Source organism: Musca autumnalis, unplaced genomic scaffold (assembly GCF_047663935.1).
Source record: "Musca autumnalis isolate F117 unplaced genomic scaffold, ASM4766393v1 scaffold_1, whole genome shotgun sequence".
Taxonomy (NCBI): domain Eukaryota; kingdom Metazoa; phylum Arthropoda; class Insecta; order Diptera; family Muscidae; genus Musca; species Musca autumnalis.
The window spans coordinates 213,875,670-214,005,188 of NW_027411644.1; the positions used below are offsets into that span (position 1 = coordinate 213,875,670).

The 129,519-nt window shown below is 36.0% G+C and overlaps 6 protein-coding genes and 1 long non-coding RNA gene across 11 annotated transcripts; 4 read left to right on the forward strand and 3 right to left on the reverse strand.

The window, feature by feature from the left end:
• Positions 1 to 34,468: 34,468 nt before the first annotated feature.
• LOC141389041 (sialin) lies at positions 34,469 to 56,875 on the forward strand. The gene is made up of 5 exons (XM_073960044.1): positions 34,469 to 35,190; positions 51,078 to 51,311; positions 51,374 to 51,950; positions 56,160 to 56,404; positions 56,470 to 56,875. Exons 1-5 carry the CDS (start codon positions 34,861 to 34,863, stop codon positions 56,647 to 56,649), a joined length of 1,566 nt encoding a protein of 521 aa, XP_073816145.1. The 5' UTR covers positions 34,469 to 34,860; the 3' UTR covers positions 56,650 to 56,875.
• A 3,483-nt stretch (positions 56,876 to 60,358) lies between these two features.
• Positions 60,359 to 78,666, forward strand: Paip2 (polyA-binding protein interacting protein 2). 3 transcript variants are annotated; one of them, XM_073960071.1, is made up of 3 exons: positions 60,359 to 60,623; positions 70,696 to 70,858; positions 76,991 to 78,666. In XM_073960071.1, exons 2-3 carry the CDS (start codon positions 70,712 to 70,714, stop codon positions 77,222 to 77,224), a joined length of 381 nt encoding a protein of 126 aa, XP_073816172.1. In that variant the 5' UTR covers positions 60,359 to 60,623; positions 70,696 to 70,711; the 3' UTR covers positions 77,225 to 78,666. The 3 variants fall into 3 exon arrangements, with proteins under 3 accessions (XP_073816172.1, XP_073816175.1, XP_073816174.1); XM_073960074.1 differs by lacking the exon at positions 60,359 to 60,623 and adding an exon at positions 60,643 to 60,849; XM_073960073.1 differs by lacking the exon at positions 60,359 to 60,623 and adding an exon at positions 70,439 to 70,606.
• Positions 70,049 to 70,611, reverse strand: LOC141389053 (uncharacterized). Its single transcript, XR_012408977.1, has 2 exons — positions 70,490 to 70,611; positions 70,049 to 70,308 (listed from the first exon to the last, which is right to left on the reverse strand). It is a non-coding gene; the product is annotated as an uncharacterized lncRNA (long non-coding RNA).
• A 5,331-nt stretch (positions 78,667 to 83,997) lies between the features above and the next one.
• Dlc90F (dynein light chain 90F) lies at positions 83,998 to 85,632 on the forward strand. The gene has a single exon (XM_073960075.1). The coding sequence runs from the start codon at positions 84,280 to 84,282 to the stop codon at positions 84,613 to 84,615; it is 336 nt and encodes a 111-aa protein (XP_073816176.1). The 5' UTR covers positions 83,998 to 84,279; the 3' UTR covers positions 84,616 to 85,632.
• Positions 85,633 to 90,383: 4,751 nt separating this feature from the next.
• Polr1E (RNA polymerase I subunit E) lies at positions 90,384 to 93,203 on the reverse strand. The gene is made up of 5 exons (XM_073963996.1): positions 93,009 to 93,203; positions 92,750 to 92,949; positions 91,074 to 91,480; positions 90,791 to 91,012; positions 90,384 to 90,722 (listed from the first exon to the last, which is right to left on the reverse strand). Exons 1-5 carry the CDS (start codon positions 93,073 to 93,075, stop codon positions 90,470 to 90,472), a joined length of 1,149 nt encoding a protein of 382 aa, XP_073820097.1. The 5' UTR covers positions 93,076 to 93,203; the 3' UTR covers positions 90,384 to 90,469.
• Positions 93,204 to 99,773: 6,570 nt separating this feature from the next.
• Hrd3 (HMG-coA reductase degradation 3) lies at positions 99,774 to 105,797 on the reverse strand. 2 transcript variants are annotated; one of them, XM_073960076.1, is made up of 8 exons: positions 105,554 to 105,797; positions 104,886 to 105,377; positions 104,602 to 104,825; positions 102,793 to 103,314; positions 102,557 to 102,731; positions 102,343 to 102,491; positions 101,678 to 102,217; positions 99,774 to 101,147 (listed from the first exon to the last, which is right to left on the reverse strand). In XM_073960076.1, exons 2-8 carry the CDS (start codon positions 105,349 to 105,351, stop codon positions 100,689 to 100,691), a joined length of 2,535 nt encoding a protein of 844 aa, XP_073816177.1. In that variant the 5' UTR covers positions 105,352 to 105,377; positions 105,554 to 105,797; the 3' UTR covers positions 99,774 to 100,688. The 2 variants fall into 2 exon arrangements, with proteins under 2 accessions (XP_073816177.1, XP_073816178.1); XM_073960077.1 differs by having other exon boundaries at positions 105,458 to 105,740.
• A 4,883-nt stretch (positions 105,798 to 110,680) lies between these two features.
• RanBP3 (ran-binding protein 3) lies at positions 110,681 to 119,222 on the forward strand. 2 transcript variants are annotated; one of them, XR_012408978.1, is made up of 6 exons: positions 110,710 to 110,879; positions 111,085 to 111,599; positions 111,667 to 111,924; positions 111,990 to 112,139; positions 118,268 to 118,993; positions 119,071 to 119,222. XR_012408978.1 is itself a non-coding variant. In XM_073960078.1 (5 exons), exons 1-5 carry the CDS (start codon positions 110,864 to 110,866, stop codon positions 118,628 to 118,630), a joined length of 1,302 nt encoding a protein of 433 aa, XP_073816179.1. In that variant the 5' UTR covers positions 110,681 to 110,863; the 3' UTR covers positions 118,631 to 119,222. The 2 variants fall into 2 exon arrangements, 1 of the variants encoding a protein (XP_073816179.1); XM_073960078.1 differs by having other exon boundaries at positions 110,681 to 110,879; positions 118,268 to 119,222.
• Positions 119,223 to 129,519: the final 10,297 nt, after the last annotated feature.

Here is a 129,519-nt window from a genome sequence, read left to right on the forward strand (position 1 = left end):
TTTAGAAGCTCTTATCTAACTATGAAATGTGAATTTTTAAGGATATTGTTTTTTGAAATTTTAATTTTATGTGTCACCAAAATGTAGATTATTCGAAAAATCTTTAGAATAGCTTTTTGAAAGCAAAACGTGTTTTTTTAAGGAATCATTGAGAGTCATTATAAGCCAACAAAAAGTGGATTATCCAAAGAATTTTTACGACCACTTGGATTATTCAAGGAATCTTTAGGCACCGAAACATAAATTATTTAAGGAATCATTAGGACCAATTATGAACCACCAAAACGTGGATTAATCTTGGAATCTTTAGGACCACTTATGAGCCATAGAAACGTTGATTATTCAGAGAATCTTTGCGACCACTTATGAGGCACCAACACGTGAATTATTCAGGAATCTTTAGAACCACTTATGAGCCACCAAAACGTGGATTATTCAAGGAAACTTTAGGATCACTTATGGGTCACCAAAACGTGGATTATTCAAGGAATCTCAGGACAACTTATGAGTAACCAAAACCTAACTTATTAAAGGAATTTTTTGGGCTACTTTTGAGCAACCAAAATGTGGATCATCCTAGGAATATTTAGGACCATTTATGAGCCAGCATCACGTAGATTATTCAAGATATCTCAGGACCACTTATGAGCCACCAAATCGTGGATTATTCACGCAATCTTTGGGACCACTAATGAGCCACCAAAACGTGGATTATTCAAGGAATCTTTGGGACAACTTATAAGCCACCCAAACGTGGATTATTCAAGGAATCTCAGGACAACATATGAGTCACCAAAACATGGATTATTCAAGAAAACATTAGAATCACTTATGGGTCACCAAAACGTGGATTATTCAAGGAATCTCAGGACAACTTATGAATCACCAAATCCTAAAATATTAAAGGAATCTTTAGGACCACTTATGAGCCACCAAAACGTTTGTTTGTTCGAAGAATCTTAAGGATCACTTATGACCCACCAACACGGGAATTACACGAGGAACATGTTAAATCTATTATGAAAAGCCAAAGAATGGATTTTTATTAAGATAGTATAACTTAATAGTTTTCTATCAAGAGAAACCTTTTAAGGCTCTTTTATCGATAGAGGAGCTTATCTTTATTGAAGTTCTAATAAGTAGAATCCCGTGCAGGGAAGCTAGGATCTCCATCGGGACCCTCCCGTTGGCGAATTGGGGACGTTCACCATATATTTCTATGACGGACATCGGGGAAATAAAATACCCGAGGGTGACCAAATTCTAGCATAAGGGACGGCAGCTGGTCAATTAGGACAATCGGCAAGCAGAGGCTGAGATAGCTGGTATGTATGGTTGTCTTTGAATGACAGAAGGTGCTGTGGGATTCTCATGTACGACTTCTGTACAGCGAAAAAAAGGTTTGTTCGGATGCCCTTGTTATAACTAAATATTAACGTCCAAGGTAGCAGACCTACCACCGAAATTGGAAGGTATGTATAATCTGGGTGCGCCTTAACTAATTTTAAATGAAAGGTGCTTACACCTAGGGAGTTTTTGCGGATTCTGAAACTGCAATGTTCATAGATGAGAAAAATCAAAAAACAAAAAAAAACGCCGGAGGGATTTTCAAATAAATCGCAAGTACTATTGAAATGGGATTAGAGAATTGTTGTAGCAGTGAAAATTCTCTACAAGATTGACCTTAATGTTTTTTTCGTAGGTTTTACCATTTTTGAGATATAGAAGTTCAAATTGGGACAATGCACTGACTGTGTCATCTCCTTATAAAACAATGTCATGAATGGTGCATCTTAACTAACTTTAAATGAAAACCGCTTACACCTTGGAAGTTTTAACGGCTTCTGAAACGGCAATGTTCATAGATGAGAAAAATCCAATCAAGAAACAATCGCTGGGCGGATTTTTAAATAAATTGCGGTCAAAGGTCATATTTTGAGGGGACGTTACACGTTATTCATGGGCAAGATCATCCTAACGACGGAGACGTATTAGAAGGTGAATTTACAGACTCCAACATTGACGTAAACCCACCTACTGAAACAGAAATATTGGAAGCAATTTTAAATCAGAAATCAGATAAAGCTGCTGGTTGTGATGGTATCTCTGCGGAGTGCTTTAAAGCTGATTCCGAAACCTTTAGCAACCTTTTGGAGCCAATATTCAGACGAGTATGGATAGAAGAAACTATACCTACGGAGTGGAAAGAATCAGTTATCAGTCATGAAAATATTCAACAGCATAGTTCTCAGCAGGATATCTTGTCATCTAGAAAAGCAACTCAGCACCTCACAGGTTTGTTTTAGGCCAAACAAATCATGCATAGACCATGTCAACTCCATAGACCATGTCAGTCAGCACACCTATTTACGAGTATATAAACAATGAGCCCATAGAGGACGTCTACAAATGTGAATACTTAGGCAGTATGTTTACGAAGGATGGAGGTACAAGAGTTGATGGGAAAACAGAATACGAAAGGCACGTATATCTTTCGCTAACCTGAATCACATATTGAGATTCAGAAGCCTAACCCCACATACCAAGATAAATATATTTAATTCATGCGTTAAGCCAGTATTGTTATATTGTATGCTACGAACATACAAACCTTCATAAATAGATGTTTGCGACGCATACTTGGTATATGTTGGCCCCGCACAATATCAAATAATAACTTACTCACCAAAAACCTATTGATAAGGACATACTCCAACGAAAATGCGGCTATATAAGACATACGCTGAGGAAACCAAGAACTGAGATAAGTCATGCAGCGCTGGAATGGAATCCCCAAGAATCTCGCAAGAGGGACCGGCCTAAAAGGACGTGGAGACGTTAAGTCCAGATTGAGACGACCAAATCGTTTAGCGAACTACAATCGATGGCGAGAAGCAGAGTGACGTGGAAAACTTTTTTTAAATCTATTTGTGAATAGACTAAGTTCCTAAATATAAATTTATGAAAATGTCAATAAATAAATAAAATATATATATTGATATATAGAGTCGAGGGTCTTCTGTTTACAGAAAACCCCTCGAAAGTCTTCTTTATAAAGAAGACCTATAGAAGACCTTAAGCGCAGTTTGTTCTGGTTATACAAAACCCCTTGAGGGTTTATTTTTTAAAGAAGATGTCAAGACATCTTTTTTAAAGAAGACCACTTGACTGCATTTTTTTCTATAGAAGACCTCATGTAAGTCTTCTTTTTATAGAAGAACCTTTGGGGTCTTCTTATCAAAGAAAGCCTATTGAGAGAATATATTATGCGGAGCTTCTTCTTTTTACAGAAAATCTCTTGAGCGTCTTTTTAATGAATATATCCTTTGGTATTCTTTTTATAAAATATGCCTTGCGATTTTTTACAGAAGACACCTTGGGAACTTTTTTTAGGTAGCCTAGTTTTTATGGAAGACCCTTGGGGTCGGCGGTTTCGGGGTCATCTTTTTATAAAATATCCCTTGTGATTTTTTATAAGAACTTCTGTGGTCTTCTTATCATAGAAGACCTACTGAGAGTCTTCTTTTTATAGGAGACCTTATACGGATTTTCTTCTCTTTATAGAAAACCCTTTTTATTTATGTCTTCTTTTTATAAAATATCCCCTCTGATTTTGTATTAAAAAAGAAGTTTTGGGATCTTCTTTTCAAGGATGAACTTTTGGCGTCTTATTTTTCTAGAACTTCTGAGGTGGTAACTTGTATTCACTGCCCCCCATACGACGCTATAATTTTCATCAAGTGCAAGTCCATACTTTCTGAGAAAATAGCCTGAAAGGTACAAAAACCCCTATGACACTGTGTGTAGTGGTTGGAGCGCAAGATAACTCTGGAATGGATCTGCCGATTCGGTCCAAAATGTGGCCTTCGTAATATTTTGTGCAAACTTAGTTTTAATTCAAAGATGAGCCATATCGGTACCCTCCTTAAGGTACCACCCCCACAAATGCTCAAAAATGTTCGGACAATTTGGGCGCACGCAAGGGTTATCCTTGATAGAAGTGACCGATTTGGTCCATACTTTACACATCATAAAATATCTACCAGATATATATCAGGTTCGAATATGGACTATATTTGTCCACTCCTTTGGGTACCTCCCACACCAAATTTTGGATAAATTCACTTTAAGACCTGCTCTCTAATCACTTTGATTTTTGTTGGAGCAACTTGCATTCGCTGCCTCAATTAAAATAGTAAAAGTTTTTCAGAAGCAAGTCCATACTTCTTGAAAAAACAGCCCGAAAGTTGTAAAAAACCCTATGGCACCATATGTAGTGGCTGAAGAGCTCGAACCGAATACTGCGTTCGTCCACACTTTGGGTATTAAAATATTTCTTCGAATATAATATGAAATTCGAAGGTGGTGGTTGTAGGTCCACTCCTTCTGGTACCTCCCCCACAAAAGTTCGAAAATATTCGCTAAAATTGTACGCCCGATTTCTCATAGACGTAGCAACCGATTTGGTCCAAACTTTGGATCTCTAAATATTGTCGAAACTTAGTCGAGGATCCTTTGGACATTTTTACCGAAGGTTTTTCAAGTGGTCCTGTTTACAGCGATATTATGTTTTTCGTAGGCTAGATAAAAAAGCTCTATCTATCGATATCTCTGCAAATTTTTGAGCTTTAATCCTACCATACTTTTGTCGGTTCATACGCCCAAAATTTTGAAAACCCTCCAAAATACAGTTTTTTTCTGGGAAAAAAGTGTTTCCATCTACACAGGCTGAGGCTACATCTCTGTCGGCAAAGCCGACTGATACTTTTTTATTTGTTATAGAAGACCACGCGAGGTCTTTTCTTTATGGTAGACCTATTCAGGTCTTCTTCTCTTCTTGACTGTCCTCGTCTTTTTTATAAAATATTCATCGTGATTTTTTATATACGAGGGCAGTTCGGAAACTTCTTAGCCTAGCACAAAAAGCGCGGTATAAACAGAAAAAAGTTAAGTGTTTTGGAAACTTCCATCTCTGTTATGAACACATGTTAAATTTTGTTTCGATCTGGCAACTCCTTCATATAGAAACATGTGTTCAAAAATGACGGATCCGCAATTTTTTTACAATGGAAAAATTATAAATGCGTGCTGTCATTAAATATTTACATAAAAAAGGTTTATCGGGACAAGAAATTCATAATGATATGGTGAATGTGTTAGATGAAAGTGCTCCTTCATATGCAACAGTAAAAATTGGGTTGCTGAATTGAAACGTGGTCGTACAAGCATTGAAGATGAACCACGTAGTGGACGTCCAAAAACAGCAGCAACAACAGAAATTGTAGCCAAAGTGCATGATATGGTATTAAATGATCGACGAATAAAAGTGCGTGGAATTGCTAATATCATGGGCATCTCAAATGATCGAGTCCATTTAATTTTGCATGAAGAACTACAGATGAAAAAGCTTTCTGCAAAATGGGTGCCGCATTTGTTAACAGTCGATCAAAAACGCATAAAAATGAACATTTCTCAAGCTTGTTTGGATAGTTTTAAGCGAAATAAAATGGATTTTAAGCGTCGTTTCATAACTGTTGATGAGACATGGATCCACCACTATACTCCAGAGACAAAAGAACAATCCAAACAATGGACTGAAGCTGGAGGAAGTGCCCCAAAGAAGGCAAAAACAATTCAATCGGCTGGTAAGGTTATGGCAACGGTTTTTTGGGACTTTAAAGGTATTTTATTGATTGACTATCTGCAAAAGGGTAAAACAATAAATTCAGAGTACTATTGTAACCTTTTGGATCAATTAAATGTACAAATTCGAGAAAAACGTCCTGGCTTACAACAAAAAAAAAATAATGTTTCATCAAGACAACGCACCAGCGCACAAGAGTGTTTTAACAATGGCTAAAATCAACGAATTAAAGTACGAGTTGCTTGACCACCCACCTTATTCTCCTGATTTAGCTCCCAGTGACTTTTACTTGTTCCCAAATCTAAAAAATTCCTTGCTGGCAAGCGTTTTACCTCAAATGAAGATGCAATTACAGTTGTAAACCACTATTTTGAAGACCTTGAGGAAAACTATTTTAATCAAGGGATAGATTTGCTAGAAAAGCGTTGGACTAAGTGTATTGAAGTTTCAGGAGATTATATTGAAAAATAAAAATTTTTTTGAAAAACTAACTATTCTCTTTCATTGATAGGCTAAGAAGTTTCCGAACCGCCCTCGTATATAACTTGTGGATCGTCTTCTTTTTATAGAAAACTTTATGAGAAGACCACTTTAAGTTCATCTTCTATAGAATACCTCTTAGAGGATCTTCTTTTATTCTTATAGAGTTCTTGAGGGTCTTCCTTTTATAAAAGTCCTTAAGGGGTTTCCTTTGAGAGTCTTCCCAGTATATAAGCATCTTTTGAGAGGCTTCTTTTTAAATATCGCGCCTTGGGGATATTTTTTTAAGTAAAAAACTTCTAGAACCATTAGGCCTATTTCTTTTATAGTTCAGGGTCTTCTTTCTGTAGAAGACCTTTTGAGCGGTTTCTTTTTATAGAAGACCCCTTGAGGGTCGGTCATCTCACCTTTTGGGGGTTTTCCTTTTATAGTATATAACTCTTTGTGATTATCTCTTGAGATCTTCCTTTTGTTAAAGACCTGATGAGGATCATATTTTTGTAGAAGACCTCTTGACAGTTATCTTTTTATAAAAGTCCCCTTGAGGGTTTTCTTTTTATAGCAGAACCCTTGTATTTTATCTCTTCAGATCCTCTTCTAATAGGAGAGTCCTGAGGTTCTTTGGAAACGATGTTATATACACTTTGTCACGACCAAAATTGTGCCTTATCGACATAACGGTTTAAGACCCCAAATATGTTTGGACAAAATCCGTTGCAGACAATTAGGAGTAGATTTAACAATGTCCGTCCGTATACCTGACTGGCTGTTGCGCACGATAACTCTCGAACGGATCAACCGATTTGGTTCAAATTTTAAGTATCCTAATATTTTGTCGAAGATAGTCCATATCGGTCAACTCATTCCGACACCTCCCCTGCAAAATTTCAAACATTTTCACTAAATGGTGCTCACAATAACTCTCGAAGGGAGTAACCCAATTGGTCAAAACTTTGGATATGATAATATTACTTCCAGGCATAAATCAGGTATGAATCGGTATACTGTTTTGCGTACCTCCTACACAAAAATTTGGAAAAGTACAGCCTGTCTCGGATCATTTTGAACAAGTTCTTCTTTCTGGTAACTCTCTCATAAAAGTTCTACATTTCCGCTAAGGTGCTGTTTAAGGGTTGCTCGAGGATCCTTTGGGAATTTTTACCTTGTGGTTATGTATACAGCGATATAAGTTGTTCGTATGCAAGTCCATGCTTCCTGGCATAGTAGTCCAAAAACTATAAATCCAATGATGACCAACTAACTGGTTAGCTCGATAACTATCGAAAGGAATGACTCCCAAAATAAGATCAACTTCCAAAATGGATTTTCTCGGTCCACCTACTATATACTCTACAAAAGGAAAACTTCCTCATTTTTTCGAAACAGGGACGTACGTAGGGTGTATTTTTTTTTTTTTTTTGTATTTGTATTTTTGTATTTTCAAAAATTCATATTTCGTCTAGTGACCTCCGAAATGAATTTTTGCGCACGTGATTCCGAACATCCACATACCTTAAAATAAATACCCCAAAAGTTTCTACATTTTTGTCGATAAGTTTATACTTCTAAAAAAGGCCACAATATGCTGAAACCCCCTAGTTGTGTAGCCGGTATTCGATCTGTGAGGCTTTTTTCTAAAGTACAACTCTTGACGATCTTCTATCTGAGGCCAACTTTCTATAGAAAATCTCTTGGTCCTCTTCTAACAAGAGGTGAGGTTTACATAAAGACGGTAGAAGGAAGACACTGGAAGTTTATGACCCACCAACAAGATCATTTCATTTCTACATAAAGACGGTAGAAATCCACTCATATCTGTTTAGAAAAAATTTTTGTGATTCCAATTCCCCATCAATTGCAACATTCCATACAATGTCTGGTAGCTTTGAGTGCAAAGACGTCTTGGACTGCTCCCTCCTTTTTATTGTTAATTCTTGTTGTTGTTTGTTTGTTTTCTTGGCCAAGTTGAGTTTCTTTTCGTTCGAATGGATGTTGATTTCAATTCATTTCGTTTTGAAACAAAAAAAAAACGAAGACAAACAACAGAACGTGATGTGGCATTTCTTCTATTTGGATTTGTAGTTCTGTTTAGTTTCTGTTTCCACCAGTCAGTCAGATTTGTCTACGATACATTTGTTATTGTTGTTGTTTCTGGTTTTTGTATTGTGTGTACTTTTTTGGTGTTTTATAGTGTCAGACACTTCTCCACAAATATTTCCGTGCAGTGGTGCATGTGGTGTGGGTGGATGTGTGTAGAAAGAGCAAGCATACAAATAAAAATAGCATCCATTCCAACCTGGTCAGGATTAAAGTGGGATTAATATTAAGAAACCATATTTGTTGCTCTTACATTAAACATAAACAGTGGAATATGATTTTGAGTGTGTGCAGGCAGAGAGGGAGGGAGAGGGATTGGGTGTCCAATGACTGCAACATTCACAACTAGGAACACGATTCCAAGTGTTCTCTTTCTTTGCTGTTTTATGTCATTGTCATCATCTTCTTTGGCTTTAGTTTAAAATGAAATGATTTATAAATCATTTGACATTAATGTCACGTTCCAATGTCCAATTTCAATTGGCATTTCCTATATCTAAGTACAAATATGCATATCTATAGGATGCAGATAGCACTGAGGGGAACTTGGAGGATTAGTATGTCAACTTAGGGTAATCTGGTTCTAATCCGCTTAGATACTAAGAAATAGATCATATGTTGTGAACAAATTGTGTGTAAATGGAATGAATGTATTGAGAATGACAGATATATGTATGTATTGAGAATGACATTGCAGCTGCAGTTGAATTGGCTGCACAAATCAGCACTATTTGATGTCTCTACTAAATTATATTTAAAATCAAATATTTTCGAACCTAGGGCATTGGACGACCAAAATGGATTTATAAGGACTATTGCAACCCACGTTGAAAAACATTGGCATAGAGATTAGTCGGACCAATATATTAATTTATTTACCTGTGCTACTTTCTACCAGGGCGCCATCTTCTGTTCAATAGTTCAAACAATCTGTTATATGGTTATGTTGAAATCTCGGCTACAATAGCCAAGACACTTCATTATAACAGTTTCGATGACTGTTCATAGTAACAATATGTTGCACTAGATGGGGCTGCAAAGGTTGTTGAAGTCAAATGCCACGTTTTTACCTTGGATTTTTAAGATGTTTTAAAGCAACCTAAGACCCATCAAGGAGTGGATTTTTTTACGATTTTTAAAAACAACAAAAGACCCAACAGGGCGTAGATTTTTTAATAAATTTTATCAGCAACCAAAGGCCCAAAAAGGCGTGGATTTTTAAAAGCAACCAAAGACCCAACAGGGCGCTTTTTTTAAGATTTTTAAAGGCAACCAGAGACCCAAAAGAGCATTTTTAAAGATTTTTAAAGGCAACCAAAGACCACAATAAGCGTGGATTTTTTAAAGATTTTTAAAGGCAACCAAAGACCACAATAAGCGTGGATTTTTTAAAGATTTTTAAAGGCAACCAAAGACCACAATAAGCGTGGATTTTTTAAAGATTTTTAAAGGCAACCAAAGACCACAGTAATCGTGGATTTTTTAAAGATTTTTAAAGGCAACCCAAGACCACAATAAGCGTGGATTTTTAAAGGCAACCAAAGACCACAATAAGCGTGGATTTTTTAAAGATTTTTAAAGGCAACCAAATACCACAATAAGCGTGGATTTTTTAAAGATTTTTAAAGGCAACCAAAGACCACAATAAGCGTGGATTTTTTAAAGATTTTTAAAGGCAACCAAAGACCACAATAAGCGTGGATTTTTTAAAGATTTTTAAAGGTAACCAAAGACCACAATAAGCGTGGATTTTTTAAAGATTTTTTAAGGCAACCAAAGACCACAATAAGCCTGGATTTTTTAAAGATTTTTAAAGGCAACCAAAGACCACAATAAGCCTGGATTTTTTAAAGATTTTTAAAGGCAACCAAAGACCACAATGAGCGTGTATTTTTTAAAGATTTTTAAAGGCAACCAAAGACCACAATAAGCCTGGATTTTTTAAAGATTTTTTAAGGCAACCAAAGACCACAATAAGCCTGGATTTTTTAAAGATTTTTAAAGGCAACCAAAGACCACAATGAGCGTGTATTTTTTAAAGATTTTTAAAGGCAACCAAAGACCACAATAAGCGTGGATTTTTTAAACATTTTTAAAGGCAACCCAAGACCACAATAAGCGAGGATTTTTTTAAAGATTTTTAAAGGCAACCAAAGACTACAATAAGCGTGGATTTTTTTAAAAAATTTTAAAGGCAACCAAAGACCACAATAAGCCTCGATTTTTTTAAAGATTTTTAAAGGCAACCAAAGACCACAATAAGCGTGGACTTTTTAATGATTTTTAAAGGCAACCGAAGACCACAATAGGCGAGGATTTTTTAAAGATTTTTAAAGGCAACCAAAGACCACAATAAGCATGGACTTTTTAAAGATTTTTAAAGGCAACCGAAGACCACAATAAGCGAGGATTTTTTAAAGATTTTTAAAGGCAACCCAACACGACAATAGACGTGGATTTTTTAAGGCAACCAAAGACCACAATAAGCGTGGATTTTTTAAAGATTTTTAAAGGCAACCCAACACCACAATAAACGTGGATTTTTTTTTAAGATTTTTAAAGGCAACCAAAGACCACAATAAGCGTGGATTTTTTAAAGATTTTTAAAGGCAACCCAAGACCACAATAAGCGTGGCTTTTTTTTAAAAATTTTTAAAGGCAACCAAAGACCACAATAAGCGAGGATTTTTTAAAGATTTTTAAAGGCAACCAAAGACTACAATAGGCGTGGATTTTTTAAAGATTTTTAAAGGCAACCCAAGACCACAATAAGCGTGGATTTTTTAAAGATTTTTAAAGGCAACCCAAGACCACAATAAGCGTGGATTTTTTAAAGATTTTTAAAGGCAACCCAAGACCACAATAAGCGTAGATTTTTTAAAGATTTTTAAAGGCAACCCAAGACCACAATAAGCGTGGGTTTTTTAAAGATTTTTAAAGGCAACCCAAGACCACAATAAGCGTGGATTTTTTAAAGATTTTTAAAGGCAACCCAAGACCACAATAAGCGTGGATTTTTTAAAGATTTTTAAAGGCAACCCAAGACCACAATAAGCGTGGATTTTTTAAAGATTTTTAAAGGCAACCCAAGACCACAATAAGCGTGGATTTTTTAAAGATTTTTAAAGGCAACCCAAGACCACAATAAGCGTGGATTTTTTAAAGATTTTTAAAGGCAACCCCAGACCACAATAAGCGTGGATTTTTTAAAGATTTTTAAAGGCAACCCAATACCACAATAAGCGTGGATTTTTTAAAGATTTTTAAAGGCAACCCAATACCACAATAAGCGTGGATTTTTTAAAGATTTTTAAAGGCAACCCAATACCACAATAAGCGTGGATTTTTTAAAGATTTTTAAAGGCAACCCAATACCACAATAAGCGTGGATTTTTTAAAGATTTTTAAAGGCAACCAAAGACCACAATAAGCGTGGATTTTTTAAAGATTTTTAAAGGCAACCAAAGACCACAATAAGCGTGGATTTTTTAAAGATTTTAAAAAGGCAACCAAAGACCACAATAAGCGTGGATTTTTTAAAGATTTTTAAAGGCAACCAAAGACCACAATAAGCGTGGATTTTTTAAAGATTTTTAAAGGCAACCAAAGACCACAATAAGCGTGGATTTTTTAAAGATTTTTAAAGGCAACCAAAGACCACAATAAGCGTGGATTTTTTAAAGATTTTTAAAGGCAACCAAAGACCACAATAAGCTTGGATTTTTTAAAGATTTTTAAAGGCAACCAAAGACCACAATAAGCGTGGATTTTTTAAAGATTTTTAAAGGCAACCAAAGACCACAATAAGCGTGGATTTTTTAAAGATTTTTAAAGGCAACCAAAGACCACAATAAGCGTGGATTTTTTAAAGATTTTTAAAGGCAACCAAAGACCACAATAAGCGTGGATTTTTTAAAGATTTTTAAAGGCAACCCAAGACCACAATAAGCGTGGATTTTTTAAAGATTTTTAAAGGCAACCCAAGACCACAATAAGCGTGGATTTTTTAAAGATTTTTAAAGGCAACCCAAGACCACAATAAGCTTGGATTTTTTAAAGATTTTAAAGGCAACCCAAGACCACAATAAGCGTGGATTTTTTAAAGATTTTTAAAGGCAACCCAAGACCACAATAAGCTTGGATTTTTTAAAGATTTTAAAGGCAACCCAAGACCACAATAAGCGTGGATTTTTTAAAGATTTTTAAGGCAACCCAAGACCACAATAAGCGTGGTTTTTTTTTAAAGATTTTTAAAGGCAACCAAAGACCACAATAAGCGTGGATTTTTTAAAGATTTTTAAAGGCAACCAAAGACCACAATATGCGTGGATTTTTTAAAGATTTTTAAAGGCAACCCAAGACCACAATAAGCGTGGATTTTTTAAAGATTTTTAAAGGCAACCCAAGACCACAATAAGCGTGGATTTTTTAAAGATTTTTAAAGGCAACCCAAGACCACAATAAGCGTGGATTTTTTAAAGATTTTTAAAGGCAACCCAAGACCACAATAAGCGTGGATTTTTTAAAGATTTTTAAAGGCAACCCAAGACCACATTAAGCGTGGATTTTTTAAAGATTTTTAAAGGCAACCAAAGACCACAATAAGCGTGGATTTTTTAAAGATTTTTAAAGGCAACCAAAGACCACAATAAGCGTGGATTTTTTAAAGATTTTTAAAGGCAACCAAAGACCACAATAAGCGTGGATTTTTTAAAGATTTTTAAAGGCAACCAAAGACCACAATAAGCGTGGATTTTTTAAAGATTTTTAAAGGCAACCAAAGACCACAATAAGCGTGGATTTTTTAAAGATTTTTAAAGGCAACCAAAGACCACAATAAGCGTGGATTTTTTAAAGATTTTTAAAGGCAACCCAAGACCACAATAAGCGTGGATTTTTTAAAGATTTTTAAAGGCAACCCAAGACCACAATAAGCGTGGATTTTTTAAAGATTTTTAAAGGCAACCCAAGACCACAATAAGCTTGGATTTTTTAAAGATTTTAAAGGCAACCCAAGACCACAATAAGCGTGGATTTTTTAAAGATTTTTAAAGGCAACCCAAGACCACAATAAGCTTGGATTTTTTAAAGATTTTAAAGGCAACCCAAGACCACAATAAGCGTGGATTTTTTAAAGATTTTTAAGGCAACCCAAGACCACAATAAGCGTGGTTTTTTTTTAAGATTTTTAAAGGCAACCAAAGACCACAATAAGCGTGGATTTTTTAACGATTTTGAATTGCAACAAAAGATCACAATAAACGTGGATTTTTTAAAGATTTTTTAAAGGCAACCCAAGACCATAATAAGCGTGGATTTTTTAACGATTTTGAATTGCAACAAAAGATCACAATAAACGTGGATTTTTTAAAGATTTTTTAAAGGCAACCCAAGACCATAATAAGCGTGGATTTTTTAAAGATTTTTTAAAGGCAACCCAAGACCACAATAAGAGTGGATTTTTTAAAGGCAACCCAAGAGCATAATAAGCGTGGATTTTTTAAAGATTTTTTTAAAGGCAACCCAAGACCATAATAAGCGTGGATTTTTTAAAGATTTTTTAAAGGCAACCCAAGACCACAATAAGAGTGGATTTTTTAAAGATTTTGAATGCAACAAAAGATCACAATAAGCGTGGATTTTTTAAAGATTTTGAATGCAACAAAAGATCACAATAAACGTGGACTTTTTAAAGGCAACCCAAGGGCACAATAAGTGTGGCTTTTTTAAGATTTTTAAGGGCAAACCAAGACCACAATAGGAGTAGGTTTTTTTAAAGATTTTTAAAAGCAACCCAAGACCACAATTAGTCCGTGGATTTTTTAAGATTTTCACAGGCAACCAAAGACCACAATAAGCGTGGGTTTTTTTAAGATTTTTAAAAGCAACCCAAGACCACAATTAGTCCGTGGATTTTTTAAGATTTTCACAGGCAACCCAAGACCACAATTAGTCCGTGGATTTTTTAAGATTTTCACAGGCAACCCAAGACCACAATTAGTCCGTGGATTTTTTAAGATTTTCACAGGCAACCAAAGACCACAAAAAGCGTGGGTTTTTTTAAGATTTTTAAAAACAACCATAGACCACAATAAATGTGGATCTTAAAAAAAAATTGAAGGCAACCCAACACCATAATAAGCTTGGATTTTTTAAAGATCTTTAAAGGCAACCCAAGACCTCAAAAAGCGTGACTTTTTAAAGATTTTTAAAGGCAACCCAAGACCAGAATAAGCTTTGATTTTTTTAAGGTTTTTAAAAGCAACGCAAGACCACAATATGAGCTGGGATTTTTTAAGACTTTCAAAGACAACCCAAGACCACAATAAACGGGGATTTGTTAACATTTTTAATGACGTCACTAACAACACGTCGTTTCTGTTGGATCAGACCATCTTCCCACAATTGTCTCCATCAGAGGACCGTCCGATTTCTTCATCTCTGAACGACGCATCAGTCATGGGAAAGCTTACTGACCTAGCTTCACTAGAGAGTTCACTAATCACTGCTTCTGACATCTGCCAACCTTTCTGATGTTCGGGTAGCAGAAAGGGCGTTCCTAGACATCATCACTGCTACAGCCGCTCTCCATATACCTGCTGGTCAAATACCCGAAGTGAGACCAAATTTCCCAGCAGAGGTTTTGGGATTAACAAAAGAACAGGATGAGCTTCGTCGTGTCAACCCCAGGGTCAGGGAGCTGACACTGGAAGTTAACAGGTTGGTCGGTGAGCATAAGCTGAACAAGTGGTTAGATCCCCTGATGAGTTGCAATGTTGGAGCCAGAATAAGTGAATTGTGGGCAACGGTTAAGTCACTCTCAAACCCTAGAAAGAAGGAAGATAGGACCTCAATAACGTTTGACAACGTTACGCTGACTGATCCGAAGAGGTGCGAAAGTTATTTTAAATAACAGTTTGTCGGGCATCCCGGGATTGACAGGGCGATAGGAGAGAACTACATTGCATTAGATCTCTTTCTGCCGAGGAGGAACCACCACATCGATGTTGTGAATGTCATCAGGAAAGCTAAATCATACAAAGCGTTGGGCCCAGATGGAATCTCCATAGTAATGCTGAAACAGCGGGATGTGCCGGGAGTCGAGTATCTCACTAAAATTCTCAATGTTTCGCTACCAACCCACATCGTTCCCGAAGTCTGGACAGGGTGGTCCCGCTACTGAAGTCAGGCAAGGATACCAGCAAAGGTAAATCGTACAGAACGATTTCACAAATGTCCCGTTATCAAGAACAAAGTTCTAAGTAAGTATATGCCTTTCTATCCCAATATGATTCACAATTGTTACCCTCCTACTGCAATCTTCTGTGAATCCACATTACAAATCAATTTCAACAATAAAAATAATAAACACAATTCAATTATTGAGCAACAAGGTCTCCTCCACGGCGTAGCGCATGGTCGATTTTATGGCGATTTTTGCTGTTTCGTTGCCTGTCCTCTGGATTTCACACATTTTTCTTCTCAATCTGTTGCACTCTCCTTAAATTTGTTTTGATGCAGTTTTTTGTTCTTCTTATCAACCCGTGCTAGCTAAACAATCAATGATACGTAGGCAGCAGTTCAGTGGGTACCAAGACCGTCCATGTTCGCCTGCTTATTACGTATGCCAATCGCTATGGTAATATGAAATTCCAATCAATTATAAATGTGATTTTTCCTACTTAGTGGCGGACTGTGGTGGCGCACACATGTTATAAATTCTAATTTATTTAATCTAAAAATAGCTTCAAAAATAAAAGAGCAAATGAGAGACGGCGTTCTCCACGAAAACATAATAGGTAAGGGTAATAGAGTACGCGGGGTGGCACAATAGATCCAGGTCCGAAAGCCTCAATTGGTTTTAAGAATACAATTTTTTTGCAGGAATATCGGACGCATGAACTTAAATTTTTTATAGCAATTTGTTGTAGGATCGGAGGCGCTCTTTTAAGCAACGATTTTGAGGGACTTTTGGTGTCATAAGCATGGATTTTTAGAACAAAAGATTTTGAGGGACTTTCGGTATCATAAGCTTGAATTTGTAAGACAAGATTTTGAGGGGCTCTGGGTGTCATAAGCGTGGATTATTAAGACAACATTTTGAGGGACTTTAGGTGTCATAAGCGTGGATTTTTAAGACAAGATTTTGATGGACTTTAGGAGTCATAAGCGAGGATTTTTAAGACAAGATTTTGAGGGACTTAAGGTGTCATAAGCGTGGATTTTTAAGACAAGATTTTGAGGGACTGTAGGTGTCATAAGCGTAAATTTTTAAAACAATATTTTGAGGGACTTAAGGTATTATAAGCGTGGATTTTTAAAGTAAGATTCGAGGGACTTTAGGTGTCATAAGCGTCAATTTTTAAGACAAGATTTTGAGGGACTTAAGGTGTTATAAGCGTGGATTTTTAAAGCAAGATTTTGAGGGACTTTTGGTGTCATAATCGTGTATTTTCAAGACAAGATTTTGATGGACTTTAGGTGTCATAAGCGAGGATTTTTAAGACACGATTTTGAGGGACTTTTGGTGTCATAATCGTGTATTTTCAAGACAAGATTTTAAGGGACTTTAGGTGTCATAAACGTGGATTTTTAAGACAAGATTTTGAGGGACTTTACGTATCGTAAGCGCGGATTTTTAAGACAAGATTTTGAGGGACTTTAGGTGTCATAACCGTGGATTTTTAAGACAAGATTTTGAGGGACTTTACGTATCGTAAGCGTGGATTTTTAAGACAAGATTTTGAGGGGGCTTTAGGTGCCCTAAGCGCGGATTTTTAAGACAAGATTTTGAGGGAATTTAGGTGTCATAATCGTGGATTTTTAAGACAAGATTTTGAGGGACTTTACGTATCGTAAGCGTGGATTTTTAAGACAAGATTTTGAGGGGGCTTTAGGTGCCCTAAGCGCGGATTTTTAAGACAAGATTTTGAGGGAATTTAGGTGTCATAATCGTGGATGTTTAAGACAAGATTTTGAGGGACTTTACGTATCGTAAGCGTGGATTTTTAAGACAAGATTTTGAGGGGGCCTTAGGTGCCCTAAGCGCGGATTTTTAAGACAAGATTTTGAGGGACTTTACGTATCGCAAACGTGGATTTTTAAGACAAGATTTTGAGAACCTTTAGGTGTCATAAGGGTGGATTTTCAGACAAGATATTGAGGGACTTTATGTCTCATAAGCGTGGATTTTTAAGACAAGATTTTAAGGGACATTAGGTGTCACAAGCGTGGATTTTTAAGACAAGATTTTGAGGAACTTTAGGTGTCAAAGGTGTGGATTTTTAAGACAAGATTTTGAGGGACTTTATGTGTCTTAAGCGTGGATTTTTAAGACAAGATTTTGAGGGAATTTAGGTGTCATAAGCGTGGATTTTTAAGACAAGATTTTCAGAGACTTTAGGTGTCATAAGCGTGGATTTTTAAGACAAGATTTTGAGGGACTTTTGGTGTCATAAGCGTGGATTTTTAAGGCAAGATTTTCAGAGACTTTAGGTGTACTTATCGTGGTTTGTAAAGACAATATTTTGAGGGTCTTTAGGTGTCATAAACGTGAAGTTTTAAGGCAAGATCTTGAGGGGTTTAGGTGTCATAAGCGTGGATTTGTAAGACAAGATTTTGGTGGGCTTTTGGTGTCATTATCCTGAATTTTTTAATACAAGATCTTGAGGGACTTTAGGTGTCAAAAGCGTTGATTTTTAAGACAAAATATGTAGGGGCTTTAGGTTTCATAAGGGTGAATTTTTAAGACAAGATTTTGAGGGGAATTAGGTGTCATTATCCTGGATTTTTAAGACAAGATTTTGAGGGACTTTAGGTGTCAAAAGCGTTGGTTTTAAAGACGAAATATATAGGGGCTTTAGGCCTCATAAGCGTGGATTTTTCAGACAGGATTTTGGGGGACCTTAAGTGTCATAAGCGTGGATTTTTAAGACAAGATTTTGAGGTACTTTAGGTGTCATAAGCTTGGATTTTTTTAAAACAAGATTTTGAGGGACATTAGGTATCGTTATCGTGGATTTTAAGATACGATTTTGAGGGACTTTAGGTATCGTTATCGTGGATTTTAAGATAAGGTTTTGAGGGACTTTAGGTATCATAAGCTTTGATTTTTAAGACAAGATTTTGAGGGACTTTAGGTATCATAAGCTTCGATTTTTAATAGGGGCTTTAGGTGCTATAATCGTTTATTTCTAAAACAAGATTTTGAGGGACTTTAGGTGTCATAAGCGTGGATTTTTAAGGTTGGAAGGTTGTCCACAAGATAAAACTCAAGCAGGTACTTCATCCACAGCATCTTGTTGTGCTGATGAACCGGTAAAATTTGCGCCTCCTCATGAAGAAGATACACTGGTGTTATGAGAAAGCACCTTGATACAGTCCTCAGCGAGGCTTATTTTATGTGCATACCACCTGGGCTCCGCATATTTTAACACAGACCGGTCAATTGCTATAAGAGTTCAACAAGGTTTCCTTGTTCCTACTGTGATGTTGTCGCAAATAGATCGGATTGTCATCGACGATAGGACCCGACGCCAAGATCGTACAATCATCCTCATATATTACGATCTCTATGCCGTCTTGAAGTTGTGGAATTTTCGAAAGGTGGAAGCTAAACTATTTCGATGCTATCATCCTGTCCGATGCTATCACGACTGATTTCCACTCATTTAGTTGATTATTCAACGTTTCAAATACCGCTGTAGGGCATTCTTTTCTAGCACTTTCCACGAACAGCTTGGCATAATTTACAGTATAGAAGGCCTTGGATAAATCAAGAACCACCATGTCTGTTCGGTCGCACGGCCCGTTCTGGTTCAGTTCTCGACTTATATATGTGGATATGGCGTGTAAAATTGTTGTGGTTCTATGCTCTTTCCACAATGTTGGGCTACTGGGGAACAGGGAAATCGACTTGTACAATTCAACTCTGCTGGTTCCTTGCCTGGCTTCAGTGGCAGGACCAACTTTCCAGGCTTTTGGTACAATATGGGCTGATAACCATAAGTTGAATACAACTATCAAGTATTCAACTCCGGGTTCATCCGGTAGCATTACCATTGAGATTCCGTGTGAGCCCAGCGTTTTGGATAATTTCATGTTGGATGACATCTGCAACATCACCCATCGTAAATGGTGGTGGTATATCCCCGGTTGACAGAGGTCTTAAGCGTAACATACTCGCCTTTGTCGTGTCACTCTGAAGGTGCTCTATACATTGTCACTTAAAATAACTCGTGCACCACTTTGGATCTGCGACTGTCACGCCGCTGAAAGTAACAGCCGTTCTATCATCCCTTTTTCCGGATTCGAGATTGAGTTAACCGTTGCCCACAATTTACCTAATGATGTACCAATGTTGCATTGCTTCAGTTGGTCTGCCCACTTTTTCCGCTTATATTCTTATTAACTTCAGGCTTGACAAGGTACAAAGAGCAGCCTCGATCCTCATAACTAGAGCCACAAGGAGCACAGCACAGGCTGCTCTGAACGCAATGCTGAACTTAAAACCACTGAGTCTCAGCATTAAGTGTCAGGCAACTCGCAGTGCCCTACGGCTGCATGAACAGGATCTCTGGCGCGGTTGTACCTATGGGCATGGTTGTATCCTGAACGAATCAGGCATAAATGTGAACCAACGCGGTAAAATGAGCGACTATATATCACTAGTCCTGAGATTTGACGATATAGACGTCGTAATACCTAGTAGAGATGACTGGAACCGCAGTAACCCCCCTCTGGACGGTCTGGCCTTCTATACAGACGGTTCCAAGATGGAGGAATGTACCGGGGCTGGTGTCTACTGTGAAAGGCTATCTCTTGAGTACACCTACAGGCTAGACAGCAACTGTAGTGTCTTCCAGGCTGAAATCTTCGCGATTTGGAAGGCAGCGGAATTGATAAAAAGTTTGGATGCAGAAATCTTTGAACCGGTCTTTGTGGATAGCCAAGCCGCTCTTAAAGCCATCAAATCCTGCAACATCAAATCCGATGTCGTCCTTAAGTGTAGATCAGCCTTGGGAACGCTAACTAACGGCTTCCGGCTATGCTGGGTACCAGGACACCGCGACTATCTGGGTAATGAAAGATCAGACGAATTAGCTAAGCGAGGATCGCAGTCCACAGACATAGCTATCGCTGACTCTATCAAACCACCCATTTGTCATTTCTTTCAAAATATTAAAACGTTCTCTGACGAAAGAGCCAGTGAATTGTGGCATAATGAACCTAGGTGCATTGTGGCAAGATCCATATGGCCGTCTCTGTCAGTCAAAAGAACGAGCTCTCTGCTGAACCTGAGTAAAGCTGAAGTTAGAGTAACGACGAGAGTCATTGCTGTACACTGCTACATCAGGGCCCATACCAACAAATGGGATGAGGATGTTACTGACTACTGCAGACTCTGTGAGGACGAGGAGGAGTTAGAGACGATCGAGCACATCCTGTGTCGTTGTCCAGCAATGGCTCGTAGACGGCATAGGTTAGTAGGTGCTCACTTTCCACCGTGTCTAACTTTCTACTCAACTGTGGAACCTGATGTGATCTACAACATAATCAAAAATCTGAAGTTGCTGGGACAGCGCAACCTGGACGCGTAAATTAATTCAACTATTCTGCCTACCATTAAAAATAAATCTTTTCTCCTACTCTAAAACTATTACTCCACTCTTAAACATTCTTGTAATCTATTCGTTCTCTCACTTTGCTAACAAATTTCTCTTTTTATTTTTTCCCCCTATCCTCTCTTTTTCCATCTCCTCAATTCCTGCAGCTTTTTATGCATTTATGCTAACGAGGGTATATACACTTTCATACGGGCAAAATGTGCCTCATCGAAATAATGGTTTTAGACCCCAAGTATGTTTGGACGAAATGTCTTTCAGAAAATTTGGAGTCGATTTAGCAATGTCCGTCCGTCTGTCTGTCTGTCTGGCTGGAGCGCACGATAACTCTCGAACGGATCAATCGATTCGATCAAAATTTTGGCTTTCCTAATATTTTGTCCAAACTTAGTTTAAGTTCGAAGATGGGTTATATCGGTCCACTCCTTCCGGTACCTCCCCCACAAAAGTTCGAAAATGTTCGAAAAATTTGTACGTACGATAACTCTTGAAGGGAGTAACCGATTTGGTCCATACTTTGCAAATCGTGATATGTCTACCAGACTTAGATGAGTTTCCAATATGGACTCAATCGGTCCACTCCTTCGGGTACCTCCCACACAAAATTTGGGATAAGTTCAGTTTATGACCTGCTCTCGAATCGCTTTGATTTTTGTTTTAGCAACTTGTATTCACTGCCCCTTAACCGACGGTACAATTTTGTAGGAGTATGCTTTATCAAAAAATATACTTTAGTCACGAATATACACTTTTATATGTGTATATACTTTAGCCAAACATACTTTACTACTAACATACAATATAAATATAAAATAATTTAGTAGGCTTTGATTTAATAATATAGGTTTTGTGAAAATAAAATAAAGTCAATTCATATTCAGTTTTAGAAATTATCGGTTGTGTGTTAATTTTCTCTCCGCCTATAAATTGGTGACCCTCGACGCTGAATATTTTACAAGCAGCCTAATTCGTGCCTCAAATCTCAACAATGACAAACAAATCAGGAACAGCGACTGGTGTATCTCAACAGAATGCAATCCCATCTGTTAGTTCGATGCAACATTCCATTAAAATTCCACGATTTTTTAGAGAAAATCCGTCTCTTTGGTTTGTTCAGGTGGAAGCGCAACTTGCTTTGAATGGAATTGATTCCGAGCAGAAAAGGTACTACGTAATAATCGCGGAATTGGATACAGAATTTCTGACTCATGTAAGTGACATCGTTTAAAATCCGCCTGAAGATGTATACGCACAATTGAAAAAAACGTTTGATTGAACATTTTTCCGTGTCTGAGGAAAAACGCATAAAGCAACTTCTCAATAATATGGAAATTGGTGATAAGAAACCGAGTGTTCTTCTACGAGAAATGAAGAATCTTGCTAATGGTGGTGTCAACGACGATTTCCTGCGTACAATGTGGATGCAGCGACTACCAACACACATCCATGAAGTCCTGTCTACATCATCGGAATCTCTTGAAGCAATTGCAAAGATGGCTGACAAAATTGCAGACGTATCAACGCCCTCTGGCATTGCAAGTGTTGCAGTCGGAAACACATCGTTTGACCTTTCAGCGATGTCTAAACAAATCCAAGAACTTACAGCAGCGGTTCAGCAGTTGCACGAAACCCGTTCAAGAAAAAATTCTAGAAGTAGGGCTCGAAGTAATAGTCGTACCAACTCAAACACAACAGGTATATGTTATTATCATCGTCGTTTCGGTCAGAGAGCAAATAAGTGCCGACAACCATGTTCGTTCAAAAACAACCAACAACCGGGAAACCAATAAGCCGGTCACTAGAGGCGAGCAGTGATTGGTCTAGCAAAACGAATCGCCTATTCATTTATGATAAATTTCTAGGAAAACATTTCCTTATCGACACAGGTGCTGACATTTCAGTTGTACCCGTGGATCATAAGAAAGGCAACAGTCGTCCCGACGAATATTCTCTTTTTGCTGCAAATGGTACATCAATAAAATCCTACGGAACAACGGTAATATCTCCTTCACTTGGTTTCCGAAGATCATTTCAATGGAAATTTGTGTATGCTGATGTGTCTCATCCTATCATCGGAGCCGATTTTTTGACACATTATGGTTTACTCGTGGATATGAAACAATGCAAGCTCATCGATCCTGAAACTGGGATCAATATTAAAGGAGAAGTGAAATCGATTCCTGGCTATGTGGAAATTAAAACTATGGTAAATAATTGCAAGTATCATGATTTACTATCTCAATTTCCAGATATAACGAACATTTCGAGAAAAGTGAAAAAGGTTCCGCATGGCGTATATCATTTCATCGAGACAAAAGGCCCCCCTGTTTCGGCAAAACCTCGTCGACTTCCCCCTGATAAACTAGCAGTCGCAAAGCAAGAGTTCCAGTATATGATGGACCAAGGAATTTGCCACCCTTCAAACAGCTCTTGGGCAAGTCCGCTACACATGGCCCCAAAAACGAATGGCGAATGGCGACCCTGTGGCGACTACCGTCTTTTGAACGCACAGACAGTCCCGGACAAATACCCTCTGCCACATATTCACGATTTTGCGCGCGGTCTTCGAGGAAAGAACATTTTCTCAACAATTGATCTGGTACGCGCTTATAATCAAATTCCAATTGCCCCTGAAGATGTCCAAAAGACCGCTATCATCACGCCCTTTGGACTCTTCGAGTTCGATTACATGACATTTGGGTTGTGTAATGCGGGACAAACATTTCAAAGGTTTATGCATGAAGTGTTACGTGATCTGGAGTTTTGCTTCCCATACCTCGATGACATATTGGTTGCATCCGAAAACGAAGAACAGCATTTACTACACCTCAAACAATTATTCACTCGTCTGGAAGAATACGGCCTTGTAATTAATCTGTCAAAGTGCAAGTTTGGTCAACAGTTTCAGTTTCATTTCTTGGACATCTTGTCGAACCAGAAGGTATACGCCCAATACCGGAAAGAGTTGAAGCAATAGCCAACTATCCCCAGCCTAAAACCGTCAAAGAACTCCGTCGATTTGTTGCTATGGTAAACTTCTATCGCAGATTTATTCCTGGAGCTGCAGCCAATCAACTTCCAGTGATAGCATGCCAAAAGGGAAACAAGAAAAACGACAAAACTCCTATAGTGTGGACAGAAGAGGTCAAAACCAGTTTTGAAAAATGTCCGATATATCCAATGCTACTATTTTATCTCATCCTTGTGAAGACTTGCCGATCTGTGTCATGGTGGACTCTTCTGATGTGGCCATTGGTGGAGTTCTGCAGCAGCAGACAGCTAATGGCTGGATGCCTCTAAGTTTTTATTCGAAGAAACTATCAGATACGCAGAAAAAGTACAGCACGTACGATCGCGAACTGCTTGCTGCCTATTCAGTTGTCAAATATTACCGCCACATGCTCGAAGGGCGCAAATTTATAATCTTCACGGATCACAAACCTTTAACGTTTGCTTTCAAACAGAATCCCGATAAGGCTACACCTCGACAGTTCCGTCAACTTGATTATTTGTCTCAATTTTCCACCGACATACGTCACATCAGCGGATGTGATAACGTCGTCGCCGACGCACTCTCACGCATTTCCACTATTTCAATGCCGACATCGATTGATTATAATGCATTGGCTGAATCTCAGAAGTCTGATGCTGATTTACAGTCACTATTACACAACACCGAATCGTCATCGATGACTCTGAATTTGGTCCAGATATCAACCGATACTCAGCCTGTTTACTGTGATATCTCAACGGAAGTTGCTCGACCTTTTATCCCATCAAACATGCGAAAATGTGTGTTTGTCTCATTGCACAATATGTCACATGGTGGAGTAATAGCTTCGACGAAACTAATACAACAGCGCTTCGTATGGCCAAACATGAAGAAAGATATTAAGATGTGGACTCAACAATGTCTGTCGTGTCAACGTTCCAAGATCCACAGACACACACAGTGATGTTGGTTCGTATCCTGTTACTGATCAACGTTTTCATCATGTAAATGTCGATATTGTTGGACCTCTACCACCAAGCAAAGGTTATACTTACCTTCTAACATGCATTGATCGATTTACACGGTGGCCCGAAGCGATACCGATGGAAGACATGCGAGCATCTACAGTTGCTGAAGCTTTTTATCGCGGCTGGATTTCACGTTTTGGTGTCCCAGCAAAAATATCAACCGACCAAGGACGACAATTCGAGTCACAACTTTTTACTGAATTGGCTCGTATCCTTGGAACTACTCGCATCAGAACTACCTCATATCATCCCTGCTCTAATGGAATGATAGAGCGGTGGCATCGATCTTTGAAAACTGCCATCATGAGCTATCAATCCCAAACTTGGATGGACGTTTTGCCAACCGTAATGCTGGGTCTCAGAGCAAGCATTCGTGAAGATACAAACACATCTCCGTTTGAACTAACGTACGGAACATCAGTTAGATTGCCAGGCGATATGATAGTCGAATCCGAAGATCGACAACCAACTGAAGATTTCGTTATATCTCTCAAGGCGAGAATGCAAGCATTGGTGTCTAGTTTTCCGACGATGATGAATCTGACGACGAAGTTGGAGACACCTTAGGAAATATTCTGGAGCACCAAGAACAACGCGTTCAGCATCGGAAGTGCACCCATTCTCTACATTCATTACATCTCATCGATGTTGATCCCGATGTTGTTTTGGGATCCCGCGCAGGTATAGAGAACACCGGGATCATGTATTATTTTCTATCTCTGCACGGGATCCCAAAAGAGTCCGTAGCAATCCGGTATATATGCCGCTACCAAACATTATTATTGATATGACTGACGGCCCTGGTAGAAGATTCCTATGATTCAATTCGGTGCATAGATACGACAGACGTGGGCTTGAAGCTTAAGTTAGTTTCCGTTCCTGTTTTAACCACATTTTTCAAAAAAATTTGACTATATTTTCGCCCTGGCCCTGGTAGAAGATTCCTATGATTCAATTCGGTGCATAGATACGACAGACGTGGGCTTGAAGCTTAAGTTAGTTTCCGTTCCTGTTTTAACCACATTTTTCAAAAAAATTTGACTATATTTTCGCATTTCGTGTTATCGGGCAAGTAATCAAAGGGTTCAAATTTCGTTTTTGTTCAGACCTTTTTATACCCTCAGCCTTTAGGCTATGAAGGGTATATACAATTTCATACGGGCAAAATGTGCCTCATCGAAATAATGGTTTTAGACCCCAAGTATGTTTGGACGAAATGTGTTTCAGACAATTTGGAGTCGATTGAGCAATGACTGTCTGTCTGTCTGGCTGGATGGAGCGCACGATAACTCTCGAACGGATGAACCGATTCGGTTCAAATTTTGGCTTTCGTAATATTTTGCCCAAACTTAGTTTAAGTTCGAAGATGAGCTATATCGGTCTACTCCTTCCGGTACCTCCCCCACAAAAAATCGGAAATGTTCGGAAAATTTGTGCGCACGATAACTCTTGAAGGGAGTAACCGATTTGGTCCATACTTTGCCCATCGTGGAGCGTGTACCAGACTTAGATCAGGTTTTAATATGGACTCAATCGGTCCACTCCGTCGGGTACCTCCCACACAAAAATTTGGAAAAGTTCAGTTTAGGACCATCTCTCGAATCGCTTTGATTTTTGCTTTAGCTACTTGTATTCACTGCCCTCCATACGACGGTATAAGTTTCATCAGGCGCAAGTCCATACTTCCTGAGAAAATAGCCTGAAAGTTGCAAAAAAACCCCTATGACACCGTGTGAGGAGGTTGGAGGGCAAAATAACTCTCGAACAGGTCTGCAGATTCGGTCCAAAGTTTAGCCTTAGTAATATTTTGTCCAAACATAGTTTAAGTTCGAAGATAAGCCATATCGGTACACTCCTTCAGGTACCTCCCCCACAAAAGTTCAAAAATGTTCGGAAAAATTGTGCATACAATAACTCTTGAAGAGAGTGGCCGAATTGGACCATACTTTACACATCCTAATATATCTACCAGATATAGATCAGGTTCAAATATGGACTATATTTGTCCACTCCATCCGGTACCTCCCACACAAAATTTCGGATACATGTTCACTTTAAGACCTGCTTTCGAATCACTTTGATTTTTGTTGAAGCAACTTGCATTCGCTGCCTCAATTGCGATGGTAAAAGTTGTTTCAGGGGCAAGTCCATACTTCTTGAGCAAACAGCCCGAAGGGTGTAAAAACCCCCTATGGCACAAATGTAGTGGAGATCCACTTCCATAATGGTCAATGTCGATCCATTCCTTTTTGTATCTCCTCCGCAAAACGTTTGATCTTTAATCATAATCAACATTTTTGTCGGTTCAAACGCCCAAAATTTTTAAAACCCCCTAAATACATACGTTTTTTGGGAAAACAAGTTTCAATATATTCAGGCTGAGGGTATATCTCTGTCGGCAAAGCCGACTGATACTTTTTTACTTGTTTACTCAATTTTTCATACTACCCTCTTATGTATATTCTAAATCAGCTCCTTCAGACAGACGGCTGGCTAATCGTTGACGTTAATGAATAATAATTTCAAGTTTATAAAAAATACATTTTAAAATTGTAACAAAGCTTGGCGATAACACCCTGCCATTATTAGGGCTTTTAGAATTTATTTTTGTTTTTATTGAAATATTTCGAAAAACACGAGGAGGAAAGGCATTTAAAAATGTTTTTAAATCGTGACAAAAACTAAATTTGTTTCTGTGAACAGATGTAAGTACATTTGTATGTCGGATTGTGAGTCGCTTGGTATGTCGTCGGTACGTAAGCATTGACACATGAACGCAAGATTTAGTTTCATTCTTTTGTTTATTGTCGTCGTCCGTCGATGGTTGAGGGTGTTGTTGCTCTGCTACTGCAGTTAATAAGTTCGATTGTTTCAATATCAATGTGTGTACAATGTATGATGGGTGATATTTTCAAATGTAAAAATAAAAGGGTTATCAAATTTGATTTTACAAAATAATAGCTTTTGAAAAATACAAAAAGGTTTTGATTATAGGTCGCAGGACATACTATTTTACTTTTCAGCAGATTACGCCTGGTGGACATATACCCACCTGTTTTGTTACATGGGGCCATCCATTTAACACCTATAAGGAAAAGATTGTAGCAACGTACACGTTTTGCATAAGTGGAGATGCGATGGAACGGGAAAGGCGTCAGAACAATATTTAAAGGTGACACACTTTACTATAGGTGTCGTATAAAAATACACGAGCTTAGCTGAGGATTTGCAGTTACACGCAGAGAAAAAAATATGATTGATCGAACAATATTCGAAATTCGAAAAATATGTATTGTAAAGGTAATGTTAGATTCCGCATATTGTATTGTGAGTCCAACAATAGTTATTGTCAATTACAACAACTGTTTTTGTCATATCCAACAATAGTTTTTGTAAAATGGACCGTATTATTCTCTTTTCTTCCCTCGATATTCGATGTCTTGGTTAAAAAAAAAACAATTTTGGTGAGTTTTATTTGTATGAAGTTGCTCTTATCTTTGTTCTTTTTTTTTGTAATCTGTGTTTTCTTTTCCATATTTGTTATGGGCTTTATGGTATTCCTTTTGCGTGGGGTAGGTGCTTGGAGCATGAGCGCAATGGAGTAGTTATGTTTCTTAATTCAATTTGTTGCCTTCTTGGTTAAACCTGGCAAAACATGACCATGTGTTGTGTTTGTCAATACGCATAATATTATACGTTACATTATACCAAAGTTATATGGAAAGTGTTTATGAGAATTATATGCGATAAAATTAAAAATTTCAGTGACAGGTTTTCTGGGCTGACAATAGTTTTTGTAAAAATTCTAGATTATTATATTTCCTACCATCGGTATTGTTAATGATTTTTAAAATATTAAGGAATTTCTCAATTTGTTTTTGTTTTTTTATGTTTGCAACAAAATATGGTATTTTTGGATTTGCAATTCAATTCTTGAACAAAACAAATGAGTTGTTGGAACAAAAATAGATATGGTTTTTCCAACAAAAGCGAAAAATATTTTTTTTTGCGTGCAGCTGGAGGCTAAATCGTCTCGTCTACAGATTCACCCACGCCGGATGAAAGAATACCTACAATCCGAATAAAAGCTAAATTGTTCGACATCAGTCTTACAAACACCCATGGTGCAGCAGAAGGCATTGAAAACCAGACCAGATATATATTCTTCTTTAGGTTAGGTTCAGATGGTTCATAGACATGTACTTAAGCCAGACCAGATTTGTTGTGCGCTCTGAACTCCTTTTTTTCAGAAAGGAAGAGGATAGACCTAAGGCCTATTACAACCTTAAACGCCTCTAAAGTTGACGAACTTCGCAAACATTTCAAGCACCATGGTCTGCGAATCTGCACCTGGAATGTTCGCACTCTAGAGAAGGTGCAGTTTACGCGTTGCCAGACGTAATTGATCAGCTAGTTATTATACCATCAGCATTTATGCTAATGAGGGTATATACACTTTCATACGGGCAAAATGTGCCTCATCGAAATAATGGTTTTAGACCCCAAGTATGTTTGGACGAAATGTGTTTCAGACAATTTGGAGTTAATCTAGCCATGTCCGTCCGTCTGTCTGTCTGGCTGGCTGGAGCGCACGATAACTCTCGAACGAATCAACCGATTCAGTCCAAAATTGGGCTTTCGTAATATTTTGTCCAAACTTAGTTTAAGTTCGAAGATGGGTTATATCGGTCTACTCCTTCCGTTACCTCCCCCACAAAAGTTCGGAAATGTTCGGAATATTTGTGCGCACGATTACTCTTGAAGGAAGTAACCGATTTGGTCCATACTTTAATAGTTAATTGTTCCACAACATCCCATACGGGACAAGGGAGACTTCTCTCATGTCAATGAGTGCACCCCGATTCATATTTAGCTCAATGATATGGGACCTACTGTTTATCGCCGAGTCCCAGCAAAATTTTAAGGAAGGGGTTCCATGCAATGACGTGATTTCATGGCATCTTTTGCATTGGTTCCAACGAAGTCGTGAAAGATCGGATCTTTTCATTAGCATTTGAACCAATGCAAAGGAAGTCGTGAAAGATCCGATCTTTTCATCAGCATTTGAACTCATGCAAAGGAAGTCGTGAATAATCCGATCTTTGCATCAGCATTTGAACCCATTTCATCGATCCAATAAAAAATGAATTTTTTGTTTTTATTTATACACATTTTTCTAAATCTATAAGATTAATTATTTACAATAGCCTTGATGTTGTCGGAGACTCGAAATCACAACCAACGTTGTTAAAACTCTCGTCGTAATCATAATGTCATTGCAAAGTGTTGGTGAAAATGACATGCCAAAGCATTGGTGGAAATGACATGCCAAAGCATTGGTGTAAATGACATGCTTTGGATCCAAAAAAGAATAGCATCTTTCGGGGTCCACGCTCATATAAAATTCATCAATGAAGATGATAAAAAGATGACATGCCAGATCACTTGCACCTATGATTGAATGGCATCTTTGGCATCGAACATTTTGCTGGGGTCCGAACGGCGTGTCTTAAGACACCACTTATGGAGAAGTTTTTCAAGGCTGAAATACTCATGAAATGTCGCCAACATTACTGAGGGGAATTTTGCCACCGTTGAAAAATGTTTGATGTTGTCTGGCCGGGGAATCGAACCCCCAACCTTCTGCGTGCAAGGCGGGCGTGCATACCATTGCACCACGGTGGCACCCTGTTGTTTACAGCCCATCAAAAAAATTCTTACTAAACAATGCGTTTCTACAAATTACATTGTATCCATGCAATTAGTCATTGATTTTGAACCAACGTAAGACTTCATTGTATTAATGAAGAAGTTTCATTGAGTTTCATAAAATAACTTTCATTATTGTTTCATAGTATTAATGTGAAAATTTCATAGCAATAATAGAATTGTAACTTCTAACTATTTTATTGAGTTAATAAAGAAGTATCATTACATAATTGAGGAAATTTCATTGGAATAATGAAGAAACTTAGTGCGAGTATTGTTATTTAATGAAACTTTTCATTTATTCAATGAAACTCTACGTTGGTTCAAAATCAATGAAACATTTTTCTTTCAGTGTAGAGGCATCCTTGGACATTTCTTCCACCAACTAACATTTGATATTGCATGAACACCTGGCCGCAAAAATGGTTTTTTCTCGTCATATCCAGCACAATTTGGCAATCGCTCAAAAAAGGCTATTGTCGATTTATTCAAAGAAATTGTGAACAAATACGATCGCGGTGCTTCAAACGACGTTTATAAAATCGTCACAGACGACTAATCTTGAATCTATGCCTATGAACCCGAACAAAACAGTTTTCAAAGGCGAACCAAAACCCACCCAAAATTGTTCATGGAAGAAGCACTTCGAAGCAAATGGTTGCCTGTTTCTTCGGCAAAACTGACCATGTGGCTACTGTACGACTTGAGAAATGTAGGACGGTTAATTCTGAGTGGTACAGTACAATTTGTTTGTCCTAAGTCTCCGGAGAAATTCGAAAAACGAACAAGAATCATTGTGCACTATGACAATGTGAGCTCTCACACATCGCTTCAAACCAGCGCCTGTTAGTGCGAACAAAACATGGAATTGGAACCCAATGACTTTATAGTATTCCCGCATATCAAGAAAAAAGGCATGGTCAAAGATTTTCTTCGCCAGACGGTGCACAGTGGTTCAAGAAACGATTTTCCTGGACAAAAATCAAAATTTTGTTTTGTCACAGATATTTAACTTCTATATGGGATTCGATAGTAAACATACACTGTGCGACACGAAAAAAATTAACCACATTCTGACACCGCAGCGTGATAGAAGACGAAAAATAAGAAGACACGTGTCTCGGCGTTTTTCCCTGTTACTTCGAATTTCGCGGTTATGGGCCCCCAAAAACCTGAGGCCTTGATGTCAAAAAGGACCATTTTGTCAGGCTCATATCTTCTAAACCGCTAAGAATTTTGGTTTACTCGTGGAGGCAAAGTTGTAGCTCTCATCTTAAAGAATAATAATTGTGAAGACGTAAAATCCATTCAACCTTATCTTCGAGGTCAAAATCGTTAAGGTCAAGTTTCCGTTACAATTTTTTCTCAGATTTTGGCCTACAGATATCAAACCGATCAAAATTGAATCAAACAATCAACTACAAAAATGTACCTTAGATCTCAATAAACAACTTTCTGAAACATACGAACCCTGTAGAAATGGTTCTTAAAGGTGAAAATAGCAAAACAAATGCAATTTTTATTTATTTTTTTCGGTTTCTGCTCCATAGAAATTAAAGCATTCAAAATTCAAGAAAACATTCAACCACAATAATGTAGGGAATAAGTCAGTATACAACTTTGTGGAACATCAGAGCCCACTACCAACTGTTCTTAAAGGTCAAAATAGCAAAAAACTTTAGAAAATATTCGATTTTTATACTTTTTTCTCCGATTCTGGTCCATAGATACCGAACCGTTCAAAATTCAAGAATACAAGCAACTACAAACATGTATCTAGGATCTCAGTTAACAACTTTCTGGAACATATGAACATTCTAGGAGCGGCCCTTTAAGCTCAAAATTCCATTAGTTTTGCCCATTCTTTCCTGGTCAGGTCCGTAAATAACAAACCTTTCAAATTTTCTAGAGTGTTGAACAGTTTGTTATTTCCAGACCTGAGCATTAACCATAATATAATTGTTAGTGAATTTTTAACATGAAGGACCGTTCCTAAAATCTTCATATGTTCTAGGAAGTTGTTAACTGAGATCTTAGGTAAATTTTTGTAGTTGCTTGTATTCTTGAATTTTGAACGGTTTGGTATCTATGGACCAGAATCGGAGAAAAAAGTATAAAAATCGAATATTTTCTAAAGTTTTTTGCTATTTTGACCTTAAAGAACAGTTCGTAGTGGGCTCTGATGTTCCATAAAGTTGTATACTGATATATTCGCTACATTATTGTGGTTGAATGTTTTCTTTAATTTTGAATGGTTTAATTTCTATGGAGCAGAAACCGAAAAAAGAAAATAAAATATGCATTTGTTTTGCTATTTTGACCTTTAAGAACCATTTCTACAGGGTTCGTATGTTCTAGAAAGTTGTTTATTGAGATCTAAGGTACATTTTTGTAGTTGGTTGGTTGATTCAATTTTGATCGGTTTGATATCTGTAGGCCAAAATCTGAGAAAAAATTATAACAGAAACTTGACCTTAACGATTTTGACCTTGAAGATAAGGTTGAATGGATTTTATGTTTTCACAATTATTATTCTTTGAGATGAGAGCTACAACTTTGCCTCCACGAGTAAACCAAAATTCTTAGCGGTTTAGAAGATATGAACCTGACAAAATGGTCTTTTTTGACATCAAGGCCTCAGGTTTTTGGGGGCCCATAACCGCGAAATTCGAAGTAACAGGGAAAAACGCCGAGACACATGTCTTCTTATTTTTCGTCTTCCATTACAAACTAATGTCAGAATATGGTTAATTTTCCATGACACAAAAAATTACACACAGTGATATTGAAACTAAGGAAGCCAAAAAAATCTGGTCAAAATATTGGAATTTGCGGACGTTGGTTGTCCCTAAAGACGAACATTTTTCCCATGTTTGAGAAATGAGTAATTTTTGCAAACTTCTGGAGAAAGAAATAGCTATTTCTCGGAAACTATAACAGATATTGTGTTCATTGTTTATTGTTAGGTAGGTAGGATTGTAGAATTTAAAAATAGTTTAAACAAATTACCGTAGCGTTTACACTACATGAGCTATTTTATTTTTCCCCAGGTACTAAATTTTATGAAATTCCAAATTTAGTGGACTAGATCTTTTGTGGAACAACATGCAACAATGTTCTGTTTTCACAGAAAGATGCCCGAGAGTCTCCGCTTTCAGCCCATATATACTTTCCGTCCGTGTAACACTTTTTTAAATTTATTGAAATTACATGGGTAAAAATGTGTGTGTGGAGTATATGAGATTTTATAAGTTTTATAAAAACCCAAGGAGTATTTTCTTTAATTTTTGAAAAAACTTAAATTTTTTGTAATTTTTTTTTTAAAAAAATTTTTGAAAATTTTTTGTTTGATTTTTTTTTTTTTTTGTATTTTTATAGCTTATTTATTGGTGTTTGACCATCTTTAATATATAGAAAGATATAAAAAACATAAAAACACTCATATTTTGATAAAAAATTGTTAAAAAAATTAAAAAGTTTAACTTTGACCTTGAATTCCTCTGCAACTACTAGACCGAAATTGACCGCTTATAATTCACCGACTGTGTTATCAGTCTAACAAAAAAAGAAATATGAAAATATCTCTATCCATTCAAAAGTTACAGAATCTTGACCAGGAAAAAACGATTCTGAACCACTGTGCGGTGCTGCTAAAGCGTTCAAAAACTATGTTTTGGAGGTGTACCTATCAATCGGAGTGGAAAATGTGCTTCAACAATTGGTGTGATGGTAAATAATCGCTTTTTTTATTGAACCAAAAACAAAGGGGTGTAGGGTATAAAAAGTTCAAGACCGAAAATTATAACCATCCCTTAAATAATTCAACGCCAATTTGATAACCCTTTGCCACAACAATTGTAACGGTCACAGCGACATCTCTTAATTGAAAAGCGATACAAATGTAAGTGCTGCGAGGAGGAACACTATGTTTTTTTTTTTTTTTTTTGTCAATTCGGAATTCTGTTCAACAACACACATTGCATTTCGCCGTTCTAATGCCTACCTCGTTTGCCTATTAACTGGCGCGCTGCATTGGCTTGTTAGTGTTGCGGAGCATTTGAGAGATTAAACAACAACAGCCACGTTGTGCTTCGTTCGCACTGTCCCGCGGTATCACTGCGTCCAAAAAAGAAACAAAACACGACAGTGGTTTTTAGTTGTCTTGTCGTCTTTTGGTGTTTTGCTCGTTGTTTTGTTTTTTATTTTCATTTTCGCGACGTGAAATCGATTAGTTTAATCAAGAATTGATACCAATGTCACCAATTTGATGTCCATGTTAAGTTTTAAATGGCTAAAACAGAGCTTACTACTGCCACCACCGCTAATAGTGCTACTAGTACCGCCAATTTCGATGGCATAGCCGAAAATACGCTTGCGAATGAAACATCAACTCCCCCATTATGGGGTTCGGCGCGTCTTTGCTATACCATTTGTGCTTTTTTGGCCATGGTCATCCAATTGTGTCTGCGTAACACGTTGAATTTTGTGATTCTTTGTATGGTAAAACATCAACCGGTGATCTATGACAACTCCACTACGGATGCAGCTGATATTGCTGTGGCCAATAGTCATTGCGGTCCTATTGATACGGGTTCAGCGAATAGTACAATACAAAGGGTGAGTTGTTTGTGTTTAAAGAAATGATAAAAAGAAATTGTGAGCAACAAATAACAATGAATGTGAAAGAAATCTGCTACGAAATATTGTGGTAGCCTTTAAAATAGAGTTCTCCGTAAAAGTGGACTTTCAGGAATACAACAAATACTTCTCAGATATCTTTGCACACATCCCACCGAATAATACTGATGGGATTAACCATATGCATGACCAACTGAATGAAATTGGAAACCACTTCGGTCCAGGAATTTTTTTATTCTCACATCGTACATACGGCAATCATAGGCCAAAAGTTGCTCAAAACTCAAAATATAAAAATCTTTTTTTTAACTAATTGTTGGTAAACAGTAACCTGAACCTTTTCCTCAAGGGTTGACCAATCCAACGCAGCAGTCGATTGAACTCAGCCATAATGAAAGCAAAACAGTACGTGTTCGAATACTATAAAATTAGGTGAGCATTAAAATAAAACAAGTAAGAAAGTATCAGTCAGCTGTGCTGACGGAGATATACCTTCAGCAACTGACCAAAAAACAACAACAAAACTAAACCGTATATAAAATATATTGATTTTGAATCATGAGTTTGCTTTAAAATCTGTAGGCACCATAATTTGAGGCTATACAAAATCAATGACATATACCAAACATTTTTAGTAACCATACTTTTTCATTAACCCATTTCGTACTTGGTGTTCGATTTTTCGAACAGTAAAATCACTTTTTTTCAAGCAAATATTTATGGAAGAAAAAGGTTAAATTTTAAACAAGTTTTGTCTAATTTGTCAGTAAATAAAAAAATGTTCCTCTCAATGTTAAGGGTAGATTTTTGAAACCTATATTTTTGGATACTTTTTAAATTAATTTTAAAAAAATTATAAAAAAAGTGAAATTAAAAAAGTAATCATGGGGAATTATTGCCAATATATGTAGGCGTTTCACAAAGTATAGAGAACATGATTTACATGTGCAAGCGCGACTTTACAGATGTGCAAACTTGACTGTTCGAAATTTCGAACGCTGGTACTTAACCTACATATTAATGGGTATGTATATCAAAACGTGGAAATTTGCTGACAAATTGCGGGGAAAAGTTATTATAGCACCATATAAGACTAAATAATAAATTTACAGCCATTTCTGTGGGATAATGCAGCTAAATCCCTGAAATCTTCCGAATATCGGGCGGTACCGTTCTATGGTTCAACAATTTTTTCATACAAAAATGGTGAAATAAATCAATAAAACGGCAAATAAATCAATTTTATTTTACTTCTATACATATAGCTTAAGCGCCAGTGTTCGAATTTTCGAACACCACTTTCCGGGAAAACGAAAAATCGGAAATTTTTTAGTTGATTTTTGGCATCAGTTGGTCCTAATTACCCTAAAAAAGTGTTTTGTTTTTAAAAAATAAATAAAAAATTTGTCTCGGTAGGATATGGGTTAAGGACTCGAAATATTAAAATACGTTAAACTAAGTTTGGAAGAAAATTTTGAAAAAGCCATTTTAGTATGTACAGGCAGGGTTTTGGAGCTTTTGGGCCATTATCTCAGGAAGTATTGACTTACTCCGGAAAAAAATGGTACCGTTGTAAATGAGGCCACTGAAAAAGAATCAAAACGATGCGAGAGGATCTCTTAAACTTCACTTATTTCGAATTTTGTGTGGGAGGTACCCGAAGGAGTGGACCGATATAGTCCATATTCCAACCTGATACATGACTGGATGAAATAATATGATGTGCCCAATATCTCAGGAAGTATGGACTTGCGCAAGAAAAAAATTGTACCGTCGTAAAGGGAGCCGCATGGACAACTTACTGAAATAAATTTCAAAGCGATCCGAGAGGAGCTGTTAAACTTCACTTTATCCGAATTTTGTGTGGGTGGTAACCGAAGGAGTGGACCAATATAGTCCATATTCGAACCCAATCTATATTTGGAAGGAATAATACGATGTGCAAAGTTTTGGACCAAATCGATTGCTCCCTTCGAGAGTTATCGTTCACACCATTTTGCAGATAAATGTTGAACTTTTGTGGGGGAGGTACCCGAAGGAATGGACCGATAAGGCCCATCTTCGAACTTAAACTAAGTTTGGACAAAATATTACGATACCCAAAATTTGGTTGGAATCGGTTGATCCATTCGAGAGTTAACGTGTGCACCAACTAGACAGACAGACGGACGGACATGGCTAAATCCACTCCAAATTGTCTGAAACAAATTTCGTCCAAACATACTTGGGGTCTAAAACATTTTTGGCCCTATCAAAGAGTTATACCCTTTTAGCCTAAAGGCTGATGGTATAAAAATCGACAAAGAAAATTGTGTTTGCATATTCACTCTTAGTTAATTGCGTTACATCTCGTCTTTCATAAATCTTTTTTATGATAACTTAAATTTCAACGGTGAAAAACTACATGATGTGAACGTTTGCGGACCATAGTTACTTTTGATTTTTATGCGCTTTAATCTCGAACATTAGATTCAAAGATAACACTCTAATCTGATATAATCACATTTTTCTAAACTTAATTAATTTATACCATTAATTTTTTTCAGCCTAATTTTTTTCAGCCTATGTCGGCCTATCTTTACAATTGTTGGTGGAAAAGTTTTATAACTGCAGGGAAGCTCAAAAGTCAAATTACGGGTAGTTGCGTCAAAACCAAAACTTGGAAAATTTTAATATCAAATTGCAGCTACTTCTAAGTTTGGTGTAGAAGTTTCTTGACCACAGAGAACATCAAATGTCAAATTACAGCTATTTCGGTTAAAAACTGTAGCTAAAATCCTCAAAATATCGAAAATCGGGAGGTACCGTTATATGGGCGCTATACCAAAACATGGACCTATGTTGACGATTTTTGGTGTATAAGTTGCACGACCACTGAGAACCCAAAATATCCAGCTAGTTCGGTTAAAATTGTGCCTAAAATTCCCAAAATACCGAAAATCGGGAGGTACCGTTATATGAGGGCTATACCAAAACATGGACATATAATAAAAATTTTTGGAGGAGACGTTTCATGACCGCTTAGAACCTCAAATATCAAATTACGGCTAGTTCGGTTAAAAATTTGATCTAAAATCTTTAAAATACCGAAAATCGGAAGGTTTCGTTATATGGGGGCTATAACAGAACATGTACCTATACCTATCATTTTTGGAATATAAGTTTGTTGGTCACACTAATTAAATTTCAAATTATCGCTAATTCGGTTTGAAACTGTGACTAAAAACGTCAAAATACCTGATATATGTTTGCGCCATTACAAAAAATCACTTTTTTCTCAAGTAAATTTTAAAAATGTTAGTAAAGCAATTTTAGAAAATTAAAAAAAAAATATTTTGGCAACGTTTGCCAGCACTACATTTTGTTCTACGTTATGACAAGAACCTCCTATATACCAGACTAAATCAAAATTATTCATATATGTTTGCGCCATTTCAAAAAATCACGGTTTTTACCTTATATAAAATTAGAATAATTTAAGTAGAAATAAAAAAATCGAATGGATATACATATATAGGACTATATAAATCTGAACCGATATGAACCTAGTTTTGGATGCATGTATCAATTTACAGCTTTATTTAACCTATATTGCGCTTTTGGTGCATTATTTACCTCATATCAGATGCTAATATAAATTGTTCATATGTCCCAATCTGGACCGATTTTCATTATTTTCTACAGAAATATTTCTTGGACCGAAGATATGATTCGTGCAAAATATTATATCAATCGGATTATAAATAAGGGTTTTAGGAGTTTAATCAAGTTTTAAAATATATTTATCCTATGTGCATCGATTCTAATTAAATTTCAATATCAATATATGTATTTATGTATATGGAATTCAAAACATTCACTTTCTCTCGCCTTTAAACAATTGTTAACAAGAAATCACAAATAAAATGTAATTCAATATTGCATCTTGAGGTTGATATTATACAGTTCAAGTGCTACCTGTTGTGGTTGGGGTAGGGTATTTTTATTGTTTATACACTCCGCCATAAAATGGAGGGTATATAAATACACATATGTAAGTATATCATTTACAACATTTAGAAATATTAAAATAAAAAAATAATTTAAAAAAAAATTTAGTTACAGTGTTTTATTAAATAAAGAGACGTATGTTTTTTTGAGCTTAAGGTCTTTATTGGGTTGTAATTTGTTTTTTTGTTGTCACCAATATTTCGCAATAGTTTACATTGCATCATCAGGGTGCATCTACAAAATGAACATATAATGTTATTTGTATCACAGCATTGACTTAAAATTCGTAAAAACAGTGTTTTATTTATAAATGCACTAAATACTAGAAAATAATTTTTCATTATAGAATCTTCCAAATAAAACGCTTGCCGTTTAATATTGTCACAATTTTTAATTTAAATGAAAACGTTTTATTTGATTATTTAATTATTTTTATACCCTCCACCATAGTATGGAGGGTATATTAAGGGCCTGTTCATGTATGTCGATAAGAAAATGAATGCGCAAGAAAAACTACCAAATTTGAGTGTGTTTTTCAAATTTGTTTTTTGTTTTGAAGGAAAAGCAAAGGCAATAATATTTCCAAAACTAAAGTTTGGGTGTGTTTCATGCGCACACATATTCGTTTCGAAATACATAAACTGGGGGTAAGTTTGTTTTTCCGTTTGTAACGCACTGAAATTGTCATTTTCGAACGTATAAAGTATATGGTAATATTCAAAAAAGTTTTTCAATCGTTGAAGTTGAGGTTCACCCTTTAATTTTCGTGGAAGCTGCGTTGGTGGTAATATAACAAAATGGGAAAAATGTGTTGAAGTAAACATGTTTTTTTTGTGTTCTTTTTTATTTCTGGCCAAACCACGCAAAATTCGAACCTGTGCTCAAAGAAAGAACTAAACAATACCCCTTGGGCAATATGGTTCTAGTGTATGACTTTTGGATATATACACTGCATCCCCCTAAAATCGATGCTGACATTTTGAAGTTTTGATTTCAGTGTTTTTCGAATTTTTCTTATAATTAGTGGGTGCAACTAGATAATAATCCAATCTAGTTTATAGGATTGTAGAACTCGCAATTCCACGTCGTTCGATGTATATCTCATGAGTGTGCTCCGTACAGCTTCCTAGTAATAGGAGTCCAAAGGCGAAAATTTGGTGCGTAAATTTTCTGAAAAACCCTATTTTTTGGCTTTAAAATTTACAACTGTCGTACAGGTACCCCTGAACCCCGCGTGATTTTAGTTTTTTTACGTGCCGGATCTAATGAGATCTTCCGCGGTCGAATCCATCCACTAAAACGCTGGATATAGATACCTTGAAAGTAGGAAAATCTGCAAAAATATATTTTGACAATTCCGCGAATTGAACCGCGATTTTCTTTGATTATTTTTGCATAAATGTAATCCCTTATACGCGATTATAATATTTGCCAAAAAGGTGTGTCACAAATTACAAAGATTCAGGAGTAATATCCCTATTTATCCCAAAATAAAATGCGGTGGCACATCCGCAGTTCTTGACGAATCTGTCTAAAATAATTTATATTGACGTATTTTTAATGGGGTGCCATTGAAATCAGATGCACCTTATAATCATATGCACATCGCGTAATTTTTGCCCACTTGAAGGTTTTTTGAATAGGAAGATGCAACTGATGGCACACTTTGGCCGCTGAATGAAACATGGGAAAATCCATGCATATTGATAGACATGGACTCCCTGTATCCGAAAACCACATGCACCTCAACCGATTTAAACCAATTTGCGAATTATACGGTTTCTAACTTCTATGTTTTTTCTTTGATTGTAAATTCATTATTACTCTCTACTTCTTAGTTCTATTTTTATCACAGAAAGCAAATATACTTTCACGATGACTAATTACTTTTCTCGTAGAAGTTTAAGCAAAATACTTCAGGATTTGGATCGAAATTTAGCGAAATAATAGAATAACTCGCAACATTTATTTTTCAAATTTTTCGTATTTAACCAAAAATATATTTTTGAAATAATTTCCAACAATAACTTTCCGTTCTTTGTTGTTGCTGTAATATGCAAGTTATAAACGCGATCTTTATAATTTTGGTCTCACATTTTTCTACGCGTTGTCTAGATTCTGTACGTATTTTTAAATTATTTTTTAGAGATTTTTTAGACTCTGATTTAGAATAAATAAAATTTATTCCAAGATTTCTTCAATATTTTTTGATTTTCCGCGAAAATAAAAATAAATTTAGCAACTACTTTAGCATCTACGGATAGATATCAAATGCTGCTAACGATTCATATATACACGCAGAAAAATTTATGTTAGAAATATGTTTGGATCCAAACAAATATATGTTTGGGACCGGTTGCAAACAAATATATGTTTGGATCCAAACATAATATGTTTGGGTCCAAACAAATATATGTTTGCAACATTTTGTAACATATCTCAATTTGATATGTTTGGGTAAAACATACTTTTTATGTTAGAACATTTTTTTCATGGGTGGAGAGAGGATGTATGTCAACGAGAGTAATAACAGTGCTCTCGCGGCTGTGTAATGCTGCTTTATAATAAAGAGTTGTGTGTATTGTATAATAGAAGACGTAGAAGCGAAGAAGGGGGATTTGGTGGCTTGTATGCGTCAAACTCGTGTGTTTCTTGTTTTGTTGTTGTTAACCAACGAAGAAGAAAAGAAGAAATGATATGAATTATATTTTTTTCTTTCTTCAGTGTTTTAGTTGCCTTTGTAGAGTCAAGACGGTAAAGTGAGTGAATAAATCAGTGTTTTGTATTTTCCTAAAGAAATTGTGTTTTTAGTAAATTAAATGCCCAATACATTTTATAATTGAATCGGAAAGTTGAATGGAATTATTTTATTGGACAAGGAAGAAATCGCATTTAATATTGGTAATTCCATACATACTTATGTATATTTGAAATATGGCATATCCATATTTATTTATTACATTACATAATCATTTGATTCTAGATGCCGATTCCCCGCTGATGATTTCAACTATGAGGACAATTTGTTTTATTTCACAACTAAGGAGAAGCGTTTAACTACGTTTCTATATATTTTTCCTTTTTAAAAGTGTGACTATTTACAAATTATTTCAATCAGTTTTTCTTTTATTAAAGTGTGTTATGTATTTCTTTGGAATTTTGTATGTACCTTTGTGTTTGTTGTTCTTTTGCCTTTTAATAAAAAAACCACAACATTTGTGTGTATACTATAGAGATAGCCAGTGAGCTCTTACTGAGAGCAAGTGAGCACACATTTTAAAGTGTTTTACATTGAATTTTACGCTCCCTTGCTCTCAGTAAGCGCCCACTGGTACATGTGTTTGTTTTTTTTTGTGCCTTTTGGGTTTGTATTTTTTGCACCCAAACATATAAAATGTTTGCACCCAAACATAAAATTGTTTCCACCCAAACATATCTTTGTTTGCACCCAAACATATATATCTTTGCACCCAAACATAAATATCTTTGCACCCAAACATATATATCTTTGCACCCAAACATATATTTGTTTCCACCCAAACATATATATGTTTGCAGACCCAAACATATATTATGTTTGGGACTGTTGCAAACATATATATGTTTGCTGCAAAATATGTTTGGGACATATGTTAGAGAGGCCGATTTTTTTTTGCGTGTACATGTTCTTATTACAACACAATAGGAATTTTTAAATATTTTTTCTTTACAAGAGAGTAAAACCGCATATAACTTTTGAGTGCAGCATCCAATTTTGTGAACGCGAACAGATTTGAAACCACGATTTTTTTCGTAACCCATGTACCAAAAATGGCGGATGTGCTCGCCAAAAAAGTTTTTAATTTTTTTTCTATGTAATTGTAAAGGAAACTTGAAATTTACCATATATATTCTTGATCAGGGTAAAATGCTGAGTCGATCTATTAATCCCCGTCTTTGGTAATCACTCTAGCATCTACAAAAATGGAGATAGGAATATGCGTATTTTGTTTGCAGGCAGGTCAAGTGCTATGATGGGCTTTATCGGTCCACGGTTTGTTATAGCCCCCATATAACGGTACCGCCCGATTTAAGGTATTTTGACGTTTTTAGTCACATTTTTAAACGGAATTAGCTATAATTTGACAATTAGGGTTCTTAGTGATCAACAAATTTTCATTTCAAAAATTATGGACATAGGTCCATGTTTTGGTATAGCCCCCATATAAATGTACCTCCCGATTTTCGGTATTTTGAGGATTATAACTACATTATTTGACCAAACTATCTGTAATTGAATATTTAGGGTCACAGAGGTTACAAAATATCTCCACCAAAAACCGTCAACATAGGTTTATGTTTTGGTCTAGCCCCCATATAACAGTACCTCCCAATTTTTGATATTTTGAAGATTTTAGCTACAATTTTTAACCGAACTACTTGTAATTTGACAGTTGAGCTTCCAAGTGGTAAAAACAACATCTTCTTCAAAAATTGTCAACATAGATTCACGTTTTGGTATAGCACCCATATAACGGTTCCTCCCGAGTTTCGTTATTTTGAGAATTTTAGCTATAATTTTTAACCGAACTAGCTGTAATTTGACATTTGAGGTTCTCTGTGGTCATGAAACTTACTACCAAAAAATCGAACTAGCTGTAATTTGACAGTTGAATTTTCAGTGGTCACGAAACTTCTGCACTAAAAATCGTCAACATAGGTCCATGTTCTCGTATAACTCCCATATAACGGTACCTCCTGATTTTCGGTATTTTGAGGGTCTTAGCTACATTGTTTGACGAAAATACCCGTAATTTGACTTTTGAGGCTCCCTGCATTTATAAAACGTTTCTTCCAAAAATTGTAAAGATAGGTAGACTGTATATTGCCCCATAGGCGGTATCTTTCACCTGGCTGAACACATTTTTTAGATTAGATAATTTAGGCATTTGGGGTATCCATGGTCGAAAAATGGTTCCACCTAAAATAGTTCGGCCCTGCCGAAAAAAACGTTTTTACTTGTTTCTGAATCGTTTCGTTCTCAAAACAAAAGCACAAACTTTTCAACTGAAGAAGAAAAACAAAACGGTACGATTGCTGAAATGTACTTCGGCTAAGCTATCCGAGTTGTTTCATTCACGAACTTAACGAAATAAATTGTTTGCAAACGTTTGCTGTGCGAAATGATTAATGACACATTCAGACACATTTGATTGTTACACTACCCAATAAGCTAACATTACATGCTTGGAACATACTACGATTGATGTTTCAATCAACCACCAAACGTTTGCAAACATTTGCAGTGTGTATTGTAGAGCTTCGTTTTCTATGAGTTGTTGTGAAGTTGAGAAGTTTTCATTATTCGTTATGTTCGCAATAACTAAACAGCGAGTTCGGTCCACTTGGGTTATGTTTCGTTTTGTTCCTAAAAAACGAAACGAAACGATTGCAAACGTTTCATAAAGCTTGCAGGAAACATTTGATGTTACCTTTTTTGGGACTTCAATTGTAATGACGAATATGCCAGCTTAGAAGAAGACCTTCTTCTGAGCTTTCAATTGTTTTCAAATGTGTTACCAAACCTGGCATATATAAACAACTAAAAGTATCAGTCGGCTTTGCCGACAGAGATATATCATCAGTCTGTGAGTTAGTGAAAAGAAGCAAACACAGTATAGGTAGTTTTCCAAAACATTTCTGTTGTAAGGAGTACCGCGAGAACTATCCGAAATAAAGTTTAAAATTTATCCGCGAACATGTCACAACCTGTTCTTTTGCGTAAATGTTTGAACATTTGTGGGAAAAGTACGGGAAGAGGACTCACTTTAAAAGCCATAGTTGGTGGTCGAAAGGGTTTTACAGCTTTAGGGTAATTATCTTCGTCAGTATGGACTTACATCCGATGATATGAACCTGTTGTAAAACACATATGAGAACAATTTAGAAAGTTTGTGTGGAAGGTACCGAAAGGAGTGGACCGATATAGTCCACATTTGAACATGATTTTAAAAAATTATTACGACGCACTATGTCAAGCACTCTTTTTGACAGTTGCCGTGACCATTAGGCAGTCCAGTTGGTAAACGTGGATTTTTTAGAGCATTTGGACCATTATGACTGGACACATGGACTTGCCCACAAAAAGTACTATATCGCTGTAAACATGACCAAAAGAAGTACTTTCGGCAAAAGTTTGCAAATGTTCCTCGAACGGCCCTTAAAATGCATTTAAAAATTAAAATATTAAACTTTTGTGAGGGGGCTAACCGAACATGTTTTCCAAAGGTGCTTTATGATAACTTTTAAATTAAAGTACAAGACACAAACCACTCAGTTAAGATCTTAGTTAGCAGTTAACATCTTAGTTCCAATAAAACCTTCTTAGGACTTGATGTGTATGTTTCGAAGAAATTTTACGATGTGCAAAGATTCGGCCAAATCGGGTACTCAATTTAGAGCTTTTGGGACATTATCACAGAAAGTATGGACTTGTCCCCGAAAGTAATTTGCTACAAAAAAGGTCTCTAAACTGCACTAGTGCCAACAATTTTAAAAATTTGTGTAGGAGGTACTTGTAGGAGTGGACCGATATAGTCCATATTACGATGTTCGGGCCCAATCGGTTACTCTCTTCGAGAGTTATCGTGTGTGCCACTTTAGCGAAAATGTTTTAACTTTTGTGGGGGAGGTAACCGTGGATCGATATGGCCCATCTTCAAACTTGATCTAAGTTTGGACAAAATATTACGAGAACCAAATATTGGTCCAAATCGATTTATCCGTTCGAACATGGTTAAATTGACTCCAAATTGTCTGAAACGGATTACGTTCAAACATACTTGGGGTCTAAAACCATTACGTCGATGAGGCACATTTTCGAAGTATATTGTCCAAACTTAGTTCGAAAGTGGGCCAATACAATTTTTCGTCGATCTTCTGTTGTCTGTAGAAGATTTCAAGAAATCATCTGTTGTCTATGGGAAACCTTAAAAGGGCATGTGATATCTATAGAAGATTGCAAGAGATCTGTTGTCTATAGAGGACATCAAGAGATCTTCTTTTGTCTATAGAAGACCTCAAGAACACTTATGTTGGCTTTATAAGACTTCAAGAAGTTTTATGTTGTCTATAGAAGACTACAAGAGATATTCTGCTGTCTATGGAGGACATGAAGAGGTCTTCTGTTGTTTATAGAATACCTTAAGAAATCGCATTTCGGCTACACTGTGTGTCATTTTTTGAGTCATGGTTTATTAACCATATTCTGACATCACAGCGTGATAGCAGACCAAAAATAAGAAGGTACGTGTCCCGGCATTTTCCCTATCTCATCAACTTTCGCGGTTATGGGACCCAAAGTCATGAGGCTTTTATGTCAAAAGGGATCATTTTGTCAGGCACATATCTTCGAAACAGCTACAAATTTGGGTTCACTTGTAAAAGCAAAGTTGTAGCTCTCCGTCCTAAAGAATAATAATTGTGAACATATAAAATCCATTCAACCTCATCTTCAAGGTCAAAATCGTCAAGGTGAAATTTAATGGAAATTTCTTCTCGGATTTTAGTCTGCAGATACCAAACCGATCAAAATTGAAGCAAACAACCAACTAGAAAAGTGTTTCTTAGATCTCAATAAAAAACTTTCTAAAACATACGAACTCTACAGAAACGGTTCTTAATGGCCAATATAGCTAAACAATTGCGATTTTTATCCTCTTTTCTCTCCGCTCCATAAACTTGCTAGGTTGGCTGCCTGTGAGTTGCAGAAAAATGCCTGCTTGTGGAAGAATATATCGCAACAACAACAACGAAGAACGAAACACAAGCTTTTGGCCGCATAGCTCATACACACCACCAAGCAAAAACAAACTTTTTCACCTTCCCGTCGTCGCTTCTGCGTCTTCTTTTGTACCATACATACAGTTCTTTAATATAAAATAAGCGATAGCCCTTTTGTTACTCTCTTTGACGAAAATCCTCTCTCAATCTGTACAAAATATGTTCTAACATAAAAATATGTTGGTAACCAAACAATATAAAATTGAGACATACAAAATATTGCAAAACTTATATTTGTTTGGAACCAAACACAATATGTTTCGTTCCAAACATATCTTTGTTAGCAATCAGTCCCAAACATATATTTGTTTAGATCAAAACATATTTCTAACATATATTTTTCTACCTGTACAGCACAATTTGTTTGCCTGAAATCTTCGGACAAATTAGTTTTTCGCATCAATTCGAACTCTCACACATCGTCTGAAATCAGCGCCTTTTTTACCAACCAAAACGTGAAATTGATTGGTCATCCGCCTTATAGCTCTGACTTCGCACCCAATGGAATATTTTTATACCCTCACATCAAGAAAAAATGCGTGGTGGTTTTCGTTGCCAGAAGATGCTATTGAAGCGTTCAAAACTCATGTTTAGGAGGTGCCCCAACCGAAGTGGAAAAAGTGTTTCTACAATTAGTTTGAGCGTAAGCAAAAGAGTATAAAGCATGCTGGAGAATACTTTAAAGAACAGTGAAACCATTTTTTATGATAAATATTCGCATTTTCATTACTAGGCTGGAATTACTGATGATCACGATAACATAGGAATTAAGATTGATCCGAAACACATTGCACATCGTAAAATGTCTTCCAAACGTACACCAAAATGGTCTATGTACCTCCCTCAGAAAAATTTTAATTTTTCGCTTAAGTGCTCTTAAAGGGCTGTTCGAAAATCGTGTTGAAATATTTATCAAAAGTACTCTTTCGGTCCTGTTTACATTGGGCAAGTTCATGCTTCCTAACACAATGGCCCAAAAGCACTAAAAATCCAATGGTGGTCAACTAAAATTGCGGATTGGCACGATAACAATCGGTAAGGAGTGATTACCAAAATTAGATGCAGTTCCAAGATGGACCAACCGTTCAGTTCACCTACGACTGAATTCACTTTTGATGGCAATCTTGACTGACATAAAAAGCGGAACCTCCATTTTCCAGACTTCAAGAACGAAGAGAGTGGCTAATAGCCACTGGCTATCAACAAGTTGAGGACTTTGGTGAGGTGTTAGACTCCTGGCTTATGCACCTATTGCAGCATCACCATCAATATTCTCTAACTCTTTAGATGATTTAGCGCTTCGGAATGCATTTGTAGGTGCCGTGACATAACTCCCAACGGACATAACTCCCAAAACTATTTTGGGAGTTATATCCGCCTCGGTTTGCGGACATAACTCCCAAATTTTTTGGGAGCTATGTCCGACCCCCTAGCGAACATAAGTCCCAATGGGAGTTATGTCCGTTTTTAAAATTTAAGTGATTTTTATTTAAATACGAAAAAAAAACGAAAAGCACCGCAGGCGAAAATATTTTTGAAAAAAATCGCGCGATTTTCTTAACAAATATTTTTACAATTTAAAACCTCCTAACTGCTACTTACTTAATTTTTAAAAAATTTTATGAAATCAGGAAGATTTTGTGGATACGGCATTGGTTGGCACAAACGCCTTCTCATATATATAATTCCGCTTACATTCTAACTTCTACTCTAAAATTAAAAAAAAATTATAACTACAAATTTCAAAATTAAGCAAAGAAATAATTTATAAATTAAGAAAAAGTCGTTGGGAGTTATGCCCGCGATTTTTTTGGGCGTTATGTCCTCTGCGCTTTGCAGAGTTATGTCCGGGCACCGCATTTGTAATGTCATCTATGGTGCCGTCGCTTAAAAAACGTGCGAATCTCTTCGTGCAGTCAACCTGACAATGGCAAAAGTTCTAGGGACCTGTTCACCTTTTTCCAGGAGATTGACTTAAACCTTGACCACAGTTACTTATTCCGGATTTAATATTAGACATTTCAGGTAATCTAGTCACTTTTTTCCTCTTAAGCTTACAGACCAACCATTGATTTCTAACTCTGGTGAAGTTTTTCACCCTTATTTGTTAGTTTCGCCGCCTCAGCTATATATAGTGAGCACCTGCAGCAATTGTGATATTTGGAAAACCCATTCAGTTTCCCAAACATGTCTTCTTGTTTGATGAAAGTTCGAACCAAGCGAAATTGCGTCATTTGTAAGATCAGGTGATACGATGGTTATCTGCGGCACAAAACTAATTTTACAAGCTGTTCCGTCACCTATATGTTCCTCTGGACATTGCCCTAAACGGAATTCCTTCAAAAGGCCATAAAATTTTTGCCTACTTGTCGGCCTCTTCTAGTCTATACAGCTTCCGTTGAACTCAAGCCAGTTGTTAATCTATTTATTCATTCATATGCCATAACCGCATCATTTATTGAAAACCCCTGCTAGCCAATCATTGGCACATTCTGCCTTCAGCCGATTTTCTTTTACCTTGACCACTTTTTAATAACATCTTCTGGGTTAAGTACTTTGATATTTTCATCACTACTGAACACCAACAGCTTGGGAATATCTTCTTTTCAGGGGGTATTCTTCGGCTGGATACCTGTGCTAATGCACCGGTAAAATGATCGCCTTCCCATAAAGATGGTCCACTGGTGTGAATTCTTCCACTGCTTGGCTCTAAAAATTGCCTAAAACACTGACCCAACAGACAGGCCTATTACTTTTTAAGAGGTCAATAAGGGTTTTTCTTCAGAACGCTGTCGGCCAGCGACTTGAAGACTTTGTTCCTACTTCTGATCTTGTCGCAAATAGCTGTGGCTTGAGCAGACTACGTAACATGATATTGAACTGTACACCCAATATCTTGGGGAATTAGTTGTCGGAATCAGGACACCTTCGACCAATATATTCAGGTGGAACCTCATTTCAACTATCTAGACCCCTTATGGCCAAGCGACATTGCTGTTTACGAAGTTAGCAGCAGAAACATAATCTCCACAGTTGGTTTTGCACACAAATTTTACCCACGCAAATAAACTTTTTGTGTACATGCGCGCGGGCATCTTTGCTGGCCATCTTGCTAGATATTTTCATATTCTTCAATCAGCAATGTAGATACATACATATATGATCGACGATAGGACCCGACGCCAAGATCGTACAATTATCCACATCTATTACATCTGGAGAGTGTGGAATTTCCAAAAAACAGATGTTAATGCCACAATGATGATGTCGGGAGGTGCCACAAAGATGATGTCTGGCGAGCTCTGGCAATCTCCTCTTATCCTCGTATCAACATCTTCGTTCACCTTGCAATATGTCTGTAACCATCTGTTCATTGCCTAGGACGGAATGTCAAAGCTTACGATAGGGGTTGGGGACCCCTAGCACCAGACGGTTATTACCCTCCAAAATCAAAATAATGTCAATGAAAGCCAGAGCTTTCCGTGGTATTAAGTACCTCTACATAGGAAATGTTACTAGTACAGACTGGTGTATAAGGAAGAAAATTCCTCCCCCTCCACTCCTAGCAGGATCATTCCGTAAAACATGTTGTGATGTTGTGTGGCCTTTCACGTTTCATCAATTTTCCCGTATACCGAAATTATCGTTATTTTATTTTGCAATATATCCGTATGTACACCTCTTCTATTACAAGTCTAGACATTATTGATGAAGATACTCCGATCATGGAACATAAAATGTGTGCGGAAGTCTTTAACTTAGGCGGGATTCATTCGGCTTTTCTTTCATTTCTGAAGATAAACGTAATATGTATTGGTTATCTTGGGGTTGCCAAAAATTCACTCAATGTATACAGGAAACATAGGATATTTGATTTTAGATACATCTCCCAAGATCCACTGAATTGCCCCTGACAGTTAACTTGGCTACTCAGTCGATATGTTGACTTCGCAAACTGTAGACACGTCGGACTCTAATACTCCTTTAAAAATGTTCTTAAAAATCCACAATGATTTTGATCTTAATTCGTCATAAAAAAATAAATTTTCTTTCAGACAGGTGATCTGCTGTGGACACGTAATCAAGAATTCGCCGTGCTGGGTACCTTCTACTATGGCTACTTGGTAACATTGCCAATTGCTGGAAGACTTGCAGACAGATTTGGTGGCAAATTGCTCTTTGTACACTCAATTACAGCCCAGGCAGTGGTCTTCATGTTAATACCATTTTTTGCACGACAAAGTTATACGGGCGCAGTTATAGTGCGGATAATACAAGGTCTGGTGGCGGTAAGGAAATTAAATACAACCAGCTACTACACAACTTATCTAATGTCTTCCCCTTTTTCCAGGGTTGTGGAAACCCCGCTCTATATCAGCTATTCTCCACATGGGCCCACCCCACAGAACGTACTGCATTTCTATCCTTTGCTTATGGTGGCTATTCGGTGGGTGCTCTACTGGTATTTCCCATCTCTAGTTTCCTCTGTAAGCTGGGTTGGGAAACAGCATTTTATGTTGTTGGCGGTGTATCGCTGGCCTTTGGCATTTGCTGTCATTGGTTGGTGTTTAGCAAATTGGAAGATCATCCCCGTCTATCGAAGGAGGAATATGAATATTTAAAGAGTAGCCAAGTGAAGGCGGCCAACAGTGCTGTACCCTGGAAAGCTATTTTCACATCCATTCCCGTTTATGCATTCATTTTTACGCACATTTTTCACACATATGGTATTATGGTATTCACGCTGCTGATACCACGGTTCTTTAAGGAAGCCATGCGGCTGCCCCTTTCGCAAGTTGGCATCTTATCATCGGCACCATTTTTCGGCGCATTCATATCGAAAGGCCTGACAATTGTGTCGTGCAGTATTATCGAGAAACGTGAAAATTTGAATTTAACACGATTTCGTCGTATCGTTTATGTTGTGTGTAAGTATTTAAATGCATAATATTTGAATTTGAACATTTTGAGGTTATGGTGAAAAATTTAAATTGACTTTATGTAATGTCTTGTTCATACTAAGGCTAATTCGCTCTCTATTCGTTGTTCGAACCCGAATTACGATATAATTACTTCATTTCGCATACAAAATTTTGAGAACGAACAAAGATTCTTGTACATTGTTCAATTTAAATTACTCTCAGAACGAAATAAATTAATTATGACATGAAAAATGCAAAATTTAAAAATTTATTAAAAACCCAAACATTTTTAGAAAAAATACAAAATATGAATGAAAAGTAAACGGTTTAACGACTAGTTTACATTCAAATCATAGCAAATTGTGTCTTCTCTTTCATTGCAATTGCATTTCCTGTCTATCGTTTCAAATTCGCGTACAAATTTAGAAACAAAAATCAAATGCCTGCCGGAATGTCTGTATACCAAAAGTTATTGTGGCAGGTCTCTCTCTCGTAAATTTTTAAAATAGAAAAATTTGAAAATGTACTGAAAACACCAAAATTGTGAGAAAAAATAGAAAACATGAATGAAAATAATAGAATTTAATATTAAATAGATATCTGAAAGAAGGGTAAATATTTTTTCAGTTCATATCAATTAACTTTACTAGTCTTTTGGCTGAAACTTTCTTTAAAATCAGTAAATAAAAACCATGAAAATATGAATCATGTTGCTATGAATTGTGTACCGTGTCGTATGAACGGGTTAATTCGTGTACGTAATTATGAGAAAGAACGACGTGATTCAAATGCTGGTATGAACATGGCATAAGTTTCCTGACATGAGTCGGTGGGGGTCCTATCACCATATGGCGATTAGGATGGCTGTCACAGCAACACCCGAGCAAGTACTGCAACGAAAGCATGCCATCGTGTTGCTGTAATGGAAGAATATTTGTCTCCCCGTGTTGATGGTTCACTGACAAGTTTGAATATTTTTCCTACGGAGGTCTTCTATTCTATAGAAGCCTCCTACGGAGGTCTTCCATTCTATAGAAGCCTCCTACGGAGGTCTTCTATTCTATAGAAGCCTCCTACGGAGGTCTTCCATTCTATAGAAGCCTCCTTCGGAGGCCTTCCATTCTATAGAAGCCTCCTACGGAGGTCTTCTATTCTATAGAAGCCTCCTACGGAGGTCTTCCATTCTATAGAAGCCTCCTACGGAGGTCTTCCATACTATAGAAGCCTCCTTCGGAGGCCTTCCATTCTATAGAAGCCTCCTACGGAGGTCTTCTATTCTATAGAAGCCTCCTACGGAGGTCTTCTATTCTACAGAAGCCTCCTACGGAGGTCTTCTATTCTATAGAAGCCTCCTACGGAGGTCTTCTATTCTATAGAAGCCTCCTACGGAGGTCTTCTATTCTATAGAAGCCTCCTATGGAGGTCTTCTATTCTACTGAAGCCTCCTAGGGAGGTTTTCTATTCTATAGAATAGACCTTCTACGGAGGTCTTCTATTCTATAGAATAGACCTTCTACGGAGGTCTTCTATTCTATAGAATAGAAATTCTATGGAGGTCTTCCATTCTATAGAATAGACCATCTACGGAGGTCTTCTATTCTATAGAATAGACCTCCGTAGAAGTCTTTTATGGTTATATCTAGCGAACTGTGAAACTCTACGTTAATTCCGGTATGGGCGTCATCATTTACCGTGGAAACGAAGAGAATGTATACGTTAAGCCAAGCTCAAGCGAGATAGGTCTGATAGGAACAGACTGGTGCAATAGGAAAGCTAACTCTCCACCTTCACTTCTGGTACGTTATAAACATCACAACGCTGTAAGCTGCAGTTGTTGTTGAGCTTGGTTTCCTACACCCCAGCGACCATCATCTTTCGAAAAAATCCAATGTTTCCTCGATCTTACATCGGATTCCAGGGCAAATAAATTGCAAAAATGATGTATTATCAGGGATTGGCTGCTGTTAAGTGTTGCGTGTGCGGCTGCTGTTATGAGGACTAGGGAGGAGTCTCGTATTCTGATGACGACGACTCACAGAGAGGTGGGGGGGGGGGGGTCGTAGTCCCTTACATTGACGAATCCAGAGCAACCGCTGAGATGCACCCACTCCCGGCATCTATTGCATCCCATATAAGTATTAGTTTGTGTATGCGGAACGCATCCATATTGGTCCTGGAATTGCGTCCTGACATGGACCAACAGCAACCTTCCTTTCAGAGATTTTAAAAAAAATCGACATTTATTGACCTGCTTGGACCTTTCTATATTTGTCATAACCTCACTCTTTATAAAATACTCGACTATAAAAATATGAAATGATGTATTAAATTATTTTGCATATACATATATTTGTATATAACTTTGTTATGTTTGTTATGTATGAACTTGTGGAGGAGTTATATAAAAATAACATAATTTCGTCAATTGAAAGGAAGAGAATGAGAACGGACGTGGCTACAGCACCGAGACTATACGGACTACCAAAAATTCATAAAGATAACTACCCATTAAGACCAATATGCTCATCGGTTAACTCACCATCAATAGAGTTATGCAGATATGTGACGAACATTCTAAAGAACTTAACAACTAATTCAAAGTACAATGTAAGGGATTCGGTACAATTTAGAAATAAGATACAGAATTTGACGATTGCGGATAATGAAAAGATGGTTTCATTCGATGTGGTATCACTGTTTCCCAGCATACCGGTAGATTTAGCACTCTCAATTATAGAAGAAAAATGGGACAAAATACAAGAATACACAAATATGACAAAGAGCCTATTTTTAAGTATTCTAAAATTCTGCATAAAGGACAATCGTTATTTCATATATGATGACAAACTGTACAAACAAAAGAAAGGACTACCAATGGGTTCACCAGCTTCTCCGATTGTAGCTGATATAGTTATGGAGAAACTACTTGACACCTGTATGGAACAACTGACGACAAAACCTGTAATATTGACGAAATATGTGGACGATCTATTTGCAATTCTAAGAGATAATGTAATACTGGATACAATGGCAATACTCAACAAATTTAACATCAATATAAAATTCACAATGGAAGAAGAGAATAATGGTTCAATCCCTTACCTCGACACTTTAATAAAAAGAAAGAATGGAAAATTGGAAATAGACTGGTACCAGAAACCTACGGCATCTGGCCGTATCATCAATTATTATTCAAAACATCCAAAACAAATGATTATAAATACTGGACGCAATTTGATAAATAGAGTACTGAACATAAGCGATAGTAAATTCCATGAAAATAATAAAACGAAAATAAGAGAAATACTTACCAAGAACGCATTTCCCAAATCATTAATAGAAAATTTAATATCAAACTACAACAAACCAAACAATAAAGAAAAACCGGACAAAATATATAAAACCATGGTCTATATACCTGGTATTTCTGAGAGATTCCATAATTCTGATTTATATGACAATAATAAATTTAATATTGCACAACGTTCAAACAACACACTGAAACGGCTGTTCAGCAATACCAAAAACAAAATCCCAAGTCTTGAAAGACACAATGTTATATATCAAATCGAATGTGACGGTAATGAGGAAGATAAATGTGGCAAAATATATGTGGGCACCACCAAAAACAAACTCAAGCAAAGACTTTCGGCACACAAATCTGACGTTAAATTAAGGAATCAAAACTCTATACAAAAAACTGCGCTTGCGGAACACTGCAAGCTTAACAACCACCTCCCAAATTTTGAAAATGTTAATATCCTACAAACAGAGAGTAACTATAACAGACGTTTAACATTAGAAATGCTGCATATTAACAAAATACCAACAAATAAGAAGATAAACTACAAGAGCGACACTGACAATGCAGCTTACTGCTATAAAAACCTTTCAGTGCAATATTTACATCAGACAATTGTAGTGAAACTACGCTAGATCTTAAGTAATATTTGACAACATAGTTTTTACGTATATGTAAGCGAATCTTTTGATGTTTTTATTATTTTTAATTTTTAGTATTTAGAATGCTGTGATATTTTTCTGTATAATTTTATATCTTTAATTATACAATATAATTGTTATTTTGTAGATCTACCCCTGAAGATGCAGTTTTATAATTGCGAAATATTGGGATAAATACCGAATAAAAATATACTGACCTCAAGCTCGAAGATAATTTTATTTTTAATATTTGTATATATTTACCATTTTCAGGTAACCTAAGTACCGTGCTCTTTATATTCAGCATTGTACTATCCGATTGTCAACAGCGGATTTTAGTTGTAATATTTAGCATGTGTATTGGAATGTCTACGGATTTGGCATTTTCCGGTGCCTATTGGCCTAGCTTGTTATTTGTGGCCCCAACATATGCCGGTCTCATATCGGGTATAGCAAATTGTTTGGCAACGGTTAGTGGATTTTTGGCACCACTGGGTATATCCGGTATAGTGCGGCATGTAAGAAGTTCTTTTGTGAATTGTTTATGTGCTTTTAATAATTTAAATACTTTGATTCCATATAGGGTACAAAACTGGAATGGAATACTGTGATGTTTACCCTAATGGCCTCCTATTCTCTGGGAGCTGCGGTCTATGGTTTGTTTGGTAGTTCAAAATTAGCCAATTGGGGTCATTTGGATAAAAATCAAAATAATAATCAAGAATCGAATAATCCAACAACAACAACCACAACCGAAGCATAAATGCATTTATAGTTAAAACAAATATTTTTTTAATTTAATTTTTTGTACATAAATTGTTTTAAATCGTTTTAGGAAAATATTTGTTAATTTAAGCCATATTGTAGTTTAAGATTTTATTGTAAATTATTGTTGTTTTTATATTTGTATTATGCTAAGTTTTAAAATATGTTTTATTGGAAAAAAAATGTAAATTTGTGTGAAATAAAAAAAAACAAAATTTCGAAAATTCATACATGTTTTGTACTTACGGTAGTTTCTAGCAAAAGGTCGGCACACTTGAGGTATACTTTAATTTCTTTCATAAAGGGTCTATAGAAGCACCCTTTCTTTCAGAAAGGATTTATAGAAGCACCATTTTTTTGCTTTCGGGTCGTATGTGTGTGAATTAGCGAAAACTTCGTAACAAGCGATAACCGTCTGTTCGGCAATGCTCTAGAATCGAGATCGACGAGCCTATCACAGACAATTCTAAGGTATAGAGTGAATGCCGTATTCGGAGACTACCGCCCATCTATCGCAGCAGAAAAATGCCTCAATTCGTATTGGGCCCGATACCCAACACATGCCTTTCATGTAGATTGGGATCGTACGATACGTTGCTGTTGTTAACTTGCAGTAAAGGAAGTTGAAATATCGTTACCCGATCAAAAACGCACCCCTGAACGTGATTCTGATCTCCAAAGTCTGGATTTCCTGATTCATTCCTAAGCATCTTAGCATATCAGAGATTCTACACTTCAGGGAAGTAGCAAGAGTTGGTTAGGAAACTTGATCCCACCTCAAGTGGGATGATAATAACATTGAGTATTGTAGGTTATGCGAGGATGAGGAGGAAACGGAGACAATCGAACACCTTCTATGTCGATGTCCTAGACTGATGGTCAAAAGACATAGACTATTTGGTGTACATGTGATTGAATCCCTCTCTTTCTCTCTCTTACTTCTCCTCTATTCACCCTACAGTCCTGGTAGCATACCTCAAGAGACTTAAGTGGCCCTGTGGCAGTTTATTATAGACTTAGTATAGTCTAGAAAATCTTCTAAATCAATCTGTCTTCTTATAAACAATCTGATGTCTCCTCTACAGTTATTTATTCTTCTTATTCTTCTCTCTTGTCTTACCACTTTACACTTCCCTCCTTTCCCACTATCCAAATTAATCTACCATCTCCTCCCACATACCGATACCGAAATACAAAAGCCATACATCACCATCTGCAGTCACACATCACCATATAGCCGCATCTACAATCGCCTCTTCCATAACCAGCACCATATTTTGCATCTCTTCCACACCATCACCGAATCCATAACCGGAAACACCATTTCAACAACACACATAGCTACATTCTACATCTACAAACAAATAGCGCGATTCACACATCATCACATCACAACAACAGCATCATCTCTACAACACATAACTCCAATAGTCAGAATGATCACAATGGACCTCTAGGTCTCCGAGTGGAATAGCTGCCAGCACCGCAGTTGCGCATCCTAAACCTAACCTAACTGCTGCAGGCTTTGTGAAGATGCAGATAAAGCTAACATCCTTATCAGGCCTTGATTTGACTTAACTCTAGTTTAGTAAAAACTCTCCGATTTTTCTGACATTTTTTCCAGAGGTAGATATTGTTGCGCTGATCTCGGAAATGTATAATTTTCTTGGGGGCCGGACCCGGTTACCCGATTTTTGGACCCGAAAGTCCGGGTGCAAAACCCGGGTTAGACCCGGCTCTACTGATTGCTACAAAATGGGTATCATTGGAAAGCTTATGGAAATACCTATCCAACAAGTGGTCCCGAAAGTCCGGGTACAAAACCCGGACCCGGCTCTACTGAACCAATTGCAACAAAATAACCCAAAAACTGATTTTTGGGCCCGGTTTTTTCCATACAAAATCGTGTCAGAAGTTATAACCAAAATACCTCTTTTTGGACCCGGGTTTTTCCATAAAACCCTCAAAAAGTCGAAAAAGGTCCCATTATGGGTGCTCAATTAATACACGTAATTTTATAGCTCATACTTCAACCTTTCCAAAATGGTGCCATTTGTTATAATACCTTCACTGGGTCCAGAGATATTGACCTTAGAATGAGAGAAAAATTTAAAATTTAGAAGAAAATGTTGTTCCCATTCCCTAGATTTGAACCTGTCCATAGGAGAAAGTCTGAAATCCCCGGCCGAAGGCCGGCTACTTAAAGAAAATGTATACTTTAAAAGAAAATGTTGTTCACATTCCCTAGATTTGAACCTGTCCATAGGAGAAAGTCTTAAATCCCCGGCCGAAGGCCGGCTACTTAGAGAAAATTTATAATTTAAAAGAAAATGTTGTTCCCATTCCCTAGATTTGAACCTGTCCATAGGAGAAAGTCTTAAATCCCCGGCCGAAGGCCGGCTACTTAGAGAAAATTTATAATTTAAAAGAAAATGTTGTTCCCATTCTCTAGATTTGAACCTGTCCATAGGAGAAAGTCTTAAATCCCCGGCCGAAGGCCGGCTACTTAGAGAAAATTTATAATTTAAAAGAAAATGTTGTTCCCATTCTCTAGATTTGAACCTGTCCATAGGAGAAAGTCTTAAATCCCCGGCCGAAGGCCGGCTACTTAGAAAAAAATTTACTTAAAAAAAGTGATGAATTTAGAAAAACTCTGGACCCAGTGAAGGTATTATAACAAATGGCAACATTTTGGAAAGGTTGAAGTATGAGCTATAAAATTACGTGAATTAATTGAGCACCCATAATGGGCCCTTTTTCGACTTTTTGAGGGTTTTATGGAAAAACCCGGGTCCAAAAAGAGGTATTTTGGTTATAACTTCTGAACCCCTGGAGATAACCCCATCATATGACCACTTGTTGGATAGGTAGTTTCATAACGATACCCATTTCGTAAGAATCGGTTCAGTAGAACCGGGTCTATCGGGTACCGGGTACCCGGACTTTCGGGTCGAATAACCGGGTAACCGGGTCCGTCCCCCAAGAAAATTGTATATCCCCGTAATCAGCGTAAAAATACCTACCTCTGGAAAAAATTTCAAAAAAATCGGAGAGTTTTTACTAAACTAGATTTGTTCCCTAAATCCAATGCAATGACGTACAGGAAGATTGTTCACTGGTCTCAATATGCATCATCGGAATTCTAGAATTTTAAAAAGTCCGAATATATTCCAATTGCTTAGCACTGCAGCCACAATCGCTTATATTGCTTACGCGAACGAATCAGATTCTCGACACTACTAAACAACCGACCGACTTATCGCGTTATACGGAATCAACATGGTTTATTTAAATGTATCTAGGAGCTGTCAGTAAGAAAAAAATCTCAATATTACTACACACGGACGAATCAAGTGCAACTTAGAAGCCCATTCTGGCTTAATTTTATCTTGCTGTGGCTTATGTCGTCACTGCAAAACATGCTGGAACTTGCGCGGATGACTCACATACATCACACCTTTCTTTATTAATAAAAATTTCTTGGAATTTATTTCTGTTACTTCTTTCTCCTTATTAACTTCACAAAGACCTCTTCGCCAGCTTCCTAGCAATGAGGATATTTGCGACGTTTCAATTGCGTTGCAAACTCAAAACAAAACACAAAAATTAGCCCACAAGTTTCCGTTAATAAATCGATTTGATCGATAAAACGTCAAAAACAATGAAATCGATAAACTAACATATCGATATATTGCTACGAAAATGTCGATTTGTAGAACTCTATCCCATATGAAAAATTTCTCGTTGTTATTTTGCCGTCATAGTAGTTGATACATACTTGTTGTTTTTGGTGTACTATTGGATTTTTTACCGTTGGAAATTTTTTATCAAAATTTTTAAGTGTTAAAAATTTTGGATATTTATCTGTAAATTTCTAGTTTAAAATACAAATTTCAAGTGATTTTTTTGTTGTGGCGATATCTACTGGAAGAGGGAGAATCATTGTTTAAAAGCAGAATATAAACGCAAGCTGTAAGTACCAAATCATCTTGACTTTTGTTCGTCTTCCAGTATAAAACAAAAGATAGAGGTAAAAAAATTATAACCGAACGTCAAAAATAGAGAAAAAGTCAAGAAAAAAACTCCATTTTGTTTTTCATTTGTTGGGGAGTTTTTATTGGTTGTTTTTTTTTTTTAAACAAAAGGAGAATATTCTAAAAACTACAATACCGCCAGAATATATCTTTTTTATTTTGTTGTAAGTAACATTTGTTTTCTTTTGTTGTTTAACATAAATGTATGTAAGAGTGTTTGTTCCTTACTATTTGCTTGTAAAAAGTACACATGCAATGCCGGAAATAAATTGTGTGTCTGCTGTATGTATGAAACATTTCATTTCCGCATTTAATTTAGCATTGGCCAAAATAATTAATTTTTATTCCTTATTTAGTTGTTGTAGCTGTTGAGTTCAGTGTCTCAGTTACATTTCAACATAAGATAAGTGGTATATTAAGAAGTACATATGTATGTACCCAGCAAACCAAAATCGGAAAAAACATCAGAGTTCGGACCGAATTCGGTCCGAAAGTCGGATGAAACGTCCGAGTTCGGATCCGAATTCGGTCCGAACTCTGACCGAAAGTCATATGGCGTGGTTGACGTGTTCTCTGACCGAAATTCGGATGAAAATCGGATGTTTAGCCGACTTTCGGCCCGAATTCGGTCCGAACTCTGATGAACTATCGTATAAATTTCTGATTTATTTACCGACTTTCGGACAGCTATCGGTCCGAATTCGGAAGTAAAATCTTATGAAATTCGAAAGTGTTTCAGTTAAGAAATATCCAAATCCTATAAAAGTTTATCTACTATAAACATATTAAAGGTTTTAATATCATCTTATGTTGTGTTAAATGCGGAAAACAAACTGTGGAGAACAACAAATTCGTCAACACGATCTGTGGAAATACATGTCTTCACATGCAAAAAATGTTCATACACATAAAAGTGTTAAGAAACTTAACTTTGGCCATATACAAATATAAAACATAGTGTTGAAGTTTGACGAAGAAAATCTTTACTTTCATTAACTTCACAAAAATAAAGAAATGTGTATGCAACCGATCACTATGAATAACATTTAAACACTATCATGCATCAACACGCATAACAAAAATAAACCAAATTTGTTCTCCGATACAGAAATTAAAACCCGAGCACTAATTTTTTCTTCGTACTGCATCAATGTCGACACATCAACAATTACACATTTACAATGTGCAAGCGAAACATGTACAATTCTTTTCTCTCTGCTTATTTACACTTAATTTTGCCAAAGCAGCACAAGAGAAAATAGAAAAATTTCCTTCAGAGAGGGAGAGAGAGGACAGGAAAAAGTTCGTCAGACTAGTCGGACAGAGTTCGGACCGAAGTCGGTCAGACGCCTCGGAAAAAACTTCCGACTTTGAGCAGACGCGTCGGACGTCCGACATTGTGTTTGCTGGGTATTTAATGGTATCACAACACCTACATAATTTGCGAGATGCTGGTTATAAGTGGTGGCTGGACTCAGAAAATTGAAATTTTGTCCGCAGGTAGTTCTTGGAACGCTGATTACGCCAATATACCTATGTATATATATTTATATAATGCCAGGAAGTCATTATTTCCTGAGATAAACAAAAGATTTTTTTTTTTCAATTCAATTTCAATTTATTTTCATAAATGGGAACCTAGCCCATAGGGCCAAGAAAACATATTTTTCAAAACAATTTTAATCGCGTTAGCCCACTTTAGCATATGTCCATGGTAGAAAGTCTTAAAACCCGACCGAAGGCCGGATATTTTCAAAAAATTAATTTTTTGAAAACATTCTGTGGAAAAAGTTTCAAATCCAGCCACTACTTTCAATTTGCTCCTCTTTATTTTGTTGTGCCATATTCACATTGATAAATCTTGTCAATTGCAATTGTTTGAAGGTAGATGGTCATTAACTACATTCAAAGTGTTTTTTCGAGATTCATAATTGGCTTGAGTATAGAGGTCGCGTGGGCGCGTTGTTACCATCGATTTGGCTTCATCGTCATTCACTGTCTGGACACTCTATATTATAGAGTCTATAATATATTCGATATCATCGCAAGGACGTCAGAGGGTTGCGACCTACTCTGTGACTCTGGCTAGCAGACTGTTTATGATCCTCTTTGGTGACGAATAGACTCCTCGGATGGCAAATTGAAACAAATTTCCTTTGGCGGTACATTGGCAAAAAATATCATTAAACTAAAGTCTCCTATAAGTAGCCGGCCTTCCAGCTGAATTTAGAACACTTTCCCATGGACAGATTCAAAACTTAGATAAGAAAAAAGATGTTCATACACTTTTGGCTAAGAGGGTATATACACTTTCATACGTCCAAAATTGTGCCTCATCAAAATAATTGTTTTAGACCTCAAGTATGTTGGGACGAAATCCGTTTCAGGCAATTTAGAGTTGATTTAGCCATGTCAGTCCGCCTGTCTGCTTTGGGTATCGTAATATTTTGTCCAAACTTAGTTTAAATCCCAAGATAGGTCATATCGGTCCACTCCTTCGTGCACTTCCCCCACAAAAGGTAAAAAAATTTAGACAAATTGGTGTGCTCGAAGGGGTTAACCGAATTGGTCATAACTTTGCATTTGGTAATATTTTGTGGGTGCCCATTACGACTGCTCATTTTTTTCGGGGCACGTCTATACCTCCTGAGAAAATGGTCCATGAAGGACTTGTGCGTCAATTTCTTTCACCCTAAATTCGCACGACAAAATACAAAGGAGTTCTAAAACAGTCATTTCCAGTAGTTAGAAGCATTTTTGGTTGTCCGGAGTTTTCATTTCATCAAGATTTTATAAACTTTAGTACACTTCGAGTCATCAAAACTTACATTTTTGAGAAGAAATGCCGATAACCCGATAGGGCCGCCATATTATACCGTGGTAAATATACTCTAAAACGTATGGGAATGGATTTGGCGTAAAATCGACGACTCTAGTGGACAGTACACTTACAAAAATTAACTTGTTGGAGGAATAAGGCAAGCCTTGTCAGGCATTACACTTGATTATAAAAAGAATCCTTGCCAAAGCAGGATATACCGGCGTATTCTTAGTCAGGAAGTATATACTTATGTTGAATATTACTGAAATTACTTCGTTTTCAATATAGAGTGGATATGCATCGATATTCTAATACAATCTTTCTGAATACGCAAGTTTGAGAGGGGGGTTCTATTCAAATGAGCCAAATATTTTACTTGAATTTTTTATTTTATTTTGCTTTCATTGTATAATTCTTGTATAAATCGTATTTGAATACAAGTGAATGACTAAAATTACTCCAAACACTTAAAACAAAATATAAAAAAACTTCAACACTTCATATCTTGTATAAATAGGAAAAAGTGGAGCTTGAAAAAAATTTGGTAGGGGGTTCTATTCAAGTGAGCGGCAGTATATCTACTAAAGAAATATCAGCAATAACTAATCATGAATTTAATTATGTCATCATTTCCTAGATGTTATGTTTATTATGCTTTGTTCTTAACTACGTTTACACTCAGTTATATACATGCATACATAAAACATTACTACTCTTCCCAATTAAATAATACGTGTCTCTATTTGCAAATAATTATGTGTATATTCTCAGGTTACATGTATTATCTGTCTGTCCGTTTGCCTGGCAGACTGACTGACAGACTGCTGTTCAATAAGCGTAAATCCACTTGTGTCACCTTGGTTGCCTTCGCATTGGGTTCATTTCGTTTATACGAAGGTTGCTAAAGTACGTTGTTCTTTCTGTTTTATTTGCCATCTTTTGTTGATTTGATTGGTTGTTGTTGCAGTTTTATTTGTTTTTGTTTTATTTTTAAAAAACCGAAATACACATGTTCAATACTACGATACGCCCGAATGTTGTTGTTTCAATTAGTATAAATATCACGTACCATAATTTTATTTTTTGATTTGTAATACATTAACAATTTCTATTATAATTATTTACTTATTTATTGTGAGCAACAACCTACCTTCATTTCAACATACATAATACAAATATGTATTAAAAAAAAACAAATAATTGAGTAAACGTTTAACGTAAGTAAGTAGCCTAATCCAACGAAATGTGTCTCCAACCAGAATTGTTCTTGAAAAATAAATACGTGGGTGAGCACTTAAATTCATTCTATGTCCGATGTGATACCAACAAATAAATACTTCCTAATGTAATATTTGTCCTATAAAATATACAATATTTTGGTATAAGGCTCATAGACAAAAATATCCAACAACTCATAGACAACTCAAAATTAATGATCCACAAGTATGAATTTTGGATTCCTAATTATGTAGAATATGGCTTACAGAGTAGCCTTAATTGATACATTCTCTCATTGTCTTACAAATTTTGCGTCTATTTACAAAGGTGTCGAGGTCTTTAAATCTGCTGCCGCTAAATATTTTTTTTACTGCCGCGAAATCTATTTGCTTCATTTCCTTATTCGAAAAATGAAAATGAAAAATGCGAAAAATTTACTCTATTACAATTTTGATATTACTCATTGATTACACTGTGCAACATTTTCAAGGTAATTTTGTGCAACAGTTTCAAATGCGGTGTTTATGAAAGTACAGACTATATAGACAATAACACTCTTTAGGTTTTCTTTAGTTAGATCGGGTTCGAATTTTATGGCCATATCTAAACATGGCTAAATGTTGACATTTTAAAGAAAATCGGGGCTATATCATTGAAACCAATTGGATACGTAATGAACACGAATAAACTCATTTATTGCCTCAAATTTTATAATATATCTAAAATTTGCGTGATTTGTATATATTTCGCTGCGTATCTACGGAACCGTAAAATTTTTTTTAATGTTATCTATGGGAAAAATATTCGCTGGAATGTAATGCACAACTCTTCAAATCATATCATTGTTGTAAAATTCCTCTATCGCGTTGTTTCTATCATACTTTTCAACGAAAATTTGATAAATATATCAACAATACATTGAAATTTCAAATATGAGAATAAACAGCCTGTGTGAACGTTATTTGAAATAGGTTTTGTAGAAAGTATAATATGAAATACCGCCTAAACAACATGAAATAAGTGTTTTACAGTTTCTGAATGTTCTGAAGAATTGCTGAGGACATTATTTGGAAAATGTTTGCTAAAGGCTACTTGGTTCAACTCTCAATAGTTTGGCAGTTACTGACCATAATTCCAGAAAATATGTATAATATATAATTGTTCCACAAACATCCCAGATGGGACAAGGGAGACTTCTCTCATATCTTTGAGTGCACCCGGATTTATATTAGCTCAATGATATGGGAACTACAGTTTATCGCCGAGTCCGAACGGCGTGTCTAAGACACCACTTTTGTAGAGAAGTTTTACATGGCTGAAGTACTCAGGAAATGTCGCCAACATTACTGAGGGGAATTTTGCCACCGTTGAAAATTGTTTGATGTTTCTTGGCCGGGGAATCGAACCCACGACCTTCAACGTGCAAGGCGGGTGTGCATACCATTGCACCACGGTGGCACCCGCCAGAAAATATGTAATCTTTCCTATATTTGATCAATTTTGACGCCCTATATGCGGTTTTTGGTAGTTCGTCTATTTGACATATAAGGTCTACTACTTTAGAACTACGATATTGCTGAAGAACAAAAAGCAAAATTCTTATTAGTTTCTGAGATAAAGCACGTATCAATTGAAAAAAAGGGTCGTTTTAGTCCGGTATAGATGAGGCCATAAAATCCAAACCCGATCTAAAAACTCGAAACCCAACTAGGGGTTTTGTAGTCTTAATATGTGCTTTCAGAAAATGCCCACTAGAAATTGTTTGCATTTTCAGTGTTGCACAGTGTTATGTAAAATGAAAATCGATTTCCATTTCCAACCCAAAAAATTTTGTTGATAGCTTGTCCAATCACGAAAATACATTGGTTAAGGACGTTTACAATCACCAACGTGAATTTAGCTGGTCAGATACCAACTATTTGTCTCCTGTTGGCATCATAAGGGAAAATATACCGAATGATTTTAATCCAACATCTTCGCTCCTCGCTGATTTTTACACTAACACAACTCCTGGCTCTCATAGAGGCTAGTTTTTTTTTCTTTTCTGCATCTTTAATATTTAAAAGATTTCGTTTTGTATTTATTTTTTTTTATTTAATTTCAAGTTAGTATTAAGTAAAATTAGTTAAAGTTGTTTTTATGGAAATATCCACTATTATTTTAGACAAAGTGTCGGGAGCAAACACTGGTAAACTACTAATACATGTTCATTTTTGAAAACTCTTCTACGAAGCAAGTTGCTATTAACCTCTCAACGAATTAAAATAATACTTTAAAATTTTAATATATCCTTGTTATATGTCAAATATTTCCTTATAATTGTGTAAAAGTCTCAATAAAATATATCTTGAATCTTGAATCTTCCAACCCAATTTTAGTTTTAAAAATAGGTAATAAACTAAAATTCCATTTTCGGTAGCCGGCCTTCGCCCGGGGATTAAGTAAGGACTTTCAAAACAGGTACAAAGTGGGCTACGCGAGCAAAATTTTCTAATAAATGACTTCTGCCCGGAATTACCCCCAGTTTTTGTAAAAATTTTTATTCTTCTCACACGAATTGTCAAATTTTGTAGATCGATTTACTCGCTTTAACGCAAATGTAGAGCGCTGATTTTTAAATGAGGAATCCTTAATGATATATGGAACGGGTATACGAAAAATTAGATGTGTATGTCATCTGGGGGCTGAGCTATGAATGCCTAAATTATTACGAATATAGACGAACGAACAAAAATAAGTTACAAAAACTGGGGGTTAATGTGCAAAAGGTAGGATATGTGATTTTTTAACTTTAAAAGTCATATTAATTATAATGGCCCATAAGCTCTAAAACCCCTCCCAGCATCAACTAAAATGACTGATGAGTAGACAGCGGAATCCTATGCAAATGCATATATGGTTAGGATGGTCGTAGAGAAAATCTGATTATTACAAAATAAAACGAATTAGGCCCAGAATTTTTTGCATTTTTTGGATATTTTGCATATCGTGCATATTTTGACATATTTTTTACATATCTGCATAAAATGAGCATATGCAAAAATATATTCAAGGATTTGTGGTCTAAATATCCCACCGAAATGGCTGAAATTTGGTATTAAGTCTTCGTTAGGGGTATGCAACTTTACAACTGAAATCTGTCCGCATAGGTCCACGTCTTCATATAGCCCCCATAGAACGGTACCTACCGATATTCGGTATTTTGAAAGTTGTAGCCTCAATATCCCACCAAAATGAATGAAAATTGGTATTTAGTCTTCGTTGGGGGTATAAAACATTCCATCTGAAATTTGTCGGCATAGGTCCACGTCTTCATATAGCCCCCATAGAACGGTGCCTCCCGATTTTCGGTATTTTGAAGGTTGTGGCCTCAATATCCCACCGAAATGACTGAAATTTGGCATTTTGTCTTCGTTGTGGGTATAAAATATTCCACCTCAAATTTGTCAGTATAGGTCCACGTCTTCATATAGCCCCCATAGAACGGTAACTCCGGATTTCTGGTATTTTGCAGGTTGTGCCATCAATATCCCTCCGAAATAGCTGAAATTTGGTAGTAAGTCTTCGTTGGGGGTATAAAACTTTCCACCTGAAATTTATCGGTATAGGTCCACGTCGTCATATAGCCCCCAAGAATGGTACCTCCCGATTTTCGGTATTTTGAAGGTTGTGGCCTCAATATCCCAACGAAATGACTGAAATTTGGAAATTTGTCTTCGTTGTGGGTATAAAACTTTCCACCTGAAATTTGTCGGTATAGGTCCACGTCTTCATATAGCACCCATAGAACGGTACCTCCGGATTTCTGGTATTTTGAAGGTGGTGCCCTCATTATCCCTCCGAAATGGCTGAAATTTGGTATTAAGTCTTCCTTGAGGGGAAAAAACTTTCCACCTAAAAATTGTCGGTTTAGGTTCAGGCCTTTATATAGCCCCCATAGAACGATACCTCCCGACTTTCGGTATATTTTATTGACTTGTCTGAAGAGAATTTTAAACAGAAAAATTACACACACAAACATTTTTGTACCTATTATTGCAATATTTGTTGCATAAGAAAATATGTAAAATTCATAAATTTTGCATATGCAAAAATGTATGCATTTTGCATATGTCATATGTTTCGATTGCAATGTTATCAGAAGCCAAAAATAGGTCCAGTCCCAAAAATTGACATGAATCGGACCAAAAATAGGGGTTGCATAAAATTCCGCTGTCTACTGATGAGTATCCGATTTGGCCAAAACTTTGTACATCGTAAAATGACTTATCAAAGTTCGTCATATTCCAAGATGGACTCTATCGGAAAACAACTTCGGCTACCTCCCCCATAAAAGTTAGTTGGAATATCGCTTAATTTTTTTTTACCGAAGGTTCCCCTTGTGGTCCGGTTTACATCGATATACATAATAGTTTTCGTGGACACGTCCATGTTCCTTGGACAATTTTGTCCAAAAGCTCTAAAAATCCTACGGCGACCAACTAAAATGAGTGGTATAATCGCATAAGTTCAGCATATTTTCGCTATAATCCAGTTTAAAGTCACGAATTTGAATTCAAATCATCTTAGTGAAACAGACCATAAACAAATTATAATTTTTTCCCGCTGAATAAATTTTTTAGTTATGCTCTATCTGTATTGCAAAAAAAAAAACAGTACTAAAGACGATCTACCTTTGCAAATATTACGAAAAGGCACTTAAATACTTTTCTTTTTTTGCTGTCTTGAAAATTTGCAATTGGTCCATTTAATTTTCTATCTTATAGTACGGTTACACTAAAGTTTTTTGCCGGGTTAAACCACTTCGAGAAGATTTATTTGACGATTGCGCTATGGAATTGAAATTTGAAATCCAAATCCACTGGGTTAATCCGGTTAAGTGTAACCAGGGTATTAGATCCATGTTTTTGAAATGATTACACTCCAGTTTAACACTTTCACAAGCACACGCATCATATAGGTAGAATTTTTAAAATTAAATGCGCATTTTTTCAACATACAAATACCTAACTATTTTAATTTTAGGTTTCTTGACCTATATTTTGTAGAATTTTATTGTAAACAAACTCATTAAACAATACCCTGATACTCATATATACCCTTCTATGCTATAATTAAATACATTGGCACCCCTTCCCTCCATTTGTATGTAAAAATATATATATACATATGTACATACGTATTATATGCATTCACATAATGCAATATACCCCAACAATTGCAATCAGACCATTTTTTTGTTTTGTTTTTTATTCTTTCTTATCATTTGTTTACGACTGATAGAATATTTTATATAAGTTTTGTTTATAAACAAATTCAGTTACTTTTTGTTGTTGTTTTGCATTTATGTTTTGCTATCATCATCGTTTTCGCCTTTGTTTTATATTTGTATTTATGCCGTATCTCCGTATTTATTCGTCATTCCATTTTGTTTTGTTTCTTCTATACAATACATTAGTCATCCATCCATCTAGTTTGATTTATTCCAACTACCTCTCCAATGGCTGGCTGGCTGACTGGTCTGGTCGGTAGCTTCGTCGGCATTTGTTATGTTTTTGTTTACGTGTATACGCGCAGGTCATAACTAGAAATATAAAAATAGATTTTTCTTATTTTGTTTTTAACTTATTTGTTCTTTTCATTGTTGTTGTTGCATTTTTCTTTGTGTATGTTTTTTTCCCATAAGCTCTACTCTACCTATCATCACATCAAATAATACCAAAAAAACAATTTACAAATATTCATTTTAATACGCAGAAACATACCAGTCAGACAGGCAGCACTCGTCTGGTCAGTGAAAAAAGACAATAACCCAAAGGTGTAAAAAATTTAACAGACAATCAAAAAATTCGCGGCGTAATTAAAAGGCAAAAAGTTAAAATGTAATTTCAATTATTTGAATGTTTTTTTTTTAATGTTAAAAAAAAATTAATTAATTTCTACTTGTTTGATTTTGCATTTCTCATTGCAGTTCTTTTATTTTCAAAATGCTCATGAAAATCCCATCAAGTGACTGGTCCGATCAATTCGAACACTATGTCATCGAAGAAGAATCAGACAATGATTTAGATGATTTGGAGCCAGATTTCTCGGAATATTTATGGATGGAAAATGAAGAGGAATTCGATAAAACTGTAAGTATATTTGCGAATATATTAATCATCGGTGAATCAATCATAAGACTAAAGCACTATTATTATCTATATATAAAGGTATAATATACATTTGTAGAAGTGATGTTTTTAACGTGAAGAAATGACGAACTCTAATTTCGTAAAACAAAAATATTAAAAACACATAAATGTTGAGGTGACGGTCCCTGGTCGAAGATTCCTACGAGTCAATCCGGTACATAGAACCGGCCGCCGTGGGATGGACAAAAAGTTCTGACATCAAACACACATATTGTTAAGATCTGCTGGAATTAAACGGCAAATTAAGAAATTTCGTCAAATATCCGCGATTTTAAGACGTTCACCTATCGACTACGCGATAAAATGTTCTTTTAAAAAGTGAAAATCTTCTTCGCTATATGGGGGCTATAGGAAAAAATGGGCCCATATTCATGTATTGTCATCCAAATCTGAAAGGTGTGCAAAGTTTCAGTTCGATTGGTCAACTGCAACTGCGATAAAAACCAGTTACTAGATTTGAACTAAATCGGGTGGTGCCGCTATAATGGGGGCTATAGAAAAAAATGGACCAATATTGGTTTTGATGGACAAAAGTTCCGACATCAAACAAAAATATTGTTAAGATCTGTTGGAATTAAACGGCAAGTTAAGAAATTTCGTCAAATATCCGTGATTTTAAGACGTTCACCTATCGATAGAGTCCAACACCGGCTACGCGATAAAATGTTCTTTTAAAAAGTGAAAATCTTCTTTGGTGGACGGCTTTCGGCCGGGATTTTTAGACTATGGAAAGATTCTTATCTCCGTCTATGCGATAAAATTTCTTTATCCGACCTTCGGCTGGTATATAAATACTTTTCACCTTTGGAAACAGTCCAATATCGACTACGCGATTAAATTTATTTAAAAATGTATAAGTTTTTGTTGGTGGACAGCCTTCGGCAGGTATTTAAAGACTTTCGCCTATGGACAGAGCCAAACAACGGTTATACGATAAAATGTCCTATTAAAAAATTCTAGTTTTCCCAGATACTGCAGTCTTTGAAATCCCGTATCACGGAAAGTATAGACTTCTTCCTACCCCACAAAACTTCAAACATTTTCGCTAAATTGTGCGCACGCACGGTAGCTCTCGAAGGGAGTAACTGACCGAATTGGTCATAACTTTGAATATAGTAATATTACTTCCACGAAAAATTTGCAAATAGTATAGTTTAACTGCCACGGTGCTCTTGAAGCAACTTTAAAAGGAAGGTGCTTACACCTGGGAAGTTTTTGCGGATTCTGAAACTACGATGTGTATAGATGAGAAATATCACTGGAGCGCTTTTTAAATAAATCGCGAGTCAAGTTGACATTTTTAGGGGGGTTTTAGGTTTTCACGATTTTGCTTGAAAACCGCAAGTCCTATCGAAATGGGGCTACAGAAAACGTTGTAGCTATGAAAATTCTCTACATGATTGACCTTTATCATAATTTCCTAGGTTTAACCGTTATTGAGATATAGAAGTTCAAATTGGGACAATGCATTGACTGTATCGCCTCGTTATAAAACAATGTCATGACGGCAATTTCCCAACTTAAACGTATATGGCTCGAAAACGGTACAACCTAGGAAAAAGTTACGAAAGGCAATCTTGTAGAGAATTTTCACAGCTAAAAGATTCTCTCTAGTCCCATTTCGATAAGACATACTGTTTTCAAATAAATACTGAAAACCTAACAAAAAAGCTAAAAAATGTGACACGATCATCTATATATCTCAAAAATTGTAAAACGTATGAACAAATCATAATGGTCAATCCTCTCTAGAATTTACAACATTTTCTTTGGCCCCATTTCGATGGGACTTGCGGTTTCCAAGCAAAATCGCGAAAACCTAAAATTAACCTAAAATGTGAATTTTGAACGCGATTTATTTAAAAATCCCTCCAGCGATTTTTTCTTGTTTTTGGATTTTTCTGACCTATCATCATTGCTGTTTCAAAATCCGCAAAAACTTCCCAGGTGTAAGCGGTTTTCACTTAAAGTTAGTTAAGGCGCACTATGTATGAACTTGTTTTATAAGGTAGCAATACAGTCAATACATTGAACTTCTATATCACAATAACGGTAAAACCTATGAATTTATCATAAAGGCCAATATTGTACAGAATTTTCATAGCTACAACATTTTCTTCAGTCCTATTTCGATAGAACTTGCGGTTTCCAAGCAAAATCGTGAAAACCTAAAAAACCCATAAAAATGTCAACTTGGATCGCGATTTATTTGAAAAGCGCTCCGGCGATTTTTTTTTTATATTTCTCTCTATGCACATTGTAGTTTCAGAATCCGCAAAAACTTCCCAGGTATAAGCACCCTCCATTTACAGTTGCTTCAAGAGCACCGTGCTGCTCGTCTTGGAACATTTTGAAATTTTTTGAAACAAGTTCTCGTTGTGGGCCCTGTTACGACTGCGAAATTTGTTAGGAGGCCAATCCATACATCCTAAGATAGTGGCAAAAAGCTCCAAAAAAGGCTGCCGGCTCCAACTAAACTGGGTAGTACGTAAGATAACCCTCGAAGGGAGAAACCGATGTGATCCAAACGTTGTACAGACTAGGATTATGTCAGAATATTGACTACCTCGGACCACACTTTCGCGTACCTCCCTCCCCCACAAAGTTTAGGATCGTTTTAAATTTGTTGGATATGACAGCACAATTTTTCTTCTGGGAAGACTTTCCCCACTTAGAAATTAGGCCAAAAACTCAAAACCCCATAAGGCGTCACAAGCATTGTGTTTACTTCTTTTCTATAGGTGCATGTCTGAGGGTATATCTCTGTCTGAAAAACTGACTGACATTTACCCGTCACATTGCCCTGTTTTTTTTTTGCATCCAAATTCTACTAATCGTGGGTGGGCCAACTTGTTGCAGTAGAAGTTCGCCGATATTTTAGCACATCGAAGGCCTGACAGATTCAACGATTTGTATCGATGGACTGAAAACCTCTCTATAGTTTCCCTTCTGGTCTCCTGGGATTCCTATAGAACTATAGAACTAGAAATAGAACTCACGAACGCAAACATATAATTCGGATAGGTGAGACAATTGTTCTTCGGGACACTCCACAGGTGTAGTCGCTAAATATCTGCTGTTCAAATACCCGAAGTTTGTCGTCAGCGCTCTAGATTGGTACCTTCATGTCTCCTGGGATTGCTATATGGTCTCGGTTTCACCCTGAGTATAGAATTAGAACTAGAACTCACGAACGCAAACATATAATTCGGATAGGTGAGACAATTGTCCGAGACACCCCACAGGTGTAGCCGCTACATATCTGCTGTTCAAATACCCGAAATTTGTCAACATTTCTCACCACAAGATTTCGTTTTTATACCCCCAGCATTTATGCCTCATCGAAATAATGGTTTTAGACCCCAAGTATGTTTGGACGAAATGTGTTTCAGACAATTTGGAGTCGATTGAGCAATGTCCGTCCGTCTGTCTGTCTGGCTGGCTGGAGCGCTCGATAACTCTCGAACGGATAAACCGATTCGGTTCAAATTTTGGCTTTCGTAATATTTTACCCAAACTTAGTTTAAGTTCGAAGATGGGCTATATCGGTCCAATCCTTCCGGTACCTTCCCCACAAAAGTTCGAAAATGTTCAGAAAATTTGTGCGAAGGGAGTAACCGATTTAGCCCATACTTTGCCCATCGTGAAACGTGTATCAGACTTAAATAAGGTTTCAATATGGACCCAATCGGTCCACCCCTTCGGGTACCTCCCACACAAAATTTCGGGAAAGTTCAGTTTAGGGCCATCTCTCGAATCGCTTTGATTTTTGTTTTAGCAACTTGTATTCACTGCCCTCCATACGACGGTACACGTTTCATTAGGGGCAAGTCCATACTTCCTGAGAAAATAGCCTGAAAGTTGCAAAAAACCCCTATGACACCGTGTGAGGTGGTTGGAGCGCCAGATAACTCTCTAACGGATCTGCCAATTCGGTCCAAAATTTGGCCTTAGTAATATTTTGTCCAAACATAGTTTAAATTTGAAGATAAGCCATATCGGTCTACTCCTTCAGGTACCTCCCCCACAAAAGTTCAAAAATGGCCGAAATGGTCTATACTTTACACATCCTAATATATCTATCAGATCAGGTTCAAATATGGACTATATTTGTCCACTCCATCCGGTACCTCCCACACAACATTTCGGATAAGTTCACTTTAAGACCTGATATCGAATCACTTTGATTTTTGTTGAAGCAACTTGCATTCGCTGCCTCAATTACGATGATAAAAGTTTTTTTAGGGGCAAGTCCATACTTCTTGAGCAAACAGCCCGAAAAGTGTAAAAACCCCTTATGGCACCATATGTTGTGGCTGGAAATCCACTTCCATAACGGTCAATGTCGATCCATTCCTTTTAGTATCTCCTCCGCAAAACTTTTGATCTTTAATCCTAATCAATATTTTTGTCGGTTCAAACGCCCAAAAATTTTAATACCCCCTAAATACATACTTATTTTGGGAAAAAATTGTTTCAATATACACAGGCTGAGGGTATATCTCTGTCGGCAAAGCCTACTGATACTTTTTTACTTGTTCTGCTTAATCTAGCTCTGGGTCCATCTCCAGTTCCAGGAATGTGGCTGATTCGATGGGATGTAACCACAGATCTACTGGAGTAAGTTGAGTAGGTTTGAAAGGACAGTTGAAAAAGTGCAGTGTTTCGTGTGGCCTTTGTCACATTCTGGGCAGATGTTTTGCACGGTATCATCGATCCTTCAGACGGCTGCACCACCCCGAGCGTAGTTGAGTCAAAACTTCCCTGGTTGTTGTTATAGCAGCATAAAAACCTACGTAGAAGCATACTCTGGTTTGTCGTGGCAGCTATGACTCCTCAGCTGGAATAGATGAGGGATGTTCTCCAAGAGAGTTGTTTATGGCATCTGCGATTGCATCTGTGTGAATGCTATTCAAACCTGCTTGATAGGCTTGTTCTTCTAGGGGTTTCCTCCTGTTACGTTGAACCCCTCTTTCTAGATCATAAAGATCCCTTCTGACATGCCTGAGTGGGGGGCGGTCTTATCCACCCTATGGTCATTAGGATCGCTCTCACCATAACAGCCGAGCAAGTACTACAACAAAAGCATGCCATTGTGTTGTTGTACTGGGAAAATATTTGTCTCCTCATGTAGAGGAAATGAGGAGGCACCCTGTTGCAGTTCTCAGGGCGGCATTCTGGTGCAACAGCATAGCTTACCACAGACCAACCTATTTGTTATATGTGGTCAACAAGGTTTCTTTATCTGCACCCCAAGTTAGTGGTTGAAATTCTGCTATCGTACACCATGACATTTAACTCAGTCCTCACCTCTGCAGTCCAAGTGGTGAACAAAGTGACCGTAGATTTAGTGCCGGATATTTACATACTCTTCGCGTGAAAAAGATCAGTCAAACAGGATTTAAGCCTTTCTCAAACGACCATTAGAGAAGGCATCAGGCGGCCAAGTTCGTACAATTATCCACATACTCTACGAGGATTGGATTTATTGTTCCTGAAATGCATGTGCGACTGGCGTCCACACATATAATTGATTATCCAACGTTTCAAACTTGGCCAAAGCGTAAGTCTGTTCAATGTCCTCAAACAGAGTGGAGTGTTTGGCATATCAAATGCTTTTAATAAGTCGAACATCATCAACACTGGCCTATACATTCTTGCTCTGGTTGAGTCCTCGACTATTATGTGAGGAGGTGGGGTACAGCGCTGTTATCGTGCTGCTTAAGGAACCCATGCTGATGATCGGCAACTGAATAGCTATTTCTGATGCTGGGAAAGAGTAAAGACTCAAAAGTCTTTGTTACTGGTGGCAAAAGCTGTCTAACGGTTCACCTTTGCTGGCATCCTTGCCTGGGTTCTGTAGCGGGACCACCCTACCCATTTTCCAGACTTTAGAAACGATCTGGGTGGCTAGCGACAGGTTGAGAACAAGTGTTTTTGCTCAAATAAATGCATTTTCATATTAATTGCAACGATGACAACTCCAAATTAAATTCTCTATATAAAACTGTATATGTTGGTATTCCTAACACCATCTTCAAAACTAATTTCAATTATAACGATTACTTTTAGGAATTGCAACGCCTGGAAGATGAGGAACTTATGAAAGAATGCATAGACGCTATGCTCGACGATGAGCTAGAAGAACAAATCAATGAATGGGAAAAAGTGAAAAACGAAGAATTAAGTGCAGCTCTCTCCTCGCTAGCAGTCAGTGAATGTAACGTGTCGAATTCATTGCTAAATCCTCTAGCAGCTGAATTTGTACCACAAAGTCATTTAATTATTGATCTGGGATCATCATAAAGTTGCTACTTTGCTAAACAAAAACGAGATTTTTACTCCTATGGAACATCAGTGGAACAAGAAGGAGACGAAAAAGGAAACGTAACTTGAATATTATTTCTTAAAGGTAGTGAAACGATGATCTCTTCCTCATTCAACGTTCACTATTTAGAAGTCTACGCGTACACTCATACACACACATAATATGGAATAGAAGGAACTGAAAAAACCAAAAAAAAAATAAATAAATAACTCACACAAAAAACCACGTACTTCCTGTTGCCATGCAACTGCTGATGGTGGTATTTAAAAAAAATACAAAAAAGAACTTTTCCAACAAATTTATTAAACATTTTTGTTTTGTGAATGAAATGTTTGATATATTGTTTGAAATGTTCTTTGTTTAACTTTAAACCAATACAGAACAATACGACAACAAGTTAAGACTTGAAAACCAAGGAAATCAAACTAAAAACAGCTATATAATAATTTCGCAAAAAAAAACTACAAAAGATTTACAAAAAATTATACAAAAAAAGGTTAAAAACTTGAAAAAATAATTACAATATTTTTACGCTTCCTTTTTTATGAGTTTGAATAATGCCGCCAACGACTGCCTTTTGTTTTAGTTTATAAAATAACTTCTTTGTTTTTTTGTTACTGAAATACCATATAAGAATTTGTTGGAACACATTATTGCTGTCTGTCTGTCATTAATGGGTCCTATAAAGTAGAGGCATTATTATGAGAACTCATTTTCTTATGAAAATAACTTATTTTTAATTGTGATATTTTATTGTATACAACCAAACATAAGTTTAAAAAGATCTATAAAAAGAACTTTTCGAAGTTTGTTTTAAACTTCTGCTCAAAATTGTTGTGTATTAAAATCATAAGTTTTTTTATTTTAACTTGCATAGATATGGCAGTGATAGTTGTTAACATTTTTATATGGTTCCCTTAAATTCTTATTTTAATATCTCTTTACTCATTCTCTCCCATTCCTAGTATTTTTAACAACCAAATGTTTTCCCTGTTAAACAAATATATACAATGTTATCGTAATTTTTTATAATTGTTATTTTGTGTACTTTTTTAAGATATATTTTTTGTTTGAAATCTTAATATATAGAAAAATCTATGATCAACGTCCTCCAAATTCTCCCTGCCCCTCACAAAACTAGTTTTAAATAAATCTTGTAAAATTATTTGTAATTACAACAAAAAAAAAAACATAATGCAAAATATACTAAATGTAAATGTTAGTTCTAGCTTTTGTAGAATTCTTCTCATATTTTTTGTTTAATTACTTATAATACTTATAAAAACCACAAAAAGATATTTCTTTAAATTTCCTCCTATGTGTGATATAAAAAAAACGAAAAAAAAAAAACAAACAAAAAAGTTAAAAAACTTTAAAAAATGCAATAAAAAAGTATTACTTTTACTATTATTAATAAGAACATTTTGTTGTTTCAATTAATTTGAAAAATAATCAGGGGAATCATGAATAAAAATTCCCTGAGGAATTTGTTCATTTTCCCCAATTTTTTATTTCTATATTTATGTCCAAAAAGGGAACATTTTTGTCGATTTGGCGAGAATGTCGCTATTGGTGTGTATTGTGCCAATTCTTTTGACGTTTGTATATCGTATAATCTTTTCCACAAGAATGTTGAAGAGATCACAAGAAAGGCTGTCTCCCTGTCTCAAATCTCTTTTGGTACTGAACTGTTCGGAGAGATTATTTCCTGTTTCAATTGAGGACCGGACCGGGTATCAGTTGCTTCCAGTCATGGCACAATTACCAAGGTAGTGGTATCACACCAGTTGTTCGAATATGAAATATCAAATCACTCTATAAAAAATTATTTTTATTGTAATTTCCCCAAAAACATGAACAGGCCAATCATGAATATTTCCCTCGGAATTTTCCGCACGGAAAATAATTTTAAAAGTGAAATTCTTTTAAAATCAATCGGACACACCTAAAGCTGTTCTGCAACACACTTTACACCTAGTTGGGGTGTATTCCTCACACTGTAATTTTGATGGCGAGAGCTGAGTGAATCCTTATTTTTCAAATAAACTAATTGAAATTTTTTACAAAAAACTGCATATGACTAAAATTTAAGGTGTTTTCTATTAGCATTTAAAAAAATATTTAATTTTCTTAACAAAATATGATTAAAAAATGTATTTTTTATTAATGTAACAAATTCAACATGTACGCGCTCTTGTAGAAGTTCGTTTCTTTGTTTACGTTTGTTTCGTAAGCAATAAAAAGAGCAAAGCGTAGATACCCACACACGCATGTGTATTCGTTGATGCGCCAACACAGACTGATATTTTTTCATTGTTAAAGATAAAGTTTGAAAGCTGTAATAAAGCTTTCCAAAGTTCTTTCATGAAATATGAAGGCTCTTTTCACGTGAAATACAGAACATCTATTGCTTTCACAGGTGAAGTGCATGTGTGATGTGAAATGCATACACGGTGAATTCCAGAACATGCCCGAATATTTGTTTGTAAAACGTTGAAAACTGCTAGATTCGCTAGTTATGGCGTATTCTTGTCGAATCCAAAAATTGTGAAATTAAGGAATGGGACAAATTCCGCACGGAATTTTTATTCATGATTGCACTGAAATAAAAATTTGACATAACATATTCAAAATTGTACGATATCACTACCTGGGTAATTGTGTCATGCTTCCAGTTTTACCACTTTTTGGCAACAAATAGTAAAAATGGTAACCTCAGGTAAGTAAAGGAACACAACTTGTAATTTTTATGGCGAGAGCTGAGTGAATCCTTATTTATTAAATAAACTAACTAAAAATTTCTACAAAAAACTGCATAATACTCAAACTTACAGCCAGTTTCTGTATGTCGAAAGAAGAATATATGCGAATGAAACACGCCCGAACTTTAGTTTTCGAAATAATTTTACCTTTGCTTTTGCTTCAAAACAAAAAACAAATTTGAAAAACACACAAGAGTTTGGACGTGTTTCTTTCGCACACATTCTTCTTTCGACATACAGAAACAGACTGTTATTGTGTTTTCTATGAGCATTTAATGGGTCGATTCCGTATTGCGACGCGAGTCACGTCGCGTCGTCAATCGTCTCTGCGACAAAATTTAAAAATTGTATTACGCAAAGCGATAGAAAATAATCGTCGATAACAAGTTATCGGTGATGTAGCGGAGCGTTTTTGGGTTTGATTTGAATGTTTATGGTAAAGTTTAAAAGCTCTAAAAAGTTTCCGAAAGTTCTTTTCACGTGAAATACAGAAACGGCATTGCCTTCACAGGGAAAGTGCACGTGTGATTTGATATGGATGCACGGCGAATTCCAGAACATTCCTGATAGATCAAAAGTGTTGATCTTTTGCACAGTTGTACCTGAAGGAATGGATAGCTGTCGCGCCCACAAGCCAATTCAGATAATCACCGTAGGATCATCATGTCAGGGAGCATGAAGATGCACTGGAAAATCATCATATCGCTGTAAGCAGGATCACATGAGTCGTGTTCCTTTATGTGCCTGAAGTTACCAGTTTTTACCACTTTTTACCCGCAAAGTGTTCCCTTAAGGTGAGAACACAATGAGAAATTCATGCTAATCCAAGCCTCAATTTATGTAAAAGAATAAAGAAATGGAGGATCACATTTTAATTAGGTAGTACCTCCCAATCATTCTTTTGGCAAATTCATTGTGTTTGCACCTTTAAAGGCCTGGGTACATAAGCTGCCTCGCCTGCTTGCCTTGCTTTTCTGCTTCATTTCTGACATAACATAAATAAAAGAATAAAGAAGGCCGAGCCAATTTCGAATTAGGTTGCTACTTGCCTTGCTTGCTTCTGATAAAAGAATAAAAAATAAAAGGGCAACCTAATTCGAAATTGGCTCGGCCTTCTTTATTCTTTTATTTTTGTTATGTCAGAAATGAAGCAGAAAAGCAAGGCAAGCATGCGAGGCAGCTTATATACCTAGCCCTTAAAGGCCTGGGTACATAAGCTGCCTTGCCTGATTGCCTCGCTTTCTTGCTTCATTTCTGACATAATAAAAATAAAAGAATAAAGGAGGCCGAGCAAATTTTGAACTGGGTTGCCCTTTTATTTGTTTGTTTATTCATTCCATTCTTTAATACTAAAGCCTCCAAGGCCAAGGCTTTTCTTTTTTATACTTTTATTAGAAGTAAGCAAGGTAAGCAGGCGAGTCAGCTTATGTACCTAGGCCTTAAGACCTTCACATATGGACATTTGCAATTAAAACGGCTTCGCGAACGAAATTTTCTTACATATTACAAGCTTGTCCCAAGCCGACCTTTAGACGAGAATCAAAGACTTGCAAGGCTACGCGATTTTTTGGATATTTAAAGACCTATGTCTCGGGAATCATGGACTTCCTATAGATAAAATACATATGCATCCTTGTATTTAGGACCTACATACATGTGGTAAAAAAGAATCGAGAGGTCGCATGTAAATCCGCCTTAATGCTAGGTTTACATTTACGAAATGAAATCTTATCTGAAATCCTTTGGATTTAATTTGACGCTTATAGCTCATTTAGACTAGCCGTAAATCCTCAACTGGATTTTATAAATCCAGTACAAATCTCATTGCATTTAGATATGTATACCTTTCGGAGGATTAAAACGACAGTCAGCTGATTTTTGTTCATAGCACAATTACCAAGGTAGATGCATCAGACCATCTGATCGAATTTGAAACGTCAAAAGAAATTGTTGTAAATTAAATTCATCTGAGAAAACATACGGCAAGTTACAAATTTATTGTTTAATATTGAAAATGTTAGCACATTTTGCTACTAATGCTAACTAATGGGCAAATATTGAATTATTTTATCGTTTAGACATCGTAAATATTAGTCTTGGTTGATTAAAATCAACTTTGTATATCAAAGCAAATTTAATTTTTTCCCTTGTTTAAACATTTTTACATTTAAAACATGGTAGAACAAATACAAGGTAAAGTTAATACTACAACAAATACAACTCGAACAACAACCACAAAGGAATTTGTTTTTGTTAGTAACGTTACTGCCAGTTGTATTTGTAAACAAAACAAGGAAATGTCTATAAATTATTGGAATTTAAAAAACTAATAATTTTTTTACATTTGGTTGAATATTTTGGAAAACATGAATGAAAATTCGTTACATTTTCAATTTTTGTGGTTCCACATCATTCCACTAAATGCATAAATTCTCGCAGAAAGTAGAATTCTTGCAGAAAAGTTTGGGGTCGCTGGAAATTCATAGAAAAAGGAGAAGCTGTTTCAATGTTTTGTTTTAGAAATCAAAGAAGCACATGTTTATTAGGGCTTTATTTTTTTAAATTTTAACAAAATACCTCACATATTAACAAACGTTGTATCGCCTCTACAAGCGGTGATTTACTGCGCGGCTTATCGTTTGAACTTGGAGGAGGTTACATATCATTGGTATGAAGAAGTCTTTCTGGGAAATGGTTTTTTCCGAATGATATATTTTTTTCTCAAAAAATATATGTCCCTAATGTACATCGAAATAGAAATGAATGTATAAAATGTCATATGAAATTTGACACTAACACTACAACCCAGTTCAGTCAGCTGGGTATTGCTGCTACCTTTTCTTGTTCTACCATGCATTTAAAATTATTATTGTTTTAGCAATTCATCAATGCATCTACCTTGTTTCTTGTTTCAGCATACAAATTTTTGTATTTTCTAGCAACATGTTGCAATAAAACAAATCCACCCAATACGAGGATTGTTTTTTGTATGGGAAATCTGGTAGATTTTGACCGGATTTAGCAAATAATATGCCATTTAGATATGACATCATTAGCCGGATTTAGCACATTATCAGGTTTTATTTGCTAAATCCAGCAAAAATCTACCAGATTTCCCATACAAAAATAAATCCTCGTATTGAGTGGATTTGTTTTAAATCTGGCATAAATCCTCGTATACAACTCTGTTTTTTGCAACATGTTGCTAGAAAATACAAAAAGTTGCAAGCTGGCACAAGAAACAAGGTAGATGCATCGGTGAATTGCTACACTAAAATAATTTAAAATGTAAAAATTTGTAAACAAGGTGGAAAAATTAAATTTGTTTTGATGTACAAAGTTGATTTTAATCAACCAAGACTAATATTTACGATGGCTAAACGATAAATAATTCGTTTATTTATTTTAGATGGGCAAACTGTGATAAAATAATTCTTTATTTGCTCTTTACTAAGCATTAGTAGCATAATGTGTGACCATTTTCAGTATTAAACAATAAATTTTTAATTTGACGTATGTTTTTTGAGACGAATTCAATTTACAAAAAATTTTTTTTTACGTTTCAAATTCGATCAGATGGGCTGATTCATCTACCTTGGTAATTGTGCTATGAACAAAAATCAGCTGACTGCCATTTAAATCCTCCAAAATGTATATCTAAATGCAATGAGATTTGTACTGGATTTATTAAATCCAGTCGAGGATTTATGGCTAGTCTAAATGAGCTATAAAACCTGATAATGCAATAAATCCGGCTAATGAAGTCATATCTAAATGACCTATTAAACAATGAAATTGACAGTTGCAATCGAGTGGATTTCGTAAATGTAACCCAAGCACAAGCCCAGAAATGACGCAAAACTCAAACTTTGATAACGCTGACCATTCATTTACAATGGACGTTTTCGTTGTGTTTTAAAAGAGCGACTACTCTTGCGCTGGCGTATGGCGTATCGTTTATTTAGCTTTACGACAACACATTTTGACAAATCAAAATCAATTGTCAAACTGGCAAAGAAGAAAAAAAACGCTTGATTTATTTTATCGAACTGCATTCCAACAAACAAAAAGTTCTTCGGGAAAATTCGACGATTGCACGCAAAAAATACGGGTGAAGGTTTTTTGCAAACAAAAAAACTAATTAAAAAGGAAAACAACAAAAAAAGTAAACAAACAAACTTTCGTGAAGAAGACTCGAAACAATCGAAACAACAAATCGTGTAAAAACTAATTTGGGCAAAAAAGTCTTAACACAGCAACGCTACAGTATCATGGATGAATCACGCGAAGAAAACCAATTCATTGTAGATGATGTAAGCAAAATCATCAAGGAAGCTATCGAAAGTACCATTGGAGGCAACGCCTATCAGCATGACAAGGTTAATAACTGGACCGGCCAGGTAGTGGAGAATTGTCTCAGTATGTTGACCAAGGAGCAAAAACCCTACAAATACATAGTCACCTCCATGATAATGCAAAAAAATGGTGCCGGCCTACATACAGCTAGTTCATGTTATTGGAACAATGACACTGATGGAAGTTGCACAGTTCGCTGGGAAAACAAGACCATGTACTGCATTGTTTCGGTCTTTGGTTTGGCTGTATAAGCAGATGTATGGATGATGGTGTAGAGTATGTTAATAATTATAATCCTTTTATTTGTAAGTTTTTTTTTATTTACGAAACATTCGATTCAATACTGTTACAAGTTGCGGAAAATCAATTAATCGATAACAACTCCAACAATGATAGAACATTGATGAATAGGGTATTAAAAATATCTTGGCAGCTGCAGAAGCATTTTATTGATTTTCAACGCGGTTTTATGTTTCTCGCTTGTTTTAGTTATTTTAAGGGGAGGGATGGAGAGACTCTTTGTAGAATTCCAAATTTATTTTCTTAAAGAAACAAAAACGGTTAAATTTCTAAACAAAAATTTTGTCCACAACTGTATAATGTAAAACAAAAATGTTTGGCGAATTTAAATATAGCAACAAATATTTTTTAGCTAAATTTAGCACAGCAAATTACAAATCACTTTATAAATATCAATGAAAACAAAAAAACCCAAGCTACTATCATCATTCAATGCTGTTACAACAGCAATAAAAACACCACAAGACAACAACAACTTGCAAAGTAGTGGCTTTGTTTCTCTTATGCAAAACATAAATACATATTGCAAAATAAAACAACTTATCTCTTAATTATAGTAGATTATAAATAATTAAAAGAAAAAAACGTAGAAAGCCGAAAAAACATGAAAAGAAATGAAATGTATTTTTGTAAACGAACAACAATAAAAATTACCCATATAATTAATAGACTTTTATTAACAAAATCATTGCATATAAAAAATTAATAAAAATCCCAAGGAGATAGAATCTACAACATCTCTATTAATAATGTAATAAGCATTTTCAAAATTTCTTCTTTTTCACATAGTATTTTCTTTAATCAGTTGTAATTTTAAAGACAATTTTTTGTTTACTTTTTTATGTTTTTCTATTTTTAATTCTAGTATCCCTAAATCTTAACTAATTCTAATAATAAAAACTACCTACTTATAAACATAAATAATTTAATAAATTATCAAAGAAAGAAACAAGCAAACAAACAAGAAACGTAGCAATTATTATTGTCGTTTTTGTATAGTATAAATCAGTTTTAGAAATAGAATAATAACAACGGATTAAGTGTGGGGGGTTCGTTCGTTCACTCATATTTTATGCACATTGTGTCTTGTCACGTAAATGTTTATGTTATTTTTAACGTGGGTGATGTACTTAATTCTTTCTATTATTATCAAGTAACTGGCAATGGAATGACAACTAAACAGCTATAGGAACTGATTTTGTAGCGTGGTGAACAAATTAAACGTATTTTTCTGTAACATTCCCTTCCGCTTTAAGTAAGTCGTAAATTCTAAATCAAGTAAAGGTGGTACCTATATTTGAAAAAATAAATACATAGGAAACTATGTTATTCCCTATCGCAATATTAGAACGCATATCCATTCTTCCTATACATGCCAGCTTTGCTACAAAACACGACAGGCTATCGGCTGTAAATAACTTATCTCCAATTATTTCTGATTCTAAGGCAAACGTGGATTTCATAAACAGCTCATTTTTAAGTGTCTGCTTGCGATATCTCGCCTCTCAGTCCCGAGAAATTGAACGTGAGAAATCTCATAAAAATGATGAAAGTATACTTCTTTAAGATTTTTAGGATGACACCATCTTGTTGCAGCAAAGGTACGTACCCGATTAAACGTAGCAAATAAATTACGAACAGACACAACACGGTTGGACATCTGTAGCTGCAAACACAATAGATAGCCACAGCTTGCATATTCCAAACGTAGGCCAACCCCAGTGACCCCAGAATCAGGGATCTGACACAGAAAGTTAACAGGTTTGTCGGCGAGCATAAGCGGAACAAGTGGTTAAATCATCTGAAGAGTTGCAATATTGGAGCCGGTAAATGTGAGTTGTGGGCAACGATTAGGTCACTCTCGAACCCTGGAAAGAAGGAAGATATATCTGTAGTCACGTTTGGCGACGTTACGTTAATTGACCCGAAGACGTGCCAAATTATTTCAATCGACAGTCGCATCAGATCTCTTCCTGTCGAGGATGAACCACCACAGTCTACAATGGATGATGTTGCGAATGCCATTAGGAACGAAAAACATCTAAAGCGTTGGGCCCTGATGGAATCTCTATGGTAATGCTGAAACAAAGTGAATCGTACATGCCGATTTCGTTCTTGTAGCCCGTAGCAAAGACCATTGCTTACGGAATCCATGCTGATGATCGGCAACTCGATAGCTATTTTTGACGCTGGAGAGGACCAGCGTCAAAAATAGCTATCGAGTTGCCGATCATCAGCATGGATTCCGTAAGCAGCACAGCACGACAACAGTTCTTCACGCCATCTACACACATATTTGTCGATGACTCAACCAGGATCAGGAACAAAAAGTCCAAACCCCTTAGAGTCAAACAAGGAGTTCCCCCAAGATGGAGTGATATTTGCGGAACTGTTTAACCTCTACCTCCCCTGTATTCAACCCCCACCAGACGTGGTTCTGCCGTCAGGTACCTTCCTGACGACATTTGTGAAAAACTGTACTCCTATTTGACCGATCTTACCACTTTTTTCCATGCGAGGAATATGCATATATCCGCCACTAAATCTAAGGCCAGTCTGTTCACCAAATGGACGGCTCAGGTGAGAAGAGAATACCGGGCACAAACTACCCCAAAATTCTAGGGGTCACATTCGACAGCACGTTCTCGTCATCCGCGCATGCTGCAGCAATCTGCTAAAATGTAGAACAAGGTCCTCAGGTCCCTAGCCGGTAGCACTTAGGGTACAGATAAAGGGGTCGGTTATGGATATCAACCCAACTCCAGTTGCGTTGCCGACCACAAATTTAGGGGTCGATTATGGATGTCAACCCAACTCCAGTTGCGTTGCCGACCACAAATTTAATAAGAGAAATTTTCGCATTGGAATTCATAATTTTTAACATTAAAATAATAAACAAAGGTTCAAAACACTGGTATTGAATGAATTTGATAAAAATTTCTGTCGTTTCACTTATTTTAATTGTATGATTTTCTCTTCTGGCAACGCAACTACAGTTGAGTTGCTATCCATAATCGACCCCAAAGAATCCTTGTTGACCAAATATAACGGTCGGTATGTGGTAAGCTATGCGGTGCCAGTTTTGTGCGTGAGTGTAAGTGGAACGCAATGGAAAATATTGAAACTTGTCAGAATGCCGCCGCAAGAACAGCAACAGGGTTCTTCCTCATGTCATCGGTCGACCATCTTCATGAGGAGGCAAAGATTCGTCAAGCATATCAAGCCGGTTTGAATAGCATTCACACGGACACAGTATTTTCCGTCTTTTCCGCAAATTGAGATGTACAGGAACCAGAATGGAGTCCGAAAATTCTACCAAAGAGTGAAACATTAAACTGATGGCTTTGGTACAGGCACACCCTCTTGCAGATACCAGCAAGGTAATTTGGCAACTGATACAGAAAGTGTGCTCAGGATATAAAATCCAATAGTAGCGAAGACGACGAAGGTAACACAAATCCAATCCCAAGATAGTATTGAATGCATACCGCCCAGCCAAGATGAGGTAAACACAGCAATAAACAGACTGAAGAATAATTGTGCAGCAGGAGGCGTTGGCCTACCCGACGATTGGAACATGAGTATTCTGTGCCTCTTCCACAACAAAGAGGATATGACTGTGTCCTAACTGTAGGGACGTAAGTCTGCTCCCTATTTTTTATAAAATAGTATCGGGAGCATAATTCTCGCATACTTGATCGAGTTATTTCGATCGATATTTTCAGTATTTGGATTACGCCATCCGTTGTCGAATGCACTTTCGAATGGAATCTTGCGAGTTTTTGCCCGTTACACGTTTGCTGTCGTAAAGATTTTGCAACAAAACTAAGAAAAATCACATACTAATGCTTTTTTCCAATAAAATGAGTAAGAAAACAAGTAAGAACAGACTATAGTCGGACGGGGCCGACCATGTGATACCCTATACCACTATCCCTGTGCACTAGCTTTCCGGGCTAGCTGTTATAAGATTTGCATTAGAAATTTTACCAATTTTCACACAAAAGTTTTGATCAATTTAACCCGCTAAATATTATCCGATCATACCGTTGACTTGCACGCTACTTCTTCATCTCAAACAAAAACTACGTTTAAAATTTCGCGCCGATCGGACTATTATTGCGACCTACAGAGCGTGGTTGATAAAATTCACTGTGGTATGCTGATGCTATCTTATAGGGTTGTTAAGCAATCACATGTGTGTGTGTCTGAGTGTGTCATTGACAATACGCACGGCAAACGTTTCCCAAAAATACTTCTTGTTTCGGTGGTGAATGAAACAACTCGGCAAAGCATAACCGAAGTTACATTTCCGCAATCGTACGGTTTCCATCTTTTTACATTGAAAAGTTTGTGTTTTTGTTTTGGTTGTGAGAATGAAACGATTCAGAGAAGCTGAAAAGTTTGTGGCTTTGTGTGATTGGTACGGGAATCGTTTTGTTTGTTTCCGTTCATTGATATTTTCCAATGCCAGAATCCGATTTTTATATTTTTACATCGTGGAATTTATTTTTAATTTTTCACAATTTTTTATAATTTGATGCAATTTTCATGTTTTCATTTCTTTTTACAAGAAACTTGCCGCACAACAACTTGTTTGTATTCTTTGTGTTTACCATATATGTACATATTTTCACCTTTCGATATTCCAAGTCATGTCTGACTTTGTAAGATGACATTAACTATCCGAACAGTCAGAAGAAATAGCACAAACGGTGACAAGACCAAGCTGATGGTATCAACGCCAACGCGTGGCTTGGTGAAAAAGTTGGTTCATATAACTTTGAGAAAGTTGGAAGTCTTCGACTACAACATCAGCAAAATCAGTTGTGAAATAAGAAGAAGAATAGTACTGGCTAAAAGATTATACTTTGGCTTAAGCAAGCAGTCTAAAAATAAAGCCACATCTCGTCAAACAAAAATAACGGCTGACTTCCGTTTCATCAGTCAGGGTTAAAAATGCTAACGCCATATTATCAAAAGCACCTAATTTTTGCAGCTTTGCCTGCTAAAATTTCTTCGAAATATGTTTTGCAACAATGAATAACGGGATCAGCCTGTCGTCAGTTCCTTTTTTAAAAATTCGTCAAAATATTTCAGTTGCACACTCATACATTGTACGTCGAGTACTTCGAATGCAACTAAATGCATCAGAAATAAGAATGATAAATGTTTGCTTTTTACCCGCGTTAAAAATGCGCAATTGTGGGGTTTCGAAACACGTAGCTTCGCAGTTGTTAAGTACTACGGCGTTAAGAAACATAATACTTCACACCTTTGCAGTCATTTGATAAGCAATTGACGATACGGAAGTCAGTCAATACTATGCAAAACACTGATATTACACGTGCTAATGTACGTCCCAATTTACATTGGGCGAGTTTACTTGCGGCAATTGTCATTTTGTAGGAGAGAGAGGTGAGGCATTTGGTAACCCTTTGCCTCTCAGCACCCTCTCTCACCTACAAACTGACAATTGCCGCAAGTAAACTCGCCTAATGTAAATTGGGACTACGGTTCCGAAGCCTGGGTACTTGCGTAAACAGATATGGCAGTGTTTGAGAGAAAAGGTATTCAAAAGATCTATGGGCCAATAAGCATTGACGTTGAATATCGAGGTCGCATGAGCCACGAGCTGCACTACTGTAATTTCATTAAATTACTCTAGTATGGAGCTCGATGTAAGAACCCCTAGTTTCGTGAACGAATACAAGGCAACTGACGTTTCGGATTGTTTCTCAATTAAAATGTTTATTGTCTTTGTAAAAACAAAAAAATTAACTAAATATAAATCATTTATCTTTGTTATTCCTTCTTTCTTCGTGAAAATTTAGTTGGTAGTGGTGGGACATTCTTTGGTGCTTTCAATGTTAATATTGAGGATCTTGATTTGGGTAATGCATATACGATGTGGGCATATTTCGTCACTTTAGCTCGAGGAGCATTAAGTTCTTGCGACAACACAGCGGCATCAGTTTGATAGTTACCGCTTACCAAAAGAGCCATAACAATGAAATGACACAATGCCTTTTCCGTAGAGAAAACTGTTCTCGAGCCACTAAAAAAAGAAATTCAAACTTAAATCATGGAAGAACAAAATTATTTGTTGTATGCATATATCCTTACCTAACACTCGAATTGGGATCAGCAAAACGATCACGAACATTATTTTCAATTTTTTCGGAAATTTGTGAAAGCTCTGCTTTCTTAAGAGAGCGTACTCGTGATTTAATTAAATTCAACAAACAATCCATATACATAATGATTTTTAGACGTTGTAAATCCTCAACACTAGCCGGGCTTTGTTGTATGTCGGCAATAAGTTGTTTCAACCATTCGGAAGCGATTCTGTGAAAAGAAGAAGGTTAAGACGAATTAAGAAATTAACAGATAGGTTTTAATTACTCACGGAATTTGATCTATATTTGTTTGGTATACAGTTTTGGCTTCTTCATCCAATCGATCCATAAGTTCAGTGGGTATAACATCCGACATTGCATAAATGTCACTCACTTTATCGGCTTCCTTATTACATGGTGGTCGAATAGTATCAAAATATTTGGTATTATCAACTTCTTCTTCTTCGTTTTCTAGTATTGATTCGTTAACTGTTTGATTTAAACTATCCTCAACCACTACAATATCCATTCTCATTTGTTCCTGGTCGTTAACATAGCGTGATGCTTTACGACCACCGAATTTCTTCAATAGTGTCATTTTAGTTACTTGATCCGTTAAATCACTCTTCTTGATTTGATCCAATTCACCATATATGGTGTTTTTAAGGTTAACCTGATCGATAGGTATGATTGTCATCTGAAAGAAGAATATGTTTATTTTAGACTTGAGGGTAGTCAGTGCGATTTATAATACTGGAAGTCCAGAATGTCACCAGAGTATTGGGGAGGAACTGGAAGAAGAGAACCGATATAGTCCATTTTCGAATTTGATATATGTTTGGAGGTACGATTACGATGTGGAAAATTGAGTCCAAATCGACGAATCCCTTATGAGCCTTTTTGGTTGGTGGCCGTAGGGTTTTTACAGAAAGAATGGACTTACCCCCGAATGAAATATACTGTTTTAATATGAGCCGCGAGAACTACCTGTTTTAAAAATTCAAAATTTGAATTTTTGGATTTAGGAATTGGACCGATATAGTCCATATTCGAACTTGATCTAAGTGTAAGAGGGATATTTCGATGTGCATAGGTTGGACCAATCAATGTCAGTCATCATTGCAAAAGATTGATTTGATACCTACAGCCTTTTTTTCTCAGAAAGTATGGACCTGCCCCCTAAAAATTATGTTCAGTCGTATAAGGGGCCACTTTTGTTTTTTTTGTGAAAATTTGTTAGGCAGTTACCGATTACCGAACCTGATCTATCATGTACGTGATGAAAGGCGAATCAACTTGATTTGCGGAATCGAAATGGTATATATTCGGCGAGTTTTTAATGATATATGTATACAGTTTTGCTTCGCGAACGCCTCTTATTTGAATATCTTCAAAATTACGTCCAAACATACTTGTGGGTCAATGTGACCGGCAATAAAACTGCGCCGCTTCTTTTACTTCGCAAAATGGATATCAGAATTGTTAAAGGGGTCATTACTGGATATCACAGTAGTAGATCTTTGACAACATTGAGTACTGCAGCTCCATCGTGCCCTAGACTGACAAAAGAAACCTGCTAATCCCTATTGATGGGTTTTTCAAAGATTTAAATACATAAAGATTGGAAAACTCAATCGTTAACATTTACCAATAGATGGAGTTAAGCTCTGTTGTTACGATATCATAACATTCTGTTAAGTAGTTAACCATTTCATGTGGTTTTAACCGCCAAGTTCATATTCAATGAACTGGAAACTGCTATGGAATACATCCTGAGTCCAACTTTTCGCTTTCCTACAATTGGTACATATAAGCCGAACTCGCTTTAATGGGGTTTTTATCATTAACATACCCCTGTTGTTTATAAAATGTTTATATACTTTGTTCCATAAACATTTTTGCATTATGCATCTTTTCCAGCCTTTACAGTTCTATGTCTGGGTTTTTGCTCTCATAATACCCATACCTTATTCGTTTTCTTGTTGCGTACACAAATGTAAGTGTCCGTCAATTCACTGGCTTCACTGTTATTTATAACTCCATGATAGAGGTTTCCATTGGCAGCCAGTAGTGCACCAAATTTAGCTTTATCTTGATTAAACCTTAGACGTGTAAAATGTGTATTTTCCTTTGTGAATGCGGATAATTTTCCATTTTGAAATTTCACTAGAAAATAACTTAAATTAAAAATATATACCAAATGAAACTTATTCATTGTGGCTTACTCAGTGTGGGAACAACGCCATTTTTCTTGCGACTGTAGATTTTTTCTATTTCAACCTTTTCCTTCATTTTCGTCTATTTTAAGTAAAAATATTATAAAATTTCAAAATGTAAATAAAACTTTCGTGGTTCCACGTTTTTTTGGTGCTGTCAACAAAATATAAACATTTCTCCAGGTTTGTAATCGGGTAATCGGTATTTCTCTCATATAGGTTCACATGCTTTAATTGTTTGTACAACGGTAAAAACAATAAAAAATGTTTTGCGTATATAAAAACGTTTTTATTTTTTATTTATTTTTCCCGAAGATTTCTTTTATAAATCCGAAGGGAAGTAGAATATAAAAATAAATAAAAAATAATAGAATAATCCTACGTGTTCTTGCCCGGCACAATGTGAATTGATTTTTGTTTTTATTTATTTTGGTGGCAAAATAGATAAAAAAAAATTACCGTGTACTTCAAAGGAGATTTTTAAGTTTGTCATTCCGTTTGCAACTCCTGCTTGTTGTTGTCGCAACAGTGTTTTTATTATATGTCCATATTTACATTAGGCGATTTTCCTTGCGGCAATTGTCAGTTTGTCGGTGAGAGAGGGTGTTGAGAGGCAAAGCGTTACCATATGCCTCACCTCTCTCTCCTACAAATTGACAATTGCCGCAAGTAAAATCGCCTAATGTAAATATGGACTAAGTTTATAAGTTCGTTTCTTGCTTATGCCCGTAATTTCTAGCCCTAGGTAACCGGGTAGGTAGCTACCTATTAGTTATCTTTACCTACGCGTTTGGTAATTTCTACGTGCCATTTACCGAGGCGTGTAAATTTTGAAAACATGTGGTAACATTGGTGATTTTCATTCATGATTTCGCAAAAACATTGTCACATATAAGTCGTTTACAATTTTTAACACATTGGCAACGATCAACCAGGCAAAATCCTTGGTGTAAGTAACACGGCCGTTTTCGACCCGGTAACGTTACCTATGGATTAAAATTATGAAATTTTGCTTACACGGGGGATATCTATGAACTCATAGATAACTACGCGTAGAAATTACGGGCATTATTAATCTGGCATTGGGTCTATCTGCGGTTCTAGGAATATAGCTGTTTCGATGTGATGTAACTACAAATCTACTTGAGGTGCAATGTCTTGTGGGCCTGTGCTGCATGCTGGGCATATGTTTTGCAGATAGAAATTCAGACGCCTCTCTTTCTAGATCACGAAAATCCCTCCTGACATGCTTGGCTTGGGGATGCTATCCACCATATGGCGATTAGAATGGCAAGTACCTCAACTAAAGCATGCAATCATCCGCATACGTTTCGATCTCAATGCCGTCTGGAGGGTAGAGGTTAAACATCTCCGGAGATATCAACCCACCTTGGAAACTCCCCGTTTCACTCTACGGGGTTTGAACATCTTGTTTCTGAATTCCACGTAAGAGTGGCGTCCAGATTTTCCAACGTTTCAATCTTGGTCCGAGGGAAATTTGCTTGTTGTCCTCAAAGAGCGTGGAGTGCTGTCCTCGACTAATATGTGTTGAGATGGCATGTAGCGCTGCGCTGCTTACGGAACCTATGCGGATGATCGGCAACTGGATAGCTATTTCTAAAGCCTCAAGAGTCAGTGCCACGGACGACAAAAGCGAAATCGATCTGTACGATTCATCTTTGCTGGCATCCTTGCCAGACTTTAGCGGGACCAACCTGTTCATTTTAAAGATTTCGGGAACAATGAGGGTGGCTAGCGTCAGGTTAAGAAATTTAGTGAGATACTCCACTCCCGGCTCATCCAACTGTTTCAGCATTACCATGAAGATTCAATCAGGGCCAAACACTTTGGATGATTTACATCATCCACTGTGCACTGCGGTGGTTCATTTTCGGCAGGAAGAGATCTGATGCGACGTAGTACTTTTCTCTTCGCTGTCACTCCCGGGGTGCTCGACAAACTTTCGATTAAGGGGTCGATTATCCATAACAATTACCGTTGAGTGGCGTTGTCAGTTGCCAAAATTAATTTATGTATGGCAACCTTCAACTGAAGTTGCGAATCTCAGTTGACGAAGCGGCTATTTTTCGGCAACCACCTATTTTCAGTTGCATTGAACATTTTCGAAGAAACAGGCTATAAAATAGAAAAGAAAACCATTTTCTTAACAATTGTTGATTCTTTGCATCATTAATTGATTTTGAGCCATGCAATTGTTGTAATCATTGTCATGGGACTTTTGGAATCTTTCCTCCGCAAAAAAACCTCAACGCAGCGCACAATTTTAAAAGTGGGGGTATTGCTGTTTATCTCTAAAGTATAGTACACATTGGCAAGCAAAACTGACAGTCATCGAGGTCTATTTCGTGAATATCAAAGCCTAACTGAAAATTTGCTTTTGTAATCTGTAAATAATGCCGTATATATTGTTTTTCAAACATTTTTAGCTAAATAAAAGCTGTTATTTTCCGGAAAATTGTCCTAAAAGTACGTTGACTGTCAGTTTTGCATGATAGTGTGTACTCCCCTTAACTTACTTTGAAGTCATTTTATAACGTTTACACAACGTAAACTACGGCATTCCTTGGCAATCAAGATATTTCCAACATGCATTCAATTCCTATGGATATGCCTTGTCCTGTACAGTTTCTTCATCATCAAAAAATAATTCCACTGAACTTATAATTTTAAAATAGTTATTTTTATTGGCGAATTGTGGGTTTTGCATTGAATATAGAGTTCAGAAGTTTGAAAAAACACTTATCGATAGCACGTTTATCGACCACCCAGTTGTGTTGGCATCAATAATACAACATTTCGTCTTAGTCGCGCTGGAAATTGACAACGCAACACAAGTTTAGTGACAATGCATAATCGACCGCTAAAAACAACTTGGGCACCTCATCGGGTCAGACAACGTAACGTCGCCAAATGTGACTGAGGTCATATCTTCCTTCTTTCCAGGGTTCGAGAGTGACTTAACCGTTGTCCACAATTAACTTATACCGGCTCTAATGTTGAAACGCTTCAGATGATTTAACCAATCGTTCCGCTTATGCTCGCCGACCAACCTGTTAATACCCACATTCACATCAATAGACGTGTTCTTTTACGAATATTACGTTCTTTAATTAATATCGGGAGCATAACTGTTGTGGTCCTTACCAGATAAACATATAAATAGAACATGATCTCCTCAGCTCTTTAAGCAGTGCAAATGCAATGTAAATTATCAGAGGGTATAAAAATCTATTCTCAGTTCGGTTTATGGGAGTGTTCGGTATCTGTAGTGCGATTCTGTAACTTTTTTTAATAACGAACCGACATCGGTAGTTAACGAAAATATTCGGTTGAGTTAACGAATGTCCTATTCTGTAACTTTATGTTACCGATTGTAGAAATCGTTAACTCATACCGACGAATATCGATTGGAAGGAAATGTCAAATATTATATTTTTATATTAATTAAAATATATTTTGAAGCTGAAAACATTAGCGGTATTCACTCATTGTGGTAGATTTACAACTCTTGTTAATGTACTATATGTACCAGGGTTTTTTACAACGAAGTGTGAATGTCTTTTTTGTGAATGTCGTAAACAATTCGAAGCATCTTAACGTCGTCGTAAGTCTATCTTTTAGTTTCAGTTTTATTACACTTTTTCATAAAAATTTGTTTTTTTCTTGGCCTCCATTATTTTATTATCTTTTATTCTTTTTATTTTTCCCATTTTTCCACCAAAAAACAAAACTCCGACATAAAATAAAACTCACAACAAAGTGACGGCACAACAATCAGCTGTTCTAACCCTTGTAAAAGTACAATGGAATGTTTACAAGACTTTTAGGTCGAGTAAATTAACAACCCTGTGGTAAATTAAACTTTCATGTATTTTGTTGTTGTGGTATTGTAAACACTTGTAGATCTACAATATTAACAACATGTACAAGATCTACAATGCCACTTTACAACAATGAGTGAATACCGCTATTATTTCGTCGCGAATACAAAACATGAAGCGTTTAAGAAGGAAACAATTCAGACTTTTGAAGGAATGTGGCTCAAATGTGTGTCTTTTGGATGGCTACGGATGCCAGTAATGAAGCATTTCTTAAGATGTTTTTATTGTATGTGTGATTTAAAATTAATAAAAGTGATAAAACCACCATTAATCTTTTTAAAAGCGCAGTTGTACTTTTTATTTAAAAGTTGGGATCATATTTTGGGTTGTGGCGCTCTGTATCAAAATTCAGCTGTGATATTTGACATGACTTAAGCCCCTTCTGTGATCGTGGATCCACGTTACCGTCATTTGAGTTTATATATTCACATATTCAATTCACGCCCACATTAAAAAAATTTCTCATAGCGGAGAGTATGAAAAGTTCGAAAATCCAAGCTTATACGCCATGTTTAGCATTCTGATTGTTAGTGATGCTGGGTTTAAATCTATGAGATTATCGCAGAACAAAGTAGGTTATAGTAATACTCTTCACGTGTCACGTACTATTTTATTCACGTCACGCGCCTCCTAGAAAGATAGTGTTAAGGACATTGGTATAGGTCTTACATAGCAGTACCACACTTGAGTTCTTTTGAAGCATTAGCTAACGTTTTTCCTCTTTAATAAGTAAAACAAAAGTTAGCGCAGTCTTCATGTTGCGCCTTCGCCGATTTAATTGATGCTACATGTAGATCTTCCAAGGGAAAGTTATGAGTTAATCGAAGATCTACAACTTTCTCTTTGGTGATCTTTATGCAGCTTAAATAAAATCGGCGCCGGCGAAAGCACAACAGTGGCGAAGCTTCCCCCTGTTATCCTACATAGTTAACCCTTATGTAAATGCCTTAAAAAGATTTTTCTCAATAAGGCGGAATTTACCTTGTGTACCGTCTTTATTGACATAGCATATGATCATATAAAACGCCGTTGTTAAAAGAAATCAGCAAAATATTGCAATAATTTACTGTCGTTAAGACTTAACAACTACTTTTTTTTGGTTGTTAACTTAACAATAATTTTCGGTAATTAACGATAAAATTTACCGACAAAAATTGTTAAAATTGGTTACAGAATAGCACTTACCGAAAATTATCGTTAACTACCGACATTCGTCGTTAATTCTGTCGTTAAGGAGTTACAGAATCGCACTACTGACCACCTAAATAAGGAAGTAAAATAATAAAAATAACAATTGTTTATATTTTTATATTAGATTTTCTATTTATATGTATATTTTATACGTCTTCAGTTCTTCTTCGACATAATCAGCCCAATTATGAACGGCCTCTCACCGTGAGTTTTCTCTTTCTCGCCTCCTCCCCTATTATAAACATCATATCGCCGTGAGTGATGTTATGTTCTCACTGTTCCCTTATTATAAACAACAAGAGGGTGAGCAAAACTCACCTTCGTGAAAAAATTAGCTATTACAAATGTAAAAAAAGTGAGAAAAAGAGGCAAATTTCTGCTGAAATTTCTCACTACCGAAATCAAAGTGAGTTGAACAAAAAAATTTAAGTGTGAACATTTATTTTAAAAAATACGAATATTTTGTATCTGTAATGATAATTAATTGTATTTTAGGTTGAAAGTAACAAAAAATAATAAGAGATTTTTTATGTTGTGAGGTTATTGTTGACCTTTGGACGCTATTTTCTTTGGTTTTAATTTGGCTTGAGGTCAACTTAAAAATTTAAAAACAAATGGGCGTTTTTGTTTTTATTCTTATAAAAAGAAAGAAATATCATTATTATAAATTTGTACCATAATGTTTATAGTTGCATAAAACGAATGTTCTTGTTTTTTAAAGCTTAGGACATTGACCGCTAACATTTTTTCAGAGTTCTTTACGAATTCGGTCTGAATCTCTGAATTCTTTCAGAATTTGGTACAAAATTGGGTCTACCTTCAGTTCCAAGAATGGCATGTAACTATCCACTGGAGTTATATGACTAGGTTTGGCATCGCATCATTAAAAGACGCAGAGTGCTGTGCATGGTGCTATCAATATTTGCCTAAGAATTTAGACGACTGCAATATCCCAAGTATAGTTGAGCAAAAACTACTCTGGTTTGTTGTGGACTTTATTCACACTATATTTGTTTACATTAGAACCTGCGACTATGTGAAAGCTATTCAAAACTACTTGAAATGCTTGTTGAGCAAGGGATTCTATCCAGTATGGTTGGACTTCCCTCTCTAGAACGTGAAGATCATTCTTGATGGACCTAGTGTGTCGGGCCAACCCACCCAACGTTTTAGTTACAGTACTTGCTCGGGCATTACCGTGAGAGCCATCCCTATCTCACGGTAATGCCCGAGCAAGTACTGTAAACTAAAACGTTGCCCGTGGTATGTATCAGTGAAGGAAGGCCTAAATCGAGTTTTCAGGTATGGACAGATCAAAAAGGTACATTCTGCATAAAGCGGCTAACAACTATACAAGGACCCAATCAGGAGCAACCCATGTCTGCAATTGTTATTCCTAGAGAGAGTAATGTACCCGATTTGGATCTTTTGGGGTCGCAGTCTTGGAAAGAATGGGAGATGGTGCTAAACACAACTTCCACTTCATTTCCTTGGTATTCCTCAGAATTTGCCATTTCTGTTATCACCCAAAATGCAACATTAAACATTTACTTATTGTAGCCATTTAATGACGTTTTTAAACGACATTTGTTCACTTTTTTACGATTTTCCAATAAATTTCACGAATTCTTCAGTGTAAATAAACAATTTTCACATATCTGCCAAAACAAAAGAACAGCTGTTACAGATGTTGCCATGTTGTTTTAATGTTGTATTTTCTTTTACCAATATCCATGTTCTTTTACAGTGGATTGTTAATAACTGACATTTTTCTTGCTAGAAATGTTTATTAATTTGAAAATTTATTTATTTTTTATACAAAAAATAAGAATTAATTAATCTCAAAGTTATTTGTGCAAAAAATGACGGTATGGCAACACAAATTATTATTCCAAGGGTTCACAAGTCGCGCCATTATTTTCCATTTTCCGACTTGTCAACCCTTGTTCACTTTTTGTGCTCCTCCCTGCTCAATCATAATAGCTCGAGCAGGTGAAAGTGAACTGCAACTCACTTGTGAGTAGCTCCCTACGTGAAGATTCATAATCGCTATGAATATTAGAAAAATAATTATTTTGTTTTTTTTTTTTTATAATGATTAAATAATAAACTCAAATTAAAATCTTGCAATTTTTCGCACTAAGAGTTAATCATTAATTATACGTATTTATCATTTAAAAAATATACACAACAAATATTTAAGAATTACTTTTTTTGTTTTCTTTGTTTTGTGTTTAAACGCCTGTGATATTCAAACTAACATCAAAAAATACTAAGCTAAGGAAATGACTAATATTAATGAATATTGCAAAAATTAGTAGGGGACAAAAGAAATAAAAATATATTATATACAGATAACATCAGACAATATTTCTCTTTGTTCCAAATTAAACTGAAAATGTTTGGAGTTTTTTTCGAATTGTTCAATTCAAGCAGAGTGTCCGGAACGATTTTGTGTACATGGCTATTTAACACTAGGATACACACGAGGAAAGAGTGTTGTTATTTTGGTTGTATTCGGAATTTGAACAATCATTTTCATCTTCATGTTATGAGTAAGAAATCAAAAAGAAAAAAAGAAAAACAAAAATCACTACTACTCCGTGGGATCAGCAGTGGAGTTCGAAGCAGCTGAAGGTAATGTCGGTGCTGGTTTTGGCGATGATGTGTTTGTAGTTGTCGTGGTCGTCGTTGAAGACGCTGTTGTTGAAGATAGAGGTGTTGAAGAAGATGTTGCAGTATTTGATGTTGCAGAACTTGTCGCTGTTGTTGCGGAGTTGGCTAAACCGTCCGTTTCCGATGTTGCTGTTGCAATAGCTGCGACTTCATTGTCATTTGCACCATTTGGCGGCACAACATTATCATTGTTAATTGCATTAGCACCATTTTCTGGGGCTTGGACTTGATTATTATCTACTTGATTTTGTTGACGCTGTTCATGCGTTCGCCTTGTATACATAATAAAACCAAGCAGCAGCGTTAATATGGTTATCATATATAAGTCCCAGTTTGCAGCTATATTTTCGTCCAAATAAAATATGAACTTATAAGGGGACTAAAAGTAGAGTGAGTGAAGAAAGAAGAAAATTTAACTATTAAAATATAATCGACAAATAAGGAGGGCAGGTTTTTTATGAACAATTTTAAGCTTATGGAGGTTATTTTGAACGTAAATTCACTCGTACCGTTTCAACTTAAAGAAGAAAATGGAAAACTCACGGGGAATTTACGTTCAGAATAAGCCCATATTTAAATATTTTTTATGATATTCGAGGTAGACTATATACATAGGGGTCGATTATGGATGGCAACTGAACTAAAGTTGCGTTGCCAGAAGTGAAAATCACACAATTGAGTGAAACGACAGGAATTTTTGTCAAATTCATCAAAAACAGTGTTTTGAGCCTTCGGCTATTACTTTCTCCTCCAAAGTCGGTATTTTATTTATTTATTTATTTCAATTTTCATACGCAGAAATGGAATTTTCCATTATAAAATTTGCTGTCCGCAACGCCACTGGAGTTGGGTTGCCATCCATAATTGACCCATAAGTATATGTTTTTCATTAAAAATGTCTTGACTTACCTCCTTAATCGATTCAATTTTGGCCAACAATTGTAGTTTTAACAATGCTATAGCTACGGGAACTTTAGCATCGGCATTTGTAACGGCTGCCAAATCATATAGACGTTTGGCTAAATGCCAATCCTTTTTCATTCCCAGGCCCTTTTCGTGCATATAGCCTAAATTAAACATTGCTTGTGCGTTATATTGTTGTTCCGATGCTTTACGATATAATGCGGCAGCAGTTTCGAAATCAACATTTGTGCCCCAGCCATAATAATAGTAGTCACCCAATTTGACCTGGGCTGCTGAGTAACCCTGTGATGCGGCACGTTTCCAATAGTAAAATGCCCGTATCAATTCCTCGTTACGATCATGGAATATTGAAACATCACCACGATCCAAAAGGAAAGCAGCATTTGATTGGGCAACTTCATAACCAAGTTCAGCCAATAGGGCGTACTGCATATAGGCTTCATTGATGCGATAATTTTTATAATCTGAATAGGCATGCATCAAATTAGTGCTCCAACGACCGCGTTCAGCAACATTTTTGAAGAACTGTATGATGAAGAAGAATATAAAGAAGCTATTAAGTTTATGTTTTGTAATACATTCTCATGGGAGTTGAGATTGTATCCCTTAAATAACAATTTAATACCACATAAAATTATGAAAAAAGTTACCTCTACTGCCGCTGGACAAGAGCGCAGCATACCAATACCATAGGCATGCATAAAACCCAAATTATAGTAAGCCAAAACGTGGCCAGATTGTGAGGCCAAGTTGAAGTACTTAAGGGCCAACTTGTAATCAGCTTTAACACCATTTCCAGCTACAAAAATAAACAACAATTAATTACTATTATAAAACACTGGATCACATATCTAAAAAACTTACTAAAATACATATTTCCCAACATCAATTGGCCATCAACCCAGCCTTGATCAGCAGCCAGTGTGAAATAATTTAATGCCTTTAATGGATCTTTGGGCACACCCAAACCTTTGAGATACATTAAACCTAAACCACTTTGGCCCACTGGATCACCCAAATTGGCAGCTTTAGAGAAGTACTGAAAAAAAAACACAATAAATAAAAAATAAATATTTTACCTTATTTAAGTAAGAACTTACCTTAAACGCTGTTTCATTGTCAGCTTTGATATGTTCACTACCTTCCAAATAGAGCTTACCCAAAAAGGCATAACCTATGGCATTACCGGCATTGGCAGCTAATGTAAAATATTCCAAAGCTTTTTGATGATCTTGTTGTATGGCCTTGCCACCTTGATAGTATAATTGACCCAATCCAACCTGGGACTGGACATCTCCCTTGTCGGCCAACAACTGGTAATAGTCTACAATTTCTGTTTCTTGACTACCAGGATTTTCCAATTCATCCAGTAATCTGACACGATGTACTAAAGGACCACTTGAAAATGTAACTTTTTGCGCAACCTTTTTAGCCACCTTTTTATAGTAGGTAAGCGACTTTTCACAGCTAGCTGGTACATTAATGCCAAATGAATAACGATAACCTAAAGCCATTTGAGCATAGGTATGATCACCTAAGGCGGCCAATGTTAGGTGAATTAAAGCCAATGGTTGGCTGACATTTTTTCCACCCACACCAACGGAATAGAGGAAAGCAAGGCCCTGGAAAAAGAGGAAAATTATTTTTTTTAAAAGATATTTGTTTAGCTTAGAATATGGAAGCTGTTAAGAATGAATCAATTTGTCATTGGCCATTCCAGAAGATAAAACCCCAAATATCTTACTGTTTTGTCTTCTGGAAGTGGTTTAGTTTATTGCTTTTTCCGATTCTCGGAAGAGTAAAGCCTTCAAAGTCTTTGCAAAGAAAAATCGCCTAATTATTATCTAAACCGTCCGGCCAAAAAAAGGTAAGGCTTTCGTTGCGCTAGTCAAAGTGTCGGTTAAAATAATTTTCGCAAATTTTCGGATTAATCAGCGCGTCTTTGCCAAACGTAACTATAGTCCTACAAACATTTTCCGGGGTGACATAGCCGCTGCATTCAATTAATTTGCTCGCTGCCGCTAATGTTTACCGCCCAGTTACTTCCAGTCATTGGGGTGGTTTGGCGAAGCTTATTTCGCTTATTTGCCTTTCAAATAGCCTTCGCCGTGAAATTTAGTTTGACTTAGGATATTCCGTCAGAAAGTATATATCGGGCGGCAACTCGCAGTGAAATCTGCATAAGTCTACAATAATTGTTATCAGTAAAATGTTAATACGATTTTGTTGCATTATCTTATCAAATGAATGTATGACACGTAATCGCTTAAAGATAATTTGGAAAATAGCTAAGGCCCATAGAAGATACTCTTTTTCTGATTATGTTTAGCACAGTTAACTATGTTCCCAGATATACGCATTGAGGCGGTTGCGCCAGCTTGAAGTCAGTTAAGTAAAATCTATCCCTCTCTGGCTATCGTTTAGATAGGGCTGTTTCTTCGTAGTTACTGAAGAAGATTGCGGTTTTTGGTTGCATTTGTTGGGTAAAAATTCCCAATATTTGAAAAAAAAAACGCCACAAAGAATGCCACTATTCTATCCTACTCATCTAGAAGTTATCTCTTGTAGCACTGGACCTTAAGCTATAGATATTGAAGATTTCTCCTGTAATAATTTCTGAAAGGAACTCGAGTGATGGCTCTTTGACAGATTTCTCCTCATGAAGATGGTACCATGACGCTGCCATATCTCATCAGCTTCGCCCAAAGTGTCTTCGGTGGTTTCTATAATAAATCTGGGTTCGGCACTGTTTTAGGATTTTTTGCTTTACTTAATACCACCACCACTTTACATTACATTAGGTAAGGACAAACACAAAGAAATTGCCGCTTTCATAATTTTAGCTGCAGTTTTGTTTTGGATTGTCAGACTCTACAAAAAATAATAACTATTATTACGCTCAGTCTCACCATATTAGCTTCGGGCAAACCCTCCTTAGCCAATTCATCAAACTCCTGTGCCGCATATTCAAAATCGAAATCCATATAGTGTCCCAGCACTTTGGCCCATGCCAGTTCGGCACGAGCTTTACTGTGTTTCATCTCAGCAGCTTTGCGCATTAACGTAAAGGCAACACGTTTATCGGAATTTGGTTTGGATAACATTTCCATGGCATTTTCAAACATACTTTCGGCTAAAAAAGAAGAAAGTAAAAAGTAAATATAATATCCAAATAAAAAAGCCAAGAACATACCTTCCACCTGTTCTGGCGTGGGATCAATAACTTCTTGTGGCTGTTGCCTGGCCTCGAGTAGCTCAATTTCTTCTTGTAATTTCTTACGCACAACTTCCTCGCTCCATAAACGTTCAAATATGGCAAATTTAAGCAATTTGTTCTTCCCCTCCGCTTCAGAGCTTTGCAAGTTGGCAGCAATTTGTGCTGCCGTCTTGGCGGCTTCCATTTGATCGTCAATGTATTTAGCAGCTTTGCGTATATTACTGGGTATATCATCTGGTGCGTCGTCACTTCCAACATTGTCAGATCCATCATGTGGTCTATCGGGATCTTCTTTGTCATTGCTTGGAGTTGACCTTTCTTTGGATGCATCAGCAGTGGATGGTAGAACCACCTCCGGACCTTGCAACTGAGCTGTTGCAGTTTCCCATTGTAATGTCTGTAAAATCAGCAATATACTGACGGCCAGTAAGCCCAATTTCATTGTGGCGATGCTGCACGTATTTCACTCTGCAAAAAGTAAAAAATTTGATTTGTGAAACCCAAAATATAAAATTATTCACAAAATAATTGTTTCTTCTTCTTCGCACTTTTTGTTTTCCTTTTTGATGTTGTGTTTTGTATTTCGATTTTTTACGAATGACGTGGATAACAGTGTAGTTGCTTTTTAATACCCTCTTCTTTACCTGGTGTTCTCTTATCAAATCTTTTGAAATGTGAAAAGCACTAATAGAACATCTTCCCCAGTATTTACAAATATTGTCGAATTAACGAATTAATAAATTATCTTTCTTTTGCTGAAAATCATTGATATCCAAAATAAATGAGAGAAAATTGTTAAACAACTGACATAGGCAAAGAGAGAATAAGTTCGGTTTGTTGTCACGACTGACATCTACGTGAAGTCACGGCACAATAATTAAGGTAGACGAATTCTGGCGCCATGTTAAAGCACCATCAGCATCAAATTTTCAACGGTTTACATTACAACAGCTTTGTTCCTTTACGTAATGTTTCTTAAGGTAGAAATAAAATGAAATACGCCGCATTTTCACGCTAAGTTTCATGTAAAAGACTAAATGCTAAAATACAATGAACTTTGTTGCTTGCTTCACGCTCAGTTTCATGTAGAAGAATAAAGCCCAATTATTACCTAATTCAAATGCTGCCTAATTCATTTGAATTAGGTAGTACTTGGCCTTTAGTCTTTTACATGAAACTGAGCGTGAAAAAGCGACGTATTTCATTGTGTTTCTGCCTTAAAGGCCAAGACCTAAAGACCTAATTCAAATGAATTAGGCAGCATTTGAATTAGGTAGTACTTGGCCTTTAATCTTTTACATGAAACTGAGTGTGAAAAAATCGGCGTATTTCATTCTATTCACACCTTTAAAGTTTTATCACTTTTACTATTTTTAACTCGGAAAGCGCTCCTAACCCAAAAAAGTAGTAAAACTTGAAGCGAAGTTTGGGAGAGAGCATGCCAAAATGGACTATTCTTTATGAAATTTATTTCATTTGTTGTTATTTTTTAAGCAGCCATGTTTGTTTTTGATAGTTCTCTCTTTTGCTACTTTTACTATTATAAAAAGGAACAAAGCTAATGTAAAGGAACAAAGCTAATGTATTTAAGGCTGTGTACACACACTGCATCACCTTTTCGTACTTGTTGGGTTGCATTTTTTTCGTAATATTGTAAGAAGCGTAACACGTCGTTATGGTTGTTTAAGGGGTGTTTACACTATCTATGAATGTCATATGAGATGTCAAATTTGCTACCTGTGAATGTTGTATACATAGTGTGACCACTATGAAAATTTTCGTCTATCAAAATAAAAAACTCATATGTACATTTTTCATTTAGTCGATGGTCAGACTAGCAAGGTTTCATGAAACCAATTTCGTTAAAGTTTCTTTTCAAATTTCGTTAATGTCCACACACATTAACGTGAAATTTATGATCTTTGCGTGTCCTCTTTATTTTACCATTCGCGTTTGTTTTGTTTCTCATACCAATAAAAACGAAAAAAGACATAAATGAACCAAAAAACAACACAAAATAATTAACATTAATAATTAAATTAATATTAATAGTTAAATTTTCACTATTTCATTAATTAAATGTTTTTATTAAATATATTTATGTTTGTTTTGTTGTTAACGTTTGCTTGAGAAAATAAAAATGAAAGAAAATTGAAGAAATAATCTTGCAACGAAGAACAAGAAGAGGCAACACAACAAACACAGAAAACCATGTACATGGGTTTCACTACTTCATACCCCTCGCCTATAAACTTGACGTCGCCATGTTGAAATCGTGCTAGTCTGACCATCGACTTAGGGATCGCTTATTTGGCCATGTATTTTCGCATTCAGTTGAGAAATTAATTGTTAGAAGAAAACAATTTTAACAAAAAATGAAGGAAATAGGCAAAGAAAACGAAAACGTGAGTGCGATTAAAGTTTTTAGCCATATATGGCCTGTTCCCGTACTTTATAAAGTGGTAAAAGTCGTAAATGTTGTAAAAGTCGTAAACGATTTTTATATAAATTTTGTGTACGGGAACTCAAAATGTGTAAAATGGTAAAAATTGTAAAAACTTTTGAGTTCTGGAACAGAGCTATAAATTGTGTTATTTGCGTGATTTATATATTGTGGTCATATGAAATTGTATGCTAGTGTGAACGCAAAAACTAAAAGTGGTATGGACTTTGACAAACATAAAGGATGTCGAATGGATATAAGAAGTCACAGCTCATATGACATTGATAGATATGACATTGAAAATCATCGATTTATTTTTGTTTTCCATTCTCATATTTTGTTATTGTTCATGTTCTTTTGTTTTCTACACATTTCAATTATTATCTCACTTATTTTTACAAAAATGCCAAATATTTGTCTTCCTTACTGTCTGTGAAAAAATGATGGACAGCTGAGAGACAAACGACAAATGTATGTATGTGTTAATAAATCAGAGTTGTGTTTGAAGACAAACTGTCTGGTGTAAACGCCTAGTCAGTTTCATGTAGAAGAATAAAGCCCAAGTACTACCTAATTCAAATGCTGCCTAATTCATTTGAATTAGGTAGTACTTGGCTTTTAGTCTTTTACATGAAACTGAGCGTGAAAAAGCGGCGTATTTCATTGTGTTTCTGCATTAAAGGCCAAGACCTAAAGACCTAATTCAAATGAATTAGGCAGCATTTGAATTAGGTAGTACTTGGCCTTTAATCTTTTACTTGAATCTGAGCGTGAAAAAGGCGGCGTATTTCATTCTGTTCACACCTTTATTGCCTTTAATGCTTGCTTAACATTTACGAAATCCACTCGATTTCAACTGTCAATCCCTTTGTCAGTGTTTAGACACACAAATTTCTCGGGAAAGTAAATTTAGTTTTTAGGCAATAGGGGGTAGGAAAGAGTGTTGAGGAGTTCTTTCCTCTCCGCTCTCTCCAAAAAACTCAATTTATTTTCCCGAGAAATTTGTGTGTGTAAACACAGACTTTCCGTACACGTCAAATGAAAACTCATCTGAAATCCATTGGATATCATTTGACATTTAAGCAATGGAATTGACAGTTGAAATCGAGTGGATTTCGTAAATGTAAACTTATGTCTGGTTTACATTCGTTTCGTGATTTCGCGCGGAATCATGCAAAATTTATCATGATTTCCCATACAAAAATGAAATCATCTCATTTCGTGATTTCAGCGAAATCAACATCGAAATCACAGTACACATGATATACAACCCTGTGTTTGCCTAAAAAAGTACTAAAAGTTGCAACACTTTTCGCGTATCACAATAAACAAGGTAGATGGTCAATTGCTGCAACAAAAAATTTTAGTATCAAAATTTGTAAACAATGTGAATAAAATATTAAATTACTTTTCTTAAATGCTCTTTTTCATTGTGTTCCCGTACTTTTTTAATGGTAATGTTAGAAAAAAGAGCGAATTGTCAAAAATTTATTAAAAATTCCGGGAACGGAAAAATGACGGAAATTGCAAAAACTCCAGCATAAATGTCAAAATCAACGTATCACCAATCATATCATGATCATGCTTGCTGCTAGTTTCTACTAGGCCAAAATTATATGGCAGAAATCAGGAGAAGAACACAACTGTTATCGATCAAAATTTATTATGATGCGTCAACGATAAAATCAGTTTTTATTTTTCCATTTGTTGGAACCATACACAATTAATACGATATATAGATAATTTTACGATAATTTTCGAAATAAAGTTGTAAAGTTCTATATTGTCGTATATTTTTGATGACTAATACAATTTACAATAACTTGTTTTGAATATTCATGTTCGATCAGCTGCGCATATGCATCTACCTTGATCATTGTGATATGTTTGAAATCAACAAAAAATAAGTGTAAGTACCGGGGTGTATTTCAGGATTTCGCGAAATTCAGTGGATTTTGGAGCGCAAGTGTAAACTTGGCATTACTGTAAAAATATTTCTTGTTGAACTGATTTCCAAAGCATCTACCTTGTTATGTCTTGTGTAACTAGGCGTTTACACTAGACAATTTGCTCTGAAATGCAACCCTGATTTACTAACCATAACGCTGCGTTTACTAGGCGTTTACACCAGACAGTTTGCCTTCAAATACAACTCTGATTTACTAATAGGTACTTTACACGACATGTATTTTACATATGGGTTGTCACTTTGCGTATACATTAGCATTTGGTATGTTCCAGTACTGCAAAAATCTACTAATTTTTACTATTTTTTCCGATAACATAAAGGAAAAATTGTTATCGTAGTCAAAATTAGTAGATTCTTGCAGGTTCTGGAACAGACCATTTGTTCTAGAACTAAAAAGTTTTTACAATTTTTACGACTTTTACACATTTTACCCGAAAAACTGTTCCCGTACACAAAAAAGTTGCAAAATGTTCACTTCTCTTTAAACAAAAATGGCGCTGAATGTCGCTCTCTTTAAAAACTTTTTACTCGACAAATTTGAGCTTGTAAAAAATAGTAACATCGTTGCCGGCGTTTGATTGGCTGATACGCCGACTTTGACATTTGTTCCAGTTTTTTTGACGTATTTTCCATTTTTCCGTTCCCGAACTATCTCAAAAAACTTTTGTGTGAGAAAAAAAAATTTTACATTTCTCTCTTTTACGAGTTTTACTATTAAAAAGTACTGGAACGAAGCTATTTTGTATATAAAAAGTGACAACCCATATGTAAAATACATATCGTGTAAAGTACCCATAACAAATACATACATTTGTCTGCTGTCTCCCAGCTGTCCATCATTTTTTCACAGACAGTCGGGTTAACAAATTTTTGACATTTTGGTAAAAGTAAGTGAGATAATAATTGAAATGTGTTGAAAACAAAAGAACATGAACAAAAACAAAATATGTAAACGGAAAACAAAAAGAAATTGACGATTTTCATTCATAATTTTAGAACTGTTTTTACAGTTGTCTGGACGCCTACGTCACACATGCAAGTTTTGGGTTTTTGACAATCAATGCATGAACTCAACTGTCCCGTCATGTGTAAACGCAGGGTTACATATGACAGGACAGTTGAGTGCATGTATTGATTGTCAAAAATCGGAAAGTTTTTAGTGCAAGTTTCAGCATATGGCATAAGTCTTTACTAATACCATGACACCAATGGTTTTTAGAAGAGAGCCCAACCAATTTTGCCTTTTTGAACGTTAAACCGACACAAGACTCTAATGTAAACATGACGTAATACTTTTACTACAACACGAAATAAAAGCGGCGGCGGCGTTCGATCGCAAAACATATCGATAAATCGATTGTTCTATCAACGCCAAATTTCGATAGTTCGCCTTTTTTCTGCCACAACTCGTCGATTAATCGACAAAAGTCAATCCCTAACAACATTTCTCAAAAGTTTCCTTTAAACCGAGTATATTTTATTAATTTCTACCTTAAATAAGTATCAAATAGCAATTAGAACAGAAAAGAACAACAACAAAATATGTCGGAAAACAATGGTAAGTTGAATTAAAACAATGAGGATCTGGAGAACAGATAAATATTGATGCGATGTCGTAGAGAAAAATGAGTGACAGGCGAACTAACCGGACGCAACGCATAGGCCTGTTTTCAAAATGTCAATGCAACCACCACCACTACAAACAATTTGCACAGTTTTTGCCAAACTTACATTTTGCTAATAACTTATCATACAAATTTTAGATAACTCCAATGAATCCAGTAGCCTGGGAAGTGATTCCTTGTTACAAAGTTCTCGTTTGACTGGAGGAGGTAGCGTTGGTGGCAATCCAGTGCTTAGAGCCGGCGTTTTACGACCATCAGTATTGGGACCTTCCAGATTGGGTTCGGCTTTATCCTCAAGCAGTACACAAAATGCCACATCAACGGCGGATGGACAGGAGGGGGCGGGTGCTGGATCGGATGGTTGTGAAAGCGCAAAGCCGGCAGAAAAATCAAAAGAAACTTCTAGTAGCAGCAATCCATTTCTAAAGGAGATCAAGGACGATGATGATGCCGGCACATCTGCCAAGGTTGCCGATAACAATAAAGGAACAGATAATGAGGAATCATCAGAAGAACGTGCTGATCCCTTAACACTTTTGCGTAAAAATGGTATGGAACGTGCCAATTTATTTGCTGCCGCCAAAAGCTCTATACCATTAGTGGAAAAATCAGGTTTTGTTTTTGGTCAAAATTTACATGATCGTGTTGTGGGGGTATGTGCTGACAAGAAAAAAAAAGAAAAACAACAGTTCTGAAACACTTGTTTGTTGTTTTTTGTAGGAACATCTAAAATCGGACAATCCAACAGAAGCCAAGAATGATGAATCTTCAACCTCAGCTTCAGGCGATTTACTCTTTTCAAGTGTTATACAAAATGCTGCAGCAAAACCAACAGAAAATCCAGAAAAGGATGCTAATGCCGAGGCCAAGAGTCTGACTGATGTTGCACGTGAATATGAAGAGAGTCGTGCCCAAAAACGTAAATATGAGGAGGTGGAAACATTTACCGGTGAAGAAAATGAAGTGAATATTGTGGATGTAAGTAATTGTGAGATTTCGTTAATGATTGTATGACTACTAATAATTTTTTCTTATTCTTATAGTTGAACTGTAAATTGTTTGCTTTTGTCAATAGCAATTGGGAAGAACGTGGTCGTGGTAGTTTACGCCTTAATGATTCCAGAATTGAACATGAATGTTCTCGTTTGGTATTTAGAACTGCTGGTAATCTACGTCTATTACTTAATACAAAGGTAAGTTCGGGTTCGGCTCAGTAGTATTTATTTATTTATTTATTTATTTATATAATTTATCTTATATAAATATAAGATAAATTTGGAGAATAGCATTAGCAGCTTAGGCCATCAGCTATCCAAATTTAGTTACAGAGTATTTTTTGGTATAATGATTATAGTACATATTAAATGTGTATTTTACAATATGATATAAATTCAAAAATTGTGTTGACATTTTCAATTGTAGGAGTTTTAAGAATATCCAATCCTTTGTTGTGCAGTATTAGGTTGTGTTCTTGATGTAGAGACGGGCATTCAGAAAGGATGTGACGGACGGTGCAAATATTATTACATTTTGTACATTTATCATCGAAATTCCTGTTCAGTAGGTGCAAGTGTGTTGAAACTGTATGTCCCATTCGCAGTCTTGAAAAAATTCTAATTTTCCTTTTCTCCAATTTGGAAGAATAAATTGGAAATGAATTATCAGGATTTATAATGTTGTAATGGTGGTGTGTAAAATCCTTGTATTTATCGGAAACAAAAGCTTTTATTTCTGACTTTATAACTTTCTTTAAATCGACTTTTTCCATTAATGTATCTGTGACTAATGGTGCTGAACAAGCATATTTTGCTGCAGAGTCAGCGTACACATTTCCGGTTAGACCAATATGTCCAGGGATCCAGAAAAGTGTAATCTTGTTTTTGTTATCAATTAACAAATCGCGTATATTATTAATAGATGCCCATTTATTGTTAGCGACGTTGCATACAGCTTTTATAACAGATAAACTGTCCGTAAATATAATGGTTTTTGTTGCTGAGTATTTAGCGATGTTTATGGCGTGTAAAATTCCCGCTGCTTCTGCGGTAAAAATAGCTGCAGCGTTTCTTAGAGTATGTGCTCCTAGAATCTGACCACTATTGTCGACGACAGCATATGCAGTTGATGAGTCATTCTTGGATGCATCTGTAAATAACCATTTCGAATCCATATTTTTTGACAAAAAATTTCTATAATGTTGTTCAAATGTTTCGCTTGTAGTGCTTGCTTTTACAAAAGCAGTAAGATGTAGATCGCAACTGGACTCAGGAAACATCCATGAGGGGTATTTTTCCTTATAAGAAGTCAGTTTTTCCTTAAATGACAGAATGTTGTTGTGAACACAGTTATACATAACTGATTTATATTTTGGTTTTCTCTTAGCAGAGATAATTTTGGTGACCATATCATCTATAATAGATGAGTTTTCAGACATAATTTTAGGCAGAAGCATGTGCTTGGATTCCAAATAACGGTCTTCTAGGGAAGGTAATCCTGATTCCATGTAAAGGATATTAATGGGCGTGGTTCTAAAGGCATAGGTGCTAGCTCGAATGCTATCATGATAAATAGATTTTATATGCTGTAGGGTAGTTTTTGGACTGTTACCAAATAGGAAAAGTCCATAATCGATTTTGCTGAGTACCAACGTTTTTACTAAGTACGTTAATGTCGTTATGTGTGTAAAACTTCGACCAGCCAAATATTTAATAATATTTGACCTGTGGACAAGATTTTTTTTCAAGTTGAGTATATGTTGATTCCAAAGATAGTTTTTTTCAAAGATAATCCCCAAGATTTTCAAATTATTTACTCGAGGAAAGACAGTGTTGTTGACTGAAACTTCTGGAGGAGTACAATTGTGCTTCCTGCAAATGTGAATTATAGATGATTTTGATGGTGACATTTTAGCGCCAGATTTTTTTGTCCAGTTGTTGATTTCTTGTATAACTTCAGAGAATATATTTGTTGTAGCATCATTGTTTTTATTTATGCTAATGATATACAAGTCGTCAGCATATAGGCAATGGTAAATGTTGTGTTTATTGATGATACCGCTTATTTCATTAAAAGCTACTTGGAAAAGGACGACAGAGAGTGGTGAACCTTGGGGTATACCATTGTGTAACGGGAATTGTTGAGAAAGGTTGTTGTTTATCTTAACACGAAAATGCCTATTTGTTAAGAATGATTTAATATAGTTTAAGATCTTCGATCCAACTCCCCATGATGATAAAGCTTCAAGTATAATGTGAATGCCTACGCGATCAAACGCTTTTTCAAAGTCGATTGCTAATATTGTAGCGTGGCTTCTAGATGATAGTGCCTTTGTAACGTAGTAGTCAATGTGTAATAGAGCATCTGTACAACCTTGTTTTTCTTTAAATGCTACCTGATTTAAAGCAATAAGTTTGCGGGTACTAAGGAACCACGAGAGTCTTTTTGAAATAATACGTTCCATTAGTTTTGATACACACGACAATAATGAAATGGGACGGTAACCGGAAAAATCAGTTTTACTTTTATGAGGTTTAGGAACTGCTGAAATTATCGCTGACTTCCATGAGTGTGGTAGAATTCCCATGTTGAAAACTTCATTATATAAGGATAATAGCTTTGATAAACTTACATGTGAAAGGTTTTGTATCATGGAATAAGTAATTCGGTCGTGACCCGGAGTGCTTCCTTTTACTTTTTTTAAGGCCAGTTTTAATTCGGCTATGGAGATACTTTGCTCTATAATAGATGCGTGTTTATTACTAGGCGACTGAATAAATCTTGAAGGCATAGTATTTTTTGCAGTACAGAAATCCGAGTGGAAGTTGCTGTTTAAAGATTCGTTAGACCAACGACTTGCAAAGTAGTTTGCAATATCGATTGAGTCAGTTAAGAGAGTGTTGTTTACATCAATTGCCGTTATAGTGTGTGAGGTGTTTTTACATGATATTCTGTTGATCCTGGTCCATACAATAGAAAGAGGAGTGTCTCTACTTATTGTTTTCGTAAAGTTCTCGAAGCATATTGCTTTTGCCCTCTTATTTTCATATCTGAATTTGGCTTTGCTTCTTTTATACATAATTAAGTTATCTATAGTTCGATTTTTTTTGAAAATACGAAAGCTTTTAACCTTTGCTTCACGAAGTATTGCCAGATTTCGATTCCACCAAGGAACCATTGGCCTATTTTTGGAATGTTTTAGTGGTATATTCAAATTGGCAGCCGTTCTTATTGTTTTTGTAAATATGGCATTCACCTTATTTACATTTCCATCCAGCAGTTTGTTCTCTAATAGATCATCAACATTTTTTTGATATCCACTCCAATTAGCCTTTTTGAAGTTAAATTTAGATGTAGATTTAGAACGGGATATATTTACGGTGGTAGTTATGTTTGTGATAATAGGGAAGTGATCACTATTGTAGAGGTCGTTGAGTGTGTAGCTGTTGACAATTGGAAGAAGAGATGGAGAACAGCAAGAAATATCAATGTTTGTAAATGTATTTAAAGTTGACAGGTGGGTTGGTTTTCCATCATTTAGGATGCATAGACCATGTATGTTGAATGCGTTTTCTAATATAACGCCTCTGTGGTTGTTTTTGTCAGAGCCCCATAATACATTCCAGCTGTTCACGTCTCCAACTAGTAAGATGGGAGTATTTGTGTTTTCAAACAGCTTCAAAATATCATTGACATCGAAGTTTTCATTCGGGTGAATATAGAGCGATACTATTGTTATTTTGATATTTAAAGTGATTTCAATTACAATATTTAATATTTTCGATGAATTAAAAATGCGTTTATGAGGAATGTTGTTTTTGATAAATACTGCCAAACCGCTTTTAGCGGTTGTATTGGCAATATGATTGGACGAGTATGAGATAAAAGAATTTGGTGCAATTGGGTGTGATTGTACGGGTATGTGCGTCTCTTGCAGCGATATAAATTGTGGGTTGTGATCTTTGATAAGTAATTGGAGATCAATGTAGTTATTAATTAAGCCCTTTATATTCCATTGGGCAACTTTGAAATTAGACATAGATAATGAGAAAAAAAAAGAATTAATATTATAAAATATTAATTCTCTGTCATATCTATGTCGCCATAGTCTATTTCAGGTCTTCTGGAAGTTATTTTCGCAGATGTACCTGTAGCTGGTACAGATACAACTGGAGTATCTGATGTTGGATTCTGTGTTATGTTTTCAGATACATTATTTTGTTTGTTAGCATCGCTCTGAGAGAGCGATTCTATTTTTGAGTGGAAGCACTCAAGTAATTTCTGTTTGTTGATTGCAGTTTTGTTTGTTGTAGTATTTAAATTTGAGTTTGATGTATTTTGTTCATTGGTTGTTTTTGCTGTATGGTTTTGTGTTGATGGTTTTGATGATGAGTTTTGTTCTTTGGTTGTTTTTGTTGTATGGTTTTGTGTTGACGTTGAAGGTTTTGGTGTTGTGTTTTGAGTAGTAGTGATGGAATTTGTTTTCTCTTTCTCGGTGGCCTGGGGTTTGCTATTTGTTGGTGTTGTGTTGCTGTCATTAACGGTATTATTATTTCTTGTATTTTCTATCCTCTTTTTATGTGCGGCAATAGCTTCATCGAGAGTTTCTGTTGGAGTTTCGAATGTGTCTGCTTTGGGGGTATTTTGCATGGCCTCTCTAAATGAGCATTTGTTTTTTGTTTTAATTCTCAATACCTCTTTTCTCTGCTGAAACACTGGACATTTTTTGTTGTTGGCTCTGTGTGCTTGACTGCAGTTAATACAAATGAGTTTTGAACAGGGTGTTGGATCATGAGGCGTGGTAGAACAAACTTCGCATACAGGATCGTTTGTGCAGAATTTTTTGGTGTGTCCGAGTTGGAAGCAATTCTTGCATTGCAAAGGATCTGGGATATACTCTTTCACCTTTACATCAATCATACCAACTTCAATTGTATCTGGCAGATCGTAAAGGTTAAAGCTCAAGATACAAGATGGAGTATTAGATATTTTACCATCTCTAAAGGAAGTAATTTTTCTACACGCTACTACACCTTGCATTTTTAGACCTTCCACTATTTCATTTTCTGTAAGTTCTGTGAGGAAATCACATCTTACAAATCCTTGGATTGTATTTAACTTGGGATGTAAAGAACATTCGATGTCGCAAATACCACCTAAGTTTTTAGCTTTGATAAAACGAGTTGCTTGGGCTTCACTTTTGGTTAAAATCAGGAAATTTCCGTCTCTTGTCATAATGGTTTTTAGCGTAGGCTCACTTGATATTCCTTTTATTGCTTTAGAGACCAGGAAAATGTTATATGATTTTAACGGTTTGTCCGGATTTGTTGTTTTTACAATGATGTATTTTGGACATGCTTTTTTCAATCTAGGTCGCACAAGCTCGGGGTATTCTAGGGAATTCCCCAGGTTATACGTAGTTTGGTTTTTCGGTCGTTTTCGTTTTGGGGACGTCCCTCCCGGGTCCAAGATCCCATAATAATTTCCTCCAGAAGAGGAAGACATAGTTTTATTAACTTTCAATCACTTGTCAAATTAAATTTAACACCCTTTACCGAAGAAAAATGATGGCAAACAAAAACAAAATTTTAAGTTATGATTTGTTAAAACAAAAAACAGGCAATGTTGTTTGTGAGTAAGCGCTTAACACAAAATCGACCGTTCACAATGAATGCTGAAGGTAGACTGGCTCAGTAGTAGTTGATAAGCTATGGAAAGAGTGATTATTCAAATTACCACAATGCAACTAGAGTGGGATTAGGTGAAATTTGGCAAAGTGATCAGGCATTACTTAGGGCTGAGAAGTCACAGCGTTTCATTTCTCAAGGTTCCATTCTAAGAAATCTAGGTATGAACAGACAGATTTAAAGTTTGCCGAACGTTACATCCTACACCTTGGTGTAGTTTGTAGTCTGAATTTTTAAGAGTGGATCAATATCTGCAAATGTAACTTATTTTCTGTTGTACATGTGGCGGTTAAATACATATTCCTTAGATAGAGGAAATCAGATCTAACTAATTTGCGGATTTACGACCTCTATTCATTGGTAAAAGGTAATGGGTAAAAAGTTCCGGATGGTATTTCCTCTTTGTCCTCAAAAACTTATCATAGGCTCCCGGTAGGTTCCGGCTACTACAACTGTCCTGTTGAACGTCTATAACTGCCTTCGGCTTATATGAGGGGAAATTTAGTGGTTTTTGGTACTGTGTACTTCACCTGTTATTGAATTAAATTTAGAATCCTCCTTTACGGGATGTTCATGAAACATATTTTTTCTATAAATTCCTAAGAAATTGTCATTTAATTTCATTTTTTTCATTTTAGGTCTGGGGCGGAATGGTTGCTGAAAGACCTAGTCAAAAATCTTTAAGACTTACAGCTATGGATAATACGGGTAAAATAAAAATATTTTTAGTTATGGCGCGCCCGGCCGAAATAAAAAATTTGCACAGTGCACTTGTGGAACGCATAGAGAAACGCAAACAATCACATCCCGATGATTTGAGTACTGCAAACGAAAGCAATGGTGAAGAGGCAAACAGTAATGATGCTACAAAAAAAGATGATGTAGCAGCATCCGCAGAAATAGCTGAACCAGATCATGATGATTCCACTGAACCAAGCCCTAAAAAACCTTTGCTGACACCCGAATCATCCACAAAAGTACAAGAAGCGTCTGATAACTAATAAAAGCAAGCAACAAAAATTGAGAAAAAATGCAACAATAAAATAACACACCGTGTGGAGTTAATTTCCAAATAAACAGAAAATTAAATTTCCATAAAATGTAACGAAGTAAAGAACCCAATTTCATACATTTCATTCAAAATATTGTATTAATATGCAATAATAAAGCGACAACAATAAAACCCATACAGGAAATCAATGCCAATTTAAAAGTGACACTGTCGTCGTCCCACTATGTTGAACCAAGTCAAAAACAAAAGAATGATCTAAAAAAATATATAACAAAACTATTTCAAATGCAACGGCAAAGTTCAATTTCCAGTCTATTAGTGTACGATATTGTACAAAACAACAAATTATATTGTGAGTCTGTTTTGCACAGTGCTCAATTTGTTTATCAATTTCCAAACGAACATAGTTTTCTTTTTTTTTTCTTCTAGATTTTGGTGTTTCATTTTCAATGGAATATATTGTCTGACATGTAACCAATGAAAATTGAGCAAACAGAAAGAAATGTAATGTCTTAGAAGTAATGTTTAATTTTTCACAATAAATAAAATAAATCATTTTTTGCATAATGTGTTCCTTAAAACCTTTACAATTTTTTACGTTTAGTTAAACACGGATGGCATAGTCGTCCATGGCAGAATAAAAAAAAACATTGAGGGTTATTCTGAACGAAGATTCTCCGTGAGTTTCGTCTTTCCGCCGTTTCAACTTAAGGGAGAAAGTGAAAAAACTCACGGGGAATTTTCGTTCAGAATAACTCCAATTATTAATTAAATTTCAAAATACTTCGACAAGTGCGACTTTTTAACTTTATGAAATTATGAACACATTTCTTTTCGATTGCAACCCAGGACGGACAATAAATATTAGAATAGCAATTTCCATTTCCGCATTGAAAGTCATACTTTTTTACAATTAAATTAATAGCTGACCCAGAACGGATTTCTCGTTTTAAATTAAACATTTATTTTTTTTTTGATACGACAAATCGTCATTACGTATGGCGTAATACGACAAATGGGTATTACGTATGGCGTTGAAATACGAGGAAAGAGTCGTGACCGATTTTGTAAACAACAGCATATAAACAACTATAAACTAATATAAATTTCGTGGTTTTATAAGATGACAAACTTTCTATTAAAATCTGTTAGGGTCCTCATATAACGATTCATGCAATGCAAATTTCTTGCCTTTTGTTCAAGAGATGATTTCAAACGAATTGTTTTACAATTTAAAAAATATGTACATACATATGTATGTACGTTTGTGTGATAGTTGTCGTGTCGTTGAGGAGACTAACACGTTTTCAATAGAACGTTAGTCGTCTGATTTAAAAAACCGGAAGATTATATTACGAAAATAATAAAAGTTGTAAAGATTGTATGTATTATGGTTATTTTCCAATATATTTTAATAATTATTGCCAAAAATTCTTTTGAAATTGATTTGTTTTTACTTGCTGTGCTGCGTTAACAGAATCAACCATGACTCTTTTTCTCGTATTTCAATACATATGGTCTGTTCCAGAACTGCAAAAATCTACTAATTTTTACTACTTTTTTTTTGTTTTGTTCGATAACATAAAGGAAAATTTTTTATCGGTATAAAACATGTTAGATTCTTGCAGGTTTTTGTATCATATAAGAATATGCAAAATCCGAAGTCTACTAATGACATATTTTGCAGTACATTTTGTATGCTTTTTACTGTTGGGCAATCTCGTTCGTTGAGCGGATCGATCTTTTTCATTCCGTTCACCAAAAAGATCCGGATCCTCCACTCCGTTCTTTGGTTCTTTTTCGTTCAATAAAACATTTCAGGCTATCATTTGCTTGTGGTTATCGTTCGTTCTCTGCATCAATAGTCGTTTAATCAGTCTTAAAGATTGACAAAAAGTATTCGTATATCCTATTTCCATTCAATTTTTTTTTTAAACAATTTCCATATATTTTTAATTTATACTATAATTTGTTTTGTTAATTCATCAACGCGTAGTGATGTTGACAAGAGAGGAACTAAATGTATTCATCGTACGAGTGAAGCAAACAGAACGAGAGGAGCCAACTGAACGAGATGAGCTTAATAAGATAATCTAAAAGAACGATGTAAAAGAATGTGCTGAATATGGCCCCGTTCGTTCTTTTGAAAAAGTTCGTTCATGAACGACACAACTCTGCAACCCAATGCATTTTTGTTGCTTGTTTATGTGCAAAGCTAATTGTGGTAGTTTTTGTTTGTGCTGAAGCAGAATGGCCATTTAGTGATGTAAATGAACGATATAAACGAATGAGCTGGATACGGATCCGTTCGTTCTTTTCACGGAGTCGTTCATATGAGCCGGGTCGTTCACGAACGACACAACTCTAATGCTTTTATTAAGCAAACACATGGCGATTATAAATATTTGCAATAATTTTGTCGTGTAGATGTCTTAAAATATGAAATTTCATAAAAATATGAAATTTCTTGAAATTTTTTTTCAAACTCCCACACTGTTTGCTGGGGAGATTTTTCCCACAAAAAGACACAAAATTCTCCCACAATTCAAGATAGAGAATGTATACTTTTTTCCCATGGGAACAAATTCCCAATTCGAAGTTCATTCAGAATGAGGGGAGATGGGAAATGGGAAAAAGACTCCCACAAAATTTTATTCAGACGAAAATGTGGGAATGGGAAAAAATTCCCAACTCCCATGCGTTCAGAATAGGGCTGGATGTGTATCATATTGAGAACTCCCTTTAAGAGCCATAGTTTGTGGCCGTAAGGTTTTTATATCTTTAGGGTAATTATCTCAGTGTGTATGGACTTTTACTCCCAATCAAGGCATATCGACAGGTAGTGGCATCGACATATTTGTAAAAAAAAAAAAAAAAAAAAAAAAAAAAAAAAAAAAAAAAAAAAAAAAATTAACTTCTTCGGCAGCCACGGCACCAAGGATATACGGTTTACCGAAAATACATAAGCCTAACACACCCCTCAGGCCAATAGTTTCATCCATACATGTACCATGTTACAGTTTATCAAAATTCATTGGGAAAACTCTTCAAAATATTGTTTCAAAAACGTACAACATTAAAAATTCCGTAGAACTTAAACAACAATTAAAAAACACAACAATTGATCCAGACGAAGTCTTAATATCATTCGATGTCGTTTCTCTTTTTACAAATATACCAATTTACCTGGCCATCAAAATAATAATGAACAGATGGGACACTATCAAACACCACACAAACATACCAAAAAACAAATTCTTACAAATATTAAATTTCTGTCTTAAAGACAATAATTATTTCGATTATAAAGGCGAAATATATAATCAGATCTTTGGAATGCCAATGGGAAACCCTCTATCCCCCACTATAGCAGATATCGTCCTAGACGATCTTCTTGATAATGCTGTCGACGAATTGAATAAAAAGGGAATAACAATCAAATATATTGCCAAATACGTAGACGATACTCTCTCTATAATCAAAAAGAAAGATATCAAAGAAATTCTGAATATTTTCAACAATTATCACCCTAAAATTCAATTTACCTACGAAATAGAAAACAACAACACCATATCATATTTAGACACAACACTAAAACGATGTGGCAACTCAATTTCATTCGACTGGTACCAGAAATCTATGGCGTCAGGCAGAATTATGAACTTTCATACTACGCAACCTAAATCCCAAATTATTAACACAGCAAAGAGTTTCATAACAAGAGTATTACGAATAAGCGATGAACAATTTCACAACAACAACATCAAAGGTATAACACAAATATTAATCAACAATAGTTTCCCAATAAAATTGATATCACAACTTATTACGGACACCAAACGTAAAATAAGTCAAGAACATGGCAACCCTATCATAGAGGACAATACTAAACGATATTGCAGCCTAAAATACATCCCTGGTTTGACGGATAATAGAAACATGAGAAAGACAATACACAAAACAAACAACATATGTTACGCATACCAAGCCAATCATACAATAAACAACATATTTACAAATGTTAAAACTCCAATCAGCAAACAACAACAAAGCAACATCGTTTATCAGGTGGAGTGTAAAGGAGATGACCAACATAGCTGTGATCTCGTTTACATTGGAACAACAAAACGATCACTGCAAACAAGGATGGGTGAACATAAAGCAGATATAGATAAAGGAACACAAAAGACAGCATTAGCTCAACATATTGCGAAAACTGGGCACAAAGCTAATTTCGAAAACGTCAAAATATTGGACAAAGAAAATAAAGAAAACAAAAGATACACAATCGAAAGTTTGCGGATACAGCAAAAAATAAACAAGACGATGAATGTGAAGGAAGACACCAACAACATTAGTATTAGTTACCGAGTTGCAATATAGAAATCTGTGATATAATTTAAGTTGTCTTTAATTAAATATGTGTTGCCATTCATTGTGCTATTTGACGAAAACCTTCATGTAAATATATTCAAAATTATTGTAAGTTTATTTATATTGACATGAAGATTAGATTGTAACTTGATGTTTTTTAATTAAATAGACGTATCCCCTGAAGATGTCAACAAAAATTGACGAAACGTCGGGACCAATGAAATAAAAACGAATTTTTATTTACACAAACTTAGGTCGACAAAGCTTAACTAATACACAATTTGTAATATGTTATTTCAAAATTTTCTTTATGTTATTGGGGAAATTACAACAAAAATAGTTTTTTTTATAAAGGAATTTGACATTTCATATTCGAACAGCTGGTGTGATACCACTACCTTGGTAATAGTGCCATGCTCCCAATGATATGTCGCTGCGAGGAGTACTTGCGAAACGAAACTAATGTCCCTAAATTGGACATTTACGAACAACTTTGAAATTTTGCGTGAAAATGATTAAAAAGTGGGAACAAATTTCCTATGGACAGGAGCGAATTTCGGCTACGCGAACAAACTTTTTTTAAATCATAATTTTTTTTTCCCAAGTAAACAAGGGAATTTTCGGAACTCCCCAACCAAAGAAATACATCGTTGGAATCGGCATGAAAAGCACTATCTGTGGTAATTGTTTCATAATTTCCTGCGGTGGGTCGGTAAAGGAAAGATATGCCAAAAAGTGAAAGAAATATTACGATGTGCAAAGGTTGGACCAATGTCGATCACTCCTTTCGATAGTTATCGTGGCACTTTAGTTGGTCACCGTGCTTTTTTCGTCAGGAAGCTTGGGCTTGCCACGAAAACATCATAACGCTGTAAACAAGACCACAAGAAGTACTTTCGGTAAAGCCATGGTAGAATCATTACAAGGTAGGGCATAGCAAACGGCTGATTACATTGTTTTCCATTGGTTTGCTTATCTTTCAAATCAGTTGTGTATGTCTTATGCCAGACTATGAAAATTTTCATGTACGTGAAAATGAGTTTCTTGGCAAGAGGTGTGAAGGGGGTGAAACTCTGTACACAAGGTTCTGTAATCTGAAATTATGCTTTGTGTTTAAATTTGTAACTCTCAAACCAATGCAAAGCAATGAAAATATCAAAATTTTTATATGATTTCATACACGTCAATGAAAATTTGGAAGAAAATGGCAAAATGTTTTCATTGAAAATTTACATAGTCTGACATAAGACTATGTACATACATAGTATGTGTATGGTTTTGAAAAATATGACAAAACTAGCAGACCCCGGTCCGCGTTGCTGGCCCGTCGTAATGAGTTTTACTGACAACTTTTTATCGACTTTATGCTTGACAATTCAAAAATAGGTATTTTCTACCTCACTTCTTCGGTCCATTGTCAAACCGAGAAGGATTTTAAATTAATCAACAGATTTTGTCTGTAAACTTTCTTTTCTCTTACGGACTTTGTCGAATTTTTTCGCCAAATTGTGCCTTTTAGGATTTATTATCGTCCATGTCTCTGTCTTTATCCTAAAGCGATCTAATTATAAAAGTTAAAAAAATGGTTAAATCGAATTCTCCTGCTTATTGAGACTTATATGCTTTATCTTTTCATGGCTGATGGACCGTTGAACCTCACCATTTAAGTACATTTGTAAATATATAGTTTTTCTTGATTGGGGGAGCTACCACCGTTGTCTCGAAAACTAATTTGCAACCTGATGCACTCATAAGTTTAGGTTGTGTATGTAGGCAGCCTGATTTCCATACTACGATGATAGCTTGCGACGAGTGGTTCCATGGAACGTGTGTGACAGTGTCGGAAGCTTTGGCCGCAGAAATGAAGGAAAGACGTATTGATTGGGGATGTCCGACCTGCATTTTGGCCGTAAGCCAACCAAAACCAACCAGCCAACTACAACCAAAACCAACCAGCCCTCCAAAACCAACCAGCCAACTAAAACCAACCACAGAGTACACAGCAATGCCGGTAAAGTAAGTAAATTTTTCTTGCATTCATTTAATTATACTTTAAATTTAAACTGGATATTTATTTTCAACCCAAAAATATTCACTGTCCATGTTTGCATATAGCATAACTGCATCCGATCTATTTTTAATGTATTCCACTGTGCGGATCGTTGGTGTTCCGTCAGTGCGCTTCCTTATTTCGTGGAAAAAATGTACAATTATGCAATGGCAAGTTAATTTCATTATGTAAGTTCACATTGCGCTCAGTTAGCATTGACCTTAGCCCTCGCATGGGTCTTCTATGATTCTCATTACCTGGGCATTCAAGTCTCCTTATAAATATTTCTAAGGCAATTATGCGTATTAATTGGTCCTCCCTCGAAAATTGTTCAATAAATTTTCAATAAATCGCAAAAGTTGATCATTCCTTGAACGAATCGGCGCGTTGGTGCCAGGGTAGGGTCCCGATTTCGTTGTGGTAGTCGCCTCTGTTCTGTTTCTGTAGTAAGCAGTCCTGAAACGATGTCTGTTTTAACAATAAAAAAATTAAATAAAAAATATTAAAATTGAAAGATTTGTGACTTTACCTGAATTAAAAAGCACCTCAAAGGTTTTGAGTTTAAAGGAATCAAAGTTGTAGTATGTACATAGGATCCATTTTGGAATAATATGTGATTTGTGCTCGGGTTCATATATTGATAAAATTGGAATGTTGTCCCAAATCCCATTTTTTCAGCGCCTAAATTTCATGTTATCCTTTCAGAATGTTCAAATAATACGTCTTATCCTTAATTCCTTCGATAAAGACACGATTTCCTACACCGGAAGCACTCATACAACGCCATACCACAACAGAGTCTCCTCTGTGCTTTACTGTTGAAATTGTGTGTTTAGGGTCCAAGGTGGTATTTGCCCTATGACATACCTTAATTGGTCCATATGACCAAAACAGGCTGCCAATGAAAGCAATGAAGACATATGGACCAATTAAGGTATGTCATAGGGCACATACCGCCTTGGACCCTAAACACACAATTTCAACAGTAAAGCACAGAGGAGACTCTGTTGTGGTATGGACTTGTATGAGTGCATCCGGTGTAGAAAATTGTGTCTTTATCGAAGGAATTAAGGATAAGATATATTATTTAAACATTCTGAAAGGATAATTTGAAATTTAGGCGCTGAAAAAAAGGGATTTGGGACAACATTATAATTTTATCAATATATGAACCCGAGCACAAATCACATATTTTTCCAAAATGGATGCTAGTAACTGTCCAAAAGTGATTCAAACACCTCCCCGATCCCCGGATTTGAATCCTATAGACGATTTATGGAGTATTTTGGAGACAAATATAAAAAGTCGTAACATCTAAAGTATAGGAACCCTGAAAAATGCCTTGCAGAAGGATGGGGAAAAGTCAGATATCGTGCACCGAAAATTTAGTTAAATTTTTGCCAAAAAGGCTAAATGCTGTAAAGGATAACAAAGGATGTCATACAATGCGCTAAAACCCTAAGAAATCCTTTTTGTTTTATGAATTTTATGAATCGATGTTGTTTAACCATTTTCATTTTTTATCTAAATTTCGTTAATTTTATTTTATTATATTTAAGTTAAGACACTAATATAAAAATATAAAAAGGAATGAAATCGCTATCAATAACCAATTCTTAGCAATCGCAGTTTTAATGAAAGAAACTGAAGTGGATAATTTTGACTGTGATTCACTGTACATACGAAGAAGTTTACAACTTAACAATTGCAAATGTACTTCGTAGTATACTTCAACAACAGTCGCGTGCTGAACATTTGGAACGCACAATAGTATTTATAGAAGCAATGTCCATTTTTTTAAAACTATTTCGGTCCTCGGTTGTTTTATCTCTGGACGAAAAAAGAAGCATTATATCAGAACTCAAGGCTCTTCTTCGAAATCTGGAATATGAAATGAACCTTCAATACGTTCGACAATGTAGATCGAGCCATGCAATTGTTGTGATCATTTTCATGGGACTTTTGGAAACTTCAATCCGCAAAAAATCTCAACGCAGCTCACACTTTTAAAAGTGGGGGTATTGCTGTTGATCTGTAACTTACTTTGAAGTCATCCTTTTACGTTTCCACAATGTAAACATTTCATCTCAGTTGTGCTGACAATTGACAGCGCAACTAAAGTTTAGTGGTAATGCAAAATCGACCCCTTAGACTGGTAACTGACGAATGACACGCGTTATGTTTTGCCTCAAGGCCTGAATCGAAGCGGGGTTGTCCGCATACACTTCTGACTTTACATATCCCACAGGAAAAAGTCTAAATGGGCCTCTTAGCTAAACAAATTTTGGCTCGAAACACATTACTCAAAGGACGTGAATTTTCGCAATAAAACTTGAACGATTTGCAAACATTGTTCAGTCGTAAGTCTTTCCACGATAAAATGCCAAACAATACTAAACAATAAACATGACACGACTCACACGTGATCAGTCAAAAAAGGCTATTGAAAAAGTACTTCTGGTTGGATCACCCGTTACCTGAAGGAATGGACTGATAAGGTCAGTACATTTTTGAAAGAGATCTTATTTTGAGATCATTCGTTTCATAAGATATCGCGCCCACCAGTCATTCATCATTCATTTCAGTCGGTCACAGTATAATGTAAAGCTTTTGGACCATTATGTCAGGAAGAATGGAACTGCACACGGAAACCACAATATCGCTGTAAACAGGACCGCAAGGAGTATCTCGGTAAACTGTACTTAAGAAAAAATATTGAACTTTTCTGAGCGAGTTACCCAAAAATGTTGTGCTATATAGACCATCTTGGAACTTGATGTACGTTTCGAAGAAATCTTAAGATGTGCAATGTTTCGGCCAAATCGGATACTCAATTGGTAAATTATTTTGCTTATCAGTTATTTTAGTTGGTGTCGGCAAGATTTTTCTAGCCTTTGGCCCATTATTTCAGGAAGTATGAACTTGAAACCGAAAAAAATTTACCGTCGTAAAAGGGCCCGAGAGTCAACATTCAAAACGATCCAAGACATGTTCTTAAACCGCACTTTTGCGACAAGTTTTGAAGCTTTGAGTGGGAGGTACCTGAAGTTTTGGACCGATACAGTCCATCGGGTATGTGATGAAAACCGAATCGACTCGATTTGCAGAATCGAAATTGTATATAATCGGAGTGCCGTTGATGATATATATAGTTTTACTTCGCAAAAGCCTCTTATTTGAATAATATTTTTAAAATCCATTTTCAATTTCATTAAAATATTCACCAAAATTAGAGATATACGATGTCGATTTATGGCAAAACGAGTCGAATCGTTTTCCATCACATACCCGCATATTCCATCCTGATCTACACATAGCCCAGAAAGTCTGCGTTCACCTTACTACTTTTCAAAAATCATGCTAAAACTTTAATAAATAGGTAAATGAGATCAGTTGTTCTTTCATAAATATGTTATTGGCACTCTTTAGTACCAGAATAAAAAGAAAAATTCCAGAAAATATATTATTTTTGTGAAGATAACGGTAAAAAAGTGTTACAACTGCCAAATTAGAGCCCCAAAAAGTCTGCGTTCATTTTGTATGTTGCAAAAATACTGTTAGTTTTTTTGAATTTTTTTGCAGTTTTCTCCCATTTTTAATCAATATTGTCACAACTGGTCATTCTGTGAGGTCGTTTGCACACTTAACTTAAAAAAGTAAAGTATTTTAAGAATGGAAAACAAGGGCAATGAAATTGGCATCGATAAAAGGAAAATTCTAGGTAATTTATGGAAAAAGCTATCGAAATATTGGCGAAACTGTAGGTAGAACATATTAGTCTATACATAGAGTGATAATTAACTATAAACAAACCGGAATTTTTACGTCAAAACCTTGATCTGGGCATTATATAGGAGCCAAAACCTTACAATCTCAGCAGTATGCTTTGAAACGTTACGTTGTTGCAACCAAAAGTTCGTAGCTAAACCAAGTTCTTCTGCATTTTTGGTTCAAATTGCGCTTCATGATGTTTAGGTAACCATACTTGTCCATTGTCGATTCAATAAATACAAGTTGGTCCACTCCAGAAGCTGCTACACACCCCCAAACCAAAACAGCACCCTCGGCATTTTTTACAGTGTAAAACAAGATTTTGTTTTTCAAGCGCTGTTCGAGCTTTCTCCAAACAGTTTGAAGTCCTTTCATTGGAAACATATAGAACATGCTTTCGTCCGAAAATATGACTTGATTCCGGAATACTGGGGGCTTGTTTATGTATTCATTAGCAAATTCAATATGCTTCTGCCTGTTCACTAGTGATATGTACGGCTTTCGCCGTGCGACTATACCGTGGTATCCAGCTTTATGCAGTATTTTTCTGGCGGTTTGTGCACAAATACTTTTTTTGGATGCCATTTTCACATTTTCAACAATTTTCGAAGTAATTATCTGACTGTTTGTTTTAACTATATTAGTTATGTTACGCTCCTCCCGTTCTGATGACATTTTTGACC

Excerpts from the sequence above, each read along its gene's own strand:
- Dlc90F (XM_073960075.1), top strand. The coding sequence starts at position 84,280 with ATGGATGAATCACGCGAAGAAAACCAATTCATTGTAGATGATGTAAGC.
- Paip2 (XM_073960071.1), top strand. The coding sequence starts at position 70,712 with ATGCTCATGAAAATCCCATCAAGTGACTGGTCCGATCAATTCGAACAC. Across the intron at positions 70,859-76,990 it reads AAGAGGAATTCGATAAAACT|GAATTGCAACGCCTGGAAGA; the intron begins GTAAGTATATTT and ends GATTACTTTTAG.
- LOC141389041 (XM_073960044.1), top strand. The coding sequence starts at position 34,861 with ATGGCTAAAACAGAGCTTACTACTGCCACCACCGCTAATAGTGCTACT. Across the intron at positions 35,191-51,077 it reads CGAATAGTACAATACAAAGG|ACAGGTGATCTGCTGTGGAC; the intron begins GTGAGTTGTTTG and ends ATTTTCTTTCAG. Across the intron at positions 51,951-56,159 it reads TCGTATCGTTTATGTTGTGT|GTAACCTAAGTACCGTGCTC; the intron begins GTAAGTATTTAA and ends TACCATTTTCAG.
- Hrd3 (XM_073960076.1), bottom strand. The coding sequence starts at position 105,351 with ATGAAATTGGGCTTACTGGCCGTCAGTATATTGCTGATTTTACAGACA. Across the intron at positions 104,826-104,885 it reads CACGCCAGAACAGGTGGAAG|CCGAAAGTATGTTTGAAAAT; the intron begins GTATGTTCTTGG and ends CTTCTTTTTTAG. Across the intron at positions 102,732-102,792 it reads ACAATGAAACAGCGTTTAAG|TACTTCTCTAAAGCTGCCAA; the intron begins GTAAGTTCTTAC and ends TTTTTTTTTCAG.
- Polr1E (XM_073963996.1), bottom strand. The coding sequence starts at position 93,075 with ATGAAGGAAAAGGTTGAAATAGAAAAAATCTACAGTCGCAAGAAAAAT. Across the intron at positions 92,950-93,008 it reads TGGCGTTGTTCCCACACTGA|TGAAATTTCAAAATGGAAAA; the intron begins GTAAGCCACAAT and ends GTTATTTTCTAG. Across the intron at positions 90,723-90,790 it reads GATCCCAATTCGAGTGTTAG|TGGCTCGAGAACAGTTTTCT; the intron begins GTAAGGATATAT and ends TTCTTTTTTTAG.
- RanBP3 (XM_073960078.1), top strand. Across the intron at positions 111,600-111,666 it reads TACATGATCGTGTTGTGGGG|GAACATCTAAAATCGGACAA; the intron begins GTATGTGCTGAC and ends TGTTTTTTGTAG. Across the intron at positions 112,140-118,267 it reads GTCTATTACTTAATACAAAG|GTCTGGGGCGGAATGGTTGC; the intron begins GTAAGTTCGGGT and ends TTTTCATTTTAG.